This window comes from Xyrauchen texanus, chromosome 14 (genome assembly GCF_025860055.1).
Source record: "Xyrauchen texanus isolate HMW12.3.18 chromosome 14, RBS_HiC_50CHRs, whole genome shotgun sequence".
NCBI lineage: Eukaryota > Metazoa > Chordata > Actinopteri > Cypriniformes > Catostomidae > Xyrauchen > Xyrauchen texanus.
The window spans coordinates 27,155,637-27,299,815 of NC_068289.1; the positions used below are offsets into that span (position 1 = coordinate 27,155,637).

At 40.0% G+C, this 144,179-nt stretch overlaps 3 protein-coding genes and 1 long non-coding RNA gene across 8 annotated transcripts; 3 read left to right on the forward strand and 1 right to left on the reverse strand.

The window, feature by feature from the left end:
- Positions 1 to 8,433: 8,433 nt before the first annotated feature.
- On the forward strand, positions 8,434 to 13,637 carry LOC127655131 (uncharacterized). Its single transcript, XR_007972017.1, has 6 exons — positions 8,434 to 9,402; positions 9,770 to 9,836; positions 11,185 to 11,230; positions 11,325 to 11,460; positions 11,552 to 11,654; positions 11,828 to 13,637. It is a non-coding gene; the product is annotated as an uncharacterized LOC127655131 (long non-coding RNA).
- Positions 13,638 to 15,347: 1,710 nt separating this feature from the next.
- LOC127655128 (protein jagunal homolog 1-A) lies at positions 15,348 to 17,808 on the forward strand. Its single transcript, XM_052142764.1, has 3 exons — positions 15,348 to 15,475; positions 16,590 to 16,694; positions 16,791 to 17,808. The coding sequence occupies exons 2-3, from the start codon at positions 16,606 to 16,608 to the stop codon at positions 17,251 to 17,253; spliced, it is 552 nt and encodes a 183-aa protein (XP_051998724.1). The 5' UTR covers positions 15,348 to 15,475; positions 16,590 to 16,605; the 3' UTR covers positions 17,254 to 17,808.
- Positions 17,809 to 30,668: 12,860 nt separating this feature from the next.
- On the forward strand, positions 30,669 to 54,856 carry LOC127655123 (protein TFG-like). Of its 3 annotated transcripts, none has more exons than XM_052142755.1 (8): positions 30,669 to 30,772; positions 33,129 to 33,316; positions 33,585 to 33,668; positions 39,539 to 39,685; positions 40,289 to 40,438; positions 46,994 to 47,161; positions 52,693 to 52,776; positions 53,166 to 54,856. In XM_052142755.1, the coding sequence occupies exons 2-8, from the start codon at positions 33,133 to 33,135 to the stop codon at positions 53,549 to 53,551; spliced, it is 1,203 nt and encodes a 400-aa protein (XP_051998715.1). In that variant the 5' UTR covers positions 30,669 to 30,772; positions 33,129 to 33,132; the 3' UTR covers positions 53,552 to 54,856. The 3 variants fall into 3 exon arrangements, with proteins under 3 accessions (XP_051998715.1, XP_051998717.1, XP_051998716.1); XM_052142757.1 differs by having other exon boundaries at positions 46,994 to 47,146; XM_052142756.1 differs by having other exon boundaries at positions 30,671 to 30,772; positions 33,132 to 33,316.
- A 121-nt stretch (positions 54,857 to 54,977) lies between these two features.
- On the reverse strand, positions 54,978 to 106,893 carry LOC127655112 (target of Nesh-SH3-like). Of its 3 annotated transcripts, XM_052142739.1 has the most exons (22): positions 106,613 to 106,893; positions 99,185 to 99,364; positions 99,044 to 99,112; positions 97,828 to 97,960; positions 95,688 to 95,869; positions 88,028 to 88,077; positions 87,412 to 87,457; positions 87,230 to 87,316; positions 84,994 to 86,193; positions 84,552 to 84,626; positions 83,950 to 84,108; positions 82,007 to 82,075; positions 80,489 to 80,530; positions 80,221 to 80,346; positions 79,509 to 79,598; positions 79,122 to 79,331; positions 78,254 to 78,359; positions 77,825 to 77,904; positions 70,733 to 70,762; positions 70,439 to 70,597; positions 70,218 to 70,340; positions 54,979 to 57,844 (listed from the first exon to the last, which is right to left on the reverse strand). In XM_052142739.1, exons 1-22 carry the CDS (start codon positions 106,686 to 106,688, stop codon positions 57,729 to 57,731), a joined length of 3,408 nt encoding a protein of 1,135 aa, XP_051998699.1. In that variant the 5' UTR covers positions 106,689 to 106,893; the 3' UTR covers positions 54,979 to 57,728. The 3 variants fall into 3 exon arrangements, with proteins under 3 accessions (XP_051998701.1, XP_051998699.1, XP_051998702.1); XM_052142742.1 differs by lacking the exon at positions 84,552 to 84,626 and having other exon boundaries at positions 83,950 to 84,104; positions 85,605 to 86,193; XM_052142741.1 differs by lacking the exons at positions 70,218 to 70,340; positions 70,439 to 70,597; positions 70,733 to 70,762 and having other exon boundaries at positions 54,978 to 57,844.
- Positions 106,894 to 144,179: the final 37,286 nt, after the last annotated feature.

Consider the following 144,179-nt stretch of genomic DNA (forward strand, 5'->3'; position numbering starts at 1 on the left):
ATATCTATATCTATATCTATATCTATCTATATATATATATATATGATATTGTTGTATGTTTGTGTTGTTTATGTTATTAATTTATGTAGATTTCTCTTATTAATTTGTTAAAAATTTTTTGTTTAAAATCTGAAAGGTGCAGTAGAAATAAAAATAGTCTATATTATTTATTTCCACAAGAGCCAATTACAGAACTTTATTACATCTACTGCATGTACAATTTTAACAAGTTTTTAGATATAATACCCATAACATTATTAATAACACGTAACATAACAAGAGTTGAGTGTGAACTAATTTTCTTTTGTAAAGCATGTGACACCTTAGTGTAAAATCTACCAGTAGGCTAGTGATTTAACGTCCAAAAAGCAGACAAAAGAGACCTAGAATCGACTTATTGTGTAGAAACACTATTTCCATAAGGATCAAAAGGACGTAGGGCAATGACGTTTGAAATCCTTTGAATTAAATTTCAGAGTCTGTTCTGCCATCTACTGGAAAATGTATAACTTATCATCCAAACTGATCTTTCGGATGGCTTGGGGGAAGACGAAATTCACACATTTTACTGCCATCTAGTGGAAGCACAGCGGTACTGTGCGCGTGCACGCTGAGGGGGGTAGACTTTAGCCGGGCAGTCGGAATTAGGCACAACAACACCTGTTAACTACAAGGCTATCAGCGGTCTCTAACTGAAAACACTTGTTGACAGCTTTGATTTCCAGCAGTAAAGGACGGAGAAAATGCAGGTAAATGCTGTTGAAATGCTGTTGGTCTTGTCTTTGTACATTTCACTCAGAAGCCGCGCTGCATAGCAGTGTGCAGAGCTTGCTGCTACACTGAAATGTAAAGTAGGCTAAGTGCATCTTCTTGATAAAGGATTCTGTCAATGCAATCTGCTGTCACTAACCAGCGGGTGGAACTTGGAGAAAGCATTTTCAAAGGACATCCTCCACTGTTAACCGTCTCATAAAGAGTTCGGTAGTCATTCTGACGCTTAGATGAATGTGCAAACCAGTTGTAAGTCTCCCTGATCATGTAGTCAATATTGCTAGGGAACTGCTGCATTGCCTTGTGAGCTACAATGTCCAGGGAATGGCATACACATTTGATTAGTTGTAAGTTAGGCTGTTTCTGTTTGAGCAGCGTATACACGTAATGATGTCTCCCCACCATTACGCTTGCTCCATCTGTTGCTATGCCAACCATGTTTGCTACATCCAGCGCGTTAGCTTGCAGAAAGCAGATGATAGCATCCACATTCCCATTAGCATCAGCGTCCAAAAGTTCGACAAGTCCCAGGTAAGTGCTCACAAACCGATTGAGTGTCTTAGAACGATATTTTACACATATGCAAAGTAACTTGTTTACGGTAATGTCGGTTGTTTCGTTCAAGTAAAGAGAGTAAGGCGAGTCACCAATGTCCTGTCGAAGTTGTTGTCTAAAATATGGCGCAAGAACTGACTTAATGACAGCCGTACATTTGGTTTTGTGCATCTGGAATGCTCCGATCTCATCCTTCGGTATGTCCGATAAGTCGTCCACGGCATTAACTGACGTGCGGCAAGCAACGTATGTTGCTATCCGCAGTTCACGGCGCTTCTTGTCATCATAGATGGCCGCCGAGTTACTTAAACTAGCTTTACTCACTGTGAAAGCCTTAATTGTGGGCAGGCACCGCATCTTGTGCTTCTTGGTTTCGGCATGGTCCTTCAAATCCTTAAAGTGAGCCCTTTTGTCGGTGTTGCAGAATTTGCACTGAGCTTTGCTATCATCCGATTTAGACTGCGTTATCCATGGCTTTAGGTCCGAATCACTCTCCCACTCCTTTCGGTACGTTTTTTTATATTTTGCCCACTTCGACATCTTTTTAATTTGTATTTCCCGCTGAGTGCTGCTGAGTCAATGTGAGGGGTGAAAATATGAGGATGTCACATCAGTGCTGACTGACGCCCGTTTCACACATACTCCGTTTGCAGTGCGTATTGTTTTCCGTTCCCATGTTAACAGGTTAGAGCTTTTACACTGCACGCGGATGCAGTCCGTCGATCCGTTCCAGTTGCGGTGCGTATACAGCAGTGCAGCGATCGTTTACGGACCGAGTCTATTTTTGCTGTGCTGCACCGCAGTGAATTAAAGTGACAGCGCATTGTTCACATTAAAATAGACATATATTGTCAAGAAACTGTAATAATTTCATCATATACGTATAATTTCAGTTAATGTGTTCTACAGTTACTAAATTACAGGGTCAAGAAAACAAAAAAGTATGATTATAGTCCCAAAAGTTGCAAAATGGCATCATATATGATTCTATGGACGCACGATACGTTGTGGTTTGCCTTGTGATGTCTGCTCCAACCAGAGAAAGAACATTATCCATCTGTTCGGCACTCATCCAAAAGTACTTAAGGTGCCGGTCACTGTAAAGTCGAAGTTCTGAGACAAGCACCAAACTGTCTCCTGCCTCGTTTGACTGAGTGAACCCAAATGCATCTCGTTCTTCTCCTTCTTAGCAAAAGATATAGCGCGATAGTTTTTCTTCTGTCAACAACTCGAACTACATGTAAAACAAAGAATCACAATGATTAAAATAAATTTTCATACTGTTTCAATGTCTTAAACAATGTCAAAGTTAACGTTTGGATTTAAAATAAAAATTACCAATACATTTTTGATTTTGTGGCACACAGAAACTGCGGATCAGTAGCGCACTGCAAATGCAGCATAATTATGTGAAAGCACTATAGCACGTGCTGCTCCTGTACCGCATACTCACCGCATACGCAACGCATACGCACCGCAAACGGAGTATGTGTGAAACGGGCGTGAGTCCTGACGCAGCTTCTGCTATCATTCGATTGGCTCTTGAGTTGTGACTCTTAACGTTGGCGTCAAGCCGCCCGTCAACTGTCAACATCACCAACACAGCCGAGTATGCAGTGGGTGTGTTTAGTTACATTACAATGACTGATTGGATGGAGTACATGCACACTTGGGTTGTGTTAGTTGTGTTAAATAATTAGCCTATCATTTTTTTGAAAACCGCCAAACTGATCCCAAACCCGCCCAAATTTTGTCCACCCGCCCAAACCAATTTTTACCCGCACAATCAAATGCAAAACCGCCCAATCTGGCAACACTGTCGTTATATCTGTGTGACGTCATTTGGGCTAATGGAGAATATCTGGTCAAATGGGGGAGCCAAGATGGCGTCCGTCTAATCAGACATGTGCTTTAGGCGTCTTCGATAAATTTGGAAGTTGCAGCTGGAAGTTATGCCATAGCTCTTAATTTTCTCAATAAGTATGAAGATACTGTCATGTAATAGCCTACTTAAACTCGCATCTTAACGAGGTTGGATAATTCAAACTTTTGAATGGGCAAAAGGAGAAGAAGAAAACTTCAATCCCCTTCTCATAACGTTGACACTAATGTGATGGAACCTGCGTGCGAATCCGAGATGGAGACCAGTTACCTAGCTGACTTTCCTCGTCTGCCTGAATTACCTCAAAAAAGCGATTCGCCGGCTAAAAAAAGAAATAAAGTTGGTTCGAAGACTTAATCTGAGAATTCTTCGGAAGTGCTTGAAGCTATTCATACGCTTGGCCTGAAACTTGATCAGACGCATTTGAAGATTTCGGCGATTGAGAAAAACACGGAGCTTACTTCGGCCAAGGTGGACAGTTTAGCTACTTCGGTGCAAAAGCTCATCGCTGAGGTTAATACTCACGATGAAAGATTATCCTTGATGGAGAAAGAGTTGCATGCTCTAAAAGCTGAAAACGTGGCTTTGAAGACTAATATAGCTGAATCTCAACGTTACACTCGACGATGGTCCCTCAAACTGCATGGCTTGACAGAGGTTGATGCTGAAGATGTCCGACGGATAACTATTAATACTCTTGCCAATGTTGCTCCTGATATTCATGACCAGCTGGATCGGGTGATAGATGTAGTCCATCGTCTTGGTCGTAAATCTACTTCGTCGAATATATTTCACAAGCGGCCCATTGTCATTTTATTTTCGATGCGCCGTTACCGGGACATGATCTGGAGAGCTGGGAAAAACTCTAAATTTTTATTGGACAACGGGCTTCGCATCTCCGAACTGATGTCACCTGAAGACAAAGCGGCTAGAGAGAAAGTGTGGCCGATGGTGAAGAAGGCACGAGAGGAAGGTAAAAGAGCAGTGTTTCGTGGTCCATATGCGTACATCGAGGGGAAAAAAATTGACACTAATGACTGAATAAAATCCGACTAAAATTTCACATGTGGCAGTCTATCTTCAAACTTTTTTTCACATGCCGGGCTATTTTTTATTTTTTTTCCTGATTCACGGAATGTTTATTGCCCGCTGCATTTCTGGGTTTTTTCAAATTTAGTCAATTTCGGCTTTAAGGCATTAGGTCTTGAAGCTTGGTAAATTGTCATTTAAACTCTTGTTTATTCTGTTCAGATTATAGTTTTATATTGAAAAAAAAAAACATTTTTTGATTATTTTTTTTTTTTTTTTTTTAATGGATTTTAAGTTTAATTCTTTAAGCATAGCATCCTTGAATGTAAGGGGCGTCCGAGATATTACGAAGCGAAAGGCTTTATTTCTTTTCTTTAAACGGACCGATGCTGACATTGTTTTCTGTCAAGAGACTCATTCTACGGACCTGGATGAAAAATTTTGGAAAGCTCAGTGGGGTAACTCCATTGTATTCAGTCATGGAACCTCACATTCAGCAGGAGTTATGGTTTTGATGAACAGATTTAAAGGAGACGTTCTTAACTCTGTCACGTGTGAAAATGGAAGATTGGTTATTTTGACTGTGAAATTGGACAACTCTACATTTATACTGTGTAATATATATGGTCATAATTCCAGACTATTGAACAAGGCCTTATTTGCAAAGGTTTCTGATACTATTAAGGGTAAATTGGATACATTCCATGCTTCTTATGTTATATTTTCAGGCGATTTTAATGAATGCTTGGATAATTTGATTGATAGGCATCCTCCTCGTTCTTCTCTAAATGATACACAATCTAACCTAACATCTCTGTGCGCCAACTTGTCACTTACCGATACTTGGCGTTTCTACAACCCCGGGAGTTTAGAATATACATGGTCTAACAAAAACAAGTCTTTGCAATCTAGAATTGACTTGTTCTTAATTTCTACATCTGCTCTACAATTTGTTAAGGAAATTATTCATAGTTATGCCCCTTTGACTGATCATAAGCTTATTTCTTTAATGCTCACAGGTACCAAAGAGTACTCTAGTCTCAGAGGGTATTGGAAATTTAATAATACTCTTCTTAATGATGACTATTTTAATAAAGATGTTAAAACAATTGCCACTGATATCTTTGGAGGGTTAAGGGAAGAAGGTTTTAAAAATAAATGGGAATTTTTCAAATATAATGTCAGAAAGATGGCTGTTAAACGTAGTAAAGAGTTAAAAAAAAAATAGTAGACAAAAGGAGTTAAATTTAATAGATAAACTAGGAATATTGGAACAGAAGCAAAATCTCACAAAGGAGGAAGAAGCTGAATTAATTATAATTCAAACCCAACTTGACAAAATGTATTTAGATTTAGCTAAAGGTGCTTTTATTCGTTCTAGAGCAAAATGGCTTGAAGAGGGTGAAAAAAATACAAGTTATTTTTTGCTCTTGAAAAAGAAATTTTAAAAGAAATGCTTTAACAGCGTTAAATATTAATGGTAGTCTTTGTCTAGATCCCAAAAAAATCTCTGACTTTGTTTTTTCATTTTATAAAGATTTATATGAGTCTAAATTTGATCTGTATGACTGTGTAGAGTTCATTCAAACAATTCATCAAAATATTCCTATTATTGATTTAGAATTTCATGACTTATGTGAATCTGATATAACACCTTCTGAGATTAAAGATGCCCTTTATGGAATGAAAAAAGGGAAAGCACCTGGTATAGATGGGTTAACTGTGGAATTTTATTTACATTTTTGGGAACTGATTGAAACTCCTTTATAATATGTATAATGAATGTATTAGTAATGGAGAAATGTCCACTACTATGAAACAAGGTATAATTTCATTAATTGCTAAACCAGATAAAGATCCTCATTTAATAGAAAATTGGAGACCAATTTCTCTTTTGACAATTGATTATAAACTAATTACTTTAGTGTTTGCTAATAGACTACGGGGAGGTTTAAATAAAATTATTAGTGAACCTCAATCAGGCTTTCTAAAAGGTCGGCATATAACTAACAATATTAGACTGGTGCTTGACCTGTTAGATTATGCTGAAAATGTTGATGAAGGTGCAGTCATTGTTTTTTTGGACTTTTATAAAGCATTTGATACAATTGAACATGAATTCTTATTCAAAACTGACCCTTTTAGGATTTGGAAATAAATTTTTGAATGCAGTTAAAATGTTTTACAACGATATCAATAGTTCTGTAATAGTTAATACTTCCACCTCTAAAAGATTTAACATTAATCGTGGTGTACGGCAAGGTTGCCCAATTTCCCCCTTTTTATTTCTGTTGGTAGTTGAATTATTATCCATTGGTGTGGTTAATAATCAACAAATTCAAGGTCTCACAATTTTTGGTAAAGAAATTAAAATATCGCAATTGGCAGATGACACTACCTTATTTTTAAAGAATATATCATGTATTCCTAATGTGATCTCCTTCATCAATACTTTCTCTAAGGCTTCTGGTTTATCTTTAAATTTACCCAAATGTGAAATCCTTCCGTTACACAGTTTAAATGATAATGTTATTGCTGACATTCCAGTGAAACCCTCTGTTAAATACTTAGGAATTATGGTAACAAAGGATGTCTTAAAAAGACAAAGTTTAAACTTCTCCTCTAGACTAAAAAAGACCAAAGCATTATTAAACTGTTGGTTACAACGTGATCTTTCAGTTTATGGCCGTGTCTTATTATCTAAAGCAGAAGGCTTAGCTCGTTTTGTCTATCCCTCCTTATCTTTGTATGTTAAAGACTCTTATTGTAAAGATATTAATAATTTGTTTTATTCTTTTGTTTGGAAAAACCAATCCCAAAGACTTAAGAAAAGAGTTCTTACTAATAAGAAAGCGGAAGGGGACTGGAGGTACTTTTCTTTGAGGATGTTAACAGAGCTTTTAAAGTTAATTGGCTTAAAAGATGTTTGATCAGTGGTAACTCCCTTTGGAACCATATCCCACATAGTATCTTTAACCAAATAGGTGGTTTAGTATTTTTGTTAACTTGTGACTTTAATATTTCTAAACTCCCTCTGAAACTTTCCAAATTCCACCAGCAAGTTCTTTTAGCCTGGAAAATTTGCTACTCCCACAATTTTTCTCCTCACACCTCCTTTATTTGGAATAATGCCAATATTTTGGTTGGCAATAAATCTTTATTTTTAAGGAATTGGTTTAACAGGGATATTAATCATCTTGTGAACTTGTTTGATAATTATGGAAATCTTTTATCATACGAACAATTTATGCAAATCCATAATTTTCCTGTGCATTTTAAGGAGTTTAATTCTGTTATTAAAGCTATTTCCCCTATTCTGATTCATCTTATCAAAAGTCATAATCAATTTAATCCTACATTAATGATAAGTCCAAAATTAATATTAAACGGCATTGAATTGATTGATAAAAAATGCAATAATAAACATATTCGTGCAGTATTTCAAATACAAAATAAAATAGCACCTAGAGGAAAATTCTTTTGGAACTCTATTATTGATAATATTAATTGGAAGACTGCTTGGTTAATTCCCTTTAAATATTGCATTAATAATAAAACCAAAGAAATACATTTTAAAATTTTGCATACCATTTACCCTGTTAAATCATTAATTGCAAGATACTCTGATATCGATGATTTATGCTCTTTTTGTAAAAGTGGGAAAGAAGTGTTGACACATTTGTTTTTTGAATGCGATATTATCCAATGTTTCTGGAAGGAATTGGCAGAATTTATCTTTAACTTGGTAAAAGTTAAATACTATTTTACTTTAAAGGATATCATTGTGTATTATGAAAACAATGTTAACAAAGGTCTTGAATACATTGTTAACTTATTTATTCTGTTGGCTAAATTTTATATCCATAAGAAAAAATATCTAAATTCACCACCATTATTTAAGTTGTTTAAATTAGAATTTGATTGCTTCATATCATCTTTGAAATTGTTAACAAACAAAAAGTCATTAACGTGTTTAAAAAATTTTGATATCATTTTTGGACCCCCTGCTACAAATTAATTATTTGTTTTTCTCTCTCTTGTTGTGATACATTTGTATGCTATGTATGTTATGTTTACCTGTTCTATCTGCAAAAAAAAAAAAAAAAAAAAAGAATATCTGGTCAAATTGCTAATATCATATTTCCAAATTTCACTAAATTAAATGTCAGTCATTTTTAAATACCAATGAGTTGTTGTCATGGTGAAACCTCCAAACATTTGGTATCTCTGAAAAGCCCTGAATGTGCTCTTTAAAGGACACCCAGAATGTCAAGTCAAGTCACCTTTATTTATATAGTGCTTTTTATAATACAGATTGTTTTGCATTTTTCATAGAGAGCATATGACGTAATTTAGATATATTTTTAAGATTTAAAAATGCAGTTTTACAGATAGTTTTTCGAGTCTATTTAAAAGAATGTTGTGGTCGCTAGTGTCAAGCAGCACTAAGATCTAGTAGCACTAATAGAGAGATACAACCACAATCGGATGATAAGAGCAAACCATTTGTGACTAATGAGAGGTGTCTCTCAGTACTATGATACAGTCTAAATCCTGATTGAAAATCCTCACAGATAGTTGTAAAGATACTGCCTTTTCTAGTAAATGTAGAAAGCAAACTGAAAGATGAGGTGTGCTACAGTGCAATGGTACACTTGGTTTTATTAAATATTTGGTATTTAACACCTCTTTAAAAGCCTGCTAAATTAATAAATGCATTTAAATAAATAAAGTTTTGTACTTTTTCACTACAGTTTCAGCTGTACTGTGAATATACTAATGTGTTACTGCTTTAATTTAGGCAAAGTATCTGGCAACAGTTGGGGGTACAAGCCCAACCTCCAACACCAGACATATCCTGGTCTGCATGCTGACCACCCCACTTGCCCAGCAACTGTGCTGGAAGGGCTCTGGCCAGAAGATGGCCTTTGGGCAGATGTTGGTCTGCAAAGCAGTTATACACTGTAATAAATATCTGTGTATTAACAGTTGTATGACTGTATATTTTATCGGAAATTGTCCATAGCAGGTGATTCACAGGTGTTTTTCCGTTTATTTACATTTTCGTGGTGCATTATGGGACCTTGATCTCTGCTCCGACCACTTGGTGGCCATTATCGCGGTACAACTAGTGATCTAGATAAGTGAGTACGTAATCTTCTACGGTAAGTAATTTTATGAGAAAATTAACACTTCAATTTAAAAAGTGACTGTTTTTTTGCAATTAATTGTAGTTTGAAATGATATGTTGTCTTGGTTTGTCATGTAAAATACGATGAATTCACGATGTGAATTTTCGTTGGATATCGCTAACCTAGTGAGATGGTGTTCACAACGCCATTATCGTTAAGTTATTAACCACCACTTGGTTTGAAAGGACTGATTTTTTTCATAAGTTTACAAACTGAGCAGCTTTCTATGAGATAATTTTTGTAATGTTACTTGGTAATGCCAACATTCCCCATTTCTTTGTGGCAGTGGGTGAGAATCTGTTAATTTACAGTTTTATTGTCTGTATTTTTTTTTTTCTAGGAGGGAAACATTTAACGTACCTTCCCCCATCTGTGTGTCTCATCCAGCTCCACTTTGCGTGTAAAAGGTAATTATTCAATGGACATTTAAAATGACTGTTTTCTTGGTATTATATAAGTAGCCAACACTAACAGTTTAAGTTCGTAACTATTGTCTAGTACTTTGGTCGTGTTAAGACGGCTGTGTTAACGAATAGTGGTGTCTTTTGAGGTGCTTAAATTGAGGCTCTTTTTAAATATAATTTTGTGCCATTTGTCGTTTGAGTTTTTGTTTGCATACTGAATATGGGCATTTTGACCGAGGAACAACCCTAATCCAACATTCACGTTCGTTAGTGACGCTAAACAACTGCAGGCAGGGCTGTCATTTCGCTATGGGGGAGGGAGACACGGCGGGGCTGCATCGAACTCAGGGTACGTTAATGATTCTTAAAATGGAGGCCACTGAAGTCAGCGTGTACGCGTTTAATTTCTAACGCCTTTTTCACACATGATCCACTTGCAGTACGTACGCGGTGCGGATGCACCATGCGCGGTGCTTTCACACTGGCAGAGTTTCCAGTGCGCAACGGATGCTCACCATACTTTTGATTTAAATGCAAATGGTTAATAAATGTATGAGGAAAGTCTCAAGATGCTTATTTTACTAAAGATCTAGTTGAAATAGTTTAAAATGTTCCAATTGTGAAGTAAAGTGTAGCCTTCCGACCACCATCAGCCTGTCATGTGCTTTTGTTTACCATCACAGCATACTCTGCTGTGTTGCAATAGTGAACCTCCCACACACCATACACTTCTACTTTAAATCATGTAGCATTATTTTTTGGTTTATGCTACTACTGGCAATAGTGTGCTTTAGTTTTCTTTGATTTATGCAATGATGAAAGTCATATGGTGACTGTGAAACCCAGTATATTTTAATTATATGCCTTTATGTTGAAATTACTACATTTTCGTGTCAATCCATGTTCATTTTGACCACGAACAATGTGCTATCACTTTAATTCAGCACTTTCTGTACAGCAAAAATAGACTTGTGTGGACACTATCGCTGCACTGCATCGATCTGCATTATACTAAACAAAGAAGCAAGCACACATCATAAATGGCTTCATTTGTTTTGGTTTAGTAGGTGGGGAAAGTAGAGATGCACTGATGTTACCATCCATCTTCAACCGCTTATTCGGGTCGGTAACTGATGTTACCATTGCCGATAAAGAGTCCTATGCATTACAGGGAAATTTCACAGCAAAACAACATTTCACAAATTTATTAGGTTCTGATTCAGCCCAACAAATAGGTCTATGCAGCTGGATATATTCTGTTATTTGTAGAATCCTTATATCCACTGCGCCTAGTAATCCCTATTTTAAGAGTTTATTTACCCTCTGTCCATTCTGTCTTCACCTCTCACAGGATGCCTTAGCAGAGCTGCCAAGCACCCCATGTATCATAGTTGTTGGTAAGGATATGCATGTATACACTTAAACATTGGGAAGAGTTACATATTTGTTTAATTGATTAAGGTATACTGTCATTGTTTACATGTTTTGCAGATGAAGGAAGATTCAAAGGACGAAGTCACCGTAACCAAAACATCAGCTGTCCTCTGGTTGCTGTGTTCAGCCTCTTCTATGTGCTGAACATCATGTACCCCAAGGGAGCAGCCCTGACTCTGGAGTTTTTCCAGAGGTACATTTTAACAATGTATTTTGTCCATTTTAAAGTATACTTCATTTTGCAATGCAAAGTGACATGATAAATTTTTTTGTGTTTGCCACAGGAGCCTGTTGGGTATAAATCCAGAATGTGGGTCTAAAGCAGGCTTTCCACCAAAACTGCTTAGATTCCTGTGAGACTTTCAGAATCCTTTGGAAGATTTAAAGGTCATTACACACTCCCCTTTTTTTCTCACACTCTCTCTCTTTGTTGATGTCTTTCTCCCCACCTCTGTCTTTTCAACTCTCTCTAATTGCATATCTGACACACAAGAAATCACCATATTTGGAAGTGTAATGTTAGTTTGTATTAATAGAAATATTTTGTTTTTGTTTTACAGACATAGAACTACACATGAGATAAAGGAACATGAGCCCTAATCATCAAACCAATATGACATGACTGCTGTAGAGAGACGTCCTGTACTGTTTAATTACAGTACTGGTGCTCGGATGAAAAAAGGACAGTGGACAAGCGTCTTTGCCATTTTTGGAGTAATTAGATCAATAGTAAACCAATCGTTTTTGAGAATGATCCCTCTGGCGTCAATGGGTGGATTCTGCATTGACATACACTCAAGAACACACACATTAGAGCAGACAACACACCCATGAGACCTGCATGAGCAGGACCCTGACCTTTCTACAACAACGCAACAGCTGCCTTTCTTTCTGGATCCCTTTTTAAAAGGACTCAAAGATTTCTTACCATTTTTTGCCTTTTTGTGTAACAGTTTAACCTTACAAGGGTTTACTCAACATAACCCTCCTTTATAGGCTTGGTTATGTCTTAGATCAATGCCTAAAATGTACAATAATTGTGTACTTTCAAAACCTCCTGTTGATATTCACTCTAATCCTGAACTGTGTTGCATTTTTATTTGACCCATGAAATTGTTCATTTTAAATTTTTCATGCTCATATCCCAACTATTGAGGATTTCATAAAGTTTCATATTGAAATTTTTTTTATGGCTGTTTCATTTATGTGAAGCTGCAATGGGCCATTTTGATCCAAACTAGTCGCTTATCTAAAATTGATGAATTTTTTTTAATCTATAATTTAATAAAAAAAATTATTTATCGCAGAAGATTTGTTTGAATTTTTTTTTAACAAGAGTTATCACTGTAGGTACACAGTTAACTAACAGAAAAGTTTAAATTTTATTGCTGTTGGTATAATACTGACAACAAATATTTTTGTTTTATTATCTGTAGGTAAACCATAAATTAACAGATGTTTCATTTTTTTTTAAATTACAGGACAAAGTCAGGGTAATGAGATGCCAGTATATGTTCTGTTATTTTATGGATTTATTTAATATTTGCAGTTTTTATACTGTAGGTATACCATTAAATAACAGGAAGTGTTCTGTTTTTTACTGTATAGATGCACTATTAATTAATAGAAAATGTCCTGTTTTTTTTATTGTAGGTATACCATTAAAACACAGAAAATACATAGTTTTTTTTTTTACTATAGATGCACCATTAAAACACCGAAAATTTCCTGTTTTTTTACTGTGGGCGCACTGTCAATTAACAGAAAATTTCTGTTTTTTAATTACGGTACAAAGTCCGGGTAATGAGCTGCCACTTTTTCTGTTATTTTACGGATTTATTTCTTAGAGTGTAGGTACAGTATATAATGTTTATATGTGATAAGCCCGTATAACAGGAATAAAAATGAAAAAAAATAAATAAATAAATGGGAAGGAAAAATCAGTAGTCAGGCGTAAATGTACAGTAAATGAACAATGTTTGATCTATCTCCATGTTTCCTGTAGCCAGTAATCCTCGTCAAAGTGCAAAGGAGGTTGAAATGGTGTAACAGTACTTGAACAACCCTTATTTTGTTTTTAACATTTGTATTTCAATTGATCCTTTCTCACTTAGATGCTGTGACAAAAAGCAGCCAAGCCACTGCATGCGAGGTGGAAGCGTCCATAAAAACGTGGCTCCGTAATGCAAGGGACAGGGATGGGGGAAGGCAAGGAAGGGCCAGAACTGCAGTGAGGGAAATACCTACTGATGGGATTGGTTTTTAATTTACTTTCATTTGTGTTTTAAGTATTCTGTGGTTCTGTTTTTGTGTGTTTATTGCTGTTTTAAACTGCTCTATTGCTTTTTTTATTGCTTGTTAAAAATAAATGTCAATGTATTATTATTAATTATAATTATTATTAATGTCTGTAAATAAATTATTTAAAAAAAAAACATGACCCTCGATTTATTGCTGCTACCTTTAACAAGTGCAATTGTTCTGTATATAGTAAAGTACCCACACTCCACGTGCTCAAACTTTGCACCTACACCCACAGTGTGCCCACATCCAGCCCACATGAGGGCCCACTCTAATTTGGGCTGTCCCATAGTGTGGGGCCCACGCGTGCCCCACATTTCACGCCGGTATGTGGGCCCACAATAGGCTGCCCACAGTGGCCCCACATGGGCCCCTAAGGGGTTTGCTGTGGGCCCACAACTGGCCCCAATGGGGGCCCACTCTACTTACTGTGGGCCTGCCCACAGTCAGCCCACACTTTGGGGTGTACCACTGGGGCCCCACCTGGGTCCCATAGTGTGGTGCCCACACGTGCCCGCATTTCCCGCCGGTATCTGGGCCCACAGTGGGCTGCCCGCAATGGCCCCATTCGGGCCCCAATGGAGCATGTTTGCTGGGGTAGCACAGAAAGTATTTTCTCCAAGAGTTGAACATATGATTGTACAGAATCAGTTGACTGTGAAAATGCACGTGAGGTGTTTTTCCTGTCACTCTATATGTTCATTTTTTTCCAATACACATGGAGGTAAATTGGACCTGGCAGATCACATTCAGACACACTACACTTTTTTATGATACGAGCATTTAATACGTGTAATTCTGCTTAATTTTTAGGTATCAACTTGATAATTTGTGTTATAATGTTTAGTTGACATGAAATTTCCAACAGTGACAGCTAGTATTATTACACATGCAAATTCAACATGACACAAAATTACAATTGTAGTTTTTAAAATTAATTTGTCACCCTACATTTTTTAGAGGCTTAAATGTGATTAAAATGGTTGTAAACAGAATCTAAAATAAAACATACACTTGTGTGTATATATATATATATATATATATATATATATATATATATATAATTTGTCACATTAAAATACTCTAAAATCTCCTCTCTCTGCTTTCAGTTACATCCCCTGGACATTTTAAAATACTGATGATAGCTTTTGACAACTCTATAGCCTAATCTGTAAATCCACTTCGCTAGCAAATTACACTTAGACGTAAACACCACAGATATCTATACAGAACCGCTTGAACGGAGGTTCCGAGACAAAATTTTCAAGATGGCTGCCTAGTTTCTCTAGCACATAAGGCAAATACTTACTTCTTCTACACAGAGGGAATGTATTAAGCAGCACATTACATTTTCAAATAAATTATCCTAATTATTATATAATCAATATTCTAATTATTCATGAGTCAAGATTCCACCAGCCTGGTTTTAATTTAGCAGCCTCTACCGCACGCTACATCAATACCGAATGGACGGCTAAGCTTAAATGGGAGAGGTTTTGGTGCCTGTGCGAGAATGGCCAGCCATACCCACATTAATAAGAGTAACAGTGTTCGTGTTACTGTGAGTATCAGTCACATGAGAAATAGAAACAAACAATACATACACATTCATATATACCCACTGCTCGATTTTAGCAAAAATCATAATTGTCGACGCCCCAAAACTAATTAATATTAAATAGCCAAGCCTTCTCAGATGCTGAGAGATGCACAGACTGAGATGCTACGATGTCAAATCTCATCCGGCGAAGGGGCGGAGAGATTATTTTATTGCTCTGTATTGCGCATGAGCAGTATCTATTCCATTCATTGGTAAAAACAAAAACGGCTTTGTGTTTTAACATTTCCTCCTTAATCTAGGCCAAATCACTGTCGTTTTCGGCCGCATATCATCCATCGACTGTACGGTAAGTTTTGTCTTTAAAGGCGTAGGTTAGACTTGTTTAAAAGTCCGTCTGTCGGTCAAAACAAATGTATCATTCATCAGGAAGCCGACAGGCAAGATTTGTCGATATGTTCTTTCTATAGACCAGCTCTTTGATAATCTGAGCCCAATAAGCAAAGAGGCTACATGTATTTATTTCCAATATGTTTCACATTGCATCTCTATGTCAGAGCATATGAAATTAATAAGCGTGTAATGGAGTGTGATTGTGTGTAAACTGTCCCTGTACAAAATATTTAGATGCTGTGATATTACAGGACAATGCATTATCTCTACTAGGCCTCAGCATTAAATAATATAGTATTTATCTATTATGGGATCCGATATACATTACCTGCTGAATTATTTATTAATATTTGGGAATAATACAATTTTCATTCAAAATGCTTTGTATGAAAAGGTCTGTAACCGTCTTAAAGGGATAGTTCACCCAAAAAAAAAAAAAAAAAAATTCTCATTTACTCACCCTAATGCCATCCCAGATGTGTATGACTTTCTTCTGCATTAGAGAAACAAAGATTTTCAGAAGAGAATTTTAGCTCTGTAGGTCCATACAATGCGAGTGATTAGTGTCCAGAACTTTCAAGCACATTTTCCATTACATAAAAGTAATCCACATGACTCCAGTGGTTTAAAATATCTCCTCTGAAGCAATACAATCACTTTGGGTGAGAAACAGATCAATATTTGATTCCTTTTTTTTTACTATAAAGCTTCACTTTCAGAATGTGAAAGTGGAGATTTATAGCAAAAATAAAATATTAATCTGTTTTTCACCCACACCTATCGTATAGCTTCTAAAGATGTAATTGAACCACTGGAGTGTATGTATATGTATGTGTGTATATATATATATATATATATATATATATATATATATATATATATACACACACACACACACACACACACACACACACACACACACACACACACTCCAGTGGTTCAATTACATCTTTAGAATATATATATACATATATATGTGTGTGTGTAATAAAAGATTAGAGGGAATTTTCATTTTTGAGTGAACTATGCCTTTAAACTGCTATGTCATGCATTTGGTTCGATGTTGGCAGTCATCTGGAAATTGCCATGGCATCACGTGCAGGCTCTAAAGCTGCAGGGGCTGATGGGAGCGACTTCAAACACAGAGAGAAAGTGACGTCACCCTATCAGATGAGGTAACTGTAAACCCATACTGTTGCAAAAATTATGACATGACAAATAATTGCATTATCTATTAGAATATGTATTTGTAATTTAAATATGTCTTGCAGTGCTTCACTGAAATCAGAGATCAAGAAACTCACCATAGTGCATCTCTTAATATGGGTACTGGTGGCGGCCCAAGTGGTTGTAAGTCACCTCAACCTAGTTTCACATGACCTGGTGGCCTTGCCCTATCAGTGGGAGTACCCATATCTTTTGAGTCTCCTGCCTTCGTTGATTGGAGCACTCTCCATGCCAAAGAACAACATAAGCTACCTGGTGATCTCCATGATCAGTGCTGGTTTGTTCTCAGTGGCACCCTTGATTTTTGGTGCAATGGAAATGTTTCCACTGGCCCAACAGCTATACCGGCACGGGAAAGCTTACCGTTTTATCTTTGGCTTCTCGGCTGTCTCTGTAATGTATCTGCTCATGGTGGTAGCTATTCAGGTACATGCATGGCACATCTACTACAGCAAGAAGCTCCTGGATGCCTGGTTCAACTCAACACAAGAGAAGAAGAAGAAATAAATACGTTATTGTAGGGGGACTTGAATTTACCTAGAAACATCATCTCTATTGCTGTCTCAGTTTTTATTCTACAATGCATGAGAATATACAGAGATTAAAATATAGACATTTTTAAGCCAACATGCATACATCAATGTTGACTTTTTACTTTAATGTTTATTTGCATTTTGTTTTAATGATACTTTTAATGTGATTCAGTGCTTAAAACCTAAAATTCAGTTACACTACAAAACTACGTCAAAAACTACATGGGTTTTTAATGCTTTATAAATAAAAGACTACTATGTATATTTCTTTGTAATTTATTTAATTCTGATTTCATCATAAGATTTTTTTTTTTTTTTTACATTTTAAATATACATTTAATGTGCAACCAATTTTCAAGTAATCCTGCAGATAGAGGACTCGCCTGATTTGTTTAAAAATACTGAGTTGTTCGACATTTTAATATATTCTGTTGTCCTATTAAGGAAGCACTATCCATGTTTTTCCTATTTTTCTTATAAATCATATTAGCTCATAACTCATAATGCTATTCAAATATGTTTTGTTTGTGTCCAGATGGCATATTAAAAGTGTTCTAGATCATACTGCTTTTCGCTTCACTTTATTCACATATGTGACCTTGAGGTAACCAAACGTAATTAAAAGTAATCCGATTACATTGTTTTCAGTTAGCAATGCCAATGTTTTTTTTTTTTTTACTATAGCAGTATCCGTTGCGATCATGATTTCAAGCTTGATTACATTTTCTAAATTCATAAGTTATTTAATTTATTATTCTTGTCTTTGTGTCATCTTAGACTTACTGACACCTAGTGGCTTGGATCATTTAAAATCAATCGTTTTTAGTTTCAGATGCCATTTTAGAGGTTTTCACAGTCAGCCATGATTACTTTAATCAGTGAGTGAGTGTGTCAAATAACAGGACAGTTACTGAGATTAAGCGAGTAGAATTCAGCTGGTTATGTGATTCTATGGTATCCCCCATGTGCGTACCCTCTCCATGTAGAATAAAACAGCTTTTGTAAGATATTACTTGACTGCATTTTAATTTGCGTGGTCATGACTTCCTACATGTATTGTAAAATTACAATTCATGTATTTAGAATTTTTTTTTTTTTTTAATGAGGATAAAAATGACTGAGTGCACCTTTAAGTGGCAGGAAGTGTAATTGTGCATAAAATTAAAGTCTCCTTTTGAAGGCTGCCGAGCTGTGTTGGACGCGTCCTTTGAAGGCAGTGGTATACTGTGTCCTCTAAACAAGTCTAGTTTAAACGAGACGGCCTTCGTAGGACAAACAGAAACAAAACGTATCATGGTTGCTATGACAGCACGCCACTCTTTCGCAAGCGCTTTGGGTGAGAAGGGAACAAAGTCCATTTGGAAGGGAATGTATGAGGTAAATTTTAGGAGAGTTATAATGATGTAGAGAGAAAATAAAATATATTTTACAGGTGTACTTTTTAGTCTATAATACTTTATTTTAATTATACATTACTATAATTTTACATATTATTTACTCTGCATCCGTTTACTGAGGTACGTCAACTTGGGAATTAACATTACTTATATAACGTCATATTTTCGGGCAAATTGGCGTCCTTTTTTTCCAGACATTTCCGTTAAAGCAAGAATTGTGGATTGTGATGCAAATCATGCATCCTCCGAATTGCCGTGAAAGATGGTCGCATTCGAAGGCTACTTTCGAAGTGTCCTTCTGGCTTTTATGAAATGAGACTGCCTTGATGATGTATGTGGTCGACAAACGCAACCTCTAGAGGATGTAGCCTTCAAAACGAGACAACGTCTCACTGAGCATACTTTCCGTTACAGAAGCCCTGTGGTAGGGAAAATTCTTAAAGGGTAACTAAACCCTAAACCAACTTTTTTTAGTTAATGATCTGTAAGAATGGGGCTTTATTAGTACTGGTCATTGATTCAAGTAATTTTTTTTACATTTGTGTATAAAGTGTTTTAATTCTACAATATATGGTGTAAAAACGTCTGAGTGCTGCCCTCTTCAGGTTGAACGGTGGCTACTGCAGTTGAATTTTCCTATTGGCTGTTTGCGGTACTCGTAATGTAAGCGGTGACAGCTGACGTAAGCAGGTTCCAGCTCACCACGCCCTTGGTACGCGCTACCACGCCCATGGCAGTATAAAAACCATCTCGTTTCATCAAAACCACTGTAGCGAGTCAGGAGTTGGAATTGCGAGTATTGAAAACGATCAGGATAGAGTATTTTAGCATCTATTTAGCATAGCATTTATATAGTTATTTAGATTATTTCGTGTAGCCTAGGTAGTTAATTAGCATATTTGTTAGTGTAGTATTGTTAGAAGCATAGTTAGTTAGTAGCATAGTATTGCGTCAGTTAGGATAGCTTCAAGTTAGCGTAGATTATCTGTATTTAGTACAGTGGTCAGGATGGTACGTAGGTGTAGTGTTGCTGGTTGCAACAGCACTGCTGGACTGTATAGCTTTCCAGCAGACTTGGAAGTTAGGCGCCAGGGGTTGCACGTCCTTGTTCTGGAAGACCGCGAGTTCCCGCTTAGAGCTGGAGGAGTGTGCAAACTGCATTTTACGCAGGATTGCTTCTCCAACGCAATGGAGGTGGAAATGGGCTTCTCCAAACAGCTCGCGCTGAAAAGCGACGCAGTGCCAAACGCTGCTCCTCCTGCATGGACTCCACCACCGCAGCGGCATCTTGAGGTGAGTGATCATATATATTTGAATCACAATTTATGGTCAGGCTAAAGTTAATCCTCTGAGGTAGACAAACGCGCGTTTGCGATGCGGGAGTGTTAAACGTATTGCACCCTTATACATTGTATTACGGTATTGACTACCTGTATAGTTTTATTTGGAGGTATACGGTTTTGTACATGATGACGTTACGCTTTACGTCACATTCTTCTAAGTTGAGAGAACAGCTAACTGATGTTATGTTCAAGTGAAGCTTGCTAAATAAAAATCCTGCTAAAAGGATAAACATCACTGAACAGCGTTTCGTTTGTTTTTCCTTCACGCGAGTGAAGGTGAATGCGCACTCGGATGCTCAACAGGGAGTTAAAACCGCAGTTTGAGCCAGCGGCTCGAATTGATATGGCTCCGGCCTTGTGTCCACAGACAATTCACCCTCCTCCACTTCAGGTGAAGGTGGGGGAGAAAGGTCCTCGACTTCAAAAGACCGCTCCGTGGCAAAGCTACTTGCGTCACTCCAGTCACTCTCCATTTTAGAGTCTGACAGCAGCTGTCAATTAATCTGTCACTAGGGGTCTCAGGTGCACGCCCCCCAGCCCCGCCCTCGGTTCGTCCCCTCTATCCCCGCTGGGGTCTGCCCACTTTTCGAGCATTTTTCAAATATTGCTAGTGGGTGAAGTCAGACTCTGAGCAGGGGTTTAGTTACCCTTTAAGTCCTCTAAGTCTCTAACAAAAATGTTTTTTTCTCTCTTCAATTTTTTTTCCCTCTCTTCAAAAAAGTTTTTTCACTCTTCAGATTTTTTAATTTCTCTCTTTAAAAAAATGCAAGCGGTACCAACCTTGGCCACCAAGTGCCACTATCAATAAATATGTAATCTTACGCCAGTTTCACACGGCGGTGCGTATTTTTTTCCGTACCCATGTTAACAGGTTAGAGCTTTCAAACTGCATGCGGATGCAGTCCGTCGATCCGTTCCAGTTGCGGTGCGTATACAGCACCGCACCGAATCTATTTTTGCTGTGCTGCCCCACACTGAATTAAAGTGGCAGTGCATTGTTCACATTAAAATAGACATAGATTGACAAGAAACTGTAATAATTTAATCATATATGCATAATTACAGTTAATGTGTTCTACAGTTACTAAATTACAGGGTCAAGAAAAACAAAAAAGTATGATAGTCTCAAAAGTTGCAAAATACCATCATATATGATTTTTTTACCCTAAAAAAAGACAGAGTGAACCCAGATGCGCCTCATTCTTCTCATTCTTAGCAACAGATATAACGCTATAGCTTTTCTTCTGTCAACAACTCGAACTACATGTAAAACAAAGAATCACAATGATTAAAATTTTATTTCATACTGTTTCAATGTCTTAATGTCAAAGTTAACGTTTGGATTTAAAATCAAAATTACTTACACATTTTTGATTTTGTGTAAGTAATCAGTAGCGCACTGCAAACGCAGCATATGTGAAAGCACTATAGCGCGCGCTGCTCCTGTACCGTATATGCACTGCATACGCACTGCTCACGGAGTATGTGTGAAACAGGCGTTATGCTTTTAATTAGAGATGCACCGATCGACCGGCCAGGGACCGGAATTAGCCGATTTTCCGCATGCTCGGCCGGACCGGTGACCGGCCGGTCAGCCTCACGTCTTTCCGATTCCAAACCGGTCCGTTTTGTTGCCAGCGGCGCAGGCAATAATGTCACAGCCACACGTAAACATGTCATTGGCGTGGAAGATCTTCACTGTGAGTGAAGAATACATAAAGTTCGAAATGTGTTATAATTGTAAGGCCAAAGTAAACCATGGGGGAACCACCACAATAACTTTCGGAACAACAAACCTAATTAGACATTTAAAACACCATCACCCATCTGAAAATGCCCATTTAAAAAAAGAAGCTAAAAAGGGAAAGCGGCTAAAGCTAGCCAGAGCTCAGAGCCAGCCACAAGTCAGCAGCCTCTCCTATCATTCCTTGGAATGAGCCGTGAAAAGACCAAAGCAATTACGAGGAAAATTATGGAAATCATGGCCCTGGATGACCAGCTGTTCTCCATAGTTGAGGACAAAGGGTTCAGAAATCTGATACATTTCCTCGATACAGAGTAGGAGGTACTTTCCGACGTCACGTTGCCCGAGTTGTTTAATCTCGTGTCATGTTACACGCAGCCTGTTACCCGTCAACATTTGGGTACACAAATCCGGGTGAGGGGAAGTGGGGTGCTGGATGCTAAATACTATACAAATTGTGCCGTTGTGATTTAATGTGCTGAGTAACGTAATTTTTCCCACCGTGTCCAATATTAAATCAGTGCGACACACATTGCAAAAGGCGGGGGCATTGTCGATATGGCTTCGGGATATGAACAGTGGCGTTTCCAGGATTTTATATTTGGGGTGGCAAAGAGGGGGCAAGAGCTGAATGAGGGGTGGCAACTAGGCTTCCCATGATATATGTAAAAAAATAAAAATAAAAGTGTTATACTGGTTATGAGAGACATGTGCTTATTTTAATGAATTTCTGATGTTCAGAGAGGGCTAACAGTAAATTCTGAACTATCAGCCATTTCAACTGAAAGATGAAGGCTGTAATACTAACGTTGGATAAGAAATCTTTAAAGTACAATCGTTTTCAATCTGTTTCTAACATTGTGTGTAGGAGTATGTTTTTGAGTGTGTGTGTGTGTGTGTGTGTGTGTGAGAGAGAGAGAGAGAGAGAGAGAGAGAGTGAGAGAGTGTGTATGAGTGTATGTGTGATAATGTGTGTGCATGAAAATGTGTGTGTAAGCATATTAATGGGGTAATCATGGAAAAAATGCCCTTGCTTTAGTGGAGATTACTGGTAGAAACGAACACTTGTAATTAAAATAAATTGATTCCTTAATTTGTACTCAAAGTGCATTTATTTATTCATATTGATCAAAAAGATAAGGAATCCAGAATATTTTCGGGCAAATTGGCGTCCTTTTTTTCCAGACATTTCCGTTAAAGCAAGAATTGTGGATTGTGATGCAAATCATGCATCCTCCGAATTGCCGTGAAAGATGGTCGCATTCGAAGGCTACTTTCGAAGTGTCCTTCTGGCTTTTATGAAATGAGACTGCCTTGATGATGTATGTGGTCGACAAACGCAACCTCTAGAGGATGTAGCCTTCAAAACGAGACAACGTCTCACTGAGCATACTTTCCGTTACAGAAGCCCTGTGGTAGGGAAAATTCTTAAAGGGTAACTAAACCCTAAACCAACTTTTTTTAGTTAATGATCTGTAAGAATGGGGCTTTATTAGTACTGGTCATTGATTCAAGTAATTTTTTTTACATTTGTGTATAAAGTGTTTTAATTCTACAATATATGGTGTAAAAACGTCTGAGTGCTGCCCTCTTCAGGTTGAACGGTGGCTACTGCAGTTGAATTTTCCTATTGGCTGTTTGCGGTACTCGTAATGTAAGCGGTGACAGCTGACGTAAGCAGGTTCCAGCTCACCACGCCCTTGGTACGCGCTACCACGCCCATGGCAGTATAAAAACCATCTCGTTTCATCAAAACCACTGTAGCGAGTCAGGAGTTGGAATTGCGAGTATTGAAAACGATCAGGATAGAGTATTTTAGCATCTATTTAGCATAGCATTTATATAGTTATTTAGATTATTTCGTGTAGCCTAGGTAGTTAATTAGCATATTTGTTAGTGTAGTATTGTTAGAAGCATAGTTAGTTAGTAGCATAGTATTAGGCCAGTTAGGATAGCTTCAAGTTAGCGTAGATTATCTGTATTTAGTACAGTGGTCAGGATGGTACGTAGGTGTAGTGTTGCTGGTTGCAACAGCACTGCTGGACTGTATAGCTTTCCAGCAGACTTGGAAGTTAGGCCAGGGGTTGCACGCCCTTGTTCTGGAAGACCGCGAAGTTCCCGCTTAGAGCTGGAGGAGTGTGCAAACTGCATTTTACGCAGGATTGCTTCTCCAACGCAATGGAGGTGGAAATGGGCTTCTCCAAACAGCTCGCGCTGAAAAGCGACGCAGTGCCAAACGCTGCTCCTCCTGCATGGACTCCACCACCACGAGCGGCATCTTGAGGTGAGTGATCATATATATTTGAATCACAATTTATGGTCAGGCTAAAGTTAATCCTCTGAGGTAGACAAACGCGTTATGCGCGCGGGAGTGTTAAACGTATTGCACCCTTATACATTGTATTACGGTATTGACTACCTGTATAGTTTTATTTGGAGGTATACGGTTTTGTACATGATGACGTTACGCTTTACGTCACATTCTTCTAAGTTGAGAGAACAGCTAACTGATGTTATGTTCAAGTGAAGCTTGCTAAATAAAAATCCTGCTAAAAGGATAAACATCACTGAACAGCGTTTCGTTTGTTTTTCCTTCACGCCGAGTGAAGGTGAATGCGCACTCGGATGCTCAACAGGGAGTTAAAACCGCAGTTTGAGCCAGCGGCTCGAATTGATATGGCTCCGGCCTTGTGTCCACAGACAATTCACCCTCCTCCACTTCAGGTGAAGGTGGGGAGAAAGGTCCTCGACTTCAAAAGACCGCCCGTGGCAAAGCTACTTGCGTCACTCCAGTCACTCTCCATTTTAGAGTCTGACAGCAGCTGTCAATTAATCTGTCACTAGGGGTCTCAGGTGCACGCCCCCAGCCCCGCCCTCGGTTCGTCCCTCTATCCCCGCTGGGGTCTGCCCACTTTTCGAGCATTTTTCAAATATTGCTAGTGGGTGAAGTCAGACTCTGAGCAGGGGTTTAGTTACCCTTTAAGTCCTCTAAGTCTCTAACAAAAATGTTTTTTCTCTCTTCAATTTTTTTCCCTCTCTTCAAAAAAGTTTTTTCACTCTTCAGATTTTTTAATTTCTCTCTTTAAAAAATGCAAGCGGTACCAACCTTGGCCACCAAGTGCCACTATCAATAAATATGTAATCTTACGCCAGTTTCACACGGCGGTGCGTATTTTTTTCCGTACCCATGTTAACAGGTTAGAGCTTTCAAACTGCATGCGGATGCAGTCCGTCGATCCGTTCCAGTTGCGGTGCGTATACAGCACCGCACCGAATCTATTTTTGCTGTGCTGCCCCACACTGAATTAAAGTGGCAGTGCATTGTTCACATTAAAATAGACATAGATTGACAAGAAACTGTAATAATTTAATCATATATGCATAATTACAGTTAATGTGTTCTACAGTTACTAAATTACAGGGTCAAGAAAAACAAAAAAGTATGATAGTCTCAAAAGTTGCAAAATACCATCATATATGATTTTTTACCCTAAAAAAGACAGAGTGAACCCAAATGCGCCTCATTCTTCTCATTCTTAGCAACAGATATAACGCTATAGCTTTTCTTCTGTCAACAACTCGAACTACATGTAAAACAAAGAATCACAATGATTAAAATTTTATTTCATACTGTTTCAATGTCTTAATGTCAAAGTTAACGCTTGGATTTAAAATCAAAATTACTTACACATTTTTGATTTTGTGTAAGTAATCAGTAGCGCACTGCAAACGCAGCATATGTGAAAGCACTATAGCGCCGCTGCTCCTGTACCGTATATGCACTGCATACGCACTGCTCACGGAGTATGTGTGAAACAGGCGTTATGCTTTTAATTAGAGATGCACCGATCGACCGGCCAGGGACCGGAATTAGCCGATTTTCCGCGATGCTCGGCCGGACCGGTGACCGGCCGGTCAGCCTCACGTCTTTCCGATTCCAAACCGGTCCGCTTTGTTGCCAGCGGCGCAGGCAATAATGTCACAGCCACACGTAAACATGTCATTGGCGTGGAAGATCTTCACTGTGAGTGAAGAATACATAAAGTTCGAAATGTGTTATAATTGTAAGGCCAAAGTAAACCATGGGGAACCACCACAATAACTTTCGAACAACAAACCTAATTAGACATTTAAAACACCATCACCCATCTGAAAATGCCCATTTAAAAAAGAAGCTAAAAGGGAAAGCGGCTAAAGCTAGCCAGAGCTCAGAGCCAGCCACAAGTCAGCAGCCTCTCCTATCATTCCTTGGAATGAGCCGTGAAAAGACCAAAGCAATTACGAGGAAAATTATGGAAATCATGGCCCTGGATGACCAGCTGTTCTCCATAGTTGAGGACAAAGGGTTCAGAAATCTGATACATTTCCTCGATACAGAGTAGGAGGTACTTTCCGACGTCACGTTGCCCGAGTTGTTTAATCTCGTGTCATGTTACACGCAGCCTGTTACCCGTCAACATTTGGGTACACAAATCCGGGTGAGGGAAGTGGGGTGCTGGATGCTAAATACTATACAAATTGTGCCGTTGTGATTTAATGTGCTGAGTAACGTAATTTTTCCCAATCGTGTCCAATATTAAATCAGTGCGACACACATTGCAAAAGGCGGGGCATTGTCGATATGGCTTCGGGATATGAACAGTGGCGTTTCCAGGATTTTATATTTGGGGTGGCAAAGAGGGGCAAGAGCTGAATGAGGGGTGGCAACTAGGCTTCCCATGATATATGTAAAAAAATAAAAATAAAAGTGTTATACTGGTTATGAGAGACATGTGCTTATTTTAATGAATTTCTGATGTTCAGAGAGGGCTAACAGTAAATTCTGAACTATCAGCCATTTCAACTGAAAGATGAAGGCTGTAATACTAACGTTGGATAAGAAATCTTTAAAGTACAATCGTTTTCAATCTGTTTCTAACATTGTGTGTAGGAGTATGTTTTTGAGTGTGTGTGTGTGTGTGTGTGTGTGTGAGAGAGAGAGAGAGAGAGAGAGAGTGAGAGAGTGTGTATGAGTGTATGTGTGATAATGTGTGTGCATGAAAATGTGTGTGTAAGCATATTAATGGGGTAATCATGGAAAAAATGCCCTTGCTTTAGTGGAGATTACTGGTAGAAACGAACACTTGTAATTAAAATAAATTGATTCCTTAATTTGTACTCAAAGTGCATTTATTTATTCATATTGATCAAAAAGATAAGGAATCCAGAATATTTTGATTACCAAACAATAAAACTTGCATTAAATTAAATTAAATTATGCATATTCTGTAAGATGCAGTATACTACTGTAACTGATTACAACAGTTACTGATAACTGATTTACAACAGCCACTAGATCGGACCAAAGTTCTTTACAGAACAACCAGATAGCCTAAATAATGCTGAAAATAATACCTGCATAACATCACATAAAACACAAATAAAAGCAGCAAAGCTAAGAGCAACCAGAGTAGCAAAACAGTATCAGACTCAAATATGAAATAGTCAAACATGTAAGGCAGCAGCCATTAACTCATTATCTGTACAAAAAAATCTGAATATGACACAGAGAAGTAGAAATACTACTGTAAATGATTATGTTAACCAGTTAAACTAGTCAGACTGACTCAGACATATAGTCAAACATGAGAACCCAAAAAATCAGAAGAGCTGAATTCGCCGGTTACCATGCTGTGCACAAAAACGTTTAAGGAAAACATCCATGTCTATTGCCTTTGACCGCTCAGACTCAATACTAAGTATTGACAAATTGCTCAATCTACCATCTGACATAGTGGAGCGCAAGTGTGTTTTAACAAGTTTCAGCGTAGAGAAACTGCGCTCACATGAGGCACTACTCACAGGTAGCACAACAGCTATTTTTGCAAGACGGAAAAGCTCATTAAAAAAGAGAACAGTCTAAACGGCTTCAGCCTGGTGGTCGCGGGCCTGCCACATGTTGTAGTTTTGGTGAAATGATTAAAGAATGGGGGAGGGGTGAACTTAAGATATGCCAGTGACATCACTATATGACGAACACTGTCCCAATAAATATTATTTAGTTTGCACAGACATTTTATTGCTTTGCCATTTTAATATTTGCTTAGGCTATATTTACTTTTGATACATTTACATTTTAATAGCAATTAGTAATTAATCCCAAACCAAGTAAGATCATCTTGGAGATATGTTAAATGTTGAATATATGTTTTAATTATGTTTATGTAAAATTAAATAAAAAGCTTTTAATATATTAATTTAAAAAATGTATATAGTTAACACATATAATTTCTCCACATGCTTTTTTTGTCAAGTTTTGTCTCCTGAAATCACTGTGATTTGAATGACAATTTCAGTACCATTACACCTGTCAGAATATGCGATTCAAATGAAAAATTTGCTTTCGTATTCGTGGAGATTCTCACAACTATAGGCTACTCGGAGTCCACTCTGGACAAGACGAGCGCATTCTTCCTCCGAGACGAGTCCGCGCACACTCCAGTTAGGCTACTGCAGCAGCGCTCGCTGCGCTCCGTCACCCGTGGATTTACCGATCTGCCGTTTACACTAGCCTGCTGCAGGGGCAGAAATGCACTTTATCTACATAATAAAGACATCAGACTTAAAACTAAAACTATTGTGAATTATAGATCATATTTGATAAGTACTTTTCGTGACCCAATCGATTGAAGTAGCCTAAGATGGGGGGAAGTTAAGCCGACGCCCCTCCGTATCCGAGCTGTCATCTGGGGTGGCAAATGGGGTGGCAAAGCTATTTTTTAGGGTGGCAGCTGCCACCCCGTGCCACCCTTGTGGTAACGCCCCTGGATATGAAATTAAATTCTTCCATCCAGCTGTTGTTAAATTTACATGTTTATTTTGTTTTTTTCACCGGAGCACCAGCTGAGTCTTCTCCCATCTACCAGTGATGCTTGATTTAACATCCCGGGTCTACTGCCTGCGCAGATATCAACAGCGCAAATGGGTTGTAGGTTGCCAGGTTGAGGTCATAAATGATTTGTAATGTGTATGATGTGTCGATTGTGTGAGTAGGATGCGTTTCATTCAAGATCTGGCAACTGGACCACCTTGGAATAATATATTGATGTGATTATTCATATAACGTGGTTTGAGCAATACAAATTACGGGAGTTTTTTTGGGAGAAATAACGGGAGTGTTGACAGATATGGTTACAAGCCATTCCCGAAGCAGTGCTCAGTTTTACAACTGATATTTGGACATCTAACATAAGTTGAGCGTATTGGACACTTCAGTTTTTCAGATCTTTTGGAATTGTTTTGTTAGACGAGTATTAAAGAGGAAAAGATCCATTTATAAAAATAGTGGAAAATGACATCTGTTATATAAAGCAACTTATTTGCAGTTAATTGTTATTTCTACCTCTTTCTAGTCACAGAGCACTTTATTTTGAGGGTTGTATAAGTGAGAGAAGATCCTGTAACTTAGTGCAGTTTGGGGGAAATTGTAATGTTTAATCATTTATTTTATTATGAAAATAAAATGTTGCATTGAAGAAAGGTAGATTTTGTTTGTATATGCGGTCAATAATAGTTCTTAGAAAGAAAATCGGAATCGGAAAAAATCGGTATCGGCAGGTCACACTTACAAAAAATCGGAAATCGGAATCAGCCAAGAAAAGTGCAATCGGTGCATCTCTACTTTTAATGCTTTCTCTGTTGCTTTATAGTTGAATAATACATTTATTATTTATTTAAGGGTTTGCAAACCGTAATCAAGACAAAATCAGGTTACATATGTTTGATATGGCATTCGTTGTCATGTAACAACTGGAGTTATTTTTTGTTTGAAATTGTTGGTCTTTCTAAACCCTTGTATGCCGTTTGCTCAGTGTTACATGGTGGAATGTATTGAAGAAAATGGTAAACATGAGGAAATGATTATTATGTCTGTCCATTTAAAGTGTTAGGGGTACATCTGGTAATGTTATTATTGTTGCAACTAATCTAAACGAAAAGATCATTTATAAATGAGGGCCTTCTACGACTTGGTTCAGAGTAAAGTGCAACCAATAGCTGGAATCAAGTAGAGGTGCATATTTTCAGAATTTACCAGGTAATCCAACTTCCTTGCTCACTTTACTCCAAGCGATTACTTTTTTAGTCCGGTCTCTGTACATGTATGATGTTGTGTCATACAATTCCGGGTGCCCACACACCACAACATAAATTTTTTCATAAATGTTTCCAGATTTCTTTTGCTACTATGTCAGTACGTCATTGATATCAGGACATTCTCAATGCTGATAGGCTTTCGCGACAACGCTTCATGCAGATTTTTACATGAATGAAGCGATTGTGTGTGTTCGAGTTGAGCCATTGGCTTCATTTGCGCCACCCGTTGCGAATTCCTGTATATTCGTGTCTTTGCATTGACTTTGTATGTGATCGCGCCCCGCGAAATGCTTGCTTATTGTATGTGAACGCACCATTAGGCTCAGGAAGGAACTGAGACACTTTTTTTTTTTTCCACCTTGTGGTTCAGAGCTTCCGTAATCCATCGTAAATAATAGGCCTATATGAAATGAGAATTAGTAGGCTATGTCTCAAATCATTGTATGTTTAAATAGTTATGCCAAAGTTGCACGGATGGTCTACTATTTCCGATAGATTTTCTAAGTATGTGATTTTTAAACGTATAGCCTAAACCTGTTGGAAAAACAAAAAAGCACTGAAAACATGTGACGTTTAAAAAGAACTGCAATTTATGTAAAAAAAAAAAAAAAATTATGACAACGGCTATCCATAACATTTGGTCTAATGCATTTAATAATAAATAAAAAAAACCCTTCGGTTGTGATTACATTTCATAGACATGACAACTTGACAAGCAGTGTGTAGACATCGCGCATGCGAGTTTTTTTTTTTTTGTTTGTTTTTTTGCCACGTACAGTGTGAGGCGTTCCTTGTCATTCAGTCTTTCAGGCGTCGATCAGCTGAAGTGTAGGACACACAGGCTTGCTGCTGGGATTACCACGTCCAAACCACCAGGTAGAGACATGATGCCACTCTTATAAACCTTTTATATACTTTATATGGTATTTTTTTATGGTGCATAAAAAAATTAAGCATTAGCAGTTAACTGGATGTCAAGCTAGCTAGCATTAGCCTAGCTTAGCATGTTTGAAACTAGGGCAAGCTAAAAAAAAGCGGTTTTGTCTACAAAAGTCATTGTTTTTAAATCACAGTATGACGTGCTAAACAATAATAATCTGTAAAACACGGGGAATGGTCGTTTTAATTATTTGCTTAATTTTTGTACAATCTTTTGTCCTTTTACGCCGGTGTCATGGCTTGTTATGCCAAGACCCTGATTTGGCAGGAAGTTGCTGCATCATCAGTTGCATGAGGCCTGTTGGTTTGTTTTTTAGTGGACCATCTTTTGGCAAGAATGTTGAACGTCATGCGGCGGCCTGATATCTGATGCAGTCAGCTTTACAACCCAGAAACCACATTATCAACCGGTCTAAACCTAATTTTAGAAAAAAAATCTGAAATAAACTTAAGGCAAGGTATCAGTGCAAAGAGCTGTTGGAAAAGCGTTGCGGGCAACATATAGTTTCTAATAGCATACCAAAATGTGAAAAATAAATAATTTCACCATGTATATGCAGAAATGTATGTATAATGTGTGACAATTGATCAATTAAAATAAAAAAAATTAAATTAAACTAGATAAACATTTTATAGATATGAATCATTATTTCTAGAAAGTGTTGTCTGCTAATACAAAGGCAAAGCAAGAGTGGAAATTAGGGAAATCTCGCTGCTTTTTTTATTTTAATTTTTTTATTTATTCATGTTATGCCACCAATTGTTTTTGGTTGTCAAGCAGACATTCTCTCTTTCAGGTTTTGCAATTTTCTTGATCTACTCAGCAAAAATGGTCAACGCACTTCAAATCATGATGCTGTTATCAATAACTTCCATTTGTTCTTCCAGGTTTGGTTAAATACAGGCCTGTCTACATGTCTTATGACCCCTATACTTTTATGAAGTCATAGTATGGCATGCTAACATTTTATGACAATTAGTTTGAGGCTTTGCATAGTGCTTTTTTTCTCACTTTTTTACTTTATTATTTTATTATAATTTGTAAGAGTACATCTAGCCTAATTAAGGTGAAAATATATTTTCAGAAGATCTCCCACATGATTGTGTTATTCTAGTCATAAGATCCTTCCCCACAATGTCATATGGAGAATTACATAATTGATTATACACTGTGTGACTGTCGTGACGTTTTTGTATCCATAACAAAGGCATGAGAACCAGCTATGGGTAAAGAGACACTCATTGAGTTACAACTATCACATTTCATGGTTAATTGTAGCATGTGGTCTGGGTGGAAGTGACAAATTCTGTGCTTTAGGTAGAAGAGATGATTGTGTCCTTATAGATTGTGTTATTGATTTTACTCTGGGCTATTATTTCTATAAGCGTGTATATGTGTACATTTAATAAGCCACAACAATAAAGCCACCTGCCTAACATTGTGTAGGTCCCCCTTGTGCCGCCAAAACGTTGCCAACCCCCTCACCACAATTGTACAGAGTGGTTATCCGAGTTACTGTAGATTTTGACAGAACATTTGCCATTACATGATAATTTAAAGTGAAACCGGAGCACTTTGTGTTCACTATATCAAAGTTTATACTTGTTTATTTATATTTTCATGGTAGTTTGGTGCGAGACTCTGCTAACAGCGCACGCATCAGAGTGCTTCACGCACACTTCTGGATAGGATTTGGTTGACTGCCGCTCAGTGATGCTGAGACTCTGAGTTCAATTGAATGACACTCAAATGCATCGTTCTTTGGATTTAAACTGTATATTCGCTTAAAATTTACTTATTTGCGCATTAAAATGTGATTGGAATTTGAATGCCCAATAATCATGGTTAACCGCAGTTAAATCAAAGAACAGCGAACAGATGGTTATTTTATAAGCATGACCGGTCTAGTTACTTAAGTTTACTTCTATCAAATGTTTGCCTGAAAGAACACAACACATTCGGATGTCTTACAATTTACTCGTGATCGGGAGCAGGTGTAAATTTAGTTTGTAAGTACTAACATTTTGAAAATACAAAAACTTTCATGAATCAGAAAATTTATTACAAAACGGCTTTACACACAAATTAATTCGGCTCGTGTTTCAGGAATGAGGACCTTTTGTGTAAATATTGTGTAAAATTGTGCTCATTTAATTTGAAAATTTTATGTGACTCATTTGCCATTGTAGTACATCAGCCAACCTTCACTTTAAATGTCAGCAACAAAAATCAGCTGTTGAAAAAACTGAATCAGTCATCCATGAGCATCTAGTAAAAATGCTTTTTTTCCAGCAGTATGAATGGCCAGCTGGACCTAAGCGGGAAGCTGATCATTAAAGCTCAGCTGGGGGATGATATCCGCCAGATCCCCATCCACAATGAAGACATTACCTATGATGAGCTCCTGCTGATGATGCAGCGTGTCTTCCGTGGGCAGCTACAAAGCAGCGATGAGGTCACAATCAAATATAAGGATGAAGGTCAGTAATAGGCTTCAATACATGCATGTATCGTTCACACAAATGTAAAGATTGTTTATGAAAACTGCACACCAAGCATATCTGTGTATTACTTCATATGTATATCATGAGTCATTTAACATTAAACTATATCTATGACAAACTAATCTCTTGGTAGGTTTATACCTTCATAGACTTTGGGCTAGGAATGTAATAGCAGGAATGTACTCCTGCTTGTTTGTCCATTCTCTAAATTTCTTTCTTCATTCTTTTGTCCATTCTTTTTCAGATGATGACCATATCACTATATTCGACAGTTCTGATTTGTCCTTTGCAATCCAGTGCAGTAGAATATTGAAGCTCACTCTTTTTGGTAAGAAATCGGCAATTTTTGCTCTCTCTGACATTAAAAGAATGTTCCAGGTTATATACAACTTAAGCTCTATCGATTATCCATAGTTGTTTTTCCTGGAATTGTCTTCAAAACTAGATCACAACAAAACCCTTAACGTCAGTGCTAATCATGCCCGCAGTTAAGGTCATTGAGCATGTTGGGTTTACCTTACCTGTAGGAGGATCATATTCCATAAACGCTTCAGTGGTAATGGTGTCTGCGCAAAACAGAATAATGACAGAAACAGAAAGGTATACTGGACTAAACAAACTTGGCAGCTCATAAGCAGCCCATAGTCCTTATGCACTGTGTATGGAGTTTTTCATACCAATATAAAAGAGGCATATCAAGTTAAGCTTCTCGATTCCACACTGTGTCTTTGTGACCTAGAAAACAGTGTGTTGTAATGTAACCTTTGTGTTAAAGTTGACTTTCTGTTAAGCAGATAATGCCACAGCAGCAGGATAGTGCAATATTGTAGATTTAAGCTCTTTTAATCTTAAAAATACTGTCCATGAAAATATTTCTTTAAACCAGGAGATGTTGTTTTTCCTTGTGGGTGAACTCGTTTGAAGGTTTTAGTGTCCAGCAGAGGGCACAGGAGAACAAGACTTAAGTTGATATTTGGTCTGTGTATCTGGATATGTAAGGTTATCCGTATACATCATGTACTGTCAAATGTTGTAAAATAGGTTAATGATTATGAAAAAAATCAGACTGCAATAAATCAGTATTTAGTCAGTTATGGCTTAATCCTTTTATTTCTGCATAGAATTGAATGGAAAAATTAGCTTATTTTTCAAAAAAGTGAATTATTGTATTTAATCAATGGTTAAATATCTAACAAAAGTCAACAAAACAGTATATTCAGTGATTCAAAAAACTATTTGGTCTGTGAAGTCACCCAAACCTAATGGAATTGGTTTTAAAGGAAAGATAAGAGGACTTTTTAAGATTTTTTTTTTTTTTACTAAAAGCATATAGGTTAATAATGATAAAACGGATATTCTCTTCAAAATGAAAACAAAAAGTAGTTGGACAGTGGTGGTGAACTGACCTCATACATTCACAAAAAATGACCTTGAGACCAGTTGGTTAAAACTAACTGTAAAATATGTTTAATAAAAGTGAAATTCTTTTTTTAATTTTTATCAAAAACTTGATTTTTATATATTTTTTTAAAGGCAAATGACATTCATACATTTTAAGTCTGGTCTAAGTGTCTTTAGGGCCACTGTAAAATGGCTTAGCAGGACATTTAAAATTTTTTAAAATGGCACTTTAAAATTGACATTTCCAAAGCTATTCAAGAATGTAAACAATTTATATAACTTTTAAGTTATCTGAAAGTTAGGTTAAAGTTTTTAACAAACTTTTCATCAATGTAGCAGGCTCATCATTTTAGTTCTGTTTGGCTGTTGTCTGTTCTCAATCACATGGTAAAAAAAAAAAAAAGCTACACTATTTTCACACTAGTATGTAGCAAATAATTATTTCCAAGTGATGTCATCCTGCAATGTTTGGCTTATTCAGGTACATCTGCAGTGCAGTTTCAGAGCCAGTTCTCAGCATGTGCAGCCAACTATTCTTCAAATGGTTTCACAAATGCTACAGAGGCTGGAGTTTTGGGCTGGTTTATGCATACACTATTTAACACAGTGATTTATTTGGCAGGCCTAACCAAACTCAAGGATTGCAATATGTGTGGGTGCAACAAAATCCAGCAACTTGGCAATTTATCTTTTGTATATTCTTATCTTGAAAATGTAATAAAGAACAATTTCACATAATTAAAGATTGGACCTGTGCATCTCTCCTGTAAAAAACACTCTTTCTGAGTGTTTTGGGCTGAAGGTAAATAAAGAGAGAGTGATGTGGTTTTGGGGAAAGCATTGGTATTGAAACTGGTTCAAATGTACTGGTTCATAGTTGAAAAATGTCACATGCGTGTATGTATCCCAAATGTGTGTCAGGGGCCTAGGGGTTGGGTTGGATGCCTGCTACAGCTCATGTGATCTCTGAACAGCCTGGAATGGTTCAAGCAGCAGCTGATCTTGCACATATGGACTTGAGAGAGAGCATTCCGAGGTCAAAATCAATGCAAAAACTTTGGATTACCTCGTTATAGACATAGTCTGGTTACCAAATATTTTTTTTTTCTTTTTAGATTGTTGTCTTTGACACCATGACCTAACCAGGTGCAGCGGAACAATTTCCCAGTGTTTTATAATTTTTCTGAAAAAGCCAAAATGCTGCATAAAGTAACAGAATCACAACAAATCATTAGATATGTAATGTTTTATATGTAGAGCAGGAGTTTGGACCAATAAGATTTTGCTGCAGCCGGAGATACAGAGTGAGGTACTGAATAATCAGAATGAGCTTTATTGCCAAGTGTTCTCACATACATAAGGAATTTGTTTTTTGGTGATCGGAGAAACAAGTGCACACAGACACAGTGAGACACGGGAAACAAGGTAAAAGTATAAATAGACATACAAATAGTAGGACATATAACAGAATGGTCTGCGTACATATGCAAGTGGTAATGTATGTGCAAGGTATGGGTATTTACAGTTATTGAATTAAATATTTGAATTTTCATATGTACATGAGATATGTGTTTACATTATTCCACTATGGGGGAGTCCTGAGGCAGATTAATTGTTCATGAGGAAAATACCCGAGTGTAAAAACTGCTCTTGTGCTTTGTAGAGCCGGCCAGAGGGCAACAGTTCAAAGAGAGGGTGGGCAGGGTGTGAGGTGCCAGATTGATTCTTCCTGCACGTTTCCTCACTTTAGAGACAAACTTATTTTGGAGTGAGGGCAGGAGGTCACCAAGAATCCTCTTAGCAGTCCTGACTGTCCGTTGTACTTTCCTTATGTCTCTTATGACGGCCGTGTATAATGGTGTCAGCAGCTCCTCAGCTGGCGAAGGAAGTACAAACTCTGTTCAGCCTTCTTCACAATGGAGTCAATGTGGGTGTACCACGTTAGGTCCTGATAGCTGTTAGAGCCCAGGAACTTGAATGATTCCACTAGAGGTCGACCGATATTGTTTTTTTCAGGCCGATGCCGATCTTTTGAAATCCGGGTCGGCTGATTAATGTTGCCGATTTATTTTGGCCGATGTGTGCTTGTTTTTAACCTCTTATTTGAACCTTTTTATTTGAAAGATAAAATGTAACACAAATAATTACTTAGGATAAATAACTTACTTAAAAAATGTATAATGTGAAAACATATTGTATAAATAATGTATAACAAATATATTAAATAAACAAAGCAGGTGTTATGAACTGCTCCGAGACACGAAGGTTGAGATCCAAATGCAGCTTTAATTAAGGGGCAATCCAGACACGTAATCCAATATTCAGAGCATCCAAGAGAAGCACAGGCATAACTAGGGATGGGTATCGTTAAGGTTTTAATGGTATTACTACTCTTACCAATACTGCTTATCGATCCGGTACTTTAACAGTATTCTTAACGGTTCTTTTTGTTTTTTATATATATATATATATATATATATATATTACACAAAGATAAACATTATATAGGCACAGTGATTTAATTTCAGGAAGGTCTACTAACTGTTCAGGTGTGGTTTACAATCAACAATCACCAATCGTGCTGATTCTGACGTTAAGTTTGAGTTTTAGGGAGAAATGTCTATGCACCGCTGTGAAGGGAAGGAAGTTGTGCTAGACAGAATGCGGCTTATGTATAAATATTTTTTTTTATAATCTTTGGAAGGCGAAATGTAAAATAAAATCAGACTAATATCACAGATCTAAACCAGGCTACGTTTGAATGTTTAGTTCTGTCACTCATTAAGCAGGGCTCCTGTTGTGCTCGCTGTGGCAGCGCGTGAGAGATCTCTCTCTCTCTGACTGCGAATAGCTAAATTGCATCACAGACAAATGGTTTCATATTATTATACATAGAAATGGCTGGCGAGATAAAATAACTTTCTCTTTATAGCAATAATAAATGTATTTTCTTAATTTCTCCAGTACCGACAGCAGAACCGAAAACGTCCAGTCCTTCAATAGCCTATAGTGCGTTGGTATCTTTTTTATTACTTATTTCTCTGCATTGAGTGACAACCCTCTCAAATATAAGACACACAAACAGAACAAATAAAAGTCTCAGATTCACTGTCTGTAATTGCAAAATTCTTGCTTACTTATTGTGACATGATAGCAACCCTTCTGCTGTGATAATGCAACTTCAACTATGCTATCAATATCCAAAGTAGCCGAACGTAATGTCACCTATCGCATTTGTCGTGTTTTTTCTTGAAGTTGGCAGTAACATATCAAAAGTTTTTAATTAAATATAAAGAAGTTATACAAATTTAATCCTTACTGTTTTCTCCAAGGAACTTAGCTCCTTCCTTAGGCACTGGATGAGGTCTGCTCACTCTGCTGGAAAATAACTCTAGGGGCAGCCTGCGTGGAACATGTGTTCCACAACAACACTAGGCTGCCCACAGATGTGCCTGCCTAATAATCGGCTTGATATACTTGGATATTGGCCGATGCCGAATATGTTAAAAAATCGGACGATTTTATTTTTTCCACTGCTGCCACAGTGCTGTTCAGGATGTGTCTTTTTTTTTTTTTTTCTTCTGAAAGACCTGGCATGCATCTTCCTCACAGATCATAAGAGCAGATTGAGTAGGAGGAGGGTTCCAGGACTCGTTGCTGTGTTTGTGAAGATCAGAGCGGGGGAGGGGTGTGAGGGAGGTATCTTGTACTTGATGATGCTTTATAGGCATTTCCAAACAGATGCAGGAACTCTTTACAGACCTTAATACAGGCTTAGCTGATTTTAGTTTCTGCTCGTAGGTCGGTAGAAGATGAACCAGACAGTGATCAGAGAGTCCTAAAGCTCCACGTGGGACAGAGCGATATGCATACTTTACAGTGGTGTAGGAGTGGTTCAATATATTTCTTTCTCTGGTGTGATATGTGATGATTTGTTTGTATTTTGACAATTTACAGGGGAGGTTAGCTTTATTAAAATTTCCCAGAATAATAAGGAAGTCTGGGTGTTGTTGCTCCGTGTCTGTGATCAGCCAACTATAGCAATGCTGCATTCACGCATGCTTGTGGCGGGATATAAACACTCAGTTGATGAAGAGCACCTCTAAATTAGGACAGAACATTTTCAATGTTGTTACAAAAAAACATGACAAACAAACAAAAGGAACAAAAACACTAGAGAGCTCCACACCGAAGCAGCCATCTGCGGTGCCATATTTTTTTAAAGCACCGATAAAGAAACTAAATGACCAACAAAATGTTTTTTCACTGTTAAAGGTGCTGTAAGTGATTTATTTTTATGAAATGACATGCAAAAAATGCCTCTTACCTGTCAGATATCACTGAAATGGGTACCATGAAATATCACACTTGTCTCTGTAACAGCTCAAGGCTGAGTAGACGGTGGGGTAATATCCACGGTTAGATCATTTGTTTAGCCAATCAGAAGACTTGCTGCCTGAGCACATTCACACGGTTGTCCATATATGTTTGTATAAGTGCCGGTATGGTGTCCTGTTCCTGTGAAACAGTCATGGTCGGATGGCAAAATGCTAACCCCCTCCGTTGGCTCCAACACAATGCAGTCTCTAGTGTGTTTGTGTTTTTGCATCTTTGGAGTGTGGTTTTGCAAAAATGTAATGGCTAGTCTGGTGGACGTTCCAGGAGGGATAAAATAAATTACAGCACCTTTAAGGCTTGTTAGAATGAAAACTCTTAACATTATCATGACTTAATTGATTAGTACATGGTGTTTGACCTTTCAAAGTGTTGTCAAATCTCTTGGTTGTGTTTTTGCAGTGAATGGGCAGCCTCGGCCACTGGAGTCGTCTCAGGTGAAACATCTGCGTAGAGAATTGATCCATTTGAGGAATAAAGTGAACAGCCTGCTGGACAGCCTGGAGCCGCCCTCCGAGTCTGTCCCAGGGAGCAACAACCCAGCAACTGGTACATGCATACACACACACTGCATATTCTTCATATCCAGTACTATATCCAAAGCATAAAACACATAAAACCAAGTGTAATAAAGTCCACTATAAAATCATTCAGATTATGGTAGTTGGAATATTTTAAAGGGTTAGTTCACAAAAAAAAAATGAAGATTCTATTATGAGTGATTTGTGCACTATATTCTATAATAAGTCTAGAAGAAATTGTATGAAATAAAGCAAGTATGAACACTTAGTATTTTTTGTGTTCCATGGAAGAAAGAATGGCATACAAGTTTGAACCACATGAAGGGGATTTAATGACAGACGTTTTATTTTTGGGTGAACTATTCCTTTGGAATCAGACCTCATAAATGTGTCTAGAGCTATGGTTCCCAACCCTGTTCCTGGAGGCCTACTAACACTGCACATTTTGTATATCTCCCTTTTCTGACACACCCACTTCACACTTGGAGTCTCCGCTAACAACCTGATGAGTTGAATTTGGTATGACTGATTAAGGAGGTATCCCAAATGTGTTGTGTTGGGGGCCACAGTTCCAGAGAGATGATGTCAGGCAGTACTAAAGCTGTCTTGTACTGATATCTGTGTGTGACAGAATGCATGAATGAAGCAGTAGATTCAACAGTGAAGTTGGCTCCTCCGGTCAGTGCTGCTAGTATGTCTGCGTTTGACCCACTGAAAAACCAGGAAGAGGTCAACAAGAATGTCATCTCAGCATTTGGCCTGTCTGAAGAACCTGCCCCAGGTACATAGACACTAGTGCTGCAAGATTAATCATATCGCAATTGTGTTTTCAGCCTGAGTGATTATATGACGGCAAAATGCTGCGATTATATTAAATAAATAAGTGCATGTGTGGACGTGACAGCCCATTCTCTCTGAGAGCTGTTTGCCCATTTTCTACACCGCTAATAAAAAGATGACCAGTCAGTCTCAGATTAGGGAGTGGCACGTGTGGTCATGTCATGTGAGTTTCTGGTGTGCAACGTGGAAATGAGGTGAAGATGGATGCCGAGCAGACCGACACTGAACTGGTGGCCAGAAAAAAATAACACCGATCATAGCTTGGCGATATGTCTTTATTTCATCCTTAAAGTTCATATAATACGGGAGCGTGCCAATAAACACAAACTCCAAAACTGTCATTCTCGGTGCAGTCAGAGCCGCTTCAACCAGTCTGAGCAGGAGTCGAGACCGGGAGAGATATAAAGTTCTGCTGGGTGATGCGCACTCTAACACAGAGACGCTCGTCTCTCACCCACGCTGTCTGCAGCTTGCAATATGTAGCATCATTGATGAGATCATCATGATAAGATCAATCTTTTGTGAAAAATAACACTAAAATGACAACAATAAAATGTGTGTGTGTGTGTGTGTGTGTGTGTGTGTGTGTGTATATATATATATATATATATATATATATATATATATATATATATATATATATATACACATATATACACACACACACAGTGGGTACGGAAAGTATTCAGACCCCCTTAAACTTTTCACTCTTTGTTATATTGCAGCCATTTGCTAAAATCATTTAAGTTCATTTTTTTCCTCATTATTGTACACACAGCACCCCATATTGACAGAAAAACACAGAATTGTTGACATTTTTGCACATTTATTAAAAAAGAAAAACTGAAATATCACATGGTCCTAAGTACTCAGACCCTTTGTTCAGTATTTAGTAGAAGCACCCTTTTGATCTAATACAGCCATGAGTCTTTTTGGGAAAGATGCAACAAGTTTTTCACATCTGGATTGGGTATCCTCTGCCATTCCTCCTTGCAGATCCTCTCCAGTTCTGTCAGGTTGGATGGTAAACGTTGGTGGACAGCCATTTTCAGGTCTCCCCAGAGATGCTCAATTGGGTTTAATTCAGGGCTCTGGCTGGGCCATTCAAGAACAGTCACGGAGTTGTTGTGAAGCCACTCCTTCGTTATTTTAGCGGTGTGCTTCGTGTCATTGTCTTGTTGGAAGGTGAACCTTCGCCCAGTCTGAGGTCCAGAGCACTCTGGAGAAGGTTTTCGTCCAGGATATCCCTGTACTTGGCTGCATTCATCTTTCCCTCGATTGCAACCAGTCGTCCTGTCCCTGCAGCTGAAAAACACCCCCACAGCATGATGCTGCCACCACCATGCTTCACTGTTGAGACTGTATTGGACAGGTGATGAGCAGCGCCTGGTTTTCTCCACACATACTGCTTACGCCGGTTTCACACTGCACGCGTTAGCAGCACATATTTTTTTCGGCGCCCATGTTAACAGATTAGAGCATTCACATCGAACGCAGAGGCAGCGCGTAGCAGGAGCAGAGCAGGAGCAGCAGTGCCGCGATCGTTTCGGCGTCCTGTCTATTTTTGCCGCGTGGCTTACGCTGAATTAAAGTGACAATGCATTGATCATGGCAAAAATACACAGCAGTTACCAAAAGCGCATTGATGATATCTATTGTGTTTTAAACAGTCAATCAAATGACCTTCATCAATTTAAAAAGAAAACAAATGTCCAAAAACAAACTTGTTGCCCAAACTACAAAAACAAGTTTAAATAATTTATACTGCCAGTTTAGTTTAAGTTAGATTATTTTAATGTATAAATGTATATACACATAACTAAAATATATATATATATATATATATATATATATATATTTGTCATAAGGATGCCATGCTGATATCATGCTGACAATCATAAACAAAAGCACGTGGTGTCACAGCCGGCATGGTCGAGTCGGAGTTCGGCGACAAAATGGTAATATGCACCATATTCTCTCCTTCGTCGGTTCATGGAGTGAACCCAAAGTCTGCGTCTTTTCCATAGTCTTCGTAATAGCAAATACAGCGCAATGGCCTTCCTTCTATCAACAACTCACACTACACGGTCAACAAAAACAAAGATGAACCAAAAGTTATATAATATTATATTAATATTATTATAATAATGTAATATAAATGTATTTGAAAACGAAATAAAGCAATGCCAACTTACCCATAGCCTATTTTGTCTGTAAACATGCCGCGTGCGTCAAACGCTGCCAGTATGAAAGCAAAATGCGCGTGTCCTGCTCAAGGGCGCCGTAAAGGGGTGGAAGGTTAGGACGATTCTAAGGGCCCAGAAGAGCGGACCCCCTTTTTCTTTTCTGTTTTTTATACATACATTAAATGTGCTAGGGCCCCTCATTCACTAAATGTGTATTTTGTCCGTTTTGACCATAGATTTAATATTTAAAAAACAAATAATTTATTTACTGTTTCAGTCACACCCCTCCCCCTCACAATGGTTCATTCCACCTGCGCTGTTCGAGCTACGATCGCTAGTGTAGCGTCTCTTGCTTATTGCACTTGCTAAAATGCAGTGCAGACAGTGACACACATAGGCATGTCAAATCAAATGTCAAGGCATCAAAAACGGAAAGAAGGAAAGAGAAGCCAGAGATCGCCGAAGTCGACAGCATGTCACACAGTTTTTCAAAAAGAAAGGTAGCTTGCCCTTCCTGTATTCCAAAACTTTCAGAGTTACTTATTTTTGTTGCTACATGACCTGCTTTTATCTAGCTAGCTTAGTAAAATAATTACTGAATTATGATTTACATCCAAAAATAATAACATCTCTGCTGTCTCCGGGGTTATCATGTCTCGTAGACACAGATTCAGCGGCTGCTGCACACCCACGTCCTCCTTCTCCCACGTCCCCCGTCTCAGCCGAACAAGGTGAGCCTGAGCGCGAAACTTCACGAAGATTGAAGCCTCTAAACACGTCTTATCTACTGTGTTCGCCACATGATGATAACTTTACAAAACAAAAAGTAATCTACACGCTTCAAAAATTACAAAATCAGTTTGCAGTGTGTGTGTCGTGTGTTCTGTGAGGTGACACTGCTGCTACGATCGATGCTGTCAAACTTGACGTTCTTAATGTGAATAAAATGCCCCAGAAAAAATAATATAAAATTGAATAAAACATGTTTCTGTAGTAACCATTGGCTGTAAGGAGTTTACAAAATAGATATTTTAATATTTTATATTAAGAAAACTAAATAGGAATGTGCTAAGTATCTTTTTTAAAGTATACTGGGCATGTTTATTGGGTTAAATTTTATCTGTAAAAAATTTAGGGGCCCAGAAATTTTGGTTTCCATAGGGCCCAGAATTTCTGGCGGCACCCCTGGTCCTGCTTCCGCTCACAGTACGCACTGCTCTTGCGCTGCTTACGCTCTGCTAACGCCTGCAGTGTGAAACCGGCGTTAGAATTAAGGTCAAAAAGTTATATCTTGGTCTCATCAGACCAGAGAATCTTATTTATCACCATCTTTGAGTCCTTCAGGTGTTTTTTAGCAAACTCCATGCTGGCTTTCATGTGTCTTGCACTGAGGAGAGGCTTCCGTCGGGCCACTCTGCCATAAAGCCCCGACAGGTGGATGACTGCAGTGATGGTTGACTTCAACTTTCTCCCATCTCCCGACTGCATCTCTGGAGCTCAGCCACAGTGATCTTTGGGTTCTTCTTTACCTCTCTCACCAAGGCTCTTCTCCCCCGATAGCTCAGTTTGGCCGGGCGGCCAGCTCTAGGAAGGGTTCTGGTCGTCCCAAACGTCTTCCGTTTAAGGATTATGGAGGCCACTGTGCTCTTATGAACCTTAAAGGCAGCAGAAATTTTTTTGTAACCATGGCCAGATCTGTGCCTTGCCACAATTCTGTCTCTGAACTCTTCAGGCAGTTCCTTTGACCTCATGATTCTCATTTGCTCTGACATGCACTGTGAGCTGTAAGGTCTTATATAGACAGGTGTGTGGCTTTCCTAATCAAGTCCAATCAGTATAATCAAACACAGCTGGACTCAGTTGAAGGTGTAGAACCATCTCAAGGATCATCAGAAGAAATGGACAGCACCTGAGTTAAATATATGAGTGTCACAGCAAAGGGTCTGAATACTTAGGACCATGTGATATTTCAGTTTTTCTTTTTTAATAAATGTGCAAAAATGTCAACAATTCTATAATAATGAGGAAAAAAAATTAACTTAAATGATTTTAGCAAATGGCTGCAATATAACAAAGAGTGAAAAATTTAAGGGGGTCTGAATACTTTCCGTACCCACTGTATATAAAGGATTATTAGGAACACCTGTTCAATTTCTCATTAATACAATTATCTAATCAGCCAATCACATGGCAGTTGCTTCAATGCATTTAGGGGTGTGTCCTGGTCAAGACAATCTCCTGAACTCCAAACTGAATGTCAGAATGGGAAAGAAAAGTGATTTAAGCAATTTTGAGCGTGGCATGGTTTCTGGTGCCAGACGGGCCGGTCTGAGTATTTCACAATCTGCTCAGTTACTGGGATTTTCACGCACAACCATTTCTAGGGTTTACAAAGAATGGTGTGAAAAGGGAAAAACATCCAGTATGCGGCAGTCCTGTGGGCGAAAATGCCTTGTTGATGCTAGAGGTCAGAGGAGAATGGGCCGACTGATTCAAGCTGATAGAAGAGCAACTTTGCCTGAAATAACCACTCCTTACTACCGAGGTATGCAGCAAAGCATTTGTGAAGCCACAACACGCACAACCTTGAGGCGGATGGGCTACAACAGCAGAAGACCCCACCGGGTACCACACATCTCCACTACAAATAGGAAAAAGAGGCTACAATTTGCAAGAGCTCCCAAAAATTTTACAGTTGAAGACTGGAAAAATGTTGCCTGGTCTGATGAGTCTCGATTTCTGTTGAGACATTCAGATGGTAGAGTCAGAATTTGGCGTAAACAGAATGAGAACATGGATCCATCATGCCTTGTTACCACTGTGCAGGCTGGTGGTGGTGGTGTAATGGTGTGGGGGATGTTTTCTTGGCACACTTTAGGCCCCTTAGTGCCAATTGGGCATCGTTTAAATGCCACGGCCTACCTGAGCATTGTTTCTGACCATGTCCATCCCTTTATGGCCACCATGTACCCATCCTCTGATGGCTACTTCCAGCAGGATAATGCACCATGTCACAAAGCTCGAATCATTTCAAATTGGTTTCTTGAACATGACAGTGAGTTCACTGTACTAAAATGGCCCCCACAGTCACCAGATCTCAACCCAATAGAGCATCTTTGGGATGTGGTGGAACGGGAGCTTCGTGCCCTGGATGTGCATCCCACAAATCTCCATCAACTGCAAGATGCTATCAATATGGGCCAACATTTCTAAAGAATGCTTTCAGCACCTTGTTGAAGCAATGCCACGTAGAATTAAGGCAGTTCTGAAGGCGAAAGGGGGTCAAACACAGTATTAGTATGGTGTTCCTAATAATCCTTTAGGTGAGTGTATGTATATATATATATATATATATATATATATATATATATATATATATATATATATATATATGTTGGCTTTGGATAGACAAGATTGACAAATGCTTATCAATAATACTCTTATGGCTAAAATGTTTACAGTGTTCAGTGGCTAAAATATCAATATGACTAAATGTTACTAAAATATGACTAAAATGTCAAAAGTTTTCATTGACTAGAGCCCAGTAAACAAATGTGTTTGCGAGTGTCACGCCATATGACAAGTCTTCACAGAGATATAGAGAGACATGATGCACCGTTAGCAAAGTAGGATTTCAGAAAATGATCCACACACTGGACAAAATGTACCAGCGATAAGTAGAACTTTTTAGAAAGAGGATTTGGAAATGCCAGTTGGTCATTTAAAAAAAAAAAAAACTCAGCAGTTTTAGTGGTTTGAGTGAACCACACTTTTATATCCGGTTTCCTTTTCAAAAGAGTTTATAGAAAGTTCATGTTACATCCTGATTAAATGTCCCTGTTCGTTTGGATCTTATTTTCATGAAAATTTGTATGTTCTTATTTATTGTTCCATTTTATTTAGCTGTAATATTGAGAAAATAACAAGTTTGCAGTAATGCAAAGATTTTAATTTGAAAACACTGCATTTATAGTTGTTGTTTTTGATAACCAAGCAAGTTCACTCATGTTACCATTTGTTTATTATATCACATATCGCAATATTAGCCTCAATAATCGCAATATGACATTTTCCCCAAATCGTGCAGTCCTTATAGACATCGTATTTTATTTTACTTCTCTTCAATTAGAAATGTGTTATCCAAGTTCTTAGAAATTATTTTGGCGGCCATTCTTAAAGACTAGTTTCTTATGACGTCTTGGTGTGTTATTTTACGATGACTTCACATGACTCATTCAGTCAAATTTTATAACCAGAACTATCTGTTTTATAATGAATGCTGCTTTCCTTGTCTCTTCCTTGTATTTCAGCTCCTGCTGTAGCTGCCACCAATGCTGCAGAGGAGCGCTCTGCTACTCCAGACAGTATTGGCTCATCCTCAGCAGCACCTCCTCCTTCTGTGGCTCTCCAGGCCCCCCCACCTTACTCAGGGGTCCAACAACCTTCCCCTGCTGCTGTGGATGGTAAATGCACTTACGGTACCTAATGTCTAAAAATCAGTATCTATTGTGATTTCTATAAGAGGTTGAGTGTCATTAGGTAGAAATGCAAAAACAAACAAACAAAATAAAAAAAGTCCAGATGTTTGTTAAAGATTCAATGAAATCTCTTGATGAGTTAAGTTTTCTTTTTCTGTGTTGGCATATTTCCTTTTGAAACAGGAAGTCTAGGGCGGGGCTTTGTTATGTCACTGCCATGAACCAAAATTTGTAGGTGGCATTACCAGAGGAGAGATTTAATATATGTTGTGTATATCTGCTTAAGGCTAACTTTGTCAACTTTAAGGGGTACACTAGTGTGTAGATGGTGTAAAATCTAATAATAGATATGGACTAAAACCTCAAAATTCTATTGTCTTACTGTTGTGCAAGATGGGACCATTTACTGCTATTTTCAAAGGATGTGTCTTAATTAGCTGCCAGGGCACTGTTCAGTTAGTCCATTTCTAGAGTGCACTGAAACGTACACAAGTTCCCAGAATGTATTGTAGAGCATTGGCCACTCACTGTGTTTTCTTACCGACAATGTCGTCATGTCTCAAGGATGCACGCTAGTGTATATACAGTATCTCACAAAAGTGAATACACCCCTCACATTTTTGTAAATATTTTATTATGTCTTTTAATGTGACAACACTGAAGAAATGACACATTGCTACAATGAAAAGTAGTGAGTGTACAGCTTGTATAACGGTGTAAATTTGTGGTCCCCTCAAAATAACTCAACACACAGCCATTAATGTCTAAACCGCTGGCAACAAAAGTGAGTACACCCCTAAGTGAAAATATCCAAATTGGGCACAAAGTGTCAATATTTTGTGTGGCCACCAATATTTTCCAGCACTGCTTTAACCCTCTTGGGCATGGAGTTCACCAGAGCTTCACAGGTTGCCACTGGGGTCCTCTTCCACTCCTCCATGACGACATCACGGAGCTGGTGGATGTTAGAGACCTTGTGCTCCTCCACCTTCCGTTTGAGGATGCCCCACAAATGCTCAATAGGGTTTAGGTCTGGAGACATGCTTAGCCAGTCCATCACCTTCACCCACATCTTCTTTAGCAAGGCAGTGGTCGTCTTGGAGGTGTGTTTGGGGTCATTATCATGCTGGAATACTGCCCTGCGGCCCAGTCTCCAAAGGGAGGGGATCATGCTCTGCTTCAGTATGTCACAGTACATGTTGGCATTCATGGTTCCCTCAATGAACTGTATCTCCCCAGTGCCGGCAGCACTCATGCAGCCCCAGACCATGACACTCCCACCACCATGCTTGACTGTATGCAAGACACGCTTGTCTTTTGTGCTCCTCACCTGGTTTCCGCCACACAAGCTTGACACCATCTGAACCAAATAAGTTTATCTTGGTCTCATCAGACCACAGGACATGGTTCCAGTAATCCATGTCCTTAGTCTGCTTGTCTTCAACAAACTGTTTGCAGGCTTTCTTGTGCATCATCTTTAGAAGAGGCTTCCTTCTGGGATGACAGCCATGCAGACCAATTTGATGCAGTGTGCGGCGTATGGTCTGGGCACTGACTGGCTGAACCCCCACCCCTTCAACCTCTGCAGCAATGCTGGCAGCACTCATACGTCTATTTCCAAGCTGAGCACGTGCACTCCACTTCTTTGGTCGACCATGGCCAGACCTGTTCTGAGTGGAACCTGTCCTGTTAAACCGCTGTATGGTCTTTGCCACCATGCTGCAGCTTAGTGTCAGGGTCTTGGCAATCTTCTTATAGCCTAGGCCATCTTTATGTAGAGCAACAATTGTATTTTTCAGATCCTCAGATAGTTCTTTGCCATGAGGTGCCATGTTGAACTTCCAGTGACCATTATGAAGGAGTGTGAGAGCGATGACACCAAATTTAACACACCTGCTCCCCATTCACACCTGAGACCTTGTAACACTAACAAGTCACATGACACCGGGGAAGGAAAATGGCTAATTGGGCCCAATTTGGACATTTTCACTTAGGGGTGTACTCACTTTTGTTGCCAGCGGTTTAGACATTAATGGCTGTGTGTTGAGTTATTTTGAGGGGACCGCAAATTTACACTGTTATACAAGCTGTACACTCACTACTTTACATTGTAGCAAAGTGTCATTTCTTCAGTGTTGTCACATGAAAAGATATAATCAAATATTTACAAAAATGTGAGGGGGTGTACTATAATATTATATATATATATATTTGTATGATATTGTAATGTGTATATACAGTGAGGAAAATAAGTATTTGAACACCCTGCTATTTTGCAAGTTCTCCCACTTAGAAATCATGGAGGGGTCTAAAATTGTCATCGTAGGTGCATGTCCACTGTGAGAGACATAATCTAAAAAAAAAAATCCAGAAATCACAATGTATGATTTTTTAACTATTTATTTGTATGATACAGCTGCAAATAAGTATTTGAACACCTGAGAAAATCAATGTTAATATTTGGTACAGTAGCCTTTGTTTGCAATTACAGAGGTCAAACGCTTCCTGTAGTTTTTCACCAGGTTTGCACACACTGCAGGAGGGATTTTGGCCCACTCCTCCACACAGATCTTCTCTAGATCAGTCAGGTTTCTGGGCTGTCGCTGAGAAACACGGAGTTTGAGCTTCCTCCAAAGATTCTCTATTGGGTTTAGGTCTGGAGACTGGCTAGGCCACGCCAGAACCTTGATATGCTTCTTACAGAGCCACTCCTTGGTTATCCTGGCTGTGTGCTTCGGGTCATTGTCATGTTGGAAGACCAAGCCTCGACCCATCTTCAATGCTGTAACTGAGGGAAGGAGGTTGTTCCCCAAAATCTCGCAATACATGGCCCCGGTCATCCTCTCCTTAATACAGTGCAGTCAGCCCTGTCCCATGTGCAGAAAAACACCCCTAAAGCATGATGCTACCACCCCCATGCTTCACAGTAGGGATGGTGTTCTTGGGATGGTACTCATCATTCTTCTTCCTCCAAACACGGTTAGTGGAATTATGACCAAAAAGTTCTATTTTGGTCTCATCTGACCACATGACTTTCTCCCATGACTCCTCTGGATCATCGAAATGGTCATTGGCAAACTTAAGACGGGCCTTGACATGTGCTGGTTTAAGCAGGGGAACCTTCCGTGCCATGCATGATTTCAAACCATGACGTCTTAGTGTATTACCAACAGTAACCTTGGAAACGGTGGTCACAGCTCTTTTCAGGTCATTGACCAGCTCCTCCCGTGTAGTTCTGGGCTGATTTCTCACCTTTCTTAGGATCATTGAGACCCCACGAGGTGAGATCTTGCATGGGGCCCCAGTCCGAGGGAGATTGACAGTCATGTTTAGCTTCTTCCATTTTCTAATGATTGCTCCAACAGTGGACCTTTTTTCACCAAGCTGCTTGGCAATTTCCCCGTAGCCCTTTCCAGCCTTGTGGAGGTGTACAATTTTGTCTCTAGTGTCTTTGGACAGCTCTTTGGTCTTGGCCATGTTAGTAGTTGGATTCTTACTGATTGTATGGGGTGGACAGGTGTCTTTATGCAGCTAACGACCTCAAACAGGTGCATCTAATTTAGGATAATAAATGGAGTGGAGGTGGACATTTTAAAGGCAGACTAACAGGTCTTTGAGTGTCAGAATTCTAGCTGATAGACAGGTGTTCAAATACTTATTTGCAGCTGTATCATACAAATAAATAGTTAAAAAATCATACATTGTGATTTCTGGATTTTTTTTTTTAGATTATGTCTCTCACAGTGGACATGAACCTACGATGACAATTTCAGACCCCTCCATGATTTCCAAGTGGGAGAACTTGCAAAATAGCAGGGTGTTCAAATACTTATTTTCCTCACTGTACAAAAATGCACAAAAGAGTTTCATACAACAATGCTGTTGATGATGGTCTAAAGGCACGGTTACATTTACCACATTTTTGCGCACAATTCCGCTGGCGAAATACAGTCATATCAATGTGAATTTGCACATTGGACTTCCGGTGGTGAGGAATTTTCCTTCACGGATTGTTCACGGAAGTTCAAGTTTGGTGACCTTTGACAGGCAAATTTGCTGCATTGACCAATAATTTGCTTGGTTTGGCAGTGACCTTTTTGTGGGCAGTGCTTTGTACACGGCTACACTGAATATTCACAATGGACAAGGATATCATTTTAGCAGTGAGCTTCTTTTCATTTCACTTTCCCAGTGGATAAAGTGCAGCTTTAAAAATAGACTGCTTGCCAATTAGCTTTTTGCTGGTTTCATAAGTGCTTCATATCCACAATGCCTTCTTTACCCGCAGAATTTCACTGTACAAAGGTAAATGTGACTGCGCCTTAATCTAAGATTTTTGTTCAAACTCAATTATTGACAAAATATGTACATTATGCATTTTTCCTTTGCAGGGCAGTGTTATAATGCATATTCTCACACGCTCATACACAAAACATTTAGGGAAATCTTTACTTGTTATGTGAGTGCTGTATAAAATACAGATGTTCTCTGCTAATGCTCATTGCAAAGATTTTAGCAAAAGAAAAAAGAACAATGGTTCAATTGGCAAACCTTTGTAGTGGGTTCAGAGCATATTTTCATCGACTGGATTTGATCTCCCCCTCTTTTTTCCAAAATCCACATCAGCCCATTGCATAAGTGGAATTGTGCAGAGCTAAATCTAGATTTGACAAATCATGCAGCTGGTTTCCATGGTTGCACAGAGTTGTGGATCTGTGATGCCTGTCTTTGCTTTATAATTTCCATCATTCGTTGCACTGTGGGGCACACGCACAGCCTTTCATCATTAGCTTCTTGGTTGTGATGCACACAATTAATTTATGAGCCGCGTGTGGCTAATGGATATTGGTCAGTGGACTCTCTTCAACTTCTGTCAAATGCTGTGCTCTGCACAGATGGTCAATAGACTGTCACAGGCCAACGTGTGGATGATCCATGCTCCTTGTACATCTGCTGTTTGTTTGTTCATTATATTAGTGGCTTTTAGCCTTCTCGTTTTTATGTTTCCAATCAGCACCTCTGTATTGGCTGTGTATTGTTGATATTCCAAAGGAATATGCCAAATATCCCACAATAAAATATATCACTACACAGAGAGATCAGTTTTTAATATTTATATCCCTCTGGTGTCTCAGCTATTTCTTAAACTTTTGATGAAACCAAGAAACATTTACAATTAGTCATTTAGCAGATGCTTTTATTCAAAGCGACTTACAAATGAGACACATAAGCAATTTGCCATACAAAGTTTAACAACATATGCAGTATAGGACTGCCAAGTTCTCACAGTGGCTGGAGTAGTGAAGGTGCTACCACAGACGAAATTGGTAAATTTTTTGTAAAATAGATTTTTTTTTTTTTTTGTAGTTCAGTAACTGTGGGATATACTCATCCTAATCCACCAGCTGTATGCTGATCCTTAGATGTCCTGGATTTCTTATAGAAATTCCCTCTCTGTGCCCTTAACACTCTGACTCGTATGAGAACTTGTGTTGTCTTAAACTGATGAACCTTTTTGCTGCCATTAACAGGTCAGATGTATCAGCAGTATCAGGCTCCAGGTGGATACCCTCCACCAGCTGGACTCCAGCAGCAGTACGGGATGCAGTACTCTGGTAATTCTCTTTGAAATGCATAATATGGAGGCTTTTGTACATTAGAGCAACTTTTAGCTCTGTCCGATTCAATCTTTGGCAAACAGTTTTCTACTATTTAAATTAGTCCATTTTCATTTTCAGAAATAAAGGCTTAGATAAATAAAGATTTAAATAAAGTATGCCTCTTTAGACTTTGAATTACAATCATATTTATAGTTTACTTGTTTTTTTTATAGCTTTCTATTTTTATATTATTTAATAATATAAGGTATTATTAATTTATTTGATCTAGGGGTTTTCTGAAAAGCACATTTCATTGTCATAAAGTACTGCTATTGTTTTTCCACACTTGACAAATAAAACTTTAACTAAAACTGTTTGCTTTATTACATTTCTATCTTTTTCAGCGGGTTATACACCTCAGCCTGGTGCTCCCCAGGCTGCTGCTCCTCAACAGCAGTTCCAGAATTACCCCACCCCTACATCTCAGGCTGCTGGTGCTCCTGGCTCCGCCCCTGGGTTTTCCGGCCAATCACAACCTCCTGCTCCCCAGGGACCAGCCCAGTACACACCCGGAGCATTTCCACATCAAAACTACTCATCCCAGGCCTCTCAGCAGCCAGCTAACTATAGCCTGGCTCCAACCTCACAGGCCACAGGGGGTTATCAACCCCGCCCTGGATACACCCCTCCGCCTGGCGCCACCCCTCCTCCTGGGAGTGCTAACCCCTATGCCCGAAACCGCCCCCCTTACGGCCAGGGCTATGCCCAGCCAGGCCCTGGGTATCGGTAAAAGCCCTTTAATGACCCCACAGCATCTGTGGTCTTTTTTGTGTCTCCAGTGCATCGACCCCTCTGAATCTCTGTGTTTGACATCCTAATATCATGTTTGTTTGTGCTTTGGGTGAATGTTGATGGATGTTTGAAAGAACGAGAATGAGCTAGTGCGATTGTATATGTGTGTGTTTGCACACATAGGAGACCAAACGGTGTGGTAGTGGAATGCTGTGCGTCTGTTGTATGAAAAGTGAAAATGTGTTTTGTGGGTGTGCATTTTATTTTATCACCGGTCTCCTCGTTGGTGTTATTTTGTCATAAACCATGTCATCTATATGGTCTCTGTTTAAACACTATAAAATAATAATCTAAGGACATGACATTTGTTTAGTTTTCTCTATTTCTTTACTTTTTCAAAGCCCTCTGTCCTGGTTTTACTAATCCCTGACTGGCCCTCTGCAGATAAGCCTTTAATTTCTGTATAAAATGTAACATTGTTTTCAGGAAGTTAATAAAATCTTTAAGAGTGAAAAGATGGGAGATTTATTTTTTTAATTTTATTTATTAAATCATAGAATTAATGTGTTTATCTGCTGTTTAGATCCAATTTTCTATAAATGAACAACTTCATTTTCTGCAAAAATGACAATATTTTTATTTGGGAGAAATGTTGCCAGTACTTCATAGTATTTTTTAGTTTTTTCCAGAGCTGCATTTTTATTTTTTTTTCATAAACAGTGGTTTGTAAAAAATTAATAAAACATAAAATACACTGTTTGTTCTTTTATTGGTAGAGCAGATTCATTTCAAACCACATAAAAATCAAACGAGTTTAAGGAATAACAAGTTTATAAAATGAGGCTGTTGTAAGCCTTCTCTGGAAATCATGAGTCATTGAACTTCTGTACAAAACAATTAATGAAGAGATTCTTGTGATTTTTATTATTATTATTTTTTTTAATTCCTGACAAATACAAAATATACTTACAAAAAGAAAAGCTTAAGACTTTACATGAGTAAGTCACCCAAAAAGGAAAATTATTTCATAATTTTCTCCCCCTTATGCCATCTTGGATGTGGATGACTTTCTTCTGCAGAACACAAAGATTTTTAGAAGAATATCTCAGCTTTGTAGATCCATACAATGCGAGAGAATGGTGACCAATATTTTGAAGCCCCAAAAAGCACATAAAGGCTGTAAAAAAGTTATCAATAAGACTACATTGGTTTAATCCAAGTATTCTGAAGCAATCCAATCTGTTTTGTGTATGAACAGACCCAAATGTAACTGCTTTTTCACTATACATCTTGCCATTGCAGTCTCTAGGCACGATCATGAGTTCAAGCTTGATTACATTTCCTAGCACTTGATGGTGCTAGGAAGTGTAATCAAGCTTGAAATCATGATCGTGCCTAGAGACTGCAATGGCTAGATATACAGTGAAAAAGGAGTTACATTTGAGTCAGTTCTCACCCAAAACCGATTCGATTGTTCACTTCAAAAGACATGGTTTTGGACCCCATTCACTTGTATGGACCTACAGAGCTGAGATATTCTTCTAAAAATCTTTGTGTTCTACAGAAAAAGGGATGCATGAGTGAGTAAATGAGAGAATTTTCATTTTTTTGGTTAACTGTCCTTTGAAGAGCTGTGTATATTGAGAATTTATATGACCTAGTCTTAAAATTCACCTTATTAAAATTGGTCTTTTGCTGTTAAGCTTGCAATGTTATCAAAAAACCAGAAGTGAATCCACCAAGAACAGTGGTCAAAACCATATAACTAAAAGGCTGATGTACTTTACAGCTCAAAAAACAAGTTTCAATGGAAAAAAATAATATAACCACTTTAATAAAAATATGAAATGCACATTTCAGCTTTAAACCTCCATTGTATGTACATTACTGTACACCCAATTTTACAATTGATCGTACAAGCTGAGGGACCAGTCAAAATGATTGTCTGTGATCAAGAGTAAGTCACAGTTGTCCATAAAGGTTAACTTATACTGAACATTCCGGAAGTTGGAAAATTCCTTTCAGTTGGGCAGGTGTGTTAATGTTTGTTGCAGAGATTATTGTGTACAAACAAACATAGTTAAATATGTAACTATTGCCATCTCAACATTTTGATAAATAATATATACTTTGCTTTAGCCGTTGAGGGAGCCTGCTTCCCTTTTTTCTCCCAAATTAAACATCTTGCTCTTAATGGTAATATTCATTCTGTTTTCTCTGTTTAATGCACTGCTTGAGCATTTAAATAATTTTATATGTGCCTGATTACCAAAAACTTAAATGCATACACAACCTACAAAATCACTCTATATACACATTAATCATATAACAAGTCAGTGTTGTGGAAGATTCTATCCCCCCAATAATCCTACACCCCTTGAACACAAAGTGATTCTATTGGCTGAAAGAATTTCTAATTGTGTTTGGTGCTTGATTATAAATCCAACAAAATCACTTTATGATGTATGTTCATATAACATAACCATATAGCCGGATATGGTTATGGTTGGGCTACTAACTTAGCATGTTGTTAGCCAATAAAATAGTGCTAGCTGCTAGCCTGCTAAAGATTAGAATATCACATATCTAGGGATGTCCCATTTTTTTGAGAATGAGGATGAGTTCCAATAATTTTTTGTTGGTACGCGCCGATACAGAGTCCGATATATGTTTTTTGTTTTTGATTTTAAATATTATTTCTGAACTCCATATTAACAGTTTTTTTTTCCAGTTTGATCATAAAAATGTTGTTTAAATAAATTCATTAAAAATTAAATCAAATGAAAGTATAACAATAAAATTTCAATATGATATTGTATTATTCTTTGTCAAATTAAGTGCTTTTATTCAGAACATGATGGTGTTTTTCCATGTACAAGCTCTAAATGGTCTTAATGTCAACACAACACAGGCTCCACACATTCACAAGCACTCACATTTAAAATGCTGCATATACAAACGATATATTTAGCAAATTAAATCACAGTTTTTGCTGTTTAATAATCTCACAATTACATGACGTGATTTTAATATGTACGATGAATGTTTAAGTAACGTCATTCGCAGGTCAGATGGTATCGTTTTTTGTTTTTAAGTACTAGTGCATAAAAATTGATACCAGTATTGGTATCGGGACATCCCTACACAAATCTTTTAACCTGCTAGCCTAGCATATACCCCACACAAGTTACTTGGTCAGTTTGTAAAAAAGGTTGCAACAGTATATTATTTGCGATCTGTCCATGCCGCGATTGGGCCGGGGTTTAGCGAAGCATTTAGATGCATGCTGTCCTGTCAAGAAACTAAATGTAAAACATTAACTATAAGATGAAAGTTATTAATTATTGCCTCATTCTATGAGTAGAATACACAAAATCAGGAAAATAAGCTGTTTTAACCACTCTGTGATGATTTAAAGTAAAATATAATAAGATAATGTGTAATGTTTACATTGTGCCTTCATGGTGCTAATGCTTACATGCTATACGTGGACATAATCTGAACTGGTTACCATTTAATATTGTATTTTACAGACTTTTGTATACTCAATTTAAAAACAATCACTATATGGTCTTGGAAAATGTGTTTATGCGAACAATTGTCCAGATCGCGTTTAGTTTGCACTAGCTCAACAATTCTGCACTGCAGGGTGTTCATATTTACTGATGTCAACGAGTGGAGAAATGAACCAGAATTTTTTTTTTTTGCATCAAAGGAGGTAGGGTACCGGGTTTCACCCACCGATAATGTGAACCAATCGCAGTGAGAAAGTGTAACATTAGCGGTACAATATTTTCCTGTGTTCGTGCTGGCAAGCTGTTTCAAACTACCGAATCAAACTTACAAACACCTTTTTGGCCAGATTTGGTTTGAAATTACTTATTTTGCGTTCTTTCTTCAATTTTGCTAGAATTATATTAATTTTGTACCTTTGTAGACCTACTATTTATAATTTGTAGCTACCACTGCTACAAAATGAAAAACAAGAAGGCTATTTTGATTATCTAGAACTAGATATCACAATCTTGATACATTTTTGAACAGGCATTACACAGCTACCTCTTGGGGTCCAAGGAGAATAGGATACTTTGAGGGTATCGAATCTTGCACAACACCACTTCTCTTGTGACCTGATGTTTCATTTCAGTCGTATCTTCCATCTGTGCCTCAGGATCCTACCACTTTCCTGGAATGGGGATCCCACACTCATACCAGGCCACATAGTTGATCTGGGAATTTCCTCCAATCTCCCCAAAACTGACAGGCTCTTGACGCATAGCCCGGAAATAGCCTTGATAAAAGAAGAAAAATCATCATGTCTCTCGACCTCGGCCTTATTTAAACTTGATATTAAGATCCGTTTCAAGTGATCCAGTTACAAGTGGACATAACTAAATACAGGTGTAAATAGGGTGCAAAACATTTTGAGATCAGATCAATCAAACCACCTTTACAAGTACTCAAAACTACTGCACTAAAACAAGGCTACGTGTGACACTATTTTCCAATAGAAAAAACCTACAACGTGCATGCATATACATAATCAAGACTTCACAGAACTTCTTTAGTATTGCTGATATCAACATGCAGAGATACAGATCGTTTGAAGCATGCATATTCAAAGTTCATTTTATACTGGTACTCTGTTTATATATTTTCTGCATGAAATAGCACATTTGTAGTTAGATTAAAATGCATGTATAATTGGGAGAATTGTGTCGATTTAATGCCGCTTTCTATTTCATTTTTTTTTTTTTTTTTTGGGAACTATCAACATGCAGTACAGTAAAATTTTTATGTAGTAATTGATGTATGCAGTCATGAAATCAGAGACCTTCCTCAAATGGCCACAGGATACGCATTTTACTTCCGGGTGTAAATGGTGATGTGTCTTCAATTCAGTGGCGGGCTGTGCATTTAAAATCTAGGCCTTCAGTGTGATTCATGCCATTAAGAAAACACAGTTTCACAATGAATAAGACATCTTATGCCTTTGGGCATCATACATTATGTCGCAGCTAATTAGTAATACCAATTGACATTTTAAAAACACATCCACAAAGGAAAGCCAGAACTTGAAACGACACTTAATGCTCATGAAAGCCTAATTTTAACTGCAGCATGACTCTTTTGTGAAATGAACATCTCCCGAACAGACATTCAAAAATAAGAATTTTTCATATGAATCTATCAAGGAGGTCTATAATACCTGGAAAAATCGTTCTAATAACATTTGCGATTTAAATGTTGCCTGCAATAAATTTCGTTTCGTCAGGGTACACGGTTATGTTGCATTCCATTCAAGTTGGATGTGGGATATTCCTACTTGATATCTCCAACCATAAATGCATTCCATTGCCAGATATTCAGAAGATGACGTGTAATAAAACAAAACTGCAATGCTCCCGTTAGCTTAGCAGGGGTTTGACTCTCATTAGAGATGTCTCCTAGCAAACCAACTGATAAACAATGCTGCAGCACTAGCATTTGTGCTTCAGGTGTACGATTATCAAAAGAGATTATAATGTTTTATACACCTGTTTCAGCAGGTGGGTGTTAAACAAGCTTTAATATCATGTAATGTGGAAACAAACTAATTTATCGAAATTACTTGATAAAGTGAATGTTTATCACTTACTTTGTATATCACCTTGAGTGTCAACATGTTTGTGTGACATGCCCCTGCATCTCGGAGAAATCGGAGTTGAGAATTTCTGTTGTAAGTTGTAATTCTCACTTCAAGATGCATTCCATTGCACTTTTCCTAGTAGGAAGTTGTAAAATCTGACTTTCTGAGTTGAATGTAATGCAGCACTACTTTTCAAAACTTGATCCGACACTGAATTCTCAAGGAGCCTAATTTTCACTTAGAAAACTTCTGATGTTGCTCTAACAATGCAAAAAGCACTTACCAATTTACTTGACGTGAAAATAAGTGCTCAATTCCCATTTAATGAAGTAAGCAATCACATGGTCATGCAGATCATCTCTTGTTTTTAAATCCATAAGGATCTCTTTCTCAATGGCAATAACAGATTTGTTGGCCCTAAGAATTTCAATCCATGTATCTTCCGTTCATTCCATTTCTGTTTTGAAATTAAAAAAAGGATAACGAAAAATTGTCTCATTTACTTACATAACCTTGGTTCCCTGAGACGAAGGGAACATGACATTTCCAATGTCAGCCGCACTACAAGACTCAGAGTTCTGGAGGTACGAGTGATGCGCTCCTTGTTCTCAGTCAGAAATTTTGAGGAAATGGTGCACCTGTTTTTTAGTGGACAGTTTTGCACCAAAACAGAAGGGGCTCAAACACCATAGCCAATATTAGAATATTGGCATTATTGTGGAGAGGTTTTAACTATGTCACATAAGCAGGCATTCCCCATATGCATTAATAAACAAAATGTCTTGTTCCCGTCGTCTCAGGGAACCAAGGTTATGTAAGTAAATGAGACAATTTTTCGTTATCCTTTTTTTAATTACGAATGTCTCGGTTACGTACGTAACCGAGACATTCCCTTATGACTCAGTACACTTGACATTGCATTTATTAACGCATATGGGGAACAGAATTCCATCACACCACACTACCTGACATAACCTCCCAGAAAGGAAGCATGATGGCGCAGTCACGTGGGATGGCTAAAGACAAGAGTATGCTGCAGTGAGTGAGTTTGTCCTAAAAGGGAGGAGCATAATAATAATATACATATTTGGCCAATGGATAGCAAGCTCTCTAAAGAGAGATGACTTGTGAAGAGAGAGATGTTACATCTAGGTTATAAAACCTTGTGAATATGTTTTGGGAGGACCGTCCTGCTGCAAAACACATGTCCACCATTTGTTCATGACCATGAGGAGGCCATGCCTCTAGTTGAGTGTGTTTTAACACAAATTGGGCAAGTCTTACCCTGCGACTCATAAGCTAGGCAATTGTATTGACAATCCATTGAGATAGTCTTTGCTTAGAGACAGACATTCCTTTTGTGCATCATCCATAGCATACAAAGAGCTGATCAGACACTCTGACACTCTGGTGTGTACGCTCAACGTATGCGTGTAGTGCCCTCACAGGCCATATAAAATGCAATTATTGTTCCTCACGAACATGACATTGTGATCTGTGATGTTAGCTGCCTTGAAACATCACACAGGTCACATAAACTACAACACATAGAGACAGAATCATCTAGATATCACATAAAGACTGTGTCTTTTCCCCCAAAAAATTGCTTCTAAATATTAGATCTCTTTCTACCAAAGCAATAATTATAAATGAAATGATTACAGATCATTGTTTGGATGTGCTCTGTTTGTCTGAAACCTAGCTTAAACCAGATGAATATATTTGTTTAAATGAATCTATTCCCCCAGGTTATTGTTATAAACATGAGCCTCGTCTGAAGGGTCGAGGAGGAGGTGTTGCTACAATTTACAGTGATGTTTTTGGTGTTACTCAGAGGACAGGATATACATTTTTTTAAAGTATTTTGAACTAATAATGCTTAATGTGACACCATCAGATATAAATAAAAAACTCTGTCATCTTTTACCCTTGCTACAGTATATAGATCACCCGGGCCTTATTCTGATTTCCTTGGTGAATTAGCAAATTTTTTGATAGAGCTTAAACTGTTGGTGACTTGATCAAAGTGACACATTGGGATTGGGATTAGCATTTATCAATATTCTCAACTCTCTTGGAGTCAGACAAAATGAAACAGGACCAACTCATCACCATAATCATACGCTAGATTTAATTCTGTCATATGGAGTTGATGTTGATAATATAGAAATTCTGCAGCAGAGCGATGACATCTCGGATCATTACCTCGTCTCTTGCATGCTGCAATCAGCTAATGTTACTCAATCTACACCACGCTATCGTTCAGGTAGAACTATTCTTTCGACCACTAAAGATAGCTTCACTCATACTCTTCCAGATCTATCTCATATACTCAATAAACCCCAAAGCCCAGAAGAACTTGATGAAATAACAAAAAATTTAAATGCAGTCTTCTCTAGCACCCTTGATGTTGTCGCCCCACTTCGATTAAAGAAAATTAAAGAAATAAGCCCTGCACCATGGTACAATGATCACACTCATGCTCTCAAGAGAGCAGCTCGGAAAATGGAGTGCATGTGGAAAATTCAAAATTAGAAGTATTTCAGGGTGCATGGAAGGATAGTGTCTGTAGCTACAAACACGCACTCAAAGCTGCCAGGTCAGCATATTTTAGTAAACTCATAGAAAATAACCACAACAATCCTAGATGTTTATTCAGTACTGTGGCTAAATTGGTTAGGAATAAAGCCTCAACCGAACCAGATATTACATCACAGCTCAAGAGTAATGACTTCATGAATTTCTTTACAGATAAAATTGAAATAATCAGAAATAAAATTGGAATTATGCAATCATCTGTCATAGCACCTCAGAAAACAGCGTCGAATAATTTCCCTCATGTGCAACTTCAATCCTTCGCTATCATAGGTCATGAAGAGCTAACAAAACTTATCGAAACATCAAAAGCCACAACTTGTTTGTTAGATCCTATACCAACTAAGCTCTTAAAAGAGGTATCTCCTGTAATATCAGAACCTCTTCTTAATATCATTAACTCCTCGCTATGCTTAGGACATGTCCCAAGAAACTTTAAAATGGCAATTATCAAACCGCTAATTAAGAAGCCACAACTTAATCCTGGAGAACTTGCTAATTATAGACCAATTTCAAATCTCCCGTTTATGTCAAAAATACTAGAAAAGGTAGTATCCTCCCAAATATGTTCATTTCTACAGAGAAATAGTATATATGAAGAATTTCAATCAGGATTTAGGCCTCATCACAGTACAGAGACTGCACTTATCAGAGTTACAAATGACTTGCTCTTATCATCTGATCGCGGCTGCATTTCTTTTCTAGTGCTTTTAGATCTTAGTGCTGCATTCGACATGACAGATCACAACATTCTATTGAATAGGCTAGAGAATTATGTTGGAATTTGTGGAGTGGCATTAGCATGGTTTAGGTAATATTTAGCAGACCGCTACCACTTTGTCTATGTAAATGAGGAATTGTCAAACCAAACAAAAGTAAAATATGGAGTGCCACAGGGATCAGTTTTAGGGCCTCTGCTTTTCTCCATGTATATGCTTCCCCTGGGAGATATTATCAGGAATCGTGGAATAAGTTTCCACTGCTATGCTGACGATACACAACTTTATATTTCTTCAAAACCTGATGAGATTTCACAATTCTCAAAATTAGCAGAGTGTATTAATGAAATAAAAGATTGGATGGCCAGAAATTTCCTTCTACTCAATTCTGACAAAACAGAGGTTCTAATTATTGGACCAAAAATAAGCCACTAAAATATAATTTGACTCTAGATGGATGTACTGTTACATCATCTTCAACAGCGAAGAACTTAGGTGTTATATTTGATACCAATCTGTCCTTTGAAAATCAAATTACAAATGTTTGTAGAACAGCATTCTTCCACCTAAGAAATATTGCTAAATTAAGGCATATGCTCTCGGTTGCTGATGCCGAAAAACTAATTCATGCGTTCATGACCTCAAGACTAGATTATTGTAATGCATTACTGGGAGGATGTCCAGCAAGATCAATAAATAAACTTCAATTGGTTCAAAATGCAGCAGCCAGAGTGCTGACGAGAACCAAGAAATATGATCATATTAGCTCCATTTTATCATCGTTACATTGGCTACCTGTTAAATTCCGTATTGATTTTAAAATTCGGTTAACTACGTACAAAGCTTTGAATGGTCTAGCTCCGCAGTACTTAAGTGATCTTCTACCACGCTATATTCCAACACGTTCATTAAGATCGCAAAATTCTGGCCTATTAATAGTTCCTAGAATATCAAAATCCACTAAAGGAGGAAGATCCTTTTCATATTTGGCTCCTAAACTATGGAATAGTCTCCCAAACACTGTTCGAGATGCAGACACACTCTCTCAGTTTAAGTCTAGACTAAAGACTCATCTATTTAGCCAGGCATACACCTAATTTATCCTCCAACCCACAATTAGGCTGCTTTAGTTGGGTCTGCCGGATCCAGAAACCAGAAACATTGAGCATGGTCTCTAACTCTGCAATAAATTAAATGGCATCTACGCTTACATCTTTTTATTTGTTTCCCTGTCTCAACCTCGGGACTCCTATCCTGAGGTCACCAGAACCGGCTGGATCCAGCACCATTCCTGCATCATGTTGGACTCCACTGCTACATGTCGCAGAATGATGATGACTAAATGCAGCCGGTGCCAGCCAAACATCACTTCAATCTATTATGACGGACTTCAGAGGATGAAATGATGCCAACTCCAACCTGCATCACCTCAGTCTATTTATGGACTACGATCTTGAAATGAAATGCTTAGACTAACTATTGCCAACAAAAGCCTTCATCAGCCAATTAACAAGGACAATTGCATCTATGTGCACTTCTGCAATTAATCAAGATGGACTTCAAAGACTTTGGTCATTAATCTTACAGTTCAAACACAATCGATGTTTAATCACTGACCCTTAACACTTAGTTTAATAATTTTAAACCATGATTTTACCTATACATAATTAATATTTACATTACATTCATAATGTTAGCCACAGGGGAACTGGCCCCCACAGTGAGTCTGGTTTCTCCCAAGGTTATTTTTCTCCATTAATCTACATCTTATGGAGTTTTGTGTTCCTTTCCACAGTCGCCTACAGCTTGCTCACTGGGGTTATTAATACAATTATCATTTAATTATTTTTAAACACTATTAAAAATAGTATTTTATCTAAATTACACAATGATGATTAATCGACTTTATAGACATTACAGGTTTATCATCTGTTAATGCTGATATTCTGTAAAGCTGCTTTGAAACGATGTGTGTTGTGAAAGGCGCTATACAAATAAAATTGACTTGACTTTACTATTTCGGCTCATAACACTGGTGCGTATTCGGGTGAAACTGTGGAAACACAGAAGGCCTTGCAAATTGGATCGTATAACCATGTTCAATAATTTTTTGCACCCATTCTGAAATACCCTTTAGGGCTCGCCACACGTCTGTGTAACAATTTGGTTTGTTTACCGTATGATATAATGCGTCGCTCACGATAGGGAAGCAGTTGCACATAATGTGAGTGCTTTGAAGAGGAAATAGGGCTCTTAATTGAGAATGTGTGAGCATCTTGCATTTAATTGAGTGCAAGACACAGAAACATTTTGAACAATATTGTGAACAATAATATTCCTTTCCTTGCAAACAGTAGTGAGGAGATAGGGAACAATTTCACTGCAAAAGGTTGTGCCCATCAGTAGCGCTTTTGCTTTGCATGCTGATACACAGGTGTCGGTGAGGCAGCAATTATGGGGCTTTAAGTCGGGCGCTGGCTTAAAACAGAGCAAGGGCAAACCGGCTATGATGTACTCAGTTTGGGCATAAAGTGTCTCATAGCCTGTGACTGCTGCTGAATCACGACGTAACATTCAGCAAACTCATTCACAGAGCAGCTAAAGAGGCCAGCTGGAGAGACTGGAGCATCCAACATAGTGGCGTTTTCCTTATCAATAATTTCTGTTAGGGTCAACCGTATATGTCGATCCAGAACTGCCAGGTTGCCCATGGACTTGCTGATGGCCTGCGCAGTTACTTTCGTGCCATGTAGTGCTGTCTGTAGCAGTGCGGAGCTCTCTGAATGGCTCTGGATCGTAGCCATGCTCGTCCATTTGCTTGGCTTGAAATACCTGGAGCATCCACGGTTTGGAAGGATGTATGGGACATGATTTCCATGGCCTTTTACTCGCTGGGCAGATGTGTGCCGCTACCGCCGTCTCCATATTCTTCCCCGTGATCCACATTAGATGCGTCACTGCACAAGCATGCCGAGAAGGGTACGCGCCAAGACTTAGACAGTTTGTTTGAACTTTAGGGAAGAATGGAGTTGATTTGCAGGACGCTGACATTTGACGGAATCAGGACTGCAGAAACCATTCATCAAGGTGAGGCTGTTCAGTTTCCTCTGGGGGAGACCACTCAAGGTGAAGTTTTTTGTAAGATTATATATGCAGAAGAATTCTACCAACATGATTTGAAACGAGAAAAACCCAGCCTTTCAGTTTGGAATGTTTCCACTTCATAAATTACCGGCCTTCAGCCAGAACCCCCACCCAGTTACACCAGGCTGTTCTGTGTAAGGATGCAAGGACCATCAGATGCACCGAAATTTCGGCCACCAAATATATTCGGCCGAAAATTACACTTTTTGTTTTGGCCGAAAGAGAAAAAAGGCCGAAAATATATGCCTCCCCGTCCCTCATTGCTCAGGTTTCACTCTCGAACGATCTAGCCATTATCACGGCGCTACCAAGCAAAGGCCGTTGTCAGTGGTGTGGAAATACTTCAAAGCAGTACCTATGCTCCCTATACGCATATGACGCAGTCTGCGTAGGGCACTGTAAAGAGATCAATGGAAAGGAGGGGGTGAGAACCGGCTTGATAATATAAATAATAGTTTTAATGATAAACTTAAAACAAAAGACAAACACACATGACGGACATGTCCGTAAACGATCTCTCTCTCCTGCACGATCCTCTGCAGTCAACCTTTATCCCTCACGGAGGCTTAATTAGCCTAATACGGGACCGGGTGTGTAGGATCACAACCCGGCCCCGCCCTCCGACCTCCGCCCTGCCACAGGCACCAATGCACCAACTCCCTAGGGGGGCACCAGAAAGATGCCATGTGAGGTCTCGACGTCCCGAGAGAGCTCATCACTTTCTATGGTTCACAAACCCATGAGAAGGCCTCGCTTCACAGCTAACCTAATTCATACAGAAAATAAACTTCGATCGGACAGAGATCAAAACTTCGACGGAACAAACATTCGACCAAGAACCAAGCCACACGAAGAACGCAAGGAAACACCACAAAGACAAACAAGTACATCTCCAATATTGTGCTCAAAGCGCTGGTGTATTAATTAAATAATTTGGGTAATCTGATAGCAAATCGATGTAGACTCAAAGAAGAATGAAATGGTTCTTAAGGTATTGTCAACAGACTCCATAAAGTAAATTTTCACTGTACTGATCACTCTTTTCACCAACCAGTCTTATGTATATATGTGTTGGATTAGATTTATGTTTAGAATAGTAATAAAGTTTGTCTGTGTTCAAAGACGACGTGACTGTGTTATATTTTGACAAATAATCTCATCCCTGTTTCTAAAAGATTTCGCTTTGACGCTGTACATAAATACATGTGATATTATTTTCAATAAACCATGAGAATAATATAACTCCAATAAGTGAATTAATCATAATTCACTTATTAAAGCTTTATGCTCCCCCAGAAAATTTTCTGAGATTCTGAATTTGGGGTTTTCATAAGCTGTAAGCCATAATCATCAAAATTATATCAAATAAAGGCTTGAAATATCTTACTTTGCTTGTAATGAGTCTATATAAAATATTAGTTTCACCTTTTAAGTTGAATTACTGAAATTAATGAACTTTTGCACGATATTCTAATTTTTCGAGTTTCACCTGTATCTTCTTTTCTCTTTGATATATATATCATGGCTAAATAAACACTTGATAGCATAAAATGCTTGAGAAAAACATGAATCAGTCCAAACGCAACAGCCAGCATTATCTGAAGTTTATTTGAAGTGAAGTGCGTTATACAGTTTATGGTGTGTTCTCTTCGCCAACATCCAATTCAGTTACTTGAATAACTCGAGAAACAACAAAAGTTAAAGGGTTCACAGGTTGGACAGTGCAGATTCAGTGGCTTTTTACCAGCATATCAGTTTTCACTGGTTTATAACCAGAGGTTATTTTTACAGGGCATTTTACAGACGGTAAAATAGTCAACGAGATAATCTTTTTTGGCACGTGAACGTGCAGTAATTTTTACCTTTTCCCACGTCCCCATATAAAAATAAGTTCCAGCATCTATGATCCTCACAGGAACAGCAGAGCATACTGTAGGTTAAAAGCGTCAATCCTTGTTAGCCTTTACGTGATCTTCCGTGGACATTTTGGGAAATAACAGCCTACAGATGAGTTACAGAAAATTGGAAAATCTCATTTACAAAATCAGTATTAAGGTATTTTTCTCAAACTTAATTTTACGAATGAATACATCTAGGTTACGGATGTAACCTCCATTCCCTGATGGAGGGAACGAGACATTGTGTCGAAGAAGCGACACTAGGGGTCTCTCTTGAGAGCCTTTCGCATCTCTGATCTATGAGAAAAGGCCAATTGGCAGACATAATTTGCATGTCCCGCCCCCGGACATACGGGTATAAAGGGAGAGAAATACGTCTGTTTCATTCAGGATTTTTCTGAGGAGCCGACAATGAGGTTCACAACGTCTCGTTCCCTCCATCAGGGAATGGAGTTTACATCCGTAACCTAGACATTCCCCATCTGTTGCTCACTTCGACTTTGTGTCGAAGAAGCGACACTAGGGGTCCAATTCAAATCACGCCATGCTCTGAACCGTGTACGTGCGCCGCTGACACAGGTGCGGGCAGGTAGCTTGCGTGCCAAAACAACAGGCTGTGCCAGGCTGCATGTACCCTTCCCCATAAAATCGTCAAAACCTTCTGGTTCTTTACACCCCGATAGGGGGAACAAGGCGACATGCCAAGCATGGGAGCAAGCCATGCCATCCACGCCTTTTTTCTCTCTATGTTTCTTGCATAGAGTAAAAGCAGCTGGGGCCATCTTAACGCTATCACACACATCGGGGTTCTTTCCCAGTTTTCCTATTCTTTCAGGGGGGAAAGACCCTGCGGAGACCACACCTGCCCAGACTGGGGGAGGTAAAGGGTGGTGAAATACATCACATCACTTTTAGGTCACATGTAGAGAATGGCATGGTGGTAGATCCTACCTCATTGGGAGGGAGGAGTTGCTACACACACGGCGACTGGGGGTCCGTGAGGACTGCCCAAGGGAGACGCGGGTCCGCTCGCAAGGGGACCGTACCATGGAAAATACACACAGTGGGAAAAGTCCACGTGGGAGCCTGTCCTGTGGAGCACCTATTCCTGTACAGGGTAAATTAAGTACCTGCATTGGTCTTGGTCGGTGAATTCCTCCGCTGAATTCACGAACCAGAGGGCTAGGAGGAGTCATCCAGGGAGCCGAGTTCATGGGAACTCCTGGGGTAAAAGTGCACAGTATTACCTCAGCGGAGGGAAAGGACGCTAGATGCAAACGGTCCACCCGGTCAGTTTGTCAGAATGTACCGAGTTCTACCTGCTCGTACCTGAGAAAGCACGGGACGAAACCGACTCAACCCTGAGATTGTAAAATCTCGCAAAGGTATTGGGTGTTGCCCAACCCACTGCTCTGCATATGTCTGCTAGGGAGGTGCCCCTGGCCAGTGCCCATGAGGACGCAACAGTTCTTTTTGAGTGTGCTCGGACCCGCGCGGGGGGGGGGCACGGCCTGGGTGTGATAGGCCAACGTAATGGCGTCCACTACCCAGTGGTAAAGCCTCTGTTTGGAGACAGCATTCCCTTTTCGCTGTCCACCAAAGCAGACAAAGAGCTGCTCAGATCGTCTAAAGCTCTGCGTGCGGTCCAAGTAGATACGCAAAGCATGTACCGGACACAGCAATGAAGGGGCTGGGCCTGCCTCCTCCAGAGGCAGCGCTTGCAGGTTCACTACCTGGTCCCTGAAGGGAGTGGAAGGAACCTTGGGCACGTAGCCCGGTGCAGTCTTAGGATCACGTGCGTGTCTGCCGGACCGAACTCCAGGCAGGTGTCGCTGACAGAGAACGCTTGCAGGTTCCTGACCCTTTTGATGGAGGCGAGCGTGATCAGGAGGGCCGTCTTCCAGGAGTGGGCCCTGAGAGATCCCAGGAGGTGACTAGGCTTGGCCGGGAGGGATTTAACCTCCGGGCGCCTCTTAGAAACCTGATAATTAAGCCGTGCTTACCCAAAAACTTGCCGTCTAATGTGTCGTGGTGGGCCGCGATAGCAGCTACATACACCTTCAAGGTGGAGGGGGACAGCCTCCCCTCCAACCTCTCCAGCAGGAATGAGAGCACTGAAGGAGAAAGCCGCTGGTATACACCGTAGATCCAACAGCAATCGTTCAGAGATGGGAGGAAACAGACTGTGACTCGCAGCTCGCTGCATACACAACCGATTGGCAGAAAAATTTCAGAATGAAACGGACACCTTTCCCTCCCTTTATACCCATATGTCCGGGGGCGGGACATGCAAATTATGTATGCCAATTTCTCATTAGCCTTTTCTCATAGATCAGAGATGTGAAAGGCTCTCAAGAGAGACCCCTTGTGTCGCTTCTTCGACACAATGTCGAAGTGAGCGACAGATGGGGAAATGCATTTTTTAAAAGGGGAAAAAAAAATTGTTTTAGTGAATAATTTACCTAAGCAAATAATTGCTAAATAAAAAGACAAGTTGTTTTTTTTTCCCCATTTTTTGATTACAAAATGTTTATGAAATGAACGGAAGATATACAGATTGTCTTGCCTGACCACTTGAGATTGGCTCACCCGAGATGGATCTTAATATCAGGTGTAAATGGGGCACTAGTGTGATATTGTGTGTGTTTTTTTTTTTTTTTAAATCATCTTGGTAAAAACCTTGTTTGGATGGTAACTGTTCTGGTGAAAGAGGACCACCGGTTCGTCCGTCTAGGAATGAGTCAACAAACTGACAGTGGTCCTCCCCATACCCTGTCTGATCTCCTATGTTGTAGAACTTCCCTAGAGACAAACATTATAAAACAAGGGAAGTTGATTAATGCTGGAGAAGTTGGTGTATAAATGACTGGTCTGAGTCTGTAAATGGTAAAGATACTGACCAGTGAGAGAGTCACTCAGGTAGATCTTATATCTAAGAGAGTTGCACAACTGGATACCCACAAATTTCCGGTACCAGGTTCGCTTTATGAACTGCCTCCCGTTGCACTCGGAGTACGAGTCTGACTTGAATGGAAATGATGACCAGATGGCAGTTTTACCTGCAAGAGCCAATACAGATGAGATAAACTTCTTCACTATTGATATGTATTTACTGTATTATAGATATTGATAGATGGCAGATATTGTTTCTTGGCATTTTTTCATTGTTTGTTCAAGATTTATAGAGCAGTTACCAGTAGGGATCTCACTCACACGTGGATCAGCTGCAATACAGAGAAAAACATGATGTCACCCTAACAGAAATGCATTCTGTCAATCTGACATATACAGTGTTATGTTTCCCATGGAATCTAAATCTAAGTATTGTGGCTTTTAGTCCATGTCTTTGAGGCCCTCTATATGAAAGACAAAATAAACTTTTAGCAGATAATTTTTTTTTTTTAATTCACAGCCTTTATCTAAGAGAATGGACCAAAAATATTGGTGACTTGTTTTTTATGACTTGTTTTTGACTTGGGTGTACAAATGTTTGTCCAATAAAATAGAACAATAACTCTATAGAATGAGAATGTCCCATTCCCCTAATACCACCTTCAACCGATTATCAATAGCAAGCAACACACCTTGGTTTTGGCTATTTGGATCAACCCTTTGGTATGTCCCACTTCCTGTTTCAATAGGAAATACATAGGGTATTCTCATTTCTAAAACTATGCATCCACGTTTTCTTTCCTTGCATCCTTTCCTCACTTCCTATCTCTTCCCTCTTAGGAAGAGAGGAAAGGATGCAAGGAAATGAAACGAGGATGGAGCAATCGAAGCAAGATGTATTTGTAAAACTGAATGTCGTTGTTAAATCAAGCGTCACTTCAGAGTGCCTTTATTGTGCAGCTGCATTACCTAATCCTAATAATTCAAGATGCACTGTTTAAGTATGTGTCAATTATGATTTATTTATACAACAAAAGTGAAACATTAATTAAAACTTTAGTGCCAGATGCAAAGAGGGAGGAGAATTTATGGGTGCGTCAGGTGCTTTGACAAAAAAGACTCTTGCATAGGATCCCCCATACACCATGCTCAAGCCTCCTCAGGAAGCATTCTCTGTCCATGATCCTCACCTCCTCGTGGTGCATTTAAAGAATTGATACTACCTTCATGATGGCAGACTTCGATCGTTTCCGGGTCATGGTCTCGAGGACAGAGAGCAAGGAAACAAGGATGCACAATTTAACAAATAAGAAGAACCCATTAACAAAGAACATAAACCATTTCATTGGGTCTGTGGACAAGAGCATTGGGAAGCGACTTCTGAGCTAATGTGAAACTATTTTAGGGACTGTCTTTATAATGATTTGTCATTCTTTTGCAGCAATTGCACATTATTTTGAATGATCAAATGATCTTAAAAATGTTAATAAAACTGCATACAGTACATTAATTATGTTGATCTAAAGACTATTTTCAAAGGTACAATTCCCTGAAATAAAAGTCAGACCATATGATATTCAGGTACAAAAATCCACTTAAGGCCTTCACATAGAAAAACAGAGTGTTTTGGTGCTTATTTCTAACAATGTTATATTCTAAAATCCCAAAGAATTCACCTGGGTTGTCTTAGCTATCATAATGTACAATTTTCCAGAGCTTGTGTGTCAGTATCCTTATGGTTTTTATTATTACTTGGCAGCCTTACAGGGCCCCTGTTTTGCAGTTTTACCTGAATGGTAGCAATGGACACAGAAACATAATGAAACTATTAGTTTAACATTAGGCACATTAATCTTACTGCTGACAGTAATGTTTGTGTGATAATTATACACAGACATGTCAGGAACAGTTCATTGCCATTTTTGCACACCTGTAAGCTTGATCTGTAGCTCTCAAGTTACCTTGGCCTGCCTGACTTTATACCAATTTCTTCAAATTGTTCAGTGTCTTCGCCACAGCAATGCCATTTCTGAGAAATTACTCAAATTATCTAAGAAATATTATTTATGGGTTTTCAACAGGACTGAAACAACAGGAGGGTGCATAAATGATCACAGAATTTTCTTTTGGGGGTGAAATATTCCTTTCCTTGGTGGCGTAATAAAGTGTTACACACAACTGTTTCAACTTCGTGCGACCCCATGTATACATGCATGTACGTTATATATGCAATGCATAATTTGAAGTATTTAAACTGACTGAACACTGTTCACATCACTTAAGACTGTCATTTAAGGGTTAAACTTCTGACCACCAAGTCACGTGACACTTATGGGCACAGAACCAAAAAAAGTGCCTCTGGTAAGAAACCTCTCTAGTTTGTTTTTCATTGAAACTTGTTTGGGTTTAAAGAGCAGCGTCTCTAGATTTGTGTGATATGCTGCTTTAAAAATTTTTATTTATTCTTCGCTCGCTAGCTTGATGATGAACATGATGTACACATATGTGTATTGTGGGACATTATTCCCTCAAAATTTAAAAAAGATGTTAGTTATTTTGAATAACTTTCCACATAAACAAATCTGTGGGTTATTTTGCTTATTCCTATATTTAATGTGTTTTTTCACGTTAAACCTAAAACAGGCAAGAGTGGAGAACTATTAGCAAAAAATAATTTCATGTCACTTTTTATATCATTTGGACTAAAGTAAAACATATTCAAAGGAATTTTTTATATATTTGATATATTTTGGATTTTATGAGTTGGATCTCCTAGGATATGTTGCCCTATTAAGGTACAAAAAAGTTAAAGTCATCAATATTTCCGTATTTTATTTGATGCGAAAAACGAAATATATTTGTGTGTGTGTGTCTGTGTGTAACCAGTGCTGTGCGGATTATATGTGATTGCAATCAGATACTGATTACAAATTCAATGACAAAAAAATGCAATCAGTAACAATGATCTGATTACTTTTGGATTACAACTGTAAGGCTGACATCAAGATGTCTTAAATGTCAAGGAACTCTGCGAGAACCAAGTCATAAAACTCTCAGACAGAAGAACATTTTCACCTGAGTCAACACATCCTACTGAGCAAGGACAATAAACTGAGACTTTAGAGCTCCCACTAACTAATTGGCATTATTTCTAGTGTATTTAGTGTGTACAGGCTCGATAGGGAATTTCCGTTTAGTGTCGACCAAGCCTAAATAGGGTGAAGTCTAAACCTCTGGTTATTGTAATATTTTCTAGCTAAGTGTACATAGCATGATCATATAAATCTACTTTAACTTGGGTATGTTGGTCTATCTTTGTAAATTTAGTGGTCATGACCTCTGGGTAGAAATGTTAATCTAATTAAGTGTTTACTATCTCAGGGGACTAAACAAAATACTTGTAGATAAAAGGGCAAGCAGGAGCAGCCATCTAATTAGTATTTAGTCAATTACTGTTTTAATGACCTATACTGGCGTATTTGTGACCGTGAGATCCGCGTTCACGGCCGGCGCGAGACTCTCTAAGCGACTGGAATCCGAATGAACGAGTACAATATAAAATAGAGTTAAATACAATGATTAAATGTAAATCAATAATGTAATAATAATAACTAAGATTAGAACATTAATATATCCTTAGAAAATTTTATAATTGGAGTCAGATAAAATAAACGAGGATCTAAAAATGAATATTTAAGTTAAATATAGTTATTTAACTGGAACGAAACAACTTAAACTGAACGCGCACAATAAGACAGAATGCGCAGGAGACCTTCACCCACGCTGTTGGAAGCCTCCATTGGACCAATAGGTGGACCCCCCCTTACACTTCCAACCTAATTCTATTTTATTTGATGTCTTGCATTTGAGTAGAACAGTCTTGTATCATTTTAACAAAGTACAATAAGAAAATGTATTACATTCTTTATGGCAAACTTAAAGAGCCTAAAAAAAGAGATCTTTATGACATTTTTAACATAATTCAAAACACTGAGACGTCAAGTCAAGTTAAAGTGCGTAAAACATTACAAACATTAATTGATCATAAAATCAACATCAAATTATTATAAAATGAACATAAATTAGTGACCATAAAATCATAAAATGGCATTGCTAGGTATATATCAGCAGAATGCTGATTTAGAATGCAAAAGATTGAATAAAGAGAATGATTATGGTGATCAGAAAATTAACAATATATTATATAGTATATTAATGTCCTAATATGTAAAAAAAATATATAAAAAAGTAACAGTAAAAATCTGAATATTTTTTAATGTAATTAAATCCAATTACAAGTACTTGATTTTGTAATCTGATTATATTATACATATTACATGTAATCTGTTAATACCCATCACAGTGTAACAAAACTGAGAAAAGATTATTTTTAAGGTTAAAAAAAGGTTAACGGTTAAAGTGGGCCTTAACAACTATGTACTTTGACATTTGAAACAATGTATTTATTATGTACAAACATGTTGATGAATTGTAATTGCATTAAAAGTACTTGCATTTAATTACATTTGTAATTAAACTGTTAACATGTTAACAAACATGTTGTTGCTTTGTAATCACATTAAAAGTACTTGCATTTAATTACATTTCTAGTTACACTGTTAACTTTACCCCTAACCCAACCCTTATCCCAAAACCTAACTCTAACTCCTAATCCTAATCCTAACCCACAGTTACTCCTAAACCTACCCGCACCTCAACCTCAGTAGCAGCAAATGTGGGAATTTTTCAGAACAACATGTAGTTACACAGTAAATAGTGTTGTATGTATTTAATGTTAGTACATAATAGTTAAGGCAACATAATATAAAGTGTGACATGTAAGTGTAATAAATGTGAATGTGTAATGTTGTGGATTAACCCTTTTCCTTCCCTTAATCTGGCAACATATCTCAGGGGATAAGCACACTTCAAAATGTGCAAAATTAAAGAATGAACAACATATGACTTAATTTTCAGCTTCCTCATCTTAAAACAATGTTCACAATTAATATTAGCAGTTTTATTGTTTGTTTGTTTTTTAATGAAGAAAGATTAATATACTGTATATGTGGCAGGGCAGAGGGCGGGGCCGGGTTGTGTTTATACACACCCGGTCCCTAATCAGGCTAATTAAGCCTCTGAGAGGGATAAAGGCCGATGGCAGACGGTGGTGAGACAAGAGAGAGATAGTTTACGGACATGTCCGTCGTGTGTGTTGTTGTCTTTTGTTTAAGTTTGTAATTAAAATCTAATTTAATTTGCCAAGCCGGTTCTCGCCTACTCCTTGCCCATCTAAACTGCTTTACACTGGTGCCGAAATCCGGGAAGGAGGAGGGATAACTGTCGCGGAGTCCTCGACACTGCTGTCCAACCGGTGGAGCGCCACTACCATCCGTCGGGGGAGGCAGTAGCCAGACCGCCCGGACGTGGTGAACGGCCGCCGTCTGTGAGGCGATTGGGGACTGGACTCCCCGACCGTCTGGAGCGATGGAGCCACTGCCAGGGGCGGAGGAGTGCCCTGCCATCCCCCAGAAACGCAGAGGGGTCGACAGAAGAGTAGGGGAGGAGCGTTCTTTTTTCATGGGTCTGACTCCAGTCCGCCTGGGGAGGAGTGGTTGTCGTCCGCCTGAGAGGGTGGAGGAGTGATGGAGGACCATGCGATGGTGTATCAGAGAACCGGCGAGTACTTTTTTTTCATCTCTCTCTCCTCTCTCTCTCTCTCTCTCTCTCTCTCTCTCTCTCACTGCCGTTCCGCATTGGCCTTTTCCCTCTCGTTTAAATTTTACAGAGTTTTTTGGGGGGGTACTACACTGTTACAGAAAGTACCCCCCCCCCCCCTATTTAATTATTTCTGTTTCCCTCCCCTTGTCCCCTCCCTCATCCAGGTAGCCAGGGATGACCTGCCGGCAGACGGGGCGAAAGGCACGCCCCTCCCCAGGGAAAGGGGGGGGGGGGATGTACGTCATGCCGGGGGCTCCCCAGCCTGAGAGAACGAGGGAGGAATGTGGCAGGGCGGAGGGCGGGGCCGGGTCATGATTCTACACACCCGGTCCCTTATCCGGCTAATCAAGCCTCTGAGCCTGCAGAGGATGGTGCGGGAGATCGTTTACGGGCATGTCCGTCGTGTGTGTTTGTGTCTTTTGTTTAAGTTTCTCATTAAACTATTATTTATATCGTCAAGCCGGTTCTTGTCTCCTCCTTTCTATTGAACTGCTTTACAATGGAATTAATTATCACAAAGTCAGCATGTCCTGCATCGGCCATGTTGGTTTTAGGTCAGGCTGACATAACGATCACAGAAAATTTGGACCAAGTCATGTGATCCACATACTCAAAACAGACCTAACTATGATAAATGATAACAAGATTGGGAGAGCAACTCTTTCTCATACCTCCTATAAGGAACTAAAGAGTATGTGTCTTGTAGTGCACGTTGCCTGTTTTAGGGTTAAAAATTAATGGGTTCATCCAAAATATTTTGCTTTCAGAGGCTTTATATGGAGTTAGAATAAAAATAAGGTGCTTTTCAAACTGTTCTGATACCAGTGCAGACAGACTGCAAGTTAATTCATTAACTAAATAGAGAACAAGAGAGCACACTATAACTTTTTGAAGTGCATTCACTTCTAAAATCCGTAAAAAGTTTAGTTTCAGGGTGCAGATGATGTTTGGACCACTCAACATATTTGGGAGACATGGAACAATGGTAATCAGTACATAGATACAGAATTTATCATGCTAAATTTGATTTTAACATGGTTGGCTGTGATTGGATGATGCTGACCATTAATCAGAATTAATTATGCTAATTGTGTCTGTAATGTCTCAATTGCATGAATAACCAACACCCCTGGAAATATAATAAACAATTTGATGAAAAAAATCTGACTTTCTATAGCTTGGTATTGTTTACATTTTCACAACTTAGTCGTGCTGACTGGAACACCAATTTCTTGTTAAACTATTTGCTCTAGACATTTTTTTGTCACAAATCACAAAAGGAATTGGAAAATGCACACAGCAATCACTCTCAGCTCTCTGGAGATTAGAGACAAAAACAAAAATTCTTGAGATAAATGTATGTGGTAAATGTGGTATAAGTGGAATAATTGACAATATCTTGAATTATTAAAAAAAAAAAAAAAACAATTAAAGCAATACAGAAGCTTGTCTTATTTATACAATTGGTAACATGACACATGGAACAACAAGAGCTAAAAATCTCATTAATGAGCAAGATGATTTCACAATGACTTCAGAAGAGTCTGTGGTTTGACTTCAGGACTTTTTGGCTTAGTTTCTTAGACCTATTTTGAATACACCATGTGTTCATAAAGAAGAGTGAATGGACAGATTAAAACATTACTAAATATTAACATTTCTCCTCCACTTACCCGACTCTGTACTAAAGCTGACTGGATCACTGGCTGGCCCTGAACCGAGCTCGTTCTTGGGTGTCACTTTGAATTCATAACTGCAAGAGAGCTGCAGTAAACTAATCGAACTCAATATTATGTTGATTTGACAACCACACTTAATTTTTGGATGTGTTTTCTTGTTTTTGGTCTTATAAAACCTTAAAAAAAAAAACTATACATTATGGGGGAGCAACAATGAAAGTAAGGGCCAAATTACAGATATCCCATTTAAAAATGGCAAAAGGTGTGTTTAGGTAGTTTTAGGGGGCAAGGTTATCATTATAGTGTGTTCTAATTATAATCAGCTTAATTTAAGAACTATTGTTGTCAATGAGTGGTCCTCACTATGATATTGCCACTTTTATATGCGTGTGTGTGTGTGTGTGTGTGTGTGTATGTTCACACCTGCTCTCTGGTTTCAGGTTTTCCACAGCTGTATGAGTTTGATTTGTTATAAGGATGGACAGTTCCTCTCCATGCGGACCCTTGGTGGAGGAAGAAACCTCATATTCTATTGTGACCACAAAACAACACAACCAGTCAACAATACATACCAATCCAATGTTATTTATTTAAAAACAATTAGCTAGGATTTATGTAAAATCTTTCAGTGATTAACCTTTTCATTTATTCCTCAGTGGGTTGAGTTAAACACAAATGAGTTAAATAAAATAAATAAAGGAGTTTTAAAGAGCTCCAAACATTATGTTCATGATCCCCATAATAATTTGTTATTCAAAACCCAAATTACTTTAATTTTGACATGCCAGGTTTGAATATGTGCATGGAAAATTAGATTTTGGAGCTACGGCGCAAGGGGTTTAATTGGGAATTTCGAGGTATAGCATAACTGTGGGGGCTTAAAACATACCACTCTAGAAGAATTAGTGAATAAATGTGCTGGAATGCGTTTCAGACCGTTCAACCCCAATTGAACTCCTGTACAGCGGAGGGTAAGATTTTCAGTGAATAACTTGCATTTTTGTCTGTTCCTCACACAAATCAGTCGTATGTCTTCTAAAGACTTATGCATTACTTTTAGGAAACTTTTATAATGCTTATTGTCATTTTGGTCATTTTATGCTTTCACTAAATGAGAGAGCCCAATGGAAGAAATAAAGTCATAAGGGTTTGAAGCAATATGAGGGTCAGTAAATTATGACAGAAATTTCATTTTAAGTTGAACTAATCCTTTAACTATCTGAAATATCTTTTTTAATCCAATTTAGGAATGTTTGTGTCAGTAATGACATTAATTAAATGCTCCATCTACCTGTAGTCTCATTGTCTGTATTTTTCCAGTCAAGGACGATGAATGAGGGGCATCCCTCCACTGTAACCACAGTAAGATTGGAGGGAGAGGTCTTGGGTGGGCCAGTAACATTCAAGTATCCCACCTCCTCATCAGGAAAGAAGCTAAGCGAGTGAGTAACTGAGCAGGGTTCCTCTGGACGTTTGTCTGTTCTATAGATCACGTGAGGTGCTGCAAATAGAGTACAGCCAATCAGTGGTCAAACAATCATTCTTAAAACATTGTGAATTGCAATATAGACAACTCAAATGAACCTCTGTCCCTTCAGGTCAGAGTTAATGATTCAACATTTTATGTCTTGCAGTGCTAGAAGTGCAATATATAAGTGGTTTTGGCATGCATTCTTACCTACGAAACGTGTCTTGCCCATTGCATCCACCTCAGATACGGGATGAGGGCTGAACACAGAGGAGTTATCACCTATGTCAAAACGACTACCTAAGATTCAAAGACAGACATGAAACACCAGAAATTGAGGAATATCGGTTTACGAAACATTAACATGTGTGGCTGTGTTTTCTCAGTAGTTCCATTCGGAACTAGAGTTGGAGTCAAGACCAGAACCCCTAAGACCAAGACTAAACGCCCAAAGAACAAGACAAAATCTAGACTACTCAAGGCCCAGATACAGACCAATATCGAAGCCTAGACACAGGTCCAGATTTTTCAGTCAAATAACCAAGCTTTCCATTTTAAATAATTGTATTTTTTGCAGCCATCATGTTACTTGCTGAGGCATTTTTTCAGAGGCATCGAATAATTGTGGATTCTCAGTTTGATGAACATGTACCGCACAGCAACTAGTGGTTGAGGTAATTATCGCACTGGAAATAAGTTGCAGTCTTGTGTGAAACCATAAGACAAAACCCAGATTCAGGACTTAAAACGAGACCACAATATCAAGACTCCAATTTTCAACACATCTTTTTGCATTTTTCCATTACTGTAATAAAAATATCAGATAAGCACACAAATATTCTTATTTCACCATCGAGTGTGTTGTCTTCACCGTAGTTCTCTGTGAAAGAAACCAAATCATAAAACTCGTATTTGAGCATACCGTTAAAAGCAGATTGTGGTGGTGTTGTTGGAGTAGGCTCTCGATTGGCTGTATTTTCAGTAGTTGGAGAAGCTAGATGTTTCAGAAGTAGCACTGGGTCCACCTGCTTCAGATCAATAACCTTTTCTAAAGAATAACAGAGTAAAGGTTTCATTAATTGACCATTGAATACATGTACATTCATTTGGACAGTGTTAAAAAGTGTTAGCAGTCACAAAGGTTTATTTACAAGTTTAGCAAGACTGTTCCAGAATCTTAATGTCCTCACCCTTTTCTTTAGTCTCTGAGGCCTGGTTCAGCTTCGTCTTCACTATAAAAGAAGAGAGCAGATTAGTAGGAGATCCTGACAAACTGAGTTTTGGTTAAGCATATGAACAGATCCTAATGGATGAAATGAGCTGTCAAGTTTTAACACAACATAAAACATTCAACCATAAACAAAATTTTGCTAGTACCTGCTGTGGGCTACTGATTTCCATAGCATCCTAAACAAGAAGCTAATTGACATGATCCTTACAATCCAAGGCCAGATATCATTTAGAAGTGAAAGTAAAGTATGTTCTGAATAATATTCACATGGTTGGAATAAGATAATGCTGCATGTTGTCAGGCCAATGTCCATAAAGTCAAATGTGTGAACCAAATGGGATGTTTTAATGCTGGCAAGACTCTCAGGACTACAAGCTCTTCAAGAAAAGCTCTGAGGGACAAATACTTTTATAGAGTGCAGAACTACATGGCTATAATGCTAGATACTCACTCAGAACAGAAGTATAGGACTATATTGACCAAAGCACATCAATAAATCAATCCCACAATGTAATTATTTCCAACAACCCATCTCTCTAATGGCCCATTATTGCAATGTGCAATTTTCAAAATATCTTTTATTTTTTAAAGAAAAGTTAGATGGAGAACAATTTAGTATTAGTCTTTCTTCAAGTAATCATATGTCTGCCAAATGTTTTACTGGGCTGCAGATCTTCTAATAAAAGTAGTAATAGATGGATGACATGAGCAATTGGGTAAGGATGGAAGGATTTGGCTCTCTGTTTTTTAGCTTTAATGTTGTTTTTAATTTGGAGAGCATGTTAGAGAAAGTGAGAGAGAGAATATAAGAGAGATGGTGCTGGGTTCTCATCAGCGTTTTTTATCAATGGCTTATTTGTCATGCTTTTCCAGAGAACCTTAAGCTCTGAAAATCCATTATGACATGAACAGCACATAAATATTTTCCTTGGCCTAGAATTATCATGAAATCCAGCTGCGAGGGAATCATTCTCTGCACAGGAGATGTTTTCTACCAAACAGGAATATCTGTCTCAAACATCATGTTAAAGCTGTATCCAAGCACTAAGAACAATTGCATTTACAGTTTTGTGGGACAGTGACAACAAAATAGCCCTATAACTTCAAGAAAACAAAACAACACCAGGTGTACAACTTTGAATTATTATCTTTGAATCTAACATCACATGGATTGTGATGGACATGTGATAATGCAACATACATGAAAAAACTAAGGTCATCTATTGACACCTAAATCTACGAAGGAGTTGCAAGAGTCTTAAAATAATGAGATTAAAACCATTTATAAAATAAAAACCATTGCAAATTCTGGACAGCAATGTCAACTAGAAATAAGAGCACTGTCAGTCCTACAACATACTTGGTTAACAATTATTTGTACCAATCTAATAAATGGCTGTCAATATTTCATACAAACCACACAACAGCAGATAGTTTGATAATGCATAGTCTCACATTAAAGGTGAGATTAATTTACCCAGATGCTTTCTGGGCTCCTTCTGAGTTTTGGCCCCCCAAAGGCCTATATGACGCTCACCACTGGGCACTGTCACAAAAAAAATGCTGTTACAGGCAAATCAATTTCAAATCAATAGCCATCTAAACCACATATCATACAGTGTGAGCATCCAAGATAATATATATATTTTTTTAAATGTTCTGAGATGTTTGTGTTTGATTAGACATGTTAGGGTAAGAGATCGGTGTGTGTGTGTGTGTTTTCCCTGTAGCTAACACATGAATCATGTCAAATGGGAGGCTGCTAAAAAGTAAATAGAAAATCCACTCCTTTTTACAGAAACCTAAGAATGTGCTAATAAGAATAACTCAGATATATACACATTAATAATCAAACTTGCAGGGTCTAAAAGTAACATTTTGCCACATCTAACAATGGCAAGGTAATTTGAGTAAGTTTACCAGCCATAAATATATAAAAGATAATTACCAGCCAGACTGTATTTTTCTTTATTTCTTTAAAAATATACACTCAGTGAGCACTTTATTAGGAAAACATGAACACCTACATATTCATGTGATTATCTAATCAGATAATCATGTGGTAGCAGTGCAGTGAATAAAATCAAGCAGATATGGGTCAGGAGTTTCAAAAAACATGATCTCAGTGATTTCAAATTCTGGCATGATTGTTGGTACCAAACAGGCATTTTTGTATCTGCTGATCTCCTGGGATTTTCATGCATAATAGTCTCAAGTTTCTCAGAATGATGGTTAAAAACAAAAAAGTTTTATGGAAATGCCTTGTAGTTGAGAGAGGTCAGCCGAGAATGGCTAGCTGACAGAAAGGCTACGGTAACTCAGATAACCACTCTGTACAATTGTATTGAGTAGAATAGCATCTCAGAATGCAAATCACAACGAACCTTGAGGCGAATGGGTTACAATACCATGACAGTTTTCACCTCTGTTAGCCAAGAACAAACAGCTGAGGCTGCAGTAGGCACAGCCTAACCAAAACTGGCCAGTTAAAGACTGGAAAAACATAGCCTGGTATAATGAAGCTCGATTTATGCTGAGGCACACAGATGGTAGGGTCAGAATTTGGCACAAACAGCATAAATCCATGGACCCAACCTGCCTTGTGTCAACAGTCCAGACTGGTGGTGGTGTAATTGTGTGGGGAATGTTTTCTTGGCAGTCTTTGGGCCTGTTAATACCAATCAATCATCACTTGAATGCCACAGCCTATTTGAATATTATTGCTGACCATCTTCTAATAGCTACTTCCAACATGATAATGCACCATGCCACAAAGCAAAAGTCATCTCAAACTAATTTCATGAACATGACAGTGAGCTCACTGTTTTTCAGTGGCCTTCCCAGTCAATGGATCTGAATCCAACAGAACACCTTTGGGATGTGGTAAAACAGGAGATTCGCAGCATGAATGTGCAGCTGTCAAATCTGCAGAAATTGTGTGATGCAATCATGTCAACAAGGACCAGAATCTCCAAAATCTTGTGGAATCCCTGCCACAAAGAATCAAGGCTGTTTTTAGTATAGTGTTCCTAATAAAAAGCTCAGTGACTGTATAAGGCCTATATGTGTCAATATGACAGTAAACAATAGAGATACATTTTCGTTTCTTTTATTTGATTTTGCTCATGTCACTTACATCAGATTCATTAAAGAAATGCTCATCCTCACGATTTGGGAAAACCATTATGGGCAAACTAATCAGTAACTCCACTTTATTTTTTTGCATTTGGTAAGTGCCCATTTTGGGACCCTGGTTTCACAAATACAGAACAAATTTAAGAATTCAGACAAATTCAAGGATTTATGGCTGGATAGATCATTGGATGCATGACAGGAATAGGCTACTTGATGGTTAAGTGACTCCACTTGAAAGAAAAATAGTGTTCGTGTCTGTGTGAGAATAAGGCCAGGTTTTTATACCCCTTTTCATGTTGAGGGTGGAGTTTCGATTCACAGGGGGTGGCTTGAAAAGCTTTGTAGTGAGATTTGAAGGGACACGAGCATGAGGCCTCAGTTTCTGTGTCACATTGCGTGCCAAGGGGCGGGAAACAGAAGAAGAGTTGCGGATGATACCTCTGCCTAGATAAACACAAACACAGTCAGCCATGGGAAAGAGAACGTGATTAAATGTTATGGCAACAGATCTGTTGACTAACTGAATGAGGAAAATTCTTTTTGGAACTCTCAAAAGAAATACCAGCTCAGAAGCCAACAGATCAAGAATGGAAGATGAAGGAAATGGTGTGTGTAGCATCAAGACAGTGGAAGGGGTGGACATTAAGTGGATGAAGAAGTAAATGAATGGCATGGTGTGATTTGAGAGCTGGTTTATGTACAATTGTGGAGCAGTGGTGGGATTGTGAAGTGGCCAGCATGATGACATTGGAAATGGTGGTGATGATTGGTGGTAAACCAGATTTGGAACAAACATGGTGTTACTGTGTACGATGAGGATTTAAGTTGTTAATACGAACAGGTGACAAACAGCACACATAGGAGAAATAAATATGGAGCAACATTACCCTGGTTCCTAATGACCGCCTCATTTGTAAGTGTTGGCTGTGACAGAATCTGTTCATCCTTTGGCTGGGAACTTGCTGACATACAGAGGCAGTCTTATATAAGTCTCATACAGTGTGGAATATATTAGCAGGTTAATTTATCCTTGGCATTCTTGTTTAGGTTATCTTATTTATGTTTCATATTTATGACTGATAATAATGTTCTCAGAAGGCACCTAATTTTTAGCCTGTTTAGATTATCTCTGACTGTTACATTACTTTTTGGCAGTAATATTTCTGGCACCAATCAATTCAATACATGGTTTAATGCATAACAGGTTTCATTACACATATTTACACTATACAAAGAGCCTTTAAAGCAATACAATTTAGGTTGCCAGCTTGCTATTACTATAATTTACTAGAACTAGTCTGTTTCCTAGATAAAGGTCTGAGAAGTTACCCGTTTGTCCACCTGGTTGATTCTTCCACTCTGTTACCTTCTCTGCCACAGGGGAGTTTTGAATGGCATCAAATATGGTTAAAGGGTTTGACTTTTTGGGCTTCAGGGTTGGCAACTGTTCTTTAGGGCTAGAAATTAGATTTGTAACATGGAATTCAGTTTTGGTGTTATATTTAGCAGTGCTAGTTTGCGGTTTAACTGTACTGGAATGCTGAGTTGTGGTGCTGGGTTTGGGCTGGTACCAATAGGTGGTGGGTAGCTGTATAGGGTGTGGTGTCAGTTCCTGTCCATTCACAGTAAGAGGTGTTTTTTTAGTAGTAGGAAGGTGATTTGTAGAATATTCTTTCGAGATGGATGGCCAAGTACTAAAAATTGGTTGTTTGCTTACATCAGTCATCTGCAGTGACACAAAATCCTTGTGCCTGTTTGCTAAAGTAATGGGTGGAGTCAAAGATGTAGTTGTTGGTGAATGGCCATTTGTGGACAAATATGTGTGTGTTCTTGGTGGTGGTTTGGTGTTTGCCTGTTGTTCAGAGAGTGTGATTGCACAGGATGGATATTGAGAGGTAATTCTTTGGAAATGGTATGTGTTAATGGTTTGGTGTTTAGACGTGCCTTGTGAACGAGGCGTGCTGGGCTGGATTTCTCCTTTATGGCGACTGTCTTGAGTTACGCTGTCCTGTTCCTTAGAGGGGTTGGGATATTCCTGGACAGTGCTAGGTAGGACTTTGTTTGTGGTGTGTTGTTGGGGTTTGATTTGGGGAAGTGGCGGTTTGGTTGTGGGTGGATTTTGTGTTGGTGTGGTGTTAGATGTTGTTTCACTAAACTGTTGCTGGGCTGTGATCTTTTGCAGCTTGGTAGTATGTGGTTGTTCTTTGGTTGGGATCTGTGTTTTGATGGAATATTCTAGGGTTGTACTGGGCTGTTGTTGGGTTGTGCTGTGTGCTGAAGTGCTGGTTTGTTGTTGGGTTGAGCTAGGTTGATCGGTTGTTGTAGGTTGTTGTGGGGTTATGCTAATACATTGCTGTTTTATGAGACAATCTGGTTTGTTTGTTCTGGGCTGACTGCTGGATTGGTCAACTATGCTTATGGTCTTTCGTGTGGGCAGGATGATCGGTGGTGTGTGAGTGGACGGAAGAGCCTGGGTAGAGCTGGGCAGATCATCATGAGGGATAGAAGATGCCATGGGATTCCCAGCTCCTGTTGGGAGAATTTAGAACTTTTTTTGTTAAAAAACAGGGCACTTGCCCAAAACAGAGCACAGACACAATTTGTATAATAGACGTTGTAAGAAATAAGAAGAATTTAATTTCCATTTATTGATCATGACAAATGGCATGTAGTCAATATGAAACTCGCAACCTCATTTATTTCCTTAATGTAATATATTTCTGAGTAAAGCAGGATATTCAGTGAGAACATATGAAAATTGGCTGGTCAGAATGTCAGAATGGACAAAAATTAACATGGATGGTTTCTTTGTTTTGAAGAAAATTGATTACAGTCATTGGTTTATTCAGGCATTCAAGTTGATTTTCAAATGTAATAATTTTATTATTGCACACATGATTCTTTGAGCTGCTCATGCCAACTCACATACTGAGAAATAAGTGAAAGATAATGCTGAATACTTCCTCCAAATGTCCCACTTTAAGAAATTTATCAGAAAGTTATCTCTTGCACATGGAATTTTGATTTACAAAAAGGACATTTATCCCAAAAACTACTGTCACAGGAAAACTTTAAATGTACGCCCAAGAAATACATAAGGCACCTCACTGTGCAGGATCAGGAAGGAAATGTTTAGTTAGTTTTACTGATGAACAATTTTTATCAGTAAAGTCATACAGATGGACCAAATTTACTTGATTTGTTTAGTAGTAAGTTTGATGAAGATTAACATCTTCACTTGGAAGAAGCATTTAAACTGTATAGAACTAGAGCTTGGCTTTAAAACAGATTGATTGTTTTGGATCCAGAGAGAGGTAGAATTGATGCCTTTATTTATGTAAGAAGAGTCAAGTTCTAGAAATGATACTTTCTTATATCATGAAGGGAAAATATTGGTTAAGAAAAAAAAAAAGACATTAGACAAGGCAAGTTTGAAATCATATGGTAGAAAAAAACGTGGAAAGAGAGAAGGGACAAAAGTCATATATTTATATAAAAAAATGCACTATAAAATATTTATTCTGTTTGGCATAATATGTTACAGAGTGTCATTAAAGGCTTTTACCTGAAGTTTTCCATGGTTCTGGAAGTGCAGTTTGTCTGATGTTGGGGGCGGGTAATGGTCTGGTCTGGGTAATGGTCTTGTACAAGACTGGTAAAAGGCCAAAAAGTCATTTAATTTGCCATATTGATTACTAATAGACCTACAATTGGCTGTGTTCAAGGAGAAAGAGGAAGGTCTTTTACCTTGTACTGGAGGCAAGAATGATGGTCGACCTGCTAAGACTGGCTTCTGTATAGAAAAAAACATCCAAGTTTAGAAAGAGTGAGAAAGGGAGATAGAGAGAGAGAAAAATAGAAGATTTGCAACCATCCACTGTTCCTGACAAACCTATAGGCACCGCCATCATAACTCCGTTGCCACTGGACTGTTTTCTGGTTCCACTCTCAATAAGTATTTAATACTTATTGAGTATTTCAAGTAAATAATATGAGTTCAGGCTCAACTTGTACAGTTGTTGGCTGTCATAACAACACAGAGAAGTTAATGATATCAACGTAACTAACCTTGGGTCATTGCTTGATGTCATCTTCCCACTCAATCTACCTACCTAATTTGGCAGATGAGGCACTGTCAAACGACATTCATCGTGACTGTAAAGTATCGGCTCTATGCAACCCCATGCTTTTTTGGGCAATTTTTACAGACGTAATATGCTATACATCACATTATCCACTAAGAACATATGACGATGTGAGTGAAAACACTAGAGACCAGAAAACGAAAACAGGCTTCTGCTAAGAATCAAAGAAAACTTTCGCGTTCAGAAAAAAAGCGGATTCAGAACAGCTATATACTCACCTCAGGATTTGCTTGATTCAGTTCCTCAAATGGCTCATTAATGATTTGATCTATAAAAAAACAAAAAAGCTTTTTAAAGAAGCACTTCCAGATGATTTGCAATCAGTATAACATTTATTGTTTCTCTTTCATAGTTCTTGAGACATAATGGAGTTCCCAGTTATGTTCAGTGTTGGGTGTATCTGATTACAAAGTAATTTATTACGGTAATCTAATAACTTTTTAGTCAAAAAAGTTGTTTAACTCATTTCATTTTACAACCCCAATGCCGAAAAAGTTGAGATAGTATGAAAAATGCTAATAAAAACAAAAAGGAATGATTTGTAAATTATATTTACCCTTTGCTATATTGAAAGTACTACAAGTATACGATATTTGATGTTTTACCTTGTGAATGTACAGTAATTTCAAATCAGATGATTGCAACACACTCCAAAATATTTGAGACAGGGGTAATTTAAAGGGGTCATGACATGGTTTTTTTTATTGTATTATTATGTTCCCTTAGGTGCAATTATAGTATTAATATATTTTTTATTAAGAAAAACTTTTAAAATCTAGTGATTTATGACCTTTTCCCACCCTGTTTCTCATCCTCTGATTCAAACAGTCTGTTTTGGGGGCGTTTTCCATTTAAGACTTCAGTGTTAACGCCCACTGTTATGATTGGCTAACGTCAGTGCCTATGTATCAATTAATGACGCCCCCAGCCAGAACAATATGCAAGTAAACTAAGTAAAAACACTGTGATTATTCATAATGAATGAAATTGCGCTTTAAAAAGTAGTTTAAAGTTTAAAATAGATTAGGCCTACTTACAGTTTGCGTCGTCGTTGTTCCCAGAATAGTCGGCACGGACTTATCTTTGAGCAACAGTTTTCTGGCAAAGAAAGCATCATATTGAGATTTGTTCTCAAAACAGTCATCCTTAAAATGTACTTAAGTTAACACTGCCGTGACTGGAACGTCCGCAAAAAATAAACTGCATCCATTTTTCCCTGACGTCTGGATCTTTCGGCAGCTTATTCAGAGGTTTTGTTTGACCACAGCCAGGAACAGCACATCTGTGTGGCATCGTAATTTTCCTGTGCACAAGTAGTCTCTGTCAGAGCTCGCTGTCCATCGACTGAACACTTGTGAGGCGACGGCGATACTGAAATGAGCGTAGCTGTCTTGCGCTTAAAGCGTAGTTATCTTGTGCTGGAGGCGGTCATATGCAAACGCTGTTACGTCACTTCTAACCGACACGTCACTTCTAACCATGAATCCAGAACGAGCTGTATTTTGAGCTTGATTAAATAAATGATTCGTTTAGAATGGGGAGGACGTCTTAAAATATTAAACTTGCAGGACGTTTTAATGATACAAAGACCTCTTATATACCAAAAGATCAAGGCAAATTTGGTTTCTCATGTCATGACCCCTTTAAGACAAATAACAATTTGACGAGTTAAAATAGCATGGCAATGTGAAAAAGGAGATGATAAACAGGTGAGGCAATCGTGTCATAGTATATAAGGAGCCTCCAAAAACAGCATAGTCCTTTAAGAGCAAGGATCATTCGAGACTTGTCAATTTGCCAACAGATGTTTCAGCAAATAATCCAGCACTTTGAGGACAATGTTCACCAAAGACAAATTTGAAGGATTTTGGGCATTTCACCCTCTAAAGTGCACAATATAGTTAAAAGATTCAAGGAATCTGGTCAAATCTTGGTGCATAAAGGGCAACATGACTTCTGAATGTGCGTGATCTGTAATCCCTCAGACATCACTGTCTTAAAAAACATAATTCATCTGTAATGGATATCATGAACACTGGCTTGGGATTACTTTAGTAAACCTTTGTTAGTCAACACCATTCACTGCTGCATCCACAGACGCAAGTTAAGTCTTTTCTAAAAAGTAAGCAGAAGCTCTACGTCAACACTGTCCAGAAGCGCTGATGACTTCTCTGGGCTCGGTCTCATCTTAGATGGAAAGCAGAACAGTGGAACCATATTTTTTGGTCCGATGAGTCCACATTTCAAATACATTTAGAAAAACACAGCCGTCATGTTCTCCAGGCTAAAGAGTAAAAGGACCATCCAAACTGTTATCAGCATCAGGTCCAAAGTAGGCCAGGGGTGTGTCAGTGGCCATAGCATGGGCAACTCGCACATCTGTGAGGGCACCATTAATGCAAACAGATGTATAACATTTTGGAGACAAAGAGAGTGTGGGTGCTGATTGGCCTGCCTGCAGTCCTGACCATCTCCAATTGAGAATGTGTGGTGCATTATGAAGTGCAGAATGTGGAAACGAAGACCCCATACAATTATCCAGCCGAAGACCTTCATAATGGATGAATGGGGGAAAATTCCACTTTTTAAACTTAACAAACGTGTGTCTTCAGTGCCTAAATGCTTAATAAGTGTTATTAGAAGAAACGGTTATGTTTCACATCTTTTTTGGAGTGTGTTGAAGTCATCTGATTTTAAATAACAGTACATAAAAACAATAAATAATATAATTTACCAATCACTCCATATCATTTTTAATAGCATTTTTCATACTGTCCCAATGTTTTCGGAATTGGGGTTGTAAATTATTGTAATTAGATTACAGTTACTGACTTTAATTTAAAGTAATTACTTTTTGGTACATTTCTTGCTCTAAACTAATATGTATAATGCATTTAAAATATTAATTAATATGTACGTCTGTTAGCATGACAGATGAAGGATGTGAAACAATGAATAAGGAGGAAATATAGATATTTTGAATTTGAGTGGAAAACCAAAAACCTTTCTAGGAAAAGTGATTTATAAAGTATTTAAAAGTAAAATAATTGGGGGACTGGGTAGTTCAGCGAGTACTGACGCTGACTGGAGTTGCGAGTTTGAATCCAGGGCATGCTGAGTGATTCTAGCCAGGTCTCCTAAGCAACCAAATTGGCCCGGTTGCTAGGGAGTGTAGAGTCACATGGGGTATCCTCTTCATGGTCGTGATTAGGGGTTCTCGCTCTCAATAGGGTGCATGTTAAGTTGTGCCACATGATAAACACACAACGAGCCACATGATAAAATGTGCAGATTGACTGTCTCAGAAGCAGAGGTAACAGAGACTTGTCCTCCACCACCCGGATTGAGGTGAGTAATCACGCCACCATGAGGACCTACTAAGTTGTGGGAATTGGGCATTCTATATAGGGAGAAAAGGGGATAAAAATAAATAAATAAAAAAAAAGTAAAATAATTAGGAATGTGATTACTTGTTAAAATCAAGGAATCAGTAAAGTAATGATAAAATCTTTAGAGAAGTAATTAGTCATTTGTAATGGATAAATTATTTTGAGGAACATTCCCACTATGTAATAAAATTTTTCCCTGGATAGTAAGTGTTATTTCCTAATTGCATATGCCTCAAAAGTATCAAAATTGGCTATTATTCCCCACAAACTTTGCGTTTGTGACCAGGACAGTGATATTTTGAAATGTACCTATTTCCAATGAGAAAACATGCAAATTTGTTTCTTTTTGTTCACATAAAGTCAGAAAAAACAAAATATGAATCCAAATTATCATGTATTTATAATAAAGTAATACAAAAATGACTACAAAAGATTTAGAAGTGAGTGGTTTTTCGAGATTTAGGATTATACTGTAAATGACTTTCACAAATCAGCCCCCAAATGTACTCATCATACTTCAAGGCCTTGCTGTTGTAATCCTCTTTGAGGTGCACCAAGTGAGCCAGGGGAAGTGACAGGTACAGTACTTGTTTCCATTATATAGCAGAATGGCTTTGAGGCTCCAGGATGAGCTGTCAATGAAGAGTTGCTTCTCATTTTGGTTACAGGCGATTCCGATTGCCTCGAACAGACTGGTCACATTGTGGCAGAAGCAGAGCCCATCTTGACAGGCGAAGAAGCTGGAAAAAGGTTGTTGATGCTTCCTCTGATCTGCGACTTGTACACTTTCATCCAACAAGTTCCACTGCTTGAGCCTAGACGTCAAAAGCTCAGCATTGGACTTGGTGAGACCAAGTTCTCTAATCAAGTCATTGAGGTCTTTATGTTTGGAGTAGTATGGGTTTCTCTCCTCAGCTCCACCTCTGAATTAGTCATCTAAATCTGCAACGTCTTCCTCACTCTCTGACTTGCTGCTCTCTTCTAAAGACGGCTGCTCTCTCCAGACAAGTGGGTATGGGGAGCACTTGGCAGTGTGGCACCAGGATGATGGATGAAGGAAGGTCCGGATATGTGATGGCAGGTGCATTCTTACCAGTCTGACTTTTGGAAGGGTCCACCATGCAGAAGTAGCAGTTGCTTGAGTGGTCAGTGGGTTCCCGCAAAATTCTTAGGATAGCGAACTTCATGGCTCTCTTTTCCCCTCTGTACCATCCTACAAAAATACATTTATTTCACCCATGACTAATGTGTAAGAGATTCTCGCAACATTTTTCATATATGATATATTTTTTCAATAACATTAAAAATTGTAAAACATTTTAACCCTCCGATCAACAATTGTCCATCTTACCTTCCAGAGTTTTTTTGCAGGTGAAATGAGGTGCCCAGGGTTTGTCTTGAATATCGGCATGCTGAAATATGCCTTGTAGGCCTCACATATCTTAGCCTATGCTTCCACTGAGTACTTTTTCACTCTTGTCTTGATAAATTGGATGCAGACATAGCAAAATGCGTCTGCCGGATGCTGCAGCCTCTTGATGCTATCTCAGAAAAATGCAGATATGTACATATACACTTAGGCAGCTGGAACTAAACTGAACTGGTGGAGCCCCTGTATATACTACCATTTATATTACTGAAAGGTTCTAGAAAGTTCTAGAAGTTGCTCTGTGTTTAGATAATGGTTGATATGGTTGACCATTACCTTTTACTGGATAAGCTTTACTCTATTGGTTTGAATAAACATGCTCTGCTCTGGTTCAACTCCTATTTGCATAATAGACGTCAGTGTGTTGTTTACCAAGGATTCCAGTCAGATTATTTAATTGTTGATAAAGGTGTTCCTCAAGGCTCAACTTTAGGCCCCTTACTTTTTTCAATCTTTATCAATGACCTAGCACAAGTTTGTTTTCATTGTGAATTAGAGCTTTATGCTGATGACACAGTCATCTATACCTCTGATCGGGATTTGCTGCAAGTTCAAAGAACTCTTCAATCTGACTTTGATAAAGTATAACAGTGGCTGTTCATTAATAAACTTATGTTGAACATGAAGAAGTCCTGCCGCATGGTGTTTTCCACGATACAAAAAAGAAGTTGTGCTTCCTGTTTTGAAATAAAATTTTTAGATGGGTCCCTTTTGCAGATTGTAGAGGAATTTAAATATTTGGGCCTTTGGATCGACTCCAACCTTACCCTTTAAGATACATATTGATAATATCATTAGGAAAGTATATGGATGTGTCACGAACCCCATTCCTCTGCCCCATCTCCGCTTCCTCACACACGCACACTATCTCCCTTCTCACACACGCGCACTCCCTTGTGCTTACTCGCTCGTTCCGCCCCCTTCGAGTTCGGACGCTCGCATTGCTCGCTCGAGCCCTCACGCCCACTATGCTTCCCCGGGCTCTCTTGTTCGTAAAATATCTCCTCCCTCTGGCGCACTCGCCTCAATCAGCCTGAACATTATGACCACTTGCACTCACGCGCTTCCTATCTTCACACATTGTTTACACCTGCACTCACGCGCTTCTTGTCCCCACACATTAGTTACACCTGCACTCGTCTCGTCACCTGTCATTGTCTACACCTGCACTCGCCCCTATAAATACACTATCCCTCCGTTTGAATCCCGTTGGTTATTGTATTTAGTTCCCCGTATCGTTGCCCTGCTAGTCTCGTCTAGTTTTGACCACCCCTCTGTTTGATTACCTCTTAGCTTGCCAACTCCCTTTTCCTCTCGTTTCCCTGTCTTTGTTCCCGCTAGTCTCGTCTAGTTCATCGCCCTACTTGTTAACTCTTTTCCCCGCTATCGTTCACCTCCCTCATTGGATCTTCCCCCTTGTTATATCTTTGATTCCCCGGCTTTTGACCCTACGCTTCCCACGACTACTCTTCATTGGATTTGCCCCTTGTTTGTACTTTTGTCTGGACTGCCTTTTATTAATAAAGCAGTTTTCATCCAACATTGTGACTGTCTCATCTTGTGTGGGTGTGTTCGCTACAGGATGTCTTAATACTTTGTACAGATCAATTAATTGTTTTTCAACTTAAGTCAGAAAAGAAATTATTTCTCAACTGGTAATACCAATTATTGATCATGCAGACATAGTTTACACTAATACCTTTGAGTCCAATCTCAAACCCCTTAATGTTGTATTTAATTCTCTTTGGAGATTTATATTGAACTGTCCATTTAAAAATCATCATTGTTTTATGTATGATTCATTAAACTGGTTGCAACCTAAACCACGAAGGGATTATCACTGGATTCAGTTTATTTTTAAATGTGTTTATTCTAATTGTCCGGCATATCTTAAACAGCACTTAATACCCTATTGCTCAGCATACTCACTTAGACACCTCCAATGCCCAACATTTTTTACAGTACCAAGGTTACTTTCTGTAGCTGGTAGGAGAGCATTTCAATATAAAGCCCCTCATGACTGGAATAACCTTCCTCTTTTTTTGAGGTCTATTTCTACATTTGGTTTATTTAAATCATCACTTTTTTCTTTTCTTAAAACTACATGTTCTTGTAATTAGGGACACAATGGTATTAAATGATTTATGTAGAAAACATAGTAGTATGTAGGCTATATAATTATGATTTTTCTTGTAAAATTATCTTGATTTTCTTTGACATTTCTATGTGAGATGTGATGTTATCTTGCATGTTACATTTTGTTATAAGGCATATTGATAAATGACGCATTGGTTGTTTAATGCATTCGGCCGATTATTTGTCATAATACTTTAAAATGTGTGCTATATTTGATTTGGGGCAAGGGTAGGTGAGCGGGTTATTGTTTTGTATATATGTTTGTGTTTGTGTCTTTTTTGTACTGTGTGGTTAATCTTTGTGTCTGTATAGATTGGTGCAGGACCCCCTTGAAAATGAGATGTTACATCTCAAGGGGTTATCCTGAAATAAATTCAAATCCTGAAGTTTACTCAGCACTGAATCTATCTGGAATGTTCTGGAAAATAGGTAAATTTCAAAATATCAAAATAGTGGCAATGTTTGTGGGGAATAATAGCCATTACTTATACTTTTGAGGCATAAGCAATTAGGAAATAACACTTACTACCCAGAAACCGAATTCCTTGGAAGAACAAATGAAACAAATGTTGACAAAGTATGAATATATAGCTAAAAAAATTATAAAGGATCAGTTATTGTTGTTGGAATCAATGAGAAATGTTTGAGTTCATACTGAATTCCTTGATTTATGATTGCAGACTTTGCTATCTTGACAAATCTGAGCACACTTTGTGGCTTTGTTAATAATATCTCTTCAGAAACTCAATAGAAAAAATCTTTCTTAGACTTGAGGAAAATCGCATTGCTTTTTAAAATAATCTAATTTGACCTTTTTAATTTAATACAAACTTTTCTTAGTACAACAGTCTTCAAAAGTGATTGTTTTGTCAAAACACATTTATAAAGAATGGGTAAAAAGGGATTAATTGTGGTGGGACACACCGACTGTGTTATGGACGGCTGGGGGGCTCCAGACTCCACTAGTGGTGTCGGTGTCTGCTCGGACCTCAAACTCATACTGAGCATCTGGTTTGAGGTTGTCGATGACAGTGCTGGTGGTTGGACAGGTTTGGTAATTCCAGATTTCGCTGGGTTCCTTTTCTCTATAGCGCACTGTGAACTGTCTTAGAGGAGAGAAAAGAGAACCACAGACAGCATATTAGCATATTCTGAAGAAAATAACAATAAAAGTAACAATAAAAGCTTAGGTTTTAAGCTTTGATTCTACATAAATCAACTGCTGTATCAGAGCCACATTGCAATTGTCAAGACACTGAGTGTGTGTATTCACATAACGTGTCAACACATAATATGACTTCTTGGATGGATAAACAGATGTATGAAAGAAAAGAATAATCAAAATGTTGTATACAAATAGATGCAATTAAGAAAACCAATCCTAATTCAGTGTTCAAATATTACAATGATGTCATGACTATCTGTTATTACTTAGAACATTGATTTAACACTTAATGGAAGTTAATTGATGGTTTTCAGACTTGATTCTTAAATGTATTTTTTTAGAGATGTCAAAATTAACACGTTCAATTGATTAAAAAAGTTTAACGCATTAATTTTTTTTTATCACAATAAACGCATTTACTGTTAATAAAGCATAAAAGCATTAACACTTGTTGGAAGGGTGAAAACTTTGCGATATGCCCACCTGGAGTCATTACACTTACAGACACACCACAAACACTCACAGCAGTGATTCAGTGTCAGTGATAAATTGATGGAGAAAAGACCTCTTAACACTCTTTGTTTTGCAAAACAATCCCAGATGGGATTTGTGATAGAAAGAAAGTATTTTTCAGCCTAATAAAGCGTAATTTAATTACCAGAGAAGCACATCAAGTCTTAACTATCATCAAAACGCAGAATGAGACATTTTTGTCTGCAAGTGCTTTTCATGTGGAGTTCAAAGTGCTGCTTGACACTGGCTTTGACGCCCTGATGCGAATTGTGAACAAGATTTCACGATTGCGATAGCAAAGTGGATAGCCAGTCTACCAGCTGATTACTATTATGGATGATGAGAGTTTAGGAGATTTTCTGCCCATTGCAATGAATACTAAACCTATGGAGATTAATTATTTTAATTAGCAGACCTCCCACTTAGACTTTGGGAAACATTTAATGTTACATAATTAGTGCAATTTTAGTGCATTTTGATCTTTATACTGTGGAAGGCTTTGTTTGGTAAATGTTAATAAAGCATTATATTGGTACATTAATTTTTTTTCTTTCTTAAAAAGGTTTCTTTCTCTCTCTCTCTCTCTCTCTCTCTCTCTCTCTGGTATTTAAGGGCTTTTTATGGGTTAGAAGTATCAAATGAATTGTTTAATAGAGGGCTGAGGTTAAGCTTTCCACTTGCTTGTCCAAAGTGTGTATTTGCCTACGCATACACATCCCAGATTACTTTATTCCCAAAACATTTTCTAATTTTATTACTATGTCTTACTGTTTCTTTTTTAAAAAATTATTATTATTATTATTGTTTAGTTTACCCTATTTAAAGCCTGTTTCTTTGTCCTTCAGTTTGTGTGATCTGTTTGAGTGACTGGTTGTTCTCAGGACCACATAGCATCTGCACACATTTTTTACCTGCTCTTTGTCTACTGTCAGTGAAAAACTTGCACATCTTGAGAGAGGGGAAAAAACACATTGATCAAGCCCAGACAATGCACACACTTGGTACCTCGATATGCACACACACACACACACACACACACACACACACAAACATGGGTTTCCATGTTTTATGGGGACTTTCCATAGACATAATGATTTTTATACTGTACAAACTATATTCTATCCCCTAACCCTACACCTAAACCTAACTCTCACAGAAACCTTTCTGCATTTTAAAATTTTCAAAAAACTTTTAGTATAATTTATAAGCTGTTTTCATCATGGGGACCGACAAATTGTCACCACAACGTCAAAATGTCGGATTTTGCTATCCTTATGGGGACATTTGGTCCCCACAAAGTGATAAATACACACACGCACACACACACACACACACACACACACACACACACACACACACATATGAATAACACATAAGAACACATACCCCTCATCTATACAATCATCCAGAATAGAATCCATGAAAGGGGTTGTCAGTATTGTCCCCCAGGATAGCAGCACAGAGGATGGTGTTACTGAACCGATTACAAGGTGTAATGGCTTCTCTAGATTGACTTTCCCTACATGTCAAAAGTCAGCAATCAGTTAAACTTCATTATACAGAGGCCCAGTATTTGGACACTCAAGCCACACTAATTATATAATTGCAATAGGTAACAAAATATAACAAACAAATTATGCTAGACCTGTTTTCAAAACTACCTTAACTTTTGTTAGCCATATTTGCAATACTGTTAACAAACTGCTCCCAAAGTAATTTTTAGTGTATGTATGTGAATTCAGTTCTCCTCAAGTTCACACGTGTGCTCTAGCAGAGTAAGCACAGGTGTATTTCTTCACATTAACTATGGACTATTAATATTATTATTATTACTCCATAGATACTCTGAATTAGAACCAAATGTTATTTTATTTATATTACTAATAATATACCTATCAACAGTGATATGCACAGACCTTAGCAGGGACAGGGGCAGAAGGATAAAAAAGGGTATTGATTTATTTTATTTTTTTGAATGAGTAGCAGCCAATAACTACCGTTAATGTAATAACTGCCAATAAACTAATACATTTTCCATTCCTAATGTAATAAAAGTCAATAATGTAATAACTTACAAATAATGTAATAACATTTCTGAACCAATAACATAATAACTTTATTACATTATTGCCAGTTATTACATTAACAGTAGCTATTACATTATTGGCTGCTACAGTTGTTATTAAAAATACTTAACAAATCTCATAATGACAAATTTTTACTGTTATTGTGAGATTATGATGAGATTTTTTATATTTTTTATTTAACTATTATTATTTAATTATTAAAATGTCTCCCCATTTTCTGGACAACCAAAAGGGCACCTTTAGATTTGCGCCCCTGCTGCCATCGTTCTGTGCACGTCAGTGCCTATTAACTATTAATTTTGAATGGTGTCTATTGTTTGTCAATTCCTTTTTTGTAAAGCTTGCTTGTGCTAACATTCTTTCAAACAACCGCCAATTGGTTTGATATTTTGTTATCTAAAGCCATGGCATTCATTCATTTTGAGTGTGATTTAAGTGTCAAAATACTTTTTGAGGCCACTGTTTGAGAAAATTACAGATTGTTGTTTGCTCTTGTGGTGGTATGGTAAGCTTACCTGTGCACTGTTTCTTAGGTTCATCAGCTTTTACTGACTGCAATGCGAGCAGATATTTAGGCTCAGCATCTAGAGGAGAGAGGAGAACCACTAAAATAAAGAACAAACTCTAAGAATGGGGGTTTATCAGAAAACTTTTACCTATCTCCGTTTCATAGGGTTCTCCATTTTTGGGTAGCTGGATAAATTGTTTGGAGAACATGCTGCTGCCATAGCCCAGGATGTATCCCTCCAATCTGGTGTCCAATTGAGGCTGCATAAACTTGAATGTAATGGTGTCTCCAACAGCACTGATATGCACCTTCATGATTTGTCTTTGCCCTGGTATTCAAACACACACACACACACACACACACACACACACACACACACACACACACACAAACAATGCATAATTGGTGCGGCTATTCTTATGAGGACTCTCCGTAGACATAATGATTTTTATACTGTATGATCTATAGATTCTATCCACTAACCCTACCCCTAAACCTAAGCCTCACAAAAAACTTGAATTGATTTGAATTATGGGGACACTAGAAATGTCCTCATAAACCACATTTATAGCATAATACCCTTGTAATTACCAGTTTGTAACCTTAAAAAACGTCCTCGTAAACCACCCAATCCCGCCTTTTTAGAAAGATGCAAGACGGATTATATTTGCAATAGCCAACCTTAAACTACCCCTGCACCTAACCCTCACAGAAACCAATAGCAAAACAAGATTTTATTAACGTTTCATATAGTGAGATTATGGCCACTTCAAATCTCAAAAAGGAGATTCTCTCACATGTATTACAAAACCTGTGTACACACCCAAACACACAAAAGATATATCAGATTTAGTTAAATCCAATGCACTCAATAATGACTTCAGCTAGGACCATTTGCTGACATGTGGCTGTATCTAAATTTTTGCCAAGACATTTGGAATAACAGTCAGTCCAGTCAGATTTTCCACTTTCTGAAAGCTCCACTTCTACAACTACAGTATTTTGTCATACACCCATGCACTATCCATCAGCGCTGTCTCCCACACAAACATCACGTTCAGTCATTAGAATGACCTAGTTGTGCTAACTATGACAACGAAACAAACATCTAAAAGAAGCCCAGTCCAAGTCCCCAGTGGTTTTGTTCTCATAAAGGGTGTGCACGTCTCTTCTGAAGAATAAATAATGAAAACAGCATCCTATGCCAGAGTTAGAGGTTACCGCTGTGGAGGAAATCCCTGGCATTGAACACAGAGCTCCATAGCACACAAACAGCCCATTTATTACATCACTGTATCACTCCCTGAGGGATTAGCAGATAAACTGCTGTTTTGCAGAGAAGTGTCAAAAATCATGTGTGGGTATGACTTGTAATTGTGTAGCGATGTTCTCTTGTTGAAAAAAAAGAAAATTTAACTCACCCACATGCTGTTCCAAACCTATGAATTTCTTCCATGGAACACAAAAGGAGATGTTAGGCAGTTTGTTAGTCCCAGTCACCATTTATCTTCATTGCATCTTTTTTTTTTTTTCACTTAAAGAAAGTAAATGGTGACTGAGGTTATCATTCTGACTTCAATTTTCTTTTGTGCTCCACTGAGAAAAGAAAATTATACAGGTTTGGAACAAAATGAGGGTGAGCAAATGATGCCAGAATTTTCATTTTTGTCTGATCCCTTTAAGGAATTTTAAGAAATATGTCTAAGATACTTTAAATAAATATGAAACGCCATTCACTACCCATTTTACTCCAGTAATGTAACATTTTCCTAAAAGATAAACCACTTATACCTGCCCACACACACACACACACACACACACACACACACACACACACACACACACACACACACACACACACACACACACACAAACACATACTCTCTCTCTCTCTCTCTCACACACACACACACACACACAAACACACTCTCACACTTACACAAACAAACTCTCTCTCTCTCTCTTACAAACACAAACTCTCTCTCTCTCTCTCTCTCTCTCTCTCTCTCACACACACACACATTTTGGGTTTCCATGTTTTATGGGGACTTTCCATAGACATAATATTTTTTATACTGTACAAACTTTATATTCTATCCCCTAACCCTACCCCTAAACATAACCATCACATAAAATTTCCATCAGGTGGATAAGGTGGTTGCGATGCACCTGTGCCCGCAAAACGTCGCCACCTGGCGGGATCGTTCATTGCTCCCCTCCAGAGCCTGTAGGACCAAAGCCTACAGTGGCGCTGGACAGACCGCCTCTGCCCTGCATCCCCTGGCCCTCCTGCAGGTACACCAGGCCAAGGCACTAAAAGAACTGCACGGGGGTAGTCCTGATCCCGATGTGCTGCTGGAGCTGTGCTCGGTGACCAACCTCAGCCTCCGAGGCGACGAAGGTCACAGCGCGAACACTCCGGCAGGCGATGTCCACCTTGGTGGTCCAGGAGCGCCACCTGTGGCTGAATCTGGCTGCCCAGCCGTTCTCGGTGGTGAAGAAGCAGACGGAGGCCATCCAGCACATCTTGCCCCAGCGTGGCTCAAGATCCCACACCCCGTCTGCTTGCTGAGGGCGTCGCCTCAGCCAGAGCCCAGCTCTTGGCCCCAGCATAGAGCCCCCCGCAGGAAGCTAACGCCCCCCGTCTCATGGGCCGGCACGAGGACCCGGAAGGCTCCTAAGCGCCCCTGAGACGGATGCCCCAGGGAGCGAGACGTCCACTAAGTAGCTTGTATCCAGAGCACTCAATCCCCGGTGAAGGGCCAGGAGGTAAATCTTTTGTTTCCTTCTCTTTTTTGTTCGCTGCATACTGAACGGACTGCGGTACCCAAATTGTAAAAAAAAGAGCAGTTTCCTCAATCCCACTCACAGGAGTCACATAATCGGTGTTCACGACCACCATTGTCAAGGTGACCAGACACAAAGTCCTCGCAGCCAGGGCCCCGTGAATGCGGTCCCCCCCGCCTTTGCGCGACTGGCTGTGCCATGTCTATGGCCAACTGGTTGTGATGAGTCTCGAGGATGACCAGAGAGGTCCTCCTCCTCAGTTGCTAACCTGCCCTATGCAGGATACGCAGAGCAAGATAAGTGCTTCGAGGTTCCCCTCAGCGCAGCCAACTCGGGACGAAGCAAAGCTCCTCAACGTGGCGTCACCTGCTCACCCTGTGTGCCGTGATCGCAACCCTTCTTTGCAAGGTAGGTAGGTTGCGGCCAATCTTGGACCTGCGAGTTCTGAACCGGGCCTTACGCAGACTCATGTTCAAGATGCTAATGCATAAACACATTCTGACATGTGTCCAGCATCAAGATTGGTTTGTGGCGGTAGACCTGAAGGATGTGTACTTTCACATCTCGGTTTTACCTCGACACAGACCCTTCCTACGGTTTGCTTTTCACGGCCGGTCGTATCAGTACAAGGTCTTCCCCTTCAGCCTCTCCCTGTCTCCTCATGTCGCAGAGGCAGCTCTTCGCCTGTTAAGGGAAGTGGGCGTCCGCATACTCAGCAACCTCGACAACTGGCTGATTCTAGCACACTCTTGAGAGTTGCTGTGTGCGCACAGGGACCTTGTGCTCAATCACCTCATCCGTATAGGGCTTTGGGTTAACTGGGAAAAGAGCAAGCTCTCCCAAGTTCATAGCATCGCTTTTCTCGGCAAGACCGAGTTAGACTCGGTCCCAATGATAGTGCGCCACACAAGCAAGCACATGTAGTTGTGCTGAACTGCCTGAAGTCATTCAGGTGGAAGACAAAGGTTCCACTGAAACACTTACAGAGGTTCTTGGGGCATATGGCTTTCTCGGCAGTGGTCACGCCACTCAGGTTGACGCATATGAGACCGCTTCAGCACTGGCTTCAGACACGAGTCCCGAGATGGGCATGGCACCATGGCACACATCTTGTAGCTATCACGTCGCTCTACCACCACATATTCAGCACTTGGACAGACCTCATGTTTTTATGGGCAGGAGATCCCCTAAAGCAGGTGTTCAGATGCGTCGGGTGGCTGAGGTTGCTGCAGGCCACTCACATCCCAGGCAGCCTCAATGCTACAGCGGACATGCCGTCGCAGCTGGCGATGCTCAGCGGAGAGTGGAGACTCCACTCCCAGGTGGTCCAGCTGATTTGGAGTCGATTCGGCAAAGCAGAGGTAGACCTGCTCACTTCCCGTGAATCCTCACACTGATCGCTCTGGTATTCCCCGATGGGAGGCACACAGCTGACCCTGGGGGCTGTACAAATATGCATTCCTCCCAGTGAGCCTATTTGCACAGAACCTGTGCAAGGTCAGTGAGGATGAGGAATGAGTCACCCTCATGGCCCCATATTGTCCCACCCAGACTTGGTTCTCGAACCTCACGCTCCTCGAGAAAGCACCTCCCTGGCAGATTCCCCTGAGGAAGGACCTAATTTCTCAGGGAAGGTGCACCATCTGGCACCCATGCCCAGACCTCTGGAACCTCCATGTTTGGCCCTTGGATGGGACATGGAAGATCTAAGTGGCCTAACACCAGCAGTCGTAGACACAATCACTCAGGCCAGAGCTTCCTCTATGATGCATCTTTGTTCCCTGAAGTGGCGCTTGTTTGTGAATTGGTGTTCCCCCAGAGGAAGACCCCCAGAGATACGCAGTCAGGTCAGTGCTTTCTTTCTTGCAGGAGAGGCTGGAGGAGTGGCTGTCCCCCTCCACCTTGAAGGTATATGTAGCCGCTATAGCGGCCCAACATGACGCAGTGGACGGTAAGTCACTAGGGAAGCATGACCTGATCATCAGGTTTCTCCGGAGGCTAAATCCTCCCAGGCCACGCATCTTCCCCTCATGGGATCTCTCTGTGGTCCTCCTGGGCCTTCAGGGAGCCCCCTTTGAGCCGCTAGAGTCAGTCGAGCTGAAAGCCCTCTCCTTGAAGACGGCCCTACAGATTGTGCTCACCTCCATTAAGGGGGTTGGGGACCTGCAAGCATTTTCTGTCAGTGACACTTGACTGGAGTTCGGTCTGGCAGATTCTCATGTGATACTGAGAACCCGGCCAGGCTATGTGCCCAAGGTTCCCACGACCCCCTTCAGGGATCAGGTTGTGAGCCTGAAAGCACTGCCCTGGGAGGAGGCAGACCCAACCCTGTCATTGCTGTGTCCGGTCCATGCTTTGTGCACATACTTGGATTGCACGCAGAGCTTTAGACGCTCTGAGCAGCTCTTTGTCAGCTTCAGTAGACAGCGAAAAGGGAATGCTGTCTCCAAACAGAGGCTTTCCCACTAGATTGTGGATGCCATTGCTCTGGCATACCAGGCCCAGGCAGTGCCCACCCCTTTGGTAATATCAGCACACTCTACTAGGAGTGTGGCATCCTCGTGGGCACTGGCCCATGGCACCTCTCTAGGAGACATCTGCAGAGCAGCGGGCTGGGCTACACCCAATACTTTTGCAAGCTTTTACAATCTCAGGCTGAGCTGGTTTCGTCCCGTGTTTTGTCAGGTACGAACAGGTAGAGTTTGGTAATACAGAACAACTTGCCAGGTGTATAGCTTGTGTATGGTGCCTTTCCCCTCCCCTGAGGCAAAAGCGTGTGCTTTTACCCCCAGTCGAGTACACAATGTCGTGGATCTTGGATGTCTTTTCTCCCTAGCCCTGGGGCTCATGAATTCGGTGGAGGAGTTCACAGCCAGACCCACTATGGTTACTAATATGCCCTGTACTGGGATAAGTGCTTCACAGGTGCCAATTACTCAGGTAGTCCCCTGTGATGTATTTTCCGTGGTACGGTCTCCCTGTCCGCAGACCCACATCTCCCTTGGGCATGGCCCTCTCTGCACTGGCCACGTGTTTTTAGAGCTCCTACCCTTACAGGCAGGACCTACCACTGCGCCCCTTCCATGTGTGGCTGGTGAGTACAATGGTACTCTGTGGAGAGAAAACATAGAAAGAAAAGGCTGCGGCTGGTGCGTTATGCCCCCCTTAGGGATGTGGGGAACTACATGATGTCTTTTTGGGACATTGGGGGAGGTTATGTGCAGACTGATGCACCTGCTCTTATGCACGCAGCAGCTTGCTTGCACCTGCATCAGCAGTTCACGTAACACGGTTCGGCTGTTGTGCCGTTTTTCTGTAGGGATCCTAGTGTCACTACATCAACACAATGTCGAGTGAGTGACAGAAGGAGAACGTCTTGGTTACTGTCGTAACCTCCGTTCCCTGATAGAGGGAAGGAGACGATGTGTCCCTCTTGCCACAACGGAGTACTAGCTGCTGAAATTGCCGGACTTTGTCTCTGCTCCTCAGCACAAAACCCGAATGAGAGTTGGCATTCCTTCTCCTTTAATAAGTGGCATGCAAATTCCACTCACTAACCACCCTCCATCAGGGAACGGAGGTTATGACAGTAACCAAGACGTTTTCTAACTGTCTATGAAATTCAATTAATTTCAGTTGGCAGAATATGTAATAGCCAAAAATCCGTTCTTATGTGCATCATACACATAAAACAAAGGTAAAAGGGTGTGCTGAGGCCAAAACATATCCTGGGACTGAAAAAATTCTGCCTTTGTAGAGCAATACAATACTTTAGGCAATTGTAGAATTGTACCATTAGTCACAGATACACTTCAGAAAATTGAGTACACAACTATTTCTGGGCTTAAAAGTTACAAAAAACAAATCAGTGCAGAACATTGTATCGCAAAAGGAATACTATGTGGCCCCCCATGCACTACTTAAAGCCTGATGTGGCCCCTTTAACAAAATAGTTGCCCACCCCTGCCCTAACCCTACTCCTAAACCTAACCCTCACAAAAAACTTTCTGCATTTTTATATTTTCAAAAAAAAAATTTAGTATGTTTTTTAAGTGATTTAGATTATGGGGACACTAGAAATGTCCTTATAAACCACATGTATAGCATAATACCCTTGTAAATACCAGTTTACCAGTTAACCTAACCAGTTTACCTAAAAAAAGTCCTTGTAAATCACTTAAACCTGCCCCCCCAAGTCTTAGTTTGTGCATTCTTTTTGCAGTGCCATGAAATCTGTTAAATATGTCCAATAAGAATAAGTTTGACCTCCAAATTGACATTATACCTTCAAAATTAAAATCTGCAAATATGCATTTAATATACCTAGAACAAATTATTTTCTCAGTATTTATGAACATCATTAGAAAATATTTAAGTGCACTCAAGGATGGCTCTATGATGGTTCCAATTACAGCTAATTATTCCACCATCCTAGTCAAAGAAGAAAACGCACAGATATATTGACAACAGCTGAACTTGCATGCTCAAATCAAGATCATGCATACACAGCATTCCAGACTTGTGACTTCAATAAGATCACATTCTAAAAGATATATGCATACTTTCACACAATTTTCAATGCAGTTCATCCCATATGTTTGTATTCTCAATCAGTATATTGTCAATCATGGGTGTGCATTAGAAACCTGTTTTTTTTCCTGTTTGATATTATAAGTAGAAAGAGATAAAAACTAATGTGAAATACAGTCAAAAACAAATTATTCCTAAATATGATGGTCTAAACATTTATGATCCTAAAATTTTAAGTGTTATTGATTTGTTTTGGTACCTCTGAGTACGGTTGTGGAGGTCAATCTCAGCAGCAGCATCTTGCTGAGGAAGAGGAGGAGGAGGTAGGCTTGCATTTTGTCCTTTTTTCTCAGAGAAAACACAATACAGAGCTCTTGTAGTCCACACAAAACTCTTCTCTAAACTTTGACCAAAAGTTTTTTTCTGTGTCCTTGTAAGTGACCTCAGATCAGCTAATGTCAATGCAAAGAGTGTATGAGAGCAAGTGTGTGGGTGTGTATGATGATGTGTGTTTGGAAAGTAGTGTGTGTGTGTGGTGTGATGATATGAGAGATTTTTGAACGACTGCTCCATCTATACTGGAGTATTAACAAAAAGGGAGGGACCCTATGATGTCACACTGTTGTTGTAAAATTTTTAGCTTATCTCTTTCTGTCTCTCTCTCTCTCTCTCTCTCTCTCTCTCACACACACACACACACACACACACACACTCTCTCTCTCTCTCTCTCTCTCTCTCTCTCTCTCTCTCTCTCTCTCTCTCTCTTTTCATATCAGCACTCTTGGTTTCCCTGCTTATTACTGTATATTTTGTTCTACCGTACTTCTAGTTCAGTTTCAGCTTGTGGGATCACACTTATATAAAAATAATTAGGTTGTTACTGTAAAATAATCACTTACAGCAGGTACAGCAGATCTCTTTTTGAAAAATGAAACAAAAGCTGTACATTCCAGGCTGCATTACTGTAAAGGAGTTCAATGGGAAGGAGGAGGCGAGAACCGGCTTGATAATATAAATAATATTTTTAATGATAAACTTAAAACACACAAAACACACACATGAAGGACATGTCCGTAACCTATCTCTCTCTCCCGCACAATCCTCCGCAGTCGGCCTTTATCCCTCTCAGAGGTTGATAAGCCTGATAAGGAACCGCGTGAGTATAATCACGACCCAGCCCTGCCCTCCGCCCTGCCACATTCCTCCCTCGTTCTCTCAGGCAGGGGAGCCTCTGGCATGACGTACACCCCCAGCTCTTTCCCTGGGGAGGGGCGTGCCTCTTGCCCCGTCTGCCGGCAGGTCATCCCCATCTACCTTGACGAGGGAGGGGACAAGGGGAGGGAAACAGAAATAATTAAATGTGGGTAACAGTGTAGTACCACCCCAAAAAAACACTGTAAAATTTAAATGAGAGGGAAAAGGCCAACACGGAGCGGCAGTGAGAGAGTGAGAGAGAGAGAGAGAGAGAGAGAGAAAGAAAAGAAAACACTTAATCTCCAGTTTTCCGATACGCCGTAGCTTGTTCCTCGGCCACTCCTCCACCCTCTAACGGATGACAGCCGCACCTCTCCGGGCGGATCGGGGGCATTCCTCCAGCCCCTGGTGGATGGAACTCCCCACTGCTTTTCAGCAGCTGGTAGGTGACTCCTCCGCCCCTGGCAGCGGCCCTGACCGCTCCAGGCGGTCGGTTAGGAGCCCCTTCTCCCCTCGCGGTCGGCGGCCATCATCAGCTTCCAGGCAGCCGGGCTCCTCGTCCCCCAGCAGATGGGCGTGGCTGCTCCGTTGGGGTGGGTGGTAGTGGCGAGAACTCTACTACGGCGTATCCCTCCTCCTTCCCGGATTTCGGCACCAGTATAAAGGAGTTCAATGGGAAGGAGGCGGCGAGAACCGGCTTGATAATATAAATAATATTTTTAATGATAAACTTAAAAGACTCAAAACACACACATGTGTTTTGAAACACATGTGTTCTCTCTCCCGCACAATCCTCCGCAGCCTGCCTTTATCCCTCTCGGAGGCTTGATTAGCCTGATAAGGGACCGGGTGTGTATGATCACGACCCGGCCCCACCCTGCCACAATTATGTTTTAGCAATTAAAACAAAACACCTGTAGTGGATAAAAATAATTCTAATCTAAGATCATCAATATGAGGTCCATTCCTCATTACTGTTATAACTGCTGCGCCTGAGATCTCTCCTGAATGCTGCCAGAGGTCACAACTCCTGAGTACTAACTCCTTATGAACTACATTTCCCATAATCCTCCTCTCTATTTGATTACTCTCCCATCTGCTTCATATTAACTCTGTCTATTAAAGTTCCCGGTTCTCTCACATTCAAATCAAAGTCTTGTTTGCCTGTCAACATTTCTGAACGTTTATTCCCATTACCTGTTTACCCTTTGTTTTTACTCCTGCCTGTTTTCCCAGCCTGCTCGTGAGTAATTGGAACTATTGCCTGTTTTACGGATTACCCCTCAGACTATCGGATTAACTTGGTTTGCCTTTCTGGATTGTCTACCTGTGTACCAAACTCTTGCCTGCCTTTTGTTTACCCTTTTATTTGTTACTTTGTTTGACTGTTTTTACTGTTAATAAAGCTGCATATGAACACTTCTGCCCCTGCGTCTTCGCTACAGAAGACTTTTCCAAATTTAGAACCATCAGCTTTCTAACAATTACACAAGCTTGTTTCAGCACAAGCAGCCATGCTTATGAGTCAACATCAACAGCTGTGCAAACTCACCTCAATCACAGAAGAACTCTTAAAGTCCGTGCAGCCAAACCCAAGTCTATCTCCAAAGGGGATTTCCAATAACAACTCTGCCTACAGCACAATGCCCTCTACAGCCATTGTTAATCCTCAACTCTCACTTCCCAAGAATTTTGACTGGTCACCCATTAAGTGTTGAGGATTTCTGTTACAATGTGAGCTTGTGTTTCCCTCATTATATCACATCTGTCAGGTAAAGCATTAGACTGGATTACGGCAGTTTGGAGTCGTGAAAACATCTTAAAGGGTTCTCTGTCTCAATTAGCTAGTTTACCAGAAGTTTGAGCAATCTGAGGGTGGTAAAGACCCGGGAAAACTTCTGAGTCTCAAGCAGAATGATAAGTCTGCTGCTGACTTTGCTTTATACTTCCACATGCTAGCAGCACAAACCATGTGGGTTGAGGATACTTTAAAGCAGTTGTTCCATCAGGGGTTGAATGCTGATCTTCAAATGGAACTAGCATGCCGTGATGAAGGGAGATCTCTGGATTAATTCATCAAATTAATGATGAATTAATTCCTGGGGTATATCATCTCCCCTGAAGGGGTCTCCATGGACTCATCCAAGGTACAAGCCATGCTGCAGTGGCCTTTGCCAGTTTCTATCAAGGAACTACAGGGCTTCCTTGGGTTTGCCAATTTCTACAGGTGGTTCATCCGAGGTTTCAGCTTGGTGGCTACTCCACTCACCTCTTTGCTCTGTTGTAAATCCAGACACTAAACTGGACACCTTCTGCCCGTCAAGCATTTGATGACCTCAAGCGTCACTTCACTTCTGGTAATCATGGATAATCACAATTTGGAGTATATTCAGTCTGCAAAGTGATGGCGCATCTTCTTCTCCAGGTTCAATTTCACTATCAGCTTTCGGCCTGGCTCCAAGATCACCAAATCTGATGCCCTGTCCCATATTTATGACTCCTCTACTGGCAACAATCCTGTGACTTCCATCATCCCTCCAACCCTCATTGTCGCTCCCGTACAATGGTACATAATGGCAGATATTACCCAAGCTCAGAACCAAGAACCCACTCCCGCTGACTGCCCTCCTGATAAAGTCTTTGCTCCCAGTTCCTTATGTAACAGAGTCCTTCAGTTGGTTCATGATTTGGCCTGCTCTGGACATCCAGGCATTCAAGCTACGTGCAGGTTAGTGCAAAACTGGTTTTGGTAGGAGAACTTAGCCACTGAAGTAGCTGATTATGTAAAGAACTGCAATGTGTGTGTGCCACCACTAAATCTCTTTGAAAGCTCCCATCTGGTCTCCTTCAGCCTCTACCTGCCCCTTGCTGTCCTTGGTCCCACATCGCAGTAGATTTCATCACAGATCTACCCAACCCACAGGGTTACACCACCATCCTAACCGTGGTGGACAGATTCTCCAAGTCATGTAGATTTATTCCCCTACCAAAACTCCCTTTGTCTATGGAATGTGTGGAAAGCCTGTTTCAGTACTTTTCAGTACACCTCTCGAGTTTGGTCTGCATTCTTCAAGTTGCTCAATGTCTATGTGAATCTAAATTCTGGTTATCATCCTCAAGCCAATGGTCAAGTTGAATGGCTAAATCAGGAAATCTAGGGAAATTCCTTCAGACCTACTCTCAAGTCAACCAGCAGGACTGGAACCGTTTCCTGTCCTGGGCTGAATATGCTCAGAACTCTTTGTTCAAACCTACCACCGGAACCACACCTTTCAAGTGCCTCCTAGGGTTTCAGCCACCGCTCTTTCCCTGGTCCGGGGGACCTTCAGATGTTCCTGCAGTCGATGACTGGATGCAGCGAAGCTATCTGGGACCAAGCCAATCTTCATTGGTGCCCTGGCCCTAACTATGCTACTGGACAATGGGTTTGGCTATCCACACGAGATCTTCATCTGCAACTCCTGTACAAGAAAGTCCCAGGTATGTTGGCCCTTTCAACATTTTTCAACAAATCAATCCTGTGTTATTTAAACTTCAGCTCCCTGCTAATTACCGTATTTCCCCCACCGTTCATGTCTCCCTACTCAAACCCACAGCACCTCAGAGAGAGGAAGGTTCTCAAGAACCCCAAAAACCCCTTCCATTCCTCATTGATGGAGAAGAGGCCTTCTTGGTACACAAGCTCCTGGACTCTCGATGCCGGGGTCAGATGCTTCAATACTTGGTGGACTGGGAAGGCTACGACCCTGAGGAACATTCATGGACTAACTCTGAAGACATTCTAGACCCTGCACTTATCACTGAGTTCCATCACAAATTCCCTAATCGGCCCGCTCCCATATTGCCTGTTTTTCAGACAACCCCTCAGCCTATCGCATTAACTTGGTTTGCCTTTCTGGACTGTCTCCCTGTGTACCAAACTCTTGCCTGCCTTTTGTTTACCCTTTTATTTACTACTTTGTTTGACTGTTTTTACTGTTAATAAAGCTGCATATGGCTATTAACACTTCTGCTCTGGCGTCTTTGCTACAATTACACTGGTGTCTTAAACAGTTAACAGTGAATTTCCACAAATTGTACAGTATGTCAGAGTTCAAATGTAAGAGATAAAGTATGTTACTATTCATAAAAAGCTCCAAAAGTAATTGCATACAGATTTCTTTCTCTGCAATAACAGTCTGTAAAAAGCTCTTCGTTCGGGGCAATAGAGGAGTCAGGAGACAGCGAAGCAAGTTCAAGGTCACCGTTTTTAATTTTCAGTTTCACACACACACAACTGACAATAACTGTCGATACACATGAAGCTTTACAAATCAATTGTATTTTCTTTCTTGTTTACTCTCTCTCTGTCTTTGGACACACTGCGTGCCTTTTATGTCTCTCTCCGCATCAATATAACAAAAGACAGGTGTTAGGGTTATTTATGAACCAGGTGACAAGCCTTACAGCTCTCTCTCTCCCTCAGACCGACACATGACCCCGTCCCCACGCCACATGCCCCCACCACTGACTCAGGCCGGGGCAACATCCGGCCTGCCTACTTGAGAGAAAGTAAGCCACAACCATCTGCACCCCCGGTCTGTGGACCACATTGAATTTAAAGGGCTGGAGAGCCAGATACCAATGAGTGATCCGCGCGTTAAAATCCTTCATGCAGTGGAGCCACTGCAGAGGAGTGTGATCGGAACAGACCGACACATGACCACGTCCCCACGCCACACAGTCTTTTTGTGATAATTGTCTAACAGGATTGACCATTGTTTGGCAGTTACTAACTCTGGGCGATGATGAGAAATGCTTGTTGAATCTGATAGGTTTATGCTAAAGTTGTAAAAGTTTGCACATACAGTAGTTAATAGCACTTTTTGCATATTTATAAGAAATGATATACTCACATTAAATAAAGACTCCAGGCATATCTGTGAGGCCACAAAAACTGTTTTGTCCATGGACTGTGAAGCAGCAGCAGTTAATAAACATTATGCATCCACGCCAATAGGTATCAGTATGAATTCCAAGACGCTAGGAAAAATAAGAGCCTGTGAAACATACACAAAATGCACACATTGTTTTTGTTAATATTGCAAATATGTAATTTTATAATTCATATTTGCATTATTACAAATGAATACCTATAATATCAATGTGTATAATTACATAACATTATATATAATGTACATTACATTATGTATATGTAGGGAAAATGTTATAAGGCTTCCACCCTCTAGGGGAAGCTGTAATTTCTTATGTTCCAAATTGGGTTACTGAGCCTTTCATTTGAGTGTTGAAGCTGTTGCTATACAACAGATTTGTGTTCCCTCTGGGAAAGTAAGGAGTGTGCTCTTTATCTTATTAATCTAATTAATTAATTTATCAATATTGCCCATCCATGTTCTGCAGTACAATTATTCACATGCTAAAATGTTTGTAGAAAGGTAGATGTTGTTATTTTTGGCAGATGGGTGTTCAAATTCAGCATGTTTGTACTTTGAGTTATTCCGTGAGGCTGATTGCATTTCAGTATATTTAATCCTGTTTCTGAGACTCATTTAACAATTACATCTGTCTTTATTTTTGTATGTCAGATTATTAATATTTGTTTGGTTTACTTTTATGTGTTTTAATAGTTTTGTCAAACATATTTAATTATATATCATATCCAATGCACATATTACCACTTTTAAATGAAATATTTTATGGGAAAAAAATTATTTGTGCTGTTGCTATTAATATGTGAACTAAACAGATTTTGTGTTCCCTCTGGGAAGCCTGCTGTTCCCCTTATGCCTGATGTGGAGAGAGAGAATAGAATAAAAGAGAGCACCCCTGCTTCAAACACAGCAACAATCCTTTCTTATTCACATCCTAACACAACACAGAGACTAAATTAGTGAAGAAGAGGGGGCCTATGGTGCAGACATCACTGAACAAGGGTTACATCTTTGGTGCCGTGACCTGGATGCTGGGTTCTATGTTGACTGGAGTCAGCTCTCTGGCTTTGAAGAACTGTTAAAATCAGTATATCCTTTTTGATCATTTTAAAGTAAAAGTGTTAAATATTAATGTGATTCCTGAAGTAAACTGGGTTAATAACTTTTGAAGTGTTACTGTGTTTTAATTTTTTATATTGTTATATTTGACATTGGTATTTTACTGTGAGAAATATTTCAATTTGTGTTTTTTAAACTATACTGATATTTTGTTCAAAAATCAAGCTAACTACTATAATTGAGACATTGACTTTGCTGTTATTTTTATTTTTTATTATTTTTATTGAGAAAGAGGGAGCAAAACCAGAAAGATACATTAATTTACTACTTATTTACCATGTCACGACTACCTGACTCAAAGTAGAAATGACATAGGGGAGACCACACCGTTTGTTCAGTTAAATCAAAAACAGTTTATTTAAACATTAAATTATACGATGAATTAACTTAAATCAATAAATACATAAAGTCAGTAAATGAGAAACAAAAGGAAACCAATCCAAAGTGTAGTGCAAATCAGTTAAATGTAGACTATGTGTAATGCAAACAAACAAAAAGGAGTAGGATGGTGTTGCCACCATAGCCATGCCGACACGCACAACCTAGAACCACCCCAAAGCAACTGGCAGGAGAGGTTTTTAAACAGTCCCGCCCATCAGCTGCTGTCAGATGGACCGAAAACAAACAGCTCCCCCTTCAGACTAGGGGGAGAGAAACGGCCCAAACATTATTCGGTAATTGGTGGAGTGAGCACACCCAGCACGGCAAAGCCGGGCGTGACATCACTCCCCCCCACAAAACAGAGACCCATATGGGACTCTGTAAAACTACATTCTACTCATTACACCATTTCCCATAATCAATACTAAAAAACAAACCCAATAACAAACTACACCCCAAAAAACACTAAAATGACTAAATCCATTACCCTTTTTAACTAGTATCCCAAAAGAGTAATGTTAGATTAAACCAAACTCTCATCCCCATTCATCCACCCCTTTAATACAACAGCCACTACAAAAAATAACCCATACTCACCTCCCATAATCCCCCCCCCCCACCCCCCCACCCCCTCCTTCCCACCCAGAAAATCCTGGCACCTGGACAGCAATTTAAGAATGGAAAGACTGGAGGCAAGAGAGAAGAACCAGAGACTGGAGAAGAGATAGGCACCCCTTAACAGTCATCAAGAGCCCGTGACAAGGCATCAGCCATGACGTTCTCGGACCCCTTGATGTGTCTAATAGATAGATTATAAGGCTGTAGAAAAAGAGCCCAACGCATAAGGCGCTGGTTTGTATTTTGAAGAGAAGAGAGGAAAGTCAAAGGATTGTGATCAGAAAAGACCACCACAGGATGTAACCCACCAACAACATACACATCAAAATGTTGAAGTGCCCAAATAAGAGCCAGGGCCTCCTTTTCAATGGTTGAATAATTAAATTGATGACAATTAAATTTCCGAGAAAAGTAGGAAACTGGTCTATCTATTCCATTTTCATCCTTTTGAAGGAGAACAGCCCCTGCCCCTACCTGGCTGGCATCTACTTGCAGCTGGAAGGGCTACTCCAGCCTAGGAGCAGCCAAGACAGGAGCAGAACTAAGGAGAGACTTGGCGTTTTCGAATGCATGTTGACATTCATCAGTCCAATTAAACTTAACTGAACCCTTCAACAGGTTAGTTAGTGGAGCAACGACAGATGAGAAATTACAGCAAAAGTTCCTGTAATACCCTATCATACCAAGGAAACGCATCAATCCTTTCTTAGTGACAGGGCGTGGGAATTTATCAATGGCCAGAACTTTCGCTCTCACAGGCCGAATGTTCCCCTGTCCGACCACCTTTCCTAGATACACCACTGTAGCCTGAGCAAACTCACACTTTGCTAAGTTTACAGTGAGATTTGCAGCCGCAAACCGTTCAAATAATGAACGTATGCGGGCAAGGTGGACCGTCCAAGTGTCTGAATAACAGACCACATCATCAATATACACGGCACACCCCTCCAGTCCCGCAACAACTCGATTCATAAGCCGCTGGAAACTGGAGGGGGCGTTGCGCAACCCAAAAGCCATTCTCGTATAAGAATAGAGTCCCGACGGCGTAATAAAAGCAGAGATCTCTTGTGCCCTAGGAGTAAGAGGAACCTGGTAATAACCTTTAAGCAAATCAAATTTGCTCACATAACGAGCCGCACCGACTTGATCCACACAATCCTCTATCCTAGGCAATGGATACGAGTCTGGTTTTGTTACACTATTTACTTTTCTGTAATCCGTACAAAATCTGTACGTATGATCAGGTTTTTTGACTAACAAACAAGGCGAAGCCCAGCTGGAGTACGACTGTACGGCAAGACCATTTTCCAAAAGATATTTGACACTATCATCCAAACTTTTACGCTTATCAGGACCAGTGCGGTAAAACCTCTGACGAATTGGTTTTGCATAACCGACTTCTATGTCATGCTCAATTAAAGTTGTGCAGGTCGGAGTATCTGAAAACAGACATGGAAATTCAAAGATCAACGCTTTCAATTCTAATTGCTGTTGCAAATCCAAATGATCTAATAGGCCTACTCCCTCTAATTTTCTCAACGTCTCTGAATTATTTAGACGAGCATGCAACATGGAATCGTCAGGGCCCTGCACATCATCTTCTAATTCTGAAGATGCTACAGACGTGCCTGCCACGACCACAACTGACGATTCACCCTTAACACTAGAAGACTGTGACGATACATAATATGGCTTAAGTAAATTGATATGACATAACTGTGTCGCCCGCCTACGATCAGGCGTAGCAACCACATAATTAGTCTCTGACACTTGACGAACCACACTGTAAGGCCCTGAATACTTTGCCCCAAAAGGAGAACCAGGTATAGGCAACAATGCCACCACCTGATCCCCTGGACTAAAGACACAAGCTTCTGCTTTGCGGTCATAATTTCGCTTCATTTTACTTTGGGCATCAGTCAAATTTTCGGTTGCCATTTTACATGCTAAATGTAACCTGCATCGGAAACCATAGACATAACTGGACAAACTCTTGGGTGGTTCACTTGTATCCAGGTCACTTGACAACACAGACAATGGGGTACGAACCTTGTGACCAAATACCAATTCATTGGGACTAAAACCGGTGCTTTCTTGCACAACCGCTCTAGCCGCCAACAATAGCCATGACAAACCATCCTCCCACTCCCGTTTCATCTCTATGCAATATGCACGCAAAAGAGACTTAAGAGTGGCGTGGAATCGCTCCAAAACCCCTTGACTTTGCGCATGGTATGCGCTACTCAAGTTGTGCTGAATACGCAGTTGTTTCAAGGCTGCTGCGAACGGTTTTGAAGTAAAATTTGAACCCCTATCATTTTGAATGATTCTGGGAAGACCAAATATTGAAATAAACTGTGACAATGATTTCAACACAGACCTTGTAGTAATGGTCCTCAAAGCATATGCAACCGGATATCGAGTTGCTTGGCACATGATGGTAAACAAATAAACACAGCCTGATTTTGACTGGGGTAAGGGGCCCACACAATCAATGATCAAATGCTCGAACGGCTTACCAACAGACGGAATAGGCTGTAAAGGCGCAGGCTTAACGACAGCATTTTGCTTACCTGCTACCTGACAGACATGACACGTTTTAACAAACCGTGCAACGTCCCTCTTTATACGAGGCCAGTAGCAATGTTTTAACAATTGATCGTATGTTTTCTTTACCCCAAAATGACCCGCAATCTCCCCATGAGCTGTTTTTAGTGCCAGTTCACGAAACTTTTCAGGCATCACCACCTGCAACACCTGATCTCTCACATCCATTCCTGCAGTAGGCAACCACCTTCTTATCAACAAACCATCCTTCACAAAATAACAACGATCTACATTGTCATCTGCAGTCAACTCAAAATATTTCTGTAAGCTCTGATCACTCTTTTGAGCCTCAGCAATGTCAACTCGAGACAAAGGTACTGGTAACTGCGGAATAAATACCTGAGCAGACGTGTGCTTAGATACATCAGACGAATTTACATCCTGCTTATTCGCCATAGCGCGCGTCACAGCGCATGCCGTAAAAACCTCTGGAAAATCTTTTTGACACCTATCTGACTCATCCAAACCAACAGCTCCATTCTTAACCACAGGAGGTGGTGAGATCTGATCAGGAAAAACACGATCATGAGCAAAATTATTACCCACAATCAGATCAACTCCCTCAATAGGTAAAGAAGGACGCACCGCAATCGTTACTTCCCCGTTCACAAAACCAGAAAACAATTGAATTTTGTGCAGCGGCACTGGAAATGAGTGGAGACCAATTCCCCGTATTAACACACAATTTCCTGTATCAGATTCAGACGAGAAAGGCAAGACAGATTGACAAATGAAACTTTCTGATGCCCCCGTATCACGCAGAATTTTCACTGGAACATGATGTGCATCTCCAACCAATGCCACAAAACCCTCCGTGACAAACGGTGTATAATCCGTTATAACAGATACAGAAAATTCAAGCTCATCACATTGTACATTACTCAAACCTTTATCAACTGACGCTGTACATTGTGGACGATTCAATGTCTTTTCTGGAATTTTCTTATCTTTTCTCACTGAGCGCTCACCAGGAACAGATGAGGTGCAGAGACTAACTTTTCCTCCATCAACCTTCCCACGATTTCGCTCCAATAACACCGGGCAATTTCTTTTCCAATGATTTTTCCCAAAACAGTAATTACAGTCTGTTTTAAGATCGAAATCCGATGGTTTACCACTTGTTGAATTTGAAAACACAGATGTGTCCGTATTAACACGACTATAGCGACGTTCTTTGTAATTCATGTTAGGACGCGGACAAAAATCACGAGCTGGAGTTTTGTGGATGAGAGAAAAATTATCAGCAAGAACAGCGGCATCTGCTGCTGTTTTCACGTGATGTTCGCTAATATAAGTAGCTATGCGATCAGGCAAAGTGTTCTTAAGTTGTTCTAATATCATAAGATCACACAACTCATCAAAAGAATCAACCCGTTCAGCTGTAAGCCAACGATGAAAAAAACTGGTTAATTCACCAGCCCATTCAGCGTAAGTCTGCTTGTCTGACTTTTTCCATGATCGAAAACGCTGTCTATAAGCCTCGGGAATTAACTCAAAACACTTTAACACAGCTGTCTTAACACATCGATAGACCCTCTTTTCAGAAGAAGGTAAAGCCACAAATGCCTTCTGAGCACGGCCAATTAACGCAGTTTGTAACAATACAATTTTATCCTCATCACTCCATTTTTGCTCAGTAGCAATATTCTCAAATAACAAAAAAAACACATCTGGATCGTGCTCATTAAATTTAGGCAGGAACCTGATCATACCCGCCAGGCCAGACTGCCGCGATTTATCAAGTTTGCCTTCAGCTACTAACTGCAGTCTAGTACGCTCAATCTCACGCCCCTGCTCTAAACTTTTAAGCCTTTCCCATTCCAGCTCACAGTCCTTGTCTTTTTGTGAAGCTTCTAACCTTTTACGGTCCATTTCATTATCAAGCCTTCTTTGAACCAAGTCGTCATCTAATTTTTTTCTTGCCAATTCTTGTTCTAATTCCAATGTCTTTTGTTTCACTAGCAAATCATGTTGCAGTTTTAACATTTCGACTTGTTGTTCAAATGTTAATACACTGGATTTTTGCTGTGGATCTACAAACAACCTCGGAGTGGGCTCACTATCTAAAGTGCGCTCACTATCAGAGTCCGACGCTCCCTGACTACAGCGCTCCGGCAATTTCTCGTCGGGTAAAACATCCTTGTTAATTAAACACGCACGAATGAAGTCAAGCAGCTCATGCTTCTTAGCTCCCCTCGGCAATGTTACATCAATTTTATAGTGCTTGGCCACACTATGCAACTGTTTAATATTCAACGCTGCAAGCAAAACCACTGAAGGAGCAACCAAAAACTCCTCAAGTCTACTCATTATTACAACTTAAATTACAAGTCACCCATCAACAATCAAACCAGGCTATAGTCTAAACACCCAATAGCATTACATCTAACCAAATCAACAAAACCTAGATCTATACCTCAACGTCTTTTGGGTTACTAAATTCCAACCACACAAATTAAATCGGACGAAGCGGAATGTAGCTCATATTACAGGACAACTACGGAGTTTTCCCCCTAAACATTTACCCCCCTACTAATCTAACCTATCTTCACACTAAGTCCAAGAACAAGGCTAATTTACTCACCAATACCGATGAAATCGTACTGTCCCGACCGAAGTCAATTCAGCCGGTGCTCCACGGCGGTGCCCTCGTTCAGACTTCAGTGACCAGCAACCTAAACCCACAACGCCTAAGCGCACTAATTGGGGATAAAACAGACTCCGTAAGATGCCATGCACATTAGTAGACCTACAAACACACTTCGTCACTCAACAAATACCTCTGATTGGAAAAAAAAGTCGCTCTAATCTGTGCAAACTACTCCCAAAAATGTCTTTTTCACAAGCCAAAAGACTAACTTTAGCGATCAAAATACTAAACTGCTAACGTAACATTCAATTCATCAACTAAACACCTGTTGCGGAACTCCCCAACAAACAAACACAACGCGTGGCAGCTGATTAGACTACTAGGCTACTATCAGCTGATCACCGTTACGTTTCATTCACAAAATGTGAACCAATGACGTAGCACTACCCACGCAACCCAGCCTACACAATATTGCGAATTATAGTAGTCTACTCACAATTCGGGATCCAAAAGCTGGACGAGCCCCCATATGTCACGACTACCTGACTCACAGTAGAAATGACATAGGGGAGACCACACCGTTTGTTCAGTTAAATCAAAAACAGTTTATTTAAACATTAAATTATACGATGAATTAACTTAAATCAATAAATACATAAAGTCAGTAAATGAGAAACAAAAGGAAACCAATCCAAAGTGTAGTGCAAATCAGTTAAATGTAGACTATGTGTAATGCAAACAAACAAAAAGGAGTAGGATGGTGTTGCCACCATAGCCATGCCGACACGCACAACCTAGAACCACCCCAAAGCAACTGGCAGGAGAGGTTTTTAAACAGTCCCACCCATCAGCTGCTGTCAGATGGACCGAAAACAAACAGCTCCCCCTTCAGACTAGGGGGAGAGAAACGGCCCAAACATTATTCGGTAATTGGTGGAGTGAGCACACCCAGCACGGCAAAGCCGGGCGTGACAACCACTTTAAATATTTACATATCTACAGGTACCTTTATGGTATGTTGCTGCTAAAATCTTCAAACACTACACATAGTATACAACTATGGGCGGCTGTGGCTCAGTTGGTAGAGCGGGTCGGCCACTAATTGCAGGGTTGGTGGTTCGAATCATGGCCCACATGACTCCACATGTTGAAGTGACCTTGGGCAAAACAATGAACCCCAAGTTGCTCCCAAAGGTAGGATAACACCTTGCATGGCAGCTCTGCCGCCATTGGTGTATGAATGTGTGTGTGAAAGGGTGAACGAGTCACAGTGTAAAGCACTTTGAATACAGTTAAGGTTAAAAAGGCGCTATATAAGTGCAGACCATTTATTTACCATTAATTGAAAAAGTGTGTGTTGCGCAGGCAATGAATCATACCAAAAGAGAAGAAAAAGAAAATAATGCAGAGATCTCACGAAGACACACCTTTTCGACCACCTCCCCTCCCCTTATCAACACTGAGACAACCTTTCCATGGCACTCCGCGGATACCTGCAGACCAGGATGAATGTCAAAAATATGAAATACTGTCAGATGATCAAAATAAAGAACCTGTTGCTCAGGCTGCTGACAAGCCTTCCCTGAAACAGTCTGTAAGGCCAAAGTCTTTTCAGACAATGACGCAACCACAATCTGTGCCACCCTCAGCAGTGAGTTGGTATCAGATGGGCACAACCCCCACCCCGCATATGCAACGTCAGCCCTCAGTCCATATGCAAGCCTCAGCAAACTCTCCCTATGGGCTGCTGTAAAGTATTCAATGGAAAGGAGGAGGCGAGAACCGGCTTGTCAACATAAATCATAATTTAATGAAAACTCAAAAACACATAAACAAACACACATGACGGACATGCCCGTAATTCTCTCTCTCTCTCGAACAATCGTCACCGGCCGCCTTTATCCCTCGCGTGCCTCATCAGGCCGATTGGGGACCGGGCGCGCGATATTCCGACCCGGCCCCGCCCCCCTCTGCTCCACATTCCTTCCTCGCCCTGGGAGGAGACAGGAGGGGAAAAACAACAACAAAATAGGCGAGGGAAAAGGCCAACACGGTGCGAAAGGGAGAGAGAGAGGAGAGAGTGAAAACGCTCACTCACCGGTTCTCTGATGTACCGTCGCGTGGTCCTCGAACACTCCTCCACACTCAGGCGGACGACAGCCGCTCCAACCCCGGGCGAACTGGAGTGAAACCTTCGACCCCCAGCGGGCAGAACGCGCCTCCGCTTTCCTTGCAGTAAATGGAGACACTCCTCCGCCCCTGGCAGCGGCCCTACCGCTCCGGGCGGTCGGAGAGTTTCTTCCCTACTCCCCTCGCGGACGGCGGTCTCCCTCGACCCCTCCGCATCTCTGGGGACGGCAGGGCACTCCTCCGCCCCCGGCAGCGGCTCCCTCGCTCCAGGCAGTCAGGGTATCCCGTCCCCACTTGCCCCGCGGACGACGGCCGTTCCCCGCATCCGGGCGGTCGGGCTACTCCGTCAACCGGCAGATGGCAGCGGCGCTCCCCAGGGTGGACGGCAGTGTCGAGGACTCTGCGACGGGCATCCCTCCTCCTTCCCGGGTTCCGGCACCAATGTAAAGTATTCAATGGAAAGGAGGAGGCGAGAACCGGCTTGTCAACATAAATCATAATTTAATGAAAACTCAAAAACACATAAACAAACACACATGACGGACATGCCCGTAATTCTCTCTCTCTCGAACAATCATCACCGGCCGCCTTTATCCCTCGCGCGCCTCATCAGGTCGATTGGGGACCGGGCGCGCGATATTCCGACCCGGCCCCACCCCCTCCGCTCCTCAGCTGCAAACTGACATGTCGACTTATCAGCCTGACTCTCTACCACATCAAGTCATTGCTGAATCACCCCCCACTAGAATACCTCCTCTTCCAGCCCCGGTTCGAGCTCCATTAGCATCTGCCTGTAGACTGCCTGCTGTAACGTCTGCCTCCCTACCTGTCCCACACCAACCACTAGTACCAAATTTATCATCCCACACCAGCATACAACCTCAATCAGCCCATATTCAAGGTCCACAAACTTCCCTCCATGGGCTGCGAGCTACCACACTCCAAACTAGCCTGCAACCAACTGTACAAATAGCTATTTCACCACAGACCCAGCTGTCTAACAAGCAAGCCACCTGTCAAACTACCCCATCCCCAATGTATGGGATGCCTGCGGCTATATCAACAGCTATACCTGGCACACACCCACCTCCAGTGCCCAATTTCTCACTCCAAAACCCTCCATCTATGGCTCTGTATAGACCATTTAACAACCAAGTTTTACGCAAACACACCAAGCAAGAAATGTACAAGTATTCAGTGGGGGTCCAGATTGTAAGGTACTGATTGATGACTGGATAAGAGATATGCAGTACCTCCTTGAAGCTGGTGGAAGCTAGAGGCTAAAGTTGGAGCACCACCAAACACTAAACTTCCTAAAGCTAATAAATTAAAGCAGTGTTTCCCAAACTGGGGGTACGCGAGGTGATAATGGGGGTACGCAAATGACATTCTGAGATTTACCGTTCTTTCAATTTTATCACAGTCTAAAATAACATTCAAACCCAGTTCATGTATTTCTCACTGGAAAAAAAATATTTTGTGTGCCCTCTAGTGTAGAAACACCAACATGGTTGTGTCATAAAGGTCAGAAATGAAATGCAATGAAATGACACCATATTTTGTGGTTAAAAATGCATTTACTCATACGAACATTATTGTGTCACACAAGTATCTTTTTCGTCAGCCCAGCGCTAGGTGACGTAGCTAAGTGATAGCAAGTAAAATACTTCTCTGTTTTACCAGGCTCGATGTTTTTTCGCAGTTTAAAACGTAATTTTGGTAACACTTTATTTTAAGGATCAGAAATTAGACAGTAATTAATGACTAATGACTGCATTTGTAAGTGACTAGTTATGGACTTGTAAGCTATTACAAGCTATTTATAAGGCCTTTATTGGTTGTTTTCTTATTTTTGTCTTATAGCCCCTTTACACCTGTTTCTGTCCTAACAATGAACATATTAGCTAAAAATAAAAGATACTAATAGCTTGTATTGTGCAAAATACACACTTTATAATAAGTATGATATAAATATAGAATGGGCATTACAACACAAACATTTAAATGAGATAAAAAGCACTATGAAGTTACACAAACACAGTTTTCTAGTACTTGTTCTATACTAACAAATTATTTATAACTGAAACATTCCCTGAATTTATTCATGGGTAACAAGCACTTTTATCACTAATAAATGCACATTAAGGCAATATTACTTCAGAGTATGTTCCCTGTTCCAAAGTAAACGTCTGTTGTTTCCAATAACAAAAGAGGATATCAATTCAAATATGCATACTAACTTAACAAAACTAAAATTATTTAAAAATGTAATACTTTCAAAGCAAATGCATAGCTTGAAGACAGGTGATATACAGAAATAAGAACACTGAATTAGAAAGCAAATTATATTTAATAACAGTGTTCTCAACATTAAACTGAACAAATCAATTCCTACTAAATAAAACATTACTCTGAAGTTTCATTTAAAAATTAATATAATACATTACATATAATATATTATATACATATAATAATATAATATACAAAATATGATATAATAAATAATACATAATATATATAAATAATATATAATAATAAATAATATAGGCCATTGCTCCAAGGTACCAAAATAGGGCACTTTAACATTGTAAATTGAGACAGAGTGAAAGAGAGGCTCCCCCACTGAATTCGGTGAGAACCACGGTTGAATAATAATGAGCATGGGATAATATAACTTTTCCTACCATGCAGCTTCCTTTACATTGTAGAAGTCCTTGAATTTCATAATGGCAATACATGTATTTCCGCATCAACCATGTTTTTTGCATCAACCAATGAACACATTTTTGTTCATATTCGCTGATGGTCTGAAAAATATTCTACGCAGAAAATCATAATTTGAAGCATGATGCTTCACTGCGCAACTATCCTGAGGGGTACCGGTAGTACAAAGAGCATTTAAATTTGGCGGGTGATCTTGACCCACGCAGTGCACGCACTTTCTGTCCAATCAGACGCAGCAATCAATCAGTCGAGGAGGATTTCACCAAGAACTGACAAAGAAGAGCTTCAAGAGCTTGAAACAGAAACGCTCTGCAAAACCAACGATCAAAATTTTATGTTTTTTATGGTTAAATGTAAGCTTTGTTGTTTGTTTTAAATATATTTTACGTCCATATAGTGTTTCAATTATATTGCTAGTCTACATATCCTCAACTAATGATAGCTTGTTAGTGTAACCAAGCGTTCACGTGGAGTTCGCCTAGATACATAGAAATAAGAAAATAACAAACGACTGCAGCCAGAGTTTTAATCCGTGCTTCTCTCTTTATTAGCTTACACACAAGTAGTGGAACAAACTGGACATAAGCACAACAGAACAACCAGCCCCTGTGCGTATGCCCACTCACCATTTACGGCAAGCCCCGAGGGGATAATGTACCGCACACACACATATACACCATAGAGTGAATAGGCACTCAATATAACAACAATTAACTAAATCCAAAATTAAGTCTGTTACATATGTCCCTTCTACCAGAATAATCTCATTTACATTCAAGAGCAATCAACTTGCTAAACATACATAAATACACAACCGTACAAAGTGAAACAGCAAGCTTAGTACAAGGCACCATACTTTTTTTTTTTGTGTAAACAAACTTCAAACAGCCCTTTGAATAGAATGAACTTTAAGTATGAGTACAACTATGAGTATTTCAACACTCATAAACAGGAGTCACAGTTACCTTAATACACAACAAATTCATTTAAATGGCCAGGAGGTTTTAAAATCCTCCCCGTCCTGCTCATGTTTGGTTCTAACCCCTTCAATGAATGCATTGTTTTTCAGGTGCAACACTCAGATCTTTCTGAGGAGAAATGCACTCCTTTCCTCCAGATATATCTGACTTGAAGGAGGAGGATGTTGGCAGAGATTCAGGAACATTGGACAATGTCTGGTTCTGTGACACAGGAGAAACAGACAATGTATAAGGCAGCACCCTATGTTAATGCACTACCTGTGCTCTGATCTGAGTCCAAAGGATTGACAATTCGATTGACAATTCGATAAGTCAGTCCCAGTTCTCCACACGAATCCATGACTTGTACAATTTTATAAGGTCCCTTCCAATGGGGTGCCAGTTTCATGTGTCTCTCCACTGAGATATTAAGCCACACCATGGCACCAACGACATAAGGCTGGTGACGCACTTCTATATCATGGTAAATTTTCTGACGGTCATGAGCTGTCACTGTGCATGCGTGCACTGCTAAAGGCAGAGTTCAGTTTTGTCAGAAGTGATGAAACAAATTCAGCATGGGAACCTGTCATCCCTGAGTCCAGAGCACGGGCGGGTAACAGTACATTAACGGGGACCCTTGCTTCCCGTTCGTGGGTCAAAAAGTATGGTGTGAAATGAGTGCTAGAGTGAGGCGATGTGTTGTAAGCAAAAGCCACTTGCTTCACATAATCATCCCATTCCCCACCATAAGTTAGCAGCATCTTAGCCAATTGATCAATCAGAGTCCTATTAAAACACTCGACCATACCATCTGACTTTGGGTGGTAGGGAGTGGTATGCATCTTTTTAATGTTCAGCAGAAGGCAAAGGCTCTGAATCACCTCTGCCTCAAACTGACAACCCTGGTCCGAATGTAAAGTCTCAGGAATGCCATGAATCAATACATAATCCTCAAACAGGCAATGAGCCACCATCTGAGCAGTTTGATTAGGCAACGCATACACGTTGGCAAATTTAGTAAACTAGTCCTCAATGACTAGCACATACTGATTTCCTTTTGTTGTCGTAGGCAGCTCCAAGATGTCCATAGCGACTCTCTCAAATGGCCGAACCGTCTGGAACCCACCCATAGGTGCTCAGTGGACTGGAACAGGACCTCGACGAGTCTGACATGCCCTGCACTGCTCACACTATGCTTTGATGTCTCTGTACATGGAAGCCAGTAACAGAATTGTCTCACCTGTTCCCACACATGCTGAGAGGAGAAATGGGCAGAGGCTGGGGCCCCAAGTAGTTGCAAAAGAATGTCCGAAATCATAACAGAGGGAGCAACCATTTGGACTATAGGGTCACATGTGAGAGAACAGATGATAGAGTGGCACAACAGTCCATCAATAATTGAGAACAGTGGTTACCTTGTGAGCCACCACTAGACTGGAAGAATCTGCCACATTGGGTTCCAAATAGCCAACAAAGTCACTCGACAAATGAGCCACATTAGCTGGACCCACTTTAACTGGTACAACTGACTCGCAGAGGGGCAGTAAGTATATTGTGGTGGCCAGAGACACGTTGCAGCACCGAGGAACAAAGTCTTTGCCTGTAAGAAGAGGGATAGAGATGTCCCACAGTTGTAACTTTGCCCGGCTAAGGTCTAGTAAGGCATGGAGTGGTGGTGGGGTAATCTGGTAATCAGAAGGACGCTGGTTCAAGCCCCACAGCCACCACCATTGTGTCATTGAGCAAGACATTTAACTCCAGGTTGCACCGGGGGGATTGTCCCTGTAATAAGGGCTCTGTAAGTCGCTTTGGATAAAAGCGTCTGCCAAATGCATAAATGTAAATGTAATGCATGATTTCTCAACAGAAAGTCCCACCCCAACAAAACAGGCTGTGTGGTTTCTCTCACCACATGAAATACATGCTGCCATGACTCCGTTCCGAGCTGGAATGTTATGGTGATGGTGCCCAACGTATCTAGCATCTGTCCATTCACGGCACGGGCTGCCACATAGTCCTTTTTCAGTGGGTGATTACGAAGTGCTTGAAAAGACATGCGGAGATCTGCACAAATGAGAGACACACTGGAACCAGAGTCCACTAACATTTGAACCTCCACACCTTCAATCACTCCTCTCACATACGACACAAGCTGTTCCTTGTCAGTGTTCATGTTCTCAGTAATGTCTTTTAAAATTGAATTACTGTCATTAGTGTCATCCCTTTGAGGGCCCACAGGCAATACAGCTGATGTTTGGACCACGACATCAGCTACAGTCTGTTTCAGTCAGCTACAGTCATTGCGTCGTTCCCTGCATTGTTACGTCCCAAAATAAGTCTTGGGGTATAAACAGACGCAAAAAAGATTACAAGTTTAAAGACCATTAGTATGAGCCCTGCCACAGCACCACAATCAAACAAATTACTGTTAAGGTCTTTATTTATGATTACAAAAATAAGGACAAGGTATTGGGAGTAAACAAGAAAAGGGAAGCAATCAGAAGAGGGCAAGGCCAAAATAACAAACAAACAAACAAACCTAACTGAAGTAGTAAACCTCTTATCACTCTACAAAGAAAAGAAAAGAAATAACACAATAATACTCTAGCTCCCTTCCTGGCCTCAAAACAGGAAAAAACTGTGTACAACAAAAATGGCACCCACCTCCCTACAGCTTCCAAATAAACATCCCATAACACATGTTAGACACTTACAACAGTCAAATAAAGATAGAGATACAATACCCAAAGTAGAAAGTTAGCAGTTATCATGTTCAACAACTAATTTAAAATCTGCTACAACAAGCTGGGCAGGACAAAGACAATGCTCTGGAGAAAGCTCTTGTGGCAACATTTCTCTCTCTCTGGCCGTTTCTTCTCTGCTTTTATGCTACCTCTGCCTGGGCAGGTAAGCAGGCACAGCTGAAGACAATCAGCTACCTGAGATGGAGTAGGAGGAGCCAAAGGGAAAACAGAGGAAGAAACACAGGAAAAAGCACACAAAAACACGTTAAAGAAAACACAGTTAAAACCAACCATTTGAATACGTCTCTGGACGTAACAACAACGCACGCCGCGCTTCCTAGAGTCATCCTCGTAGCTGTTCCATCTGCGAGGACCAGGGCTGGGGCTGCGTCTCGTAGAAAATTGAGTAGAGTCTTTATAACCACGAACATCCGTACCTGACTTATGCTCATCATTGTGTTGGAATAATTCCCTCTCAGGTGAACGGCCCCTCCGTGCACTGTCAAAGACACGTGACTGGCATCCATGGCACCCACAGCTGCACTGGCAAATTCCACTAGACAGAGGGTGGCTTCCGCCCCACTCATCCATTGCTTTAGGACTCACTTTGCTTTCAGTACTTGGTTCTCATCACCCAAACGTCTCAGCGCCATTCTCATATCCCTCATTTCTTACAGTCCAACATTGTCCATTCCAGAGTGAACTGCAGCCACTGCCCCTCCATCACTATGACCGTGAGCAGCATTAACAGCCATGTAATCAGTCTTTATCACATCTCTAGCCTTCTCGCACCGACCTGCAATTATCACAGTCTCCTCTAAATCTGTTGCTCCTTGTTCAAGGCATTTTGTTCTGAGCACAGCATCCAGACCAGCCAAGAAACAGTGAAACTTCTCTTCCTGTTGAGCCTTATCACCATATTCAGGAAAAGCTTTGTCGACCAACCTGCTGATTTCAACCTCGTACACCTCCAAACTTTCCCGCAGCGCACGAGGGCGGGCTGATAGGCTAACTCTGAAATGATCCATAAACTGTCTTTGCCCGAGTCTTTCTTTCATAGCTGTGTAATCCGCCTGAACATTATCAGGAAAACTGCCCCACAGAAGAAATGCTGCGTTGCTGAAACGTGTCGGTAGAATTCTTGCCAGCTCATAATTGTAGGAAGCAGCGGCATCACTCTCTGTAAGCGCCCTGGCCGCAACCTCGAACTGACGCACCCAGCATAAAAAATGTCTCGGGTTACACGCTGTATTGTCCACCCGCACCAAGACATGGCAGCCTCAGGAGGAGGTATAATACAGGGCCAGAAATACAGCCATCAACCCGAGACAGTGACTGTGACAACCGAGTTGATGACCCTCCTATCCCCTTAAGCTGGACGACCACTTAAGGCCGCTACCCCGCCCATCAGGGAGGCATCTGTCGTTAGCAGCCTGCGACAACAAGACGCACGTAGAGTGGGACCCAAGGCAGAAAACCGAGGTCTGAACTACATAGAAAGGGAACGAAGCCTGAGGTGCGTAACCCTTATTAGCCTAACGGTTTTGGCCCTTGGAAGAAATCCCCTGGCTTTGGGCCACAACAAAAACATTTTCATGAGCAGAACGTCCAGAGGGATCACCGAGGACGCGGTCGCCCTGAGACCTGGAAATCGTTGATACTGATAACAGTGCAACCTTGACCTAGCCTGACTTTGCTCAGGGTGATCTGAATGGACTCAATCCTAGCGGGAGACAGTTGTGCCCGCATTGTGATTAAACTCCATACGATGCGCCGATAGACAGTGTTCTGAGTTTTCTTGGCATTGAGCCTCAACCCCAGAGAAACAGATGAGCTAAGACGATGTCCCTGTGCTGAACTGCCAGTTCCTGGAACTGCGCTAGGATCAGCTTGTTGTCTACATATTTCAGAATGCAGATACCCCAGAGTCGCAAGGAGCCAGCGCTACATCATGCATTGTGAATGTGTGGGTAAAAAGGGCTAGGCCGAATGAAAGAACCTGACACTGGAAGACTTCGCCCCCGGAAGCGAACCTCAGGAACTTTCCATGTTGTGGCTGAACTTCTGAATTAAGTATATAAGTGCATCATAAGATCGATGGTGACCAGCCAAACGAGTTGTAGGGCTTGAGACACGACCGTCTTGATAGGCATCATCTAGGACTTGAACACCCACGGGCAGTTCAAGCTTTAAGATCTAAGCCAGACGCCACCCCTCACCCTCCATGGGAAACAGGAAGTATTTAGTGTAATAACCTAACTCTCTCTCTGGAAGGGGAACACATACCATGGCCCCTTTAACCAGGAGATTTTAGTTTTTTTTTTTTTTTTTTTTACATAAAAAAGAAATCCGGTTTACGGTAGTGAGAACACGCCGTTGAAACACGGAAAAGTAGCGAGTGAATTAAATCCTGATGCCCTTAAGAGAACCACAGAAAAGAATATATCTGCCAGAAGTTTCCACGCTGCCAGGATCTCTGAGATGGGTATTCGATTTTAACACTTCCTGTTGAGGGGTCGTCGAGTGTTTCGCGTATTGAATAAAATGGAGGAACAGCGAAAACACCCAATTTTTACGGAAGCCTCTGCAACCCGAAACACCAAGAGGTGGCGGGAATGGAGGGGCTTCGGGGGGGTACCGGGAGGGGTGAAGTGAAGCACGCGCCCCGTCCCGAGGGGAGCTACCCCCTAATCTAGGCGCAAGACCATCAGGGTTTTCTCTTACTAGAAATTTTAGTCCTGAGATCTTGCTTCGGGGGCGGCGAGACTGTCCCCAATCCCTGGGAGGAGGAGCACGACTCGCCACGCTTTGCTTTTGAGCCTCCCTTCAAACAGGACCGAGGCGGGTCTGAGGCTTGCTCGTCAAGCGCAGAACCCACACTTAGGTCGTCCAGGAGGTCAGCCTGGTATGCCTGTAAAACAGCATAGTGTGCAGAGCAGGACCAGCCTGACTTGCTGCTTGATAAGCCCTTCCCACTAAAGTGGAGGTTGTCCTACAAGGCTTTGAGGGGAGAGAGGGCTTCTTAAGTGATGATGCCGAGCCCGGCAAGAGATAGTCCACAAGCGTCTCTCCGACCGGCGGCATCACTGAATACCCCCATGCCTCAGCACCCACGATAGTCGAATATATATATATATATATATATATAATTTTTTTTAGGGGTTCCTCCATGAGCGAAAAAGCTCTTCATGGAGGTTATCAAAGAAGGGAAGGGACTCATGAGGCGTTCCCTTTTTTAGACTGGAAGATAAAATCTATCGCCTAATTTTGAGTGTTTGGGGGTCTCTTTTTCGCGTGGCCAGTCCAACTGGAGTATGTCAACCGCACAAGTAACAACATCGAGTAATTCCTCCGTAGATTTTTTATCGCGGACAGAAAGCTCGGAGGCGGGAAGAGAATCGCGATCCTCCTCATGATCCGAAGAAGCGTCGGAACGCGCTTCAAGACCATGTGAAGGACCAGCGGGGTTTGGGAAGAGAGCGAGAGAAAGGGATAAACCAGTCTCTTGCTCAGCCAAATCCATGCAAGAGCCCCACGAACAATCATTTTATTTATTTTTTCGTGAGTGCTGACTCCCGGAAGCAAGCGATCGTGAAGCACTTTGCCTGAAAGCAAATCGCAGTTCTCGCACCCGCCCTGCTGCAACGCGAGAGCAGCGTGCTCTTCCCCCAAACAAACAGAGCAAAAACTGATGCATCGTTTGCGGCTTTCAGTCATTCTCTCTTTTATATATATATATATATATATATATATATATATATATATATATATATATATATATATATATATATATTTTATATTTTCTATATTTTCTAAACAGAAGAGAAAGGAGAAAAGGTTGACTGCACACTGCCTAACAAACTCCTAACAGAGGAAAGACATTTTTGACAGGGTTTGTGAAACACACAGCCACAGAATCGCTCTGACAAAAGAGGACCTGACGACACCTAAATAAAATAAAATGGATAAATGCATCCATTTATAGCCTGGCCTCAGGTGCATCTAATGATTACATCAGCCGAAGCTATAAATTTCAATCAATGTTCATTGACGTGTTACACACATATTCACAGCTCGGTCACAACTAGGATTGTTCCCCATAGCGCTTAGCAGAGCAGCATCATAGTGAATCTTTTTGTAAAGGGAACTCTGCTTCTCATCACCGGAGAACGCCGGCGGTAGCTCAATTCTCACGTGTCTGTTGCTCTTGTCACGTTCCCGTCTCGGATGGAAGTCATACTCGTGTTTGACAGTTCTATAAGTGTTACAGTAATTTGCCAACCCACTGGTAATTAAAATTAGATTAAGACAAAACTTTATTGCTCAAGTGGTATATTTCCAATACAGTTAAGTTGGACATTGAAAACATTGGAATTTGTTTTCTTTTTTTTGTACTTTGTCAGTAAATTAGACATACACATAAACTAATCACATATTTTTGTTTTTATTGCATTTTACAAAATATCCCAACTTTTCTGGGGTTATGAGGTAATAGGGTTAATAACAATTAAGTAAATTCCTGTGACCTTTTATACAGCCAAAGCCCAAGTTGAAGCAACAACACAAGCAGCATGAGCTCCAAAGATGCAACACCTAATTATCTGGAGGAAAATGAACCATCTTTACCAAGCTGCAGCAGGCAGGGTTCTGATACTGTTGTCATTTTGTCTATGTTACAAATAGCAATTAACTACTTTGTGTCCAGTATTAAGTGTTAGCTTACTAATATTCCTTTTGGAAATTTTGATTAGGTAACATCTAAGATAACATTTCTGGAAGAGAAAATAATGTGGCAAGAAAAAATTATTGGAGAGCAAAACAGTTTACGAGTGATTTTTTTCAGAGAACAGGTTCTTGGGAAAGCCAAAGGACAAGATATTGGTTAGTATTATAATGTGATGTTCCATGCTGTGTGTGCAATATTTATTACATACAAGCTATTTTCACATCAGATGTTTTAAACTTCTGGCATTGTCATTGATTTCACTTGTATGGCTGCAGAGTGCTATTTGCTTTGGTTAACAGCTTAAGTTATTAACACTGGCTCACTGTGACAACATTACTCTGCCCATGCTTTTGCAAAAATTGTCAAACCTGACTGTAGGAACAATTTGAAGTTTCCAAGTGAAATGTGCACTAGAGGTGCAAATGTGCATTTAATTTGCTTTCAACACAAATCACAAGTACAATAGCGATTCCAACTTTGTAAACACTTATTTTTCACTCTATCTGACCTTATCTAGACATTATTCAGAGCAACAACATGACAGGTATGAAAGCGAGGCTGGAGGGATAGACTTACCATTTTTTCAGTGCCATCTGCTGTAAAAAGCTGTAAAGCTCCTAGATGACTTAAAATTTTCCATAGCTTTGTTGTCTGGAAATCTTTTGTCTACTGAAATCTCTTGGAAAGATATTTTTGCATTGTTTCATCAAAAAACACTTTAACAACAATACAGCCCACGGAAGAGACCTGCGTCTATCCCCCACAGCCTCGCTTTCATTCCTATTAAAAATTAAAGATGGCTTTGCTCTGAATAAGGTCTATAATGTTCCTCTGTTTTATGATTTCTAAACTCTTTTACTGTAAAGCATCGTTGGAGAAAGGGCACATTTTGTCACTTCTATCACTCAGTCAGCTGTGTGTATGCTGTTGACATGCTTCAATCAGCTTACGCATTAGTGAGTGCGTAGGAATTGAACCCACAGAAGTGACACACTCATAATGAAGCAATTAAAATGACGTCCCGTATCTAACCCCAACGGTGACGGGGTGTGTGCAAATCAGTTAAGCGGTGGAAAAAAATTTCCTATGTTATGGAAATGCCCACCAATCAGGGAATGGCCATTATTGTACTGCAGAGTACAGTATTGGTTAAATTTCCAACCACATTGTGACATTTTCACCATGAGCCTAGGATGATCATTTCAAATGGAAACTGTAGTGAATTGTACCTAGATACATGTTTGACCTGTTTTTCAAAAGCGTACACAGAGTCATATTTATAAAAATGTGTAAACTCTAAAATTCAAAAGTTCTGTAAATTTTCTGATTAGTAAAGTGTCATCCAGCCAATGATTAGCTACTGATTCTAAATCATTTATTAGCCATTTTTTGTCTAAGAATAGAGAAAAATGCTGCCTTCAAAGGCTGTAAATATAGGCAGGATGAAAATAAGGTGTTTTTAACATGTAAACATGCCAGTTAACTGTCAATAACTGATAAGTCAGCTTCCACAGGCATACAACAGGATCCCCAGCCTAATAAAATGAAGTCAAATCAAGCTGATACACCCCTGGTAGGTCCTTGATATGAAGGAGAGGTTGAAGTAAATGGGAAGTGTGTAAGGCGTGTAATTGTGTAATTGACTCTGGCTCTCAAGTAACCGCCATTACTGATGGGTTTTGGTGCAGGCATCCTGTCCAATGCTTTCAGAAGCTGCTATTGCTTGTGGTTGCCAGGCTGCTTGCTAATGTAAAAAAGGGGTGTGTTCCTGTTCATCTTCAGAATCTGTCTGAAAGGGAGGTGATGGTCAAACCAAGAACTTACCTCGCTGATGCCTTTTTGATTCAGAGTGTGGTTGAAAGTGGAGATGAGTGCCACATGTCTCGTCATAACCAGTTAACATGGAAGAGACAGTCTAGGCAGAGTACAGGGCCTGGGTCATGCCAAAATCAAGAACAGATTACAAGTGTTGAGTCTGAAAATGTTTTAACACGTGGGTTGGCTCTTAGTGCTGCAGCAGTTGAGAGTGATGAACAGCTTTTGATCTTCAACTCTTTTGATCTTCTCAACTCTTGATCTTACTTCTGGGTACTGGGATGTTGAAGTGGCTGAACATGACAAGCACAAAACTGCTTTCAGCACACCAATGGAACTATATGAGGCCAACAGGATACCCTTTGGGTTGCAAAATGCCCCCTCAACCTTCCAAAGGTTGATGACATGCTGCTTTGGTGATCTAAACTTTGTCTGAGTCTCCTTATCTACCTCGATGACATAATATTTTTTTTCTCTGACCATAGAAGAGCACCTGGAGTGGCTGCAAGTGGTGTTTGATCAGCTCCACAAACATGGCTTAAAGCTGAAACCTCAAAATTGCAGTATACTGAGGAAAGCAGTTCAGTACCTTGGCCATGTGGTATCCTCGGCGGGTGTACGTACTGATCCATAGAAGAACCAAAGATTGGAAACGACCATTAAATTGGAAGGAAGTGCTGAGATTCCTTGGATTCTCTGCCAATTTATTGAGGGTTATGCAACGCTGGCTGCACCTCTGGAGACCCTAGGAGGGAGAAAAGAGGTGGTAAAGGAACACTTCAGCCTGTAAAAATGTTAGAGTGGTCGAATTAATGTGAGATATCGGTTGAAACCCTGAAGGAGTGGCTCACAACAGCTCCAATATTAGGCTACCCGAATTACAATGTGCCATTTGTGTTACAAACAGATGCATCCAGGGAGGGTCTGGGAGCTGTCCTGGCCCAAGATGGTGTTGAATGGGTCATTGCCTATGCAAGCCGAGGACTGAGTTCACTTGAAACCCGCTTTCCAGCGCACAAATTAGCATTTTTGACTCTTAACCCTGTAAGACCCCAATATATATAAAACATTGGAAACATTTTAAAAAGAATGTTGTAAGTCAGATGTTGTTGTTGGAGTCCTCTAATGAAGGATTTATTAAAAAAAAATGTTTTTAGGTAAACGTTGTAATATTGGGCCTAGTTGGGAGCAGAATTTCAGCATTTGCAATCAAACTGTCAGAACAAATATACAGAACAACTAAGGGTTCATTTGGAGTGTGGATTGCTTACATAGCACTATAACAGTTATTATTTAACTATTTCGTTAATAATAATCACCCAACAGTCATATTTTTATGAATCAGAATTTATTAAAAAATATAAAAAACTGGATAAAATGTTATATACAAAACAGAATGAAAACTCTGTCAAAGAACCAGTGTCCAGTGTTCACTTGCAATGGTAGTCCCAAAAGCAGTTCCTTTCCTCTGAAAAGCAGAGGCGGAGATTGCACTTCCTGCAGAACGTATTAGAATATCCTTTTTTGCAGCGTCTGCAGTGTCCTCTTGTTGTCTTCACCAGGAAATGTGCGACCATGTCCCGGCGCACACCCATTTGTGGTTCACATGCCCTCTTGGCTGGGAACCCATTTGGTGGACACCCATAAGCTGAGGATGGTCTCTTTTGAGCAGTCACAGGTCTTTGAGGTGTCACTGTTTTGGACGTCAAAGGGCTCCCACTGGCTGAAGATGGCCGTCCTCTCCTTGGTCTGTTGACAGCCGTGTTTTTCAGGATGAGAGAGGATGCTAGTTGCACCTGAAACAGTCTTCTGTTCAGCATCTTTTTCTTGGGAATATTGAGAGCTTTGCAGTCCCATTTGTAGAGGAGCCAGGTATTGATCACAGTAAGGATAATGTGTGCCAGAAGATGTAACTGTACCAGTGGCGCGATTTCATGGGGAACTTGTATTTGGCTGCAAATGAGTCCAGCAAATCCACACCGCCCATGTATTTGTTGTAAGCACCCAATATGTAAGGTCACTCTACTTCAGTGTAGGATTTGGTGGCTTTGTTCCAGCGTTAAATCTTTTGCACAGGTTCAATGCCAGCAAAGGATGACACAAGTGTGACTGCCCTGTTGTCATACCATTTGACAGCACAGATGTTGTGGTTTGCCTCCACTCTGATGTCAAAGCTTCCTCTTCCCTTTTTCTTCAAGATCTTCTCATTTTCAAGGTTACAGTTGTGTAAGTGCACTTGCCTGGCTATTCCCACGTAATGAATTCCACGTGCAAGGAGCTGAACTACTAATGGGACACAGGTGAATTAGTTGTCTGTGTAGACCTTGTAGTTCTGACCTTCTGGAAGCATGGAGGCAAGCTTCATCACAACGTCACCTGACATTCCAAGTTCAGATTTGGCTCGTTTTCCATCGACACTGCCTTGGTACACATCAAAGTCACAGAGCATGCCAGTGATGCCAGTTCTTACCCACAATTTGAAGGCCCATGGTTGAGGTTTGCCTTGCATATACTGCTTAATTCCCCTTGAATGGAATCATCATCTCATCCACAGCGTTGTGCTCTTCGGGTACCACCTGCAGGCAGTTCTCTCTAAATGAATCAAGCCACGGTCTGAGTTTCCACACTTTGTAGTTGGTTGGCTTGGTTTGGTTGGCTCGATGTCCTCATCATCATCATCAGCTGGACAATCAGTGAGACTCTGATTCTCTTTGTCCACTTCCTCAACATTTTCAACCACCTCCTCATCACTTGAATCACTGGTGTATGATTCAATGTCAACATCACTCTCTCCGTTTTGGATAGCATCAATTACATCTTGCACAGTGCAGTACACAACTCTCCTTGCTGGTGTCATTCTGAAATGGAAATAATAGTTAAGAGTATGTTCAAATATAACTAATTCCAATTCAAATGAGTCCTATTTATGCTATACATACCACTGAAGTCACACAATACTGTCTGGCTAGCCTAATGTGCTCTCACATACTCAACAATCTAAAAGGAATATACAAACCCCCTGACTGTTATATGCTTGGTTCTGTCTGACACTCACTCTATTTCTACAAAATAAAGAGTCTCACAACCGCATGCTTCTCAGTGCTTACACTTTACTTCACGTGCTTGCGCATCTCTATGACGTCACATACACAGGACTCACAGTTAAACAATACATGGTCTGTCATATCCTTCTGACAACATATAACATATTGTAACATCCTTCCTTTTTTTTTTTTTTTTTTTTTTACATGGCACTGTGGTCACTGTATGCAATAAATTTGTGACCAAGAACAACAATATAACACCATATACTCAAAGTTACTCTTCTGTCTCACAATAACAATTAAACAGATTTAAACAAAATCTTTCAAGTGTGTTGGTTTCTTGACTATTCTGCCAACTCTGGTTGTCACAACACTGTTGCTGTTATCTGAATGTTGTGTGCGTGTGTGTGTGTCTGGTACTGTCTGTGAATGTCCCTCATCCAGATGGATCTTCTGATTAGACTGTTCAATCTTGACACTCATGTTTTGTGTGTCTGCTCTCTGTGGTCCTCCAGACACAGTCCTGAGATGTTTCCGATTCCTCCTTACAACAGTTCCATTTTCCATCTTGACCGTGTATGATCTGTTATTGGCAACTCTTAACACTGTTGCTGGTGTCCAGTCCAATCTGTTTTTTGTGTCCAGCTGAACCCTTACGTGTTCTCCTTGCTGGAGAGGTCTAAGATCTTTTGCTCCTCTGTTGTAGTAGAAGGCTTGTTTGCGTTGGTTGTCTTTTACTGCATGTTCTGTGTATACAACACCTGGCTGCAGGAGGCTGTCATGTGTCGGCAGTAATGTTTTAGTCCTTCTGCTCATGAGTCTTTGTGCAGGACTGGCATGGAACCCCTGAGATGTTGTGTTCCTGTGTTCTAGAATAGCTAGATATGGATCAGTCTTTGCTCTCTTTGCCTTTTCCATCAGCTGTTTGGCCGTCTTTACCGCAGACTCAGCTTTGCCGTTGCTTTGCGGCTACACTGGAGATGATGTTACATGCTTAAATTCCCAAGCTGTGCTGAACTGTTTGAATTCTTGTGAGCTGTACTGTGGTCCATTATCAGATATCACAGTGTCTGGAATCCCGTGTCATGCAAAATGGGCCTTTAACTTGTGTATCACTGTACTTGACCTGGTGTCTGTGAGACAGTCTACTTCCCAGAAGTTGGAAAAGTAATCCACTGTGATGAGATATGCTCTGTTGTTAAATGAAAACAAATCTGTTCCCACTTTTGACCATGGTCTCATAGGAATGACATGTGGGCACATTGTCTCTTTCTGCTGCCGTGCATCCACTGCTCTGCAGACTGCACAGTTTCCTATGTATGTTCTTATGGCGGCACTCATCCCAGGCCAATATACACAGTCTCTTGCTCGGCGTAAGCAACTTTCTATGCCTAAGTGTGATGCATGAATTCTCTCCATGATTTCTGTTCTTAGCTTTGCTGGTATTTCAGCTCTCTCACCTCTGAAAATCACACCATGTTGCACACTAAGCTCTTCTCTTACTGAAAAAAATGGTCTCACCTCTTCTTTCAGCTGCGTTTTCTCTTCTGGCCATCTTTGGACTATCACTTGCCGTAATATCTGAAATGTCCCATCCCTAGCCGTTTCTGTCTGTATCATTTGTAGACTTCCTTCTGAAATGGGCAGGTACTGCAGCATGTTAATCATCTCAATTTCTGTCTCTACGGATCCTTCTGAAGCACACTCTGGTAAGTATGCTCTGCTGAGGGTGTCTGGTAGGTACATTAATCGACCTGGAACATAGACAGCATTAAAATCATATCGCTGAAGCCTCAAAAGCATTCTCTGCAATCTCTTAGGTGCTTCTAGAAGTGGCTTTCTTGTAATAGTTTCAAGGGGTTTGTGGTCAGAATGGACTTCTGTGTTCCGGCCATAGGTGTACTGGTGGAATTTCACCATCCCAAACAGGATTGCCAGGCATTCTTTCTCTATTTGAGCATACCCCTTTTCAGTGGGTGTAAGTGCTCTGCTGCAAAAAACAACTGGTTGTCCTGCCTGCAGTATTGCTGCACCCAGCCCTGTCTCCGAGGAATCACACTGAAGAACCAGGTCTTCTTCTGGATTATAGTATTTCAAAACAGGTGCAGAGGCAATCATTTCTTTCAATTTATTGAATGCTTCTTCCTGTATACCAGTCCACTCCCAAACCACATCTCTGTGTGTCAGTTGTCTTAATGTGTCGCAGCTATCTGACAAGTGTGCACAAAATTTGGACAGATAGTTCACCATACCTAATAATCTCTGCAGCCCCTTCACATCTGATGGTCTGGGCATCTCCACTATGGCTCTCACCTTCTCTGGATCAATCTTTAAACCTTCCGAAGTCAGTCTGTGTCCGATGTATGGCACCTCAAGTTTAGTTTGATGTTTCTGTTTCTGCATTGCTCCAGTAGTTGTCTTAGTTTTTCGTTATGATCTTTCTCAGCTGTCTCATCATTATCGCCTTCCCCACAAATGAGGATGTCATCCGCTATTATCCGGATTCCTGGGAGCCCCTCCAACGCCTGAGTCAACCTGTGCTGGAAAACTTCTGGAGCCGGGCTGATCCCCATAGGCATTCTGATCCCCAGATAATCCCCAGATTATTAGGTATACCTGCCAAACGGAGTAGCGAAAGTAGTAAGATAACTTGACTATTCTGAAAGCCTTACATGCCAGAATCCATCCTTTACATCACACACTGTAAAAACTCTCGCTTTAGTCAGATCCGGGAGAACATCATCTATGGTAGGCAGGGGAAAGTGTTGACGCTTAAGTGCTTTGTTTAGTGGTCTTGTGTCAATACAAATTCTTAATTTTCCACTTGGTTTCTTCACCACCACCATGCTGCTAATCCAATCCGTGCTCTTTTCCACCTGAACTATGATGCCTCTCTCTACCAGGCTTCCTAGTTCATCTTTTAGATGTTTCATTAGTGCCACCGGAACTCTCCGCTTTGGAAGCCTCACCAGTTTAACTTCAGGATCCACCTCGAGGTTGTATTTCCCTTCCAGGCATCCATCTCCCTCAAATAAATCAGCATACTCTCGTTGTATGTCTCTCTTGTCCCACGTTACCTTTTCTCTGCATCTCTCTGTGGTAACAATATCATCAATTGCCATAATGATTTCATGCTGTATTCTTACCAGATCCATTGCTTGCACCGCCTTGTTTCCTAGCAGGGGCACTGATGAGCTTTCCTCCACTACAATGAACTCCAGACGATAAAGTTTTCTGTTTCTGGGGTTTCTTATTTTTATTCTGCACTTCCCTATGGGTTGCAAGGTGCTCTTGTTATACATGACCAGAATCTGTTCAGTCTTTTCCATTACTGTGTCAGGGTTTAACAGTTGAATGGGTATGACGTTACAACTGGCTCCGCAGTCTAGTTGAAATTTTACTGGCCTCTCATTTATCAGCATGGTTGCAAACAGTTGCTTTTCATGTTTGTCCTCCTTTTGTGAATTAAGGCTTAGGATTTCTTGATCCGGTTCTTCTTCCCTCTCTGCAACACTGTGTATTCCCTTTCTCATTGTCTCTTTTGTTTTGCATGTGGATGCAAAATGGTTCAGCTTGCCACATTTCCTGCACTGCTTTCCGTAAGCAGGGCAACTCTGTTTTTTCCAATCATGCTGTTTTCCACAGAATTTGCACTTAGCTGGTTGTGTTTGTTTGGCACTCTGGGCCTGTCTAACTCTCTGAACTGTGTGTACTTCTGATTTCTGACCCTCAATAGTCATCACATTCTCTTTGGACAGTTCTGATGCTTTACATATCCTCACACATTTCTCAAGTGTCAGGTCCGTCTCTCTTAATAGGCGTACTCTCACGTGCGAGTTCATTATGCCGCATACTATTCTGTCTCTAATCAGAGAGTCTCTAGCCGTTCCAAAATTGCATGTGTCAGCAAGCACTTTCAAATCAGTAACATACTTGTCAAACGTTTCGCCGGAGTTCTTATTTCTGGAAAAAAAATTTATCTTTCCACAGTTTCATTCGGTGCCGGATTGCAATAATTTCTGAACGTGGTTAACAGCCATTCCATCGTCAGCTCGCCATCAGCCGGCAGGGCCGCGCTCATCGTCTTACACAGTTCTCTTCCTGTTTCTCAGATTAGATATTGGAAAACGTTTACCTTCGTTTTGTTGTCCGCGTCTGTAAGCAACAAATCCATGTACAGGGAAAACTCCTCTTCCCACGCTTTCCAATCTTTGGGTATGCACGTAGCATTCCAGTCAAAATTTGCTGGAGGTTTCAATCCAAACGCACCCTCCATGATTGGCACTCGTCTCTCGCAGTTGCTTTCTCGATAGCAAACTTTAATCTAATTTTTCACTTTTATCTCGTACTTTACCGCTGCCACCATGTTATATGCTTGGATCTGTCTGACACTCACTCTATTTCTACAAAATAAAGAGTCTCACAACCGCATGCTTCTCAGTGCTTACACTTTACTTCACATGCTTGCGAATCTCTATGACGTCACATACACAGGACTCACAGTTCAACCATACATGGTCTGTCACATCCTTCTGACAATATATAACATATTGTAACACAGACCTCATAAATCCCCACCTTCCAGAACATTCACACCTGTCCCTGAACAATGCACCAAACATGCAACCCCCACATTCCAAAACATTTGCACTTGTCCCTGAACAACCATTCTCCAAAACATTCCACAAACAGTATCTGCCTTGTGCAACAAGCAGATATTTGGGCAAACAAACAAAGTTCAGATAAAAAACAGTTAACTATATTTGACTGCTAATAGAAATAACATTGATTTAGAATTATAAAATTATTACAAATAACACATTTATAAAGAGTGAATCATCAAATATATTGTATTTCTATAAGTATTTATACTATATGTGAACATTTGAGAAGTGTAATGTCTCCATGTAAGGTGCACATGCTATTTTGTCTACCATTTTCACCCAACACTGTAAAGTTACAACAAAGACATAACAAGCTGAAAATCAAATGTGATGCATGCATTCCACAATAACTTAGAATATGTAGCTCATGTAAATACTAACAATTTACTTACTTCAATGTTGATATATCCAGTCGACATTTACTATCCAATGGCATTGTGATGCAAGACAATAGGACCCATTGGCTATGTAAATGTGGTCTTTAAAAAAATACATTTGCAAATGTGTTTTTGGAAAGCTAAAAGTGATGTTGTGAATTTACAACAATGGATCTTACAGGGGGCAGTGACAGAAAAATGTTATGACCACCTATATGGCCACAAATTCTCTGTCTTAACTGATAACAATCCACTAAAATATGTGATGAGCACCGCCAAACTGGATGCAAAGGGCCAACGATGGGTGTCACAGCTTGCCATGTTCGACTTTGACATAGAGTATAGGCAAGTGTAGTGCAACTCAAATGCAAATGCTCTGTCAAGAATGTCTAGTAAGGAGGTCACACAAGCACTTCAGTCCTGCCCACAGTGAACCTTCTATCTTCAACAAGTCCAGGCCAGTGAAACTAATTTGGCAACACAGAAAGCTGATGTTTATCAGTCAACAGAGAGACCTGTGGTGAATCAAGATGGAGAGTCTATGGTGGGGTCTGATGAGCCAGTTAATTCCTTTGATGGAGCTGGGAACAATGCTCAGAAAAAATCAAGACGAGGACTCTGTCATTGGACCCGTCTTACACTACAAGACATTGAACAACAAACCCAGTCGAGGGGAAAGGTTAGAAAAAGGAAAAAAATACATTGCTTCTCTTAAAAGTGTGGAGGGGGTTAGTGGCAAAAGATGGAATCTTGTACCGGCAAGTGAAAGATGTTCAGAGATAGTCTACTGGTCAGCTGCTCTTGCCAGAGAAAAAGTTCTGGCTAAAACAAGTATGCATGATGACAATGGTCATTTGGGATTCGAACGCACTTTGGGTCTTGTCCGGGAAAGGTTCTTCTGGCCCAGAATGCATCATGAAATTAAGTCCTGGTGTGAGCAGCGTGTGCTGTCTGAGGAAAACCCCCACTTCAGGCATCAGGGACCCATTGGTAAGCATCCATACTAATGTGCCCTTGGAACTTATTTGTATGGACTTTCTCATCTTGGAAAAATCTAAGGGAGGAATTGAAAATTTCCTGATGATCACTGACCATTTTTCAAGGTTTGCCAAGGTCTAACCCACGAAGGACCAAAAGGCACTCACCATGGCAAAGGTGCTGTGGAATTTCTTATGTCGCTTTGGTTTCCCAGCCAGACTC

Coding starts and splice junctions, on each gene's coding strand:
- LOC127655128 (XM_052142764.1), top strand. CDS start 16,606: ATGGCATCACGTGCAGGCTCTAAAGCTGCAGGGGCTGATGGGAGCGAC. Junction 16,695..16,790: donor ACGTCACCCTATCAGATGAG/GTAACTGTAAAC, acceptor TATGTCTTGCAG/TGCTTCACTGAAATCAGAGA.
- LOC127655123 (XM_052142755.1), top strand. CDS start 33,133: ATGAATGGCCAGCTGGACCTAAGCGGGAAGCTGATCATTAAAGCTCAG. Junction 33,669..39,538: donor ATTGAAGCTCACTCTTTTTG/GTAAGAAATCGG, acceptor GTGTTTTTGCAG/TGAATGGGCAGCCTCGGCCA. Junction 47,162..52,692: donor GGATGGTAAATGCACTTACG/GTACCTAATGTC, acceptor TGCCATTAACAG/GTCAGATGTATCAGCAGTAT.
- LOC127655112 (XM_052142739.1), bottom strand. CDS start 106,688: ATGCAAGCCTACCTCCTCCTCCTCTTCCTCAGCAAGATGCTGCTGCTG. Junction 99,365..106,612: donor CTCCACAACCGTACTCAGAG/GTACCAAAACAA, acceptor TTTGAATACCAG/GGCAAAGACAAATCATGAAG. Junction 87,317..87,411: donor ATTCTTGCCTCCAGTACAAG/GTAAAAGACCTT, acceptor GCCTTTTACCAG/TCTTGTACAAGACCATTACC.